The 107,379-nt window shown below is 42.2% G+C and overlaps 3 protein-coding genes across 7 annotated transcripts; 2 read left to right on the top strand and 1 right to left on the bottom strand.

The window, feature by feature from the left end:
* The first annotated feature begins 711 nt into the window (after nucleotides 1-711).
* ccdc85cb (coiled-coil domain containing 85C, b) lies at nucleotides 712-54,905 on the top strand. 4 transcript variants are annotated; one of them, XM_034700071.1, is made up of 7 exons: nucleotides 1,194-2,651; nucleotides 37,729-37,808; nucleotides 39,055-39,096; nucleotides 45,015-45,116; nucleotides 49,871-49,963; nucleotides 51,460-51,558; nucleotides 52,718-54,905. In XM_034700071.1, exons 1-7 carry the CDS (start codon nucleotides 1,934-1,936, stop codon nucleotides 52,805-52,807), a joined length of 1,224 nt encoding a protein of 407 aa, XP_034555962.1. In that variant the 5' UTR covers nucleotides 1,194-1,933; the 3' UTR covers nucleotides 52,808-54,905. The 4 variants fall into 4 exon arrangements, with proteins under 4 accessions (XP_034555963.1, XP_034555962.1, XP_034555961.1 ...); XM_034700070.1 differs by having other exon boundaries at nucleotides 45,012-45,116; XM_034700072.1 differs by lacking the exon at nucleotides 39,055-39,096 and having other exon boundaries at nucleotides 712-2,651; nucleotides 45,012-45,116.
* Nucleotides 54,906-56,058: 1,153 nt separating this feature from the next.
* ccnk (cyclin K) lies at nucleotides 56,059-64,108 on the bottom strand. The gene is made up of 11 exons (XM_034699310.1): nucleotides 63,880-64,108; nucleotides 62,081-62,316; nucleotides 61,034-61,115; nucleotides 60,813-60,944; nucleotides 59,414-59,519; nucleotides 59,255-59,312; nucleotides 58,793-58,962; nucleotides 58,493-58,701; nucleotides 58,316-58,346; nucleotides 58,107-58,178; nucleotides 56,059-57,658 (listed from the first exon to the last, which is right to left on the bottom strand). Exons 1-11 carry the CDS (start codon nucleotides 63,886-63,888, stop codon nucleotides 57,120-57,122), a joined length of 1,644 nt encoding a protein of 547 aa, XP_034555201.1. The 5' UTR covers nucleotides 63,889-64,108; the 3' UTR covers nucleotides 56,059-57,119.
* Nucleotides 64,109-68,268: 4,160 nt separating this feature from the next.
* On the top strand, nucleotides 68,269-99,141 carry bcl11bb (BAF chromatin remodeling complex subunit BCL11B b). 2 transcript variants are annotated; one of them, XM_034699308.1, is made up of 3 exons: nucleotides 68,269-69,192; nucleotides 76,700-77,083; nucleotides 94,009-99,141. In XM_034699308.1, the coding sequence occupies exons 1-3, from the start codon at nucleotides 69,129-69,131 to the stop codon at nucleotides 96,078-96,080; spliced, it is 2,520 nt and encodes an 839-aa protein (XP_034555199.1). In that variant the 5' UTR covers nucleotides 68,269-69,128; the 3' UTR covers nucleotides 96,081-99,141. The 2 variants fall into 2 exon arrangements, with proteins under 2 accessions (XP_034555199.1, XP_034555200.1); XM_034699309.1 differs by having other exon boundaries at nucleotides 68,511-69,192; nucleotides 76,703-77,083; nucleotides 94,009-99,135.
* Nucleotides 99,142-107,379: the final 8,238 nt, after the last annotated feature.

The raw sequence follows: 107,379 nt of genomic DNA, 5'->3' as shown, positions 1-107,379 counted from the left end.
ATTAATGTCAAAACCCTCAAACATGGGCTTAGGATAAGGCTGTGAGTGCTCAAGTGGAGAATTGTTTCCCTTCTCTGCCATAACCATCATTACCAACACTTGATGAACTGCTTGATCTGAGGGGCTTTTGCTCGACATTCAACTACAGAGAAGTGCGACTTCGAGGTACGGCACCACCACTTAGACATACAAGAGTTACACAAACACAGTTTATTGTCTTTTAGATCAGATTTTAGAAAGCAAAAGAAAATTCAACAACTGACTTCTGAGCAGGCGAGTAACAAGAACCCTCATAGAAATGTTGTGGAGTCAAAAATGTGTCTTTCTAAAGTAGAGGAGTAAAAGTAATACATTTCCCTAATCAATAATACACCACTGGGTATAAGAGATGACTGATATAATTATGAGGGTATTGGAATACTTTATGTGCATAAGTATCATTAGCACTTTTATCCTGTTGGAAGTAGAGCTTTTAGCTCTGTGAGATCTCTGCGTCACACCTACTGATTGTCACATCACATTTTTTGCCTTTAAAAGTTATATCAAATGCAGATTTTACCAGATAAATTTGTGCCTGGATATCTGGTTTTATTACAAACTTTTTGATATGCAGTGAACTGTCCAAGTTTGGAGCATTACCGACTATGTACACAGGGGGGCGCCATGACCTTGAAAAGAAACGTTAAAAGCACCTGTTAAACTGCAGTATTCAGAGGATTATACGTCTAAAGTTGTGACTGGTTTAGCTTCAGTTGAGAAACGTATTTTAGGTTTTACATTCAAGTTAACGTTCTAGGAGCTTTATCAAATAATAAGGCTTGGTCTACAGCCGACTACTCTCAAATGGGTGTGATAGACACAACAAAACGAATGTATAAACAGCTCAGTTGCTCATTTGTATTGCTTTTGGCTTTAAAAAGAAATAACTAGCCTTTATTTTAAGAAGTCAAAAAGCAACGTTTTAAGACCTACGTATATCAAAAGCCAAGTGACCAATACAGTTTGTGAATTGTGTGTTTACAATATAAAAACTGAATTTATGTAGGCTTCACATCCTTGTTATAAGCTTCAGTCTAGGCTCTGTTATTTTTGAAAAGAATAACGCATGTTTGCGTAAGTGAGGAGCTTGTGTTACTGTTCCTTTAAGAGGGCTGAGCTCGTGCCTGCTGAGGCTGCACCGCACTCTTCATCTACCTGCTGCCCACTCCGCTCCTGCGTCTTGATTGGCCGTCTTGGCCGAAATCCTCTTGAATGATTTCAAACCCGAGTGTTTGGACGGGGAGGAGGGGGGTCGGCTGCTAATTCCGAGCTGGCTGGCTGGACGGGCTTTGAATCCTCCGTCCACCAACAACAGCACCTCAGTAAAGAGGCTTATCCGAGGAGGACTGTGGAAATAACGCGTTCAGGAGAGCACCGCCGGGAGGAAAGTGGGCTTTCTGAGGTGTCGTGTTTGCGTTTATTTTGAACCTTTTTTCTCCATTTAGTCTGTGCTCGGCAGTGGATGAATATTTGATAGAGTTTCTGTGTTTCATCATTTGAATGGAGCGATGTCCAGCGGAGACGGCGCACATTGCGATGGGACGCGGTTTGTTGTGCTGACGGGACCCGCAGCCAGAACCTGATTACAGATCTCTGGTAGACTACTCCATTTAAAATCATGTGTTTTCGTGTTTGATGGGATGTGAATATATCTACAGTAGTTTCTGGGATTCATACAGGATTTTTCTTGAAAAGATTAGCGAGGGCATTCAGTCCATGCCATAGCATCACATTAATATTTCCCTTTTTATTAGCGGCCTGTTGAAGCGAGCGCAAAACCACTCTCTGATTTTGGACAATGTTTTTCCACACAGTCCCGCAACTGAGGCTAGTTTAGTTTTGACGGATAATTCGAGCCACTGATAAATAACTGAGACTTTAAGCCAAGACAGTCATGGCTAAAAATTCATCCGAGGGACAGAAGGATGAGCTGAGCCAGCTGACGGACGAGGAGCTGCAGCGGCTCAGCAAAGAGGACCTGGTCCGGAGATTAAGGAGGGTTGACAGCGAGAAAATGAACTTGATGATCGAGCATGGCAACATGATGAAAGACATAAACCGGCGGCTGCAGGTGCACCTGCACGAAATCCGAAGCCTGAAGGAGATCAACCAGAAGCTGCAGGACGACAACCACGAGCTCCGAGAGCTCTGCTGCTTCCTGGACGACGACCGACAGAAGGGCAAGAAGCTGTCCCGGGAGTGGCAGCGCTTCGGCCGCTACACTGCCAGTGCCATGTGGAAGGAGGTGGGTACATACATGATGAAGCTGAAGGAGCTGGAGGCCAACCAGGAGACCGTGTTGAGGGAGAACTCTGAGCTGAAGGAGATCATCCTCATGCTGGATGAGGAGAGGAACGGAGCAGGGTCCAGGAGCTCCATAGACAGTCAGTCCAGTTTAACCAACCTGAACGGGGGCACCGGCACGGTCAGGGATGTTGGAGACGGTAGCAGCACGTCCAGCACAGGTAGTGCTGGTAGCCCTGACCACCACAACCACAACCACATACACAAGCCCAGCACAGAGAACAGTAAGCTGGGCCCAACCATGAGGAGGTCCATGGATGACCTGTCAGCACCGCACCACCACAGGAGCATCCCCAATGGGCTGAATGGTAAGTGGAAACTCACATTCCACCTGTGGAAACACACCTGTTTGAGACAGTCTGCATGCAGGCTTTACACAGGCCCAGCAAGAGGCCTCTCCTAGAGTCTGACCAATCAGGCGGGGGATTAGTTTCAAAATAAAAGCTGATTGGCCTTGTTTCCTAACGGTAAACACTAGTCACTTTTAGTTTTGCTTTCATCATCTTGTCCATAAAAAACCCTAGTGGGCTTGGATGATTGACAAAATGTGACTCTTGATCTATAAAGTCTCCACACAGGATCACATGCTGTTTACTATTGAAGTCATTTTAATGTTATTTCATTCAGTTATGTTATAGACCTCTCAAAATACACACACACTACCTGTGACTTATTACACCACGGTCTCAAAGCTCACAGAGAATACATTCAACATGTTGTGGTGTTACCATTTGCATGTGATTGCACCAACAACATATGCTGATCAAAAAAGCTGTGAAGGATTATCACGGGGGTCTGGGCTTAACCTCACTGTAAGTCTTGATTGGGGTGATTATAACGCACACACACACACACATGCACACACACAGCATCTTTAAGTGGCCTTTTTAGTCTCACACAACCCCATCATTAGATTCTGCACTGATTTAGGTCACTGCTCTTGTGGTCCTCAAGGAAGAGGACTTATCTAAATGGCGATGAAAGGTGGAGGAGGGGGGGCTCAAGTAAATTGATTTTTTGGGGTCGTTGGCTGATTATCATCGTCGTCTTTAGCTGTAGAAGTGCTCTTATGTCTGCTTAAGGCCCGTTTGAAATGCATGGCGTGGGACCAGAAATCAATGTCCCTGTTTTAAGACCTAAATACACGGCTGAAAGCTCCGAGCCGGGATGAAAAAGCCCTGATGGAACAGGAGGACACTAAGCCTCATTTAGCTAGGACACTGGCTGATAACTCGCCATGATCTGTTTGGCACAGGGAGTAAATTCTCTTTCATATAGGGAAGGAATCCTCCATCCAGTTGAAACTTTAAATTCTTTTTATGTTACCCTGATTTGCAAGGACAGGAGCTGCACATTAGGAGCTCAAAGCAAGCTCTACAAATCAGATTACACAGGTCACTTGTTATTCATGGGACATTCCTGGAATTGTGGACTGAAAACCGTGAAGGTAGCAAACGCTCAAGGATGCAACTGAGGACAGCTGAGAGAGTCCAGATACACACACGCACACACATACACACACACACACGCCCTCACTGGCACATTTTAGGCAGTGTTTGGCTGTTATTATGCAACATCAATATTGTGTCTGCAGCGGCCCAGCACCTTTCTAAGCTGCTGTTTTGCTGGATGTGTGTGACATTGTGTGTGCCCCTGAGGCCCTGGATCAGTGTGTTCATCATTGTCAATGATGTGCAGATAAACACAAAGATGCACACATGACACAGCTAGCATGGAAAAGTCCTGCTTTATATCGCACTGTTAAAACCCAATGCATTGCTGATGAGATCGATGCTATCGCAGCCCAAACAACAAAGAGTTCCGCAGATGTTTCTGGCTTTCATATAATTGCAAACAACTCTGTGTGGATAGAAAACAGAGCCACTGTTTACATGGTGTTGAATAACCCAAGATAGTAATCAATGAAAACAACAACAAAGCAAATACTACATTGATTCTAATCTACTATTACACAAGTTGGATGAATGCACCCAGAGGCGGTATTTCATCACTTCTCTCGATCAATACATCCCATAAACCTGCTTGGATTTATAGTTTAATTTCCTGAAGTTTGGCTCGAGTTTCCCCAGGCCTGACTTGTTAGACATTTCTTCCCCAGCACAGATTGACTCAATTGGTCGCCTGAAACCTGAGTGGAGTGACCATGTTGTGAGGTCAGCTGTGCTCGCGGTGTGAGGTCTGCAGAGTCACTTTATTTAATGCTCTGTAAATGCCACCGGCTCCCCTGGGCATTTAGGAGACAAGCTCGAGGATCGCCGCACAAGTGCTAAATGAACAGCATCTGTCAGGGTGCCAGACGCACACACAGACAGGAGGAGGAAGAGGAGGAGGAGGGTGAGCTGTTGCTGTCCTAGGAGAAAAAACAACCATTTTGTAGAGATGGAGACTTCAGTTTTATACTTTCATGCACAGTTTTGATAGCTTTTCATACTTTTTTTGTGAATCTAAAAGTGCACCCCTTTAGAGGCAGATGAGGCACTAGGAGAGGAGTGTATAAAAAGGGGGCCCAGCAAAGGTCTTTCAATAGGTTTCGATGTGTTCGGGGGAGTGGCTGAGGGGGTGGTAAGGGGTTGGCTGGGAGTCCTGGGGGAGGAGCAGTGGGGGACTGTTGGAGGGCATATTGAGCTCCAAGGAGGCTGGGTTTTGGAGACATCCTGCTGTCTGCTTAATTGAATTTCTTGTGCGTTGACACGGTTGACAACCCCCCCTGCAATCCTCTTCTTTTGGTGACACATGCTGTGTGTGTGCATGTTTATGTGGATAGGGTTATGTGCGTATGAGTGTGTGTGTGTGTGTGTGTGTGTGTGTGTGGAGACTGAACGCTTCAGTTCTGAAGAAATAAAAGAGAGAGAACAGCGGGGGCTGCATTAAACAGAAGTTTCATAACCTTTAGTGGTGACTTCTACATCCGGACTTCTCCACCTCTGCATTCCCTTTAGGTGGTCTGAAACCCAAGTCCTGTCAAAGACCACCTGAAATATGATGCTGTCACAAAGAGCTTGCATTAGACTCCCTTATAGCGCTGCACAGACTTAGTATGTTTGTGTGAGATAAAGACAAAGTGGCCGTGCAGGACCCCAAAGTGCTGCTCTGACATTGTCCAGATGAAGTGATAAAGATCCTCTCTGCAATAATGCGCACTGACCTTTAGCAGACCCTCGTACGAGCCCCTGGCCTTGTAGCTGCCAAATGGCTTTAAAGGTTCTGTGCTTCTAACTCAGCAGGTAAAGCGACTCTTAACAAGCCAGAGAACAAGGTTTCTCAGGCATGAACGGAAGCAGAGAAATTATTCATGTCTGGGTAACTTCAACAGATCATGCTAATTTTACCACAGTTAAAAGAACAGTGTAGCAGGGGACTCTCTTTAGAAAGTCCTTTCATGTGGTGTTACAACTTTGATGATTTTCAGCCTCTGAAAGCTGACCGCTGTGGTACCCTTGTTGATTTGTGTGAGGTCATTGCATGCACATGGAGTGACACATGTAGCATACTCTATAACACATGGGAAGAAAACATGTGTTGAATAAAACATTGATTGAGTGATTGGATTTCAGTCCAGCTGTGCAGACACTGCCAAGAGTAGCTGAAGCACATGTATGCAGCCACACTGGCTCCATCCCTTACTTTCACACTAACTAGTGTGTGTTTGTTTTTCTGTGAGAGTGCCAGAGGCCAGTGAGATGTTAACTCAACACAACTTGTGTTGACTGATGGTCACAGTATGCTCAAACAGAGGACCTTCTCTAATGAAATGATAACAGTGGTCTCTTCCTCTTCTTGACTTCTCTGGGAGGTAAAGGATGCAGCTTGCTTGGTGGACAAACTTTGATCAACAAATGTGTGCTGTCCAAAAGAGAGCTATTTTTGAAATGCTTACATCCAGGGAAGTGGAATACTTTGGTGTGCAAAATGGAAAGAAGATATTTTAATCAATTCTTTGTGGTTTATTTCTTCCTGGTGTTGTATTATTTTGACTGATTGTGTTGGTGATAAATAAAAGCCCAACAGCTCAGTTAGAAACTACTCCAAATATGATGAATACTTGTGTGAATATCTTACACCTAGCACTATTTCCTATCAGAGAAACAGCTTACACAGTCAAGAAACAAAAAGTTGTTGTTCTCCTGATGCACAGACGGGACTGAGATTGGATTTCTCAGCTTTAAATGTTGCTTGTAGTGTTCAAATCCTGAGTATTTGAGTGCAGTTTCAACCAGCTGACAGTTCTGCTTTGCCGAGCTGAATTCCCTCCGAGCTCATTGGATTTGTTCTCAAATTCTACCATTGCATACTTGTTTTACACATAGGAGAAACTCTTGAAATTGCTTGTATGTGTCTTCAGGATAGTTTGATTGCAGTTAGCTCCCTTACTAAATCAGTCTACCACCTACAGTATCTCTGTGAAAAGCCATTACATCACCAGTCTTCTCGAGCCAGTTATTCTGCCCAGATAAATGTCACCAGCTTCCTTCATGTTGTTGGGCCTTAACACTTCATCGCATGTCAGACATCTGTCAATACCTTCAAATGGATGTGGCTACCTGAAACCAGTCGGATAGGTTAGTGATTCACCAAGGATTAGCTTCGCGAAGCTCTCAACACAAAGCATTCGATGGAATTATGTTTTTACATGAAGGAGACAGTCCGCTCAGGCCCAGTCCTTGTCTAACTTGAGTATCTTGTGCAGGTCCATCACTCTGTTTTACTTTGCTGAGTCATCCTTTAACAGCTCCTCACTTAGGCTCAAATTAGGCAAAATTAGTGCCAGTTAACCCACTGAGCGGTCATAAATCTGTGTTTGAACTGGGGTCATTAGCACCATACCTCTGTGTGTGTGCCTTTAAAATGTGAGGTGCCACAGTGATGATACTCCTATATGGTGGCTTTTCTCTCTCTCTTTCTCTCTCTGTCACATTTTTGTTTTTCAGTTTACATTTCTTTTACCCCTGGGGAGTGACGTGACCTAAAAGCTCACAGTGGAACTGTAAAACCAGCCCTCCCAGTCGGCCACCAGTGCCTGCCTGTCTGTGTGTTTCATCATGCTAACTCAAATTACTCAGTGACTATTATCCCTTTTCATGTTTGACTGGAGTGTTTAGCTGTTTTCCCTCTGAGGTTACTTATTATGAGATAGTAAAGTCAGATCACACATTAAGTCCCTTTCTTTAGAGTATTGAGGTCACTTTTTTATGAGACAATCAAAGACAATCACAGCAGCATCTCTAACAGCGAGTTTGCTTCCTTCAGTATGAATCAGTCAGGCTTTCAGAATCTCTTGTGTTTCTCCTCAAACATACATCAATCAATTACAGGCAGCTTATCAAAGTCAGCCTCAGAGTTTCTCTGCGTGAGCTCCTTCCGCGTTTCAAAGGAAACCCTTGCATCAACAAAACAATGGTGTTTTTCCTCTCGGCTGTGGTTTCAAGTCTTTGTGTGGCATGTCTGCAGGCTGTGAGAGGGCGTATTAGTAGGAATAGGATGCGTCTGTCGCTTATTTCCTGTTTGTCCACACTCGTGTTTCATGTTTTGTTGGTTCCAAGAAGCTGACTTGTGGGGTTTTTTTCTCGCTCCTCCCTGTTAGTTTTATTTGCACCTCATCAAGGTGCAGCATCAACAAGAAAAAGACTTGGCAGCTAAACTGTAGTTGCAACTATTAAAGATTAACATAATTGGGAAAATGATGAGGATGCTTCAAGTTAAAACTTGCAAAAATAGAGCAGTCCTTCTTAATATTGACTCATCAGAAGAATCCTTTTCCCAGCCCTATTCCATAGTTTTCTAAAATTCCAAATTCCCTCCAAAGACATGTTAGATTGGACACAGATACTCTTATTTTCAATGAGCGGTTTAATGAAATCCATCCTCTCCAGGTTCAAAGTTGTGTCATATATTTAGTTCGATAGTTTCCCTTGAACGCTGACCTGTCTGCGCTCTCTGGCTTTCATTTCCCAGCACCCCGCCTGCCTGTGGGAGGCCTGGTCGACCGATAACACAGATAATGGAGTAGAAACACACACACACATACACACACAATAGATACACACATGAGAGTCTGAGAGAAAGAGCCACAGGGGGAACTCTCAGCTGTGTACTGTCAATGAAAAGCCAGCCTGTCAGGACGTCCCACATTCCTGGATAAACAAAAGAGGAAGTGGGTCTCTCTCCTCCTGGTGTCACAGCAGGAACTAGACTGCATGGAAAAGGAAAGCAAGCGTGTGTCTCTAGGTCGCTTTTTGAACTTTTACCTCCCCTGTCTCCCCTTATCTGAGACTCCTCTCCAGACTTTTCCTCTTCCTCCATCTGCGCTCATCTCTGCCCCTCTCTCTCTTTCTCGAATCCTGTGAACCTGCTGTCGGATCCGCTGTCCGTTCTTTCCCATCATTACAGCACTCAGCCGACATAATGAGGTTGTAGAGCCAGCCTGAGCATCACACACATAGATATGGACCCTCTGCAAAATGAAAAGCCAGTGCCTCTAAATAAAACTTTTAAAAAGTTGTTTGTCTTTCGCTTGAACAAATAAGAAGTATGTTCTTACTAATGTTAAGGCCGTGACTTATCTCAAACTTCCTTTGTCCCCATCTCCCTCCACATCCACACTGATCTGAAAGTGTGTCCCTTTATTCAAATCACTGGGCTGCTTGAGGGGCTGGGGCTGTTCGGTCGCCTAGGCAACAACAATGATCAGTGGGGCGAGTGGACGGCACCCACGCCTAGCCTCAGAGTCACTGGAGCGAAGGGGGAGTAAGGGATAGGGGGATGGGGATACATTTGGGAATGGTCGGCCTCCATGCTGGATGACCCGTGCAGAATAGTGCTAGCAAAAGCTAGGTCAGCACTGTGTGTGTGTGTGTGTGTGTGTGTGTGTGTGTGTGTGTATGTGTATGTGTGTGTGTGTGTGTGTGTGTGTGTGTGTGTGTGTGGAAGTCTGTGTTAGCGTGTGTGCATGTGCATGCTGTAGAGAAATAACTGACTCAAGGGGGAAGAAAAGGGCGTGGTCTTAGTCACACGCTACTTTTCTGTGAGAAAAAACTCTTCCGTTGAGTTTAAGTTTTTGTAGCTTTTCTCTGAGATATAAATAACGAAACTTCACAGTCTTACTTTTAGAAGAAGCAGATAACTGATAAATTCCTGGAGTTTACCAAAATGGAACACCCAATTTGAGATATTGTAACTAAATCTGAAAATCTGACTGACAAAGCTGAAAATGACGTTCTGAAAAAGAAGCCTCCACTCAGGTTATTCTGGCGTGTCCTCTGTTGATTGTTCGCTTGTCCTTTGCTGACTTAATTAGATTAAAAAAGGTGGCACTGCACCCCTGACAAGACCTGCATCGATCTAAATCTGCCACACACAACCTATTAAGATGCAAAGTAGAGTCACAGGAGTGCAGTTGGAGAGAGTGTCTGGGTTCAGGTGGCACAGTGTCAAAATCCCGTCTGGGGGTTGCACCACACACTCACTATCAGCATTTGTTTTCTGTCGATGCAACACACCCAGTGACCTTCGAAAATAGAACGTTCCCAGGTTGCCAAAAGTCAGCAACTTTAGACAGAACACTTCTTCATCAGCTCCTCTCGGGGCCTGGGAGGAACAAGGCGTTCATCTGGATTTTCTGCCTGTCAGCTCTTTGCCTCAGGTTGCTGTGACATTGGAGACTGGAGTCAGCACATGTCTTCACCTTGCTTGCATTCAGATAGTGCTGTCACCTCACTTTAACATGTACTTTAACAGTTCGAGGCTGTTTACTGGTGCCGGGGTGCTTGAAATGAAGGCCTGGGACCACTTTTGGTCGGTCCCGAATGGAAAGGCATCATAGTTTTCACGTTGAGAGACATAAATCCTCATTTTGAATATTTTGCAAATGTTTAAGCTGACGGGTAAATCTTCTGTGCTGTTGCAGTGATTAAATATTGAATCACTTGATTGGTTGCTTGGATGATAACTTCAAAGTTGTAGTTGAGACATAACTGGAGCTCTTACAAAAATGTGAAACTGGCAGAGAAACGTCTAGATGGATGAGATAATGTGAAGTTTTGATGGTCGGTTCAAGCATCTGGAATGAATTGTACAGTCTCAATATTGCCGGTCTATCCCCTGGAAGTGTTTTTGGATGGTTTCAGGTAACCTTACTCCACTGGTCTGGAGGCTAATTTCCTCTTGCAGGCTGGTTTTAAGTGCCAAGACTAGACTGTGTAAGTTGGGAAAACATGTATCTGTTTTGCTTTGGGATGGAGCTTGAGAGAGACATTTCTCTTGACTTGATCTCAGGACTTAGGGCCCAGCAAGGAGCAGTTGTTGAAACTTTTGAATAGCAAGTGATCAGCCAAAGGGATTTCGTTTGTGTTGGTGTGTGATGAATGCCGGATGAAATGCTGGATGATTTTCTAAACATGTCAAGAATTAACTGACGTACAAGTGGAAACATGCACATGGTATGTAGGAGTCTTGTGTTACAGTGGAGGAGGTTACTGAGTTTGAGGGGATGCAGTGTAACTGCCCTCCTTCTTTTCAGTAATGACCATCTGTCAGCATAATGTTATCCACATTACACACATTTCCACTGAAAGATGGAGGAAAATGTGGTTTTGGTTCTGCCTCTTGACATTTTAAAGATTTGGTGGATGTCTTACAATGAAGTATCACGTCCCAAGGAAAAATTGAGAAGAAGACAAGATAAAATAACCTTTGGTCTTGAGTTTATCTATTAAACTGAAACGCTTTATGGTATTCTTTAAAAAGAAAAGAAAAAGAATGTATCCCTTTGGTTGATAATGATAGTGCCATTACATTAGATTAGATCAGACTAAATTAGATTAGATTAGAAAATCTTTATTGTCCCAAAGGGGCAATTTGGTTCGCAACAGCAGTCCTAAATACATCCTATACACACAAGCAATACACATAATAACAAACACAAGTTCATACATTCATTTAAATACATATCCATATAACTCCCGTGGATAACATCATCTTTCATGCACATTAGACCAAAGGTACCACAATTCGATGTGGAATGGCAAGGTCCTATAGTTAGTTTAAAAACCCAACAGCTGAGGGCACAAATGATCTAAGATATCTGTTAGAACTAGCCCTCCTAGTATATGTGAACCTCCTCCCTGTTGGCAAAAGTCTAAACTCTGAATGAAGGGGGTGATGAGGGTCTTCAAGGATGGCCTTTGCCTTCTGAGTGGATCTCAATTGGTAAAGATGGCCAAGATCATTAAGATCAGTGCCAAGATCTTTCAGAAGACTTTGACAATGTAACCCAGTCTGTTTTGTTAAAAGTGCTGAGGTTACCAAACCAAGAAACATTTGACACCATCAATCTTGGTCCCCAGAGGATGAGCCTAGGTATGATTTTTATGGAAGACTACCAGTAGGGAAAACTCTTCAATACTTCTTCTTGATATATCCAAAGACTGTAAAGCATGAATGTTGTCTCAGCAGGGTTATGAAGCCAAACGATGGTGGACGGTATACTGGAAACGTTGATTCAACCTAACTTTCATCAGTCTAACCCCAGGCAGAGAGGTGAAGCTGGAGTTGGCCTTCAGCCTCACTGCCGATAGTTTCATTGCGCACAACCCACCATGCCCCATATGAAAAAATATATGTATAACCCTTTGCCAATATAATTACAACGTATGGGTTACAAAAAAATTATTCAACCCCTGTATGAATAAATAAATTAGCCATACACGTCAAAACCATTTTTTGTAACACAACATGTTTATTTATCCTGTAAAATGGGTGTTAATGGGCTCTGCTTGGTTTTTAGAGCCAGCCTCGAGTGGACGCTTTGGTTGAGTCACATGGGAAAGGTCAGGCATCAGCTTTGAATAGTTGCTGTTGTAAATTCATCTGAGCATAAAATTTTTTTTTTCATCTGTTTTTTCCCCGAGTCCCAGTTTTGCTGCTCATGATGAATTCTCAGAGAGGATCTAATCGCTGTTAAAATTTCCTCAGAATCATATTCGGACAAACCCACTTAACTGAGCTTGGTCTGGGATTATAAGGTCTGATCAAAATCATTATTTATTTGAACTTGGCCAAATGTTGAACGTACGATTCCATCGGCGTGACTGTTAGGATCATAAAGCGCTTAAGTGAAAGAAGCTCATATGAAAATGATCAGTGGAAAGTTGACAGTATGAAAATACAGGCTCAGTGTAAGGGCTGAGGAGAGGTTCTAACCCAAATGGACTTAATCCCTTCGTTTATTCCCCTTGATTTGACGTTTACGGTATTAGTATTAATGTTCTTGGAACAACCATAAGGGATGTCCACCTGATTATCTAGAACTGGAGTTGTTCCTGGGTTTCCCTTAAATCCTCTTTCACTCCATCAGAGTTTCAGCTGATAATTCCATGATCACACGCTGCCCAGCCACAATGATTGATTTTAAAAGCAGATGTGTTGGAGAGACCGATAGATGGAGGAGAGAATGAAACTGGGGATGTGCAGACTGTGGTATCAACGTTTTTCCCTTTAAAAGAGGACATAGGGAAAAGCAGCAGCTCTCTCTTGCTCATATTGCAGTCAGTTTTTGTCAAGTAGACCATTATAGCTTGTTATAGAGTTGTTAGGCGTTAGATGAGGCAAATGAAGCCAGTTATTCATCTTCAGAGGGGAATCACACAGCATATTCATACTCCTCTCACTCACATGCTGAGAGGAGACGACGTTTCTGACAGTCAATTATAGCCGCTTCTTCTCTCCAGCACTGTGGCCTCTTTAAGTTCAGATCTCACACTGCTCCTCTCCACGGCTGCAGTTTTTTGGACAGTTCAGCATCAGCACATTTTGGATCAAGCGTTAGCTTGTAAGGCTGCAAAGGCTGGTTAACACTTCTGCAAGGTTTCTACATAAGCACATCATAAACAGAGTAAGGCTGTTTTTATATGGGAATAAAAAAACATTGCAGTATAAGGGAACTTGACCAGAAATACATCTGAAGATAACATGTTTTAAAAAATTAAATACTACTCTATTGTCAGCGATTAAATGATCTGGTACCAATTTTTCTTTACCATACTGATTCCAATGTCCACACTTGAGTACTGGCTAAGACAGTCCAAAACTCCCATGAACGAGAGAGAGAGAGAGAATTTTTTGATAACTTGTTATTTTAGAAGATAAGATTACAAGTGTTTTCTCTAAATAAGGGCATGGCTTATTTGATTGACAGGTGGGCACCCTTTAGCTGTTAGCAAAAAGGCTAAAGGCCCGCCCCTTTACTTCACACTAGCTCAGACAAAGTTTGGTTGAGTTTGGCATTTCAATATGTCACCAGCCAACGATTGGTACCAAAACAGGGCTTCAGTGAGAGATGGGTGACTACACGGATACTGCATCCATTTTTTATACAGTCTGTGGAACACACCCATAAGTGAATATAGGATGCTGTGATGTATTGAAATTGTCAGATATCAGTGTTTTTTTTTCCATTTTGGGGGATAGCCCAAACCAGCTGGTACTTGCTCTACTGGAATTGGCAGTGGAAAGTAAATAACTGAACTGGATCATCTCTAATATGTTTATTTTGTATTACACTGGAATGTGATCGTGTTATTGGTATTGGGACTACGTACTACAATATGAAATCCTTTACTGAATCCAGATGGATGAAATGTTAAATAAGTTGATGAAGTTATAACGCTATCACGGGCGAATAAAAGGCTGCACTGAAGCTTTATACCATACACCACAGATACTTGCAATTCAATTCAGCTGTGATATTTTTAATGATGTCTGGATGATGTTAGACTGATGAGTGAACTCCATGAACCCACCCACGCATCGTTTCACATATACGCAGCTCTTTGATGATTCCACTTAGACTTGTGGCTTTCTATATGGATCACTATTTTTGATCCCAATCTGTAAATTATTAGTCGAGTACCAAATGCCAGCCAGCAGGGATTTCAGGAGATGATTTACAGTCTGTTATCTACCATCCCCTCTGTCTTTCTAGTTGTCCTCTCCGTGGACAAAAGATGTAAGGGGATTAAAGCATCAGTGCTGTTGCTCTGCTTTCGCTTTGAGACATGGCAGTGTTTGGAGGGGAGGGCTTCTCTGTTAAAAGGATTGAGGAGCAGGATCCGGTGTTGTATTTCTGCCCACCGCTTTTTAAAATACATGGCACGTAGCCTTGCGTATGATATGCACTGTATGAACAAAGACACTCTCTTACACCCCGTGGGAGACATACCAGCGTTAAATGGCATGCACACTTGATAAAAGTGCACTTATTAGGGTGCAACAGGGTGCCCCATCAGGAAGTAGAAGTATAAAGAGAGGTTGTGCAGGAGGAGATAAAGGAAGATGCAAGATTGAAGATCCAGGGGCAAGAGAGGACAGCGCAGAGCAGGCAGCCTTTGCTTGTTGCTAGGATACCCTTTAATTCACTATTATGGGGTGTGCTTTATGACCCTTTTTACACTGCTGTACCTCTTTCAACCCTGTAAATTCCTACGGTACTAATAAATCTCCCCAGTCAAAGTTCCACTCTTTTTGTTAAGGGGACTTCAACACAAGTTGGATCTTGTTGCGGAGGAATGCGTGTAGATCCAGGGATTTCTGTATCCCCTTGAGGAAATAGTGGACTGTACACCTGCAGGGCGCTTTTGTACCAAGCACCAACAAACAAACAAACAAATGCAAGAGGCATTTAATTAGAAAGGAAGAAGAGGGAGCTCGCTGCTTCGTAATTCTCCAGATCTATGCTTCACATGTTGCAGGATTTATGCAGCATGGAGGAAGACGCTGCGATGTCATTTTTCCATGCAGAAGTTATTAGTTGACCTCTGGATGAGGAAGAAATCTCACAAAAATCCTGTGAAGTAGAATGACAGCTGAAGCATGGAACCCATTCCTTTTGTGTTGATGTTGTATTCACCACAGTCATGGCAGCGCGGTTCACCAGACGGGTGGAAAGGCTGACGGAGGAGGTTTAAGAGGAGCCCACATCAGTGGCCACAAGCTGACTGAGTGCTGAGGAGAAGGGGAATCTGAGAACTGCAGAGCATTGAGTCCAAATGTGGGACAGGGAAAAATAGAGATGGTTTGGGGTTATGGAGGGTAATGGTGGGAGAGGAGAGGAGGTGAGAAGAGATAAAGAGAGATCAGACACTGAAGCTGAGGTGAAAAGGTAGAGATAGGGCGACTGAAAAAGGATAAGTAGATGATAAGAGGAGAAAAAAGAAAAGAGTAAAATAAAAGGGAAATGTCATTCATAGATGGCACAGGTGGAATAAAGCATCCATGAAACCTCAGCAGCTGCCACTGAGAGGGAAAGGGTGAAAAAGAATCACTGAAGGACTGAAAGGATGGATATATCACTGCACCTGTAGAACACTGACAAAAAGAACTGAGCACTGGTGATTTTTTTTCTTTCCTTTTCAGATAAGGTCATATTTCAACAGAGCTCCATTTTATCACAGAGCTGCTATCAATGCACTTCTCAATGACTCTGTTTACTTGCACATTACAAAGATGATCTCAAGATATACTTTAAACAACAATAATAAGTTGTGAGAGAACTCAAAGACAAAGTGAAGGGCTTCATTATAGAAGGAAAGACTGAGATTTCAAGATTAAAGCCATCAACTTATGAGAATTAAGTTTTAATTTTATGATAAAAATGCTCAGTTTAGGTTATTTGCAGCCAATAAGCCATTTTGGAAAGGGTGATCAGAAAAGCATCCAGCTGCCTGATTTAAAATGTGGAACATGGAGCATCTTGTGAAGTTTTACATTAGTACAGGTTTTATTTATAACTAAATACTCAGAAGCGTGCACATAAGCACCACATTGTGATAACAATCAGGTTTTTGAATAGATTGTGCAAAAAACTGAGACTGTTCTAAAGAAGACCAACCAACCAACAGGCAGCCTGTGTGTGCGTCAGCAACCGCTGTTGGACCTCTGCTGTTGAGTTTAACTCCACATACTGTATGTTATATACCATCACCTGTATAAATGACTTCTTTCTTGTAAATTTAAAACACATTTTTTCGTAAATTTCAGACTGTTAATTCAGGTTGATATGAGTTTATTCTTGTAAATTTAATTCTGTTCTTGAAAATGTATGTAAGAATTAACTTGCCCAATTTCCAAGTTCATTATTTTACATTTATAGCTCTTCACTTAAAAGTATGTCTTTTTTCCATAAACCTTAATTCTCTTGAAATTATTCTTGCAGTATTATGACTTTACTCTTGCAATCTCATTTTTTTAATTGTCAGTGCAGCCGCAGTCCTCCATCATTCTCTGTAAACTGTCAACCTGGGATCAGAAACTTTTCAAGACATTGATACTCTCCTGACGGTTTAGGTTTGGGTTTGGGTTAGGTTGTACTTTGCAGCTAAGAAGAAATTCCTCCTTTGCTGTAAGTACATAGACAAAAGTAAACAAACTGTACACTCCCTCTCTACATTCCATTAGCTCAATCCAGCAGGCCTAACTCTATTCAAATCTCTACAGACCTGATTATTACCCTCAGTGTTTTTCACAAGCGATCAGACTTGGAGAGCTTCCAGCTGCTTAAATGCTTATTTATCCTCACATGTTTCAGAGGTGGTCTGATGTTGAATTATAGTTATAGTTTTCATTTTGCGATCCTGATTGTGAAATTGTGATTCCTGCAGGGCTACAGATGTTCACAGCTCTTGGGTGGGAATTTGTCTTCCCTTTAAATTTTCTGGGGAACGTCACAGAGGGAAAGTGTGCTGACAGGAACTTGGATGAAAGGTAGAGAGAGTGCAGCATATTGTCATTATGTTGTAATAAAAACAGCGAGTTTGGTTATGTAGGTCAGACGTCGGTGCCTGTGAACATGTCCTGTTGATGAACTGCTTTATGGGAATCCACATGTGGAAGGAAACATGAGAAGGACGGGTCAGGAGTTTAGATCTCAGGGAGACGTGGGACATTGTTGTCTATCCATTATTTATTCATGTCTATGCTTTGCAGAAGTTCAGGAAAAGGACACATGATGCTGCGCATTAATGTAAAGAAATGTTACAAAGCTAGTTCAGTTAAGCATGGCAACATCAGTCTATAACCAAAATCTGGCATATTTGTGTTTTTATTGTCACGGCTGACTCTGGATAATCTGTCCATTCCTGGAAACAACAGACAAGCACATTGTTGGCACACATAGATTAACACATTCATACTTCTGTGGCGCTAACAGTCACGATTAGCCTCACCTGCATGTATTCCTAAGGTGTTCAGGTACATTTAAACAAGAGGAATGCAGTAAAAATATGAATGTTAAGACACAATCAGTCAAAAATAATAAATCAAAACATTTTTGAAGAAACAGATTGTAGTGTGGAAGGGACAAAGAGCTAGCATATGTTCCCATTTGCTAATCTGCAGCTTTTACAGTAAGATGATTAGAGGTTTTATATCCCTCTATGTACAAAACAGCACTAGATATCCAAGGCTTTTTTTTTGGAGCATGTTCACACTGATTTGACCACCTTTAAACCCTCCTTCAACACAAACACACAATCCCTTTTTATTTCTTAAAATTTTACTTTAAACATCCAGATTTTCCTCCACTCTTCCTTTTTCTACACCAGTGTCTTTGTCACACCTTTGACCTCCCTCCCTTTCTCTACTGGTCTGTAAGTAAGCTCCATTGAGTCAGAGAGAGCACCTGGTCACAGCTGGCTTCTTCTGATCCATGTCACTAATGTGTGCTGACACAGCAGCTCCCACAGGACAGCCGGCTCCTCAGCAGACAATAGAGGCCAAGCAGCGTCTGACCCACCTGTGCCATCCAAGGTAAAGGTAGTCCTGCTTGGGTTGGTGACTCATATCTGATGCCTTTTGACTGTAGTTGGAGAGGTCTCTCATGTAATGGAGGTCTGCTGGCTGACTTTAAGAAGACATCAGTCTCAGAGAAAAGAGGACTGGGTGTTTGCTTTGCAACAATGTGCGGTAAAGGACAGTTAAATTTGGAGCGTTAGTCATCAGTGTTGTTGACGCATTGAGTTTCACACATCATTAAATGACTATGACCTTGTGAAGACCTGGTATGTTGCGTATTATCCAGCCTGTTTGTGGCTGCTGATATAAGAATAAGGCTTCAAAATGAAAGTGAAATCACAGTCTGTCTGCTGCTGAATGATCCCGTCAGGCTCTGAATGTAGAGGTAAATGCAACTAATAATATCTCCAAATCTAAAAAGGGTTTGGTGACTTCGAGCAGTAGTATTAAATAATCTTACCTTTTTGTAAAGGTTGCTTAATTCCATGAAATAAGATGATAATGATTTAATCTTATGTCTGTGCAACAAACCACTACAGCTAGCTTGCTGGCTAGCTTAGCCCAGATTAGATAAGTCCAAAACATTGCAAATAGCTAGGAAGAGCAGCAAACATAGCACCCCCTTTAAGACACAACCCGTATAACATTGAGATTCTCCCAGAGCACCATAACAAAGCTACACCATCACTAAGCCTTAGTACTTATACACTGAACCTTGCATCAACGTTATATTTGTGTCCCAGGGTGTGATTTCCCTTTGTGTTATGGGGTTGCAAAGCATGCAAAGTACGATGGGAAATTTATCAGCAAGAGCTTCACATATACTACAGACTGCATAAAACATGGATGTAGTTTCTTTGATACAGAAACTCTATCAATTAATATGTTCCAGTCTTTTGGCTAGGCTTAGCCAAGCTAACAAGCTGTAGAATTTAGCTTTATATTGAGTGTGAAAACATGAGTGTGGCTGCAATCTGCTCATCAAGCTCTTTGCAAAAAAAGTAGAGAGGCAAATCTACAAAAACCTTGAGACTCTGCTCAGACGTTTATGACCTGTATCCTACTTTAATGGTGATTCAGCTTCAATTTGTTAACAAAGTTGGCTGAATGTTGCTTCATTCAGTTTGAGTACGACTCTTGAAGTCTAACGCAATAGTTAATATGAACATCTTGAAAAACTCTTCTCAAAGATTTATCAAGTGTTCCCCTCTTGGAAGTATTCACCCAGTAGCCAGAGTATTTGATCCAACCCTCTTCAACACTCCAGTGGTTTCTGAATCCCAGTGGCAGCACATCAGCTCCAGCCACAGATGTAATTTCCCCGTCACAAACAGTTTTATTTTATAGTCGTGGAACACGTTTTGCCATTTTGTGTTTCATTTATGGTAACCAGACCCCGAGAAATGTTCAAGGACTGCGTTTGTTTGATTGATGAGGCTGCCTGATGATTGTGCTCCGTCAGTGGATGTATCAAACCAAGCTGCCTCTGTAACCTCCCCGCTGTGTAAATTACAGCCATGCATCATAAAGTGAGGGCGCGTGGCTTCATGACCTGACGATGGGGAGTCAGGAGGGTCCTGAATAATAAAATTACCAGTTGATGAGTTTCCATTAGGCTTTGTGAGGTATTTATGTGTGTGTGTGTGTGTGTGTGTGTGTGTGTGTGTGTGTGTGTGTGTGTGTGTGTGTGTGTGTGTGTGTGTGTGTGTGTGTGTGTGTGTGTGTGTGTGTGTGTGTGTGTGTGTGTGTGTGTGAAATAGATTCCCATTGTACTGTGGTCTTCCTCAGTGATTCTGGGCAGGTTAACCATCTGGCTATAAACGGATAGTCTACTAATGGAATTTGTCCCTGTGATTCTCCCCTCTGTGTACGTGTGTGTGTGTGTGTGCGTGTGCGTGTGTGAGTGTGTGTGTGTGTTGTTTTGCCTCCTGTACAAGCTACACTAATAAACCTAATGGCTGTGAAGTCAGAAGTGGGCGTTAGGCCTATTAAAGGGACGGAGTGTTCTCAGGCTGCGGTGGCAGATATGGAGTCAGGACCCTCATGATACATCACAGCTCGCTGTGTAATGACAGTTTAAACCCTTCCTACGCACTGGTCATCTGAATGTGCATGTACTATGTATAATGCCGTAATCTAGTCCATCATCTGATCCACAGTGGTGCCCTAAATTTGAAACCAGTTTGACATGGGCAACAGCATCAGCAGTAGTTGTAAATCTCATTACAGCCCTCAGGGAGGAGAAATAAAGATTTGATGTGTATAACATCTCTGCTTCATGATGCCATTCATTGCCTGCAATTACAGTTTAAGTGGAGAGATTAATCACAATCCAGTAATTGAAGCACTGCTAAGTTGTGTTGCTGTTGTTATATTGATTGTAAACAAGTAGAGTTCTCACACTCATCTGCAAGTGCACAGTTTGCATTCATGTGTGTGTTTAGTGTAGGGGATCAGAAATAAGTCAGTGCTTCTTCATGTGTTCCCTTAATTTCGAACTTCCTAAATCCAGACTCAGTAACTCAAGCTGTGACCTAATTCCATACTCCATGTAACATGTTACAGTGAAGTAATTCTGTATTTAGCATTAAAGAAATCAACTTTCTGCCCTGTTTAATTCTCATAAATCATGCAGATGGGGATGTCAGTTGAAACTGCAACTTTAGAATGCCACTCTAAAGATAACATTGCAAAGAGAACACACTGTAAATGTCTGCACCCCTATCTGCAGAGTGCTTTTTTAGTTCTTTTGCAACGCTCAGTGTTGCATTTTGGGAAAAGTACTGATTGTAAATTTCAATTGTGTTTTAGTATGAGCAACTAACCTGTGTTTTTCCAATGTAAACTACACAGACTAGAACTTCTGAAGAATGTTGTTGAAGTAGTATAAGAAGTACAGAAGTGGGACACAGATGTCCCATAAATGTATTCATCCTTCTTCCTGACATTCTATTCATTCAATAAGCTCTGTGTAGCCGGTGCAGCAGTTGAGTCACTTCACCTCAAGTCTTGGGTTTCAGTGTTCAAGTCAGAGTCAAGAAGGAGTCACCAAAGAAGAATCTGAGTTAGGTCCAAACATCTTGGACCTGGAAATTGAGCCACTGAAGTTGCTAACATTACTGGTGCCTGTTAACAGCAATGTTATCAACAGTCCAAGCAAGCTAACCTTAGCGTCTCACTTAGGTTTCTGAGTGTGCAGGACCTGTTGCTGAACAAGAAGTCACGTAAATGAACATCGAGGTGAACAGGCATGCCAGCCTTTCTCAGCAATTAATTAGTAATTGGGGCCTAATAAAAAAACAAAACAACAAAAAAAAGTCTTTATCAGTGAATGAGTTAATGTCCTCCTCTTCATCCTGTAAGTTTTAATGCAGCCGAAGCTTAAGTCCAAGTCAAAATTGAGCCATGTGTCCTGAAAATCAGAACTTAATTCAGACTTGAGTCTGAGTCCTGGACTGGAGTACTACAACCCTGATATTGGCTCCAAACCAAAGGTTTAGGACCATCTCATTCATGGCAAAAATCCTGTTTGGGCCCTAAAAATAAAAGGAGAAGAATGCATGGATTTAATGAACACATTTGTTTTTATAGTCCTTTAATATTTCAGTTTTATTTTTCCTTAAATGTGACCATATCTCACCTTTAACATGTCATTTAAATTAGTCAGAAAGGTTGAAATTAGCTCTTTGGTTGAAGGGGTCACAGAAGACTGAATACTCAAATGTTTGGAATTAATAACTTCAAATCACTCTAAACTGTTTTGTAGAATTACTCTGGATTCTTGTGTTTACAATCCACTTTTCCCTTTAGCACACCACTCAGGGTTGGGGGTAAAGGTTGCTTGGAAACAGAAGTGTGAAGAAAGGAACAGATGATTTTAGAGGGCCCTCTGAGCTCCAGGTCACTTTAAACAGGAAACAATTAGACAAGTTCAGACAGTTTGGGAATGCTTAGCGGCTCTGATCAAACAGGAGATGAGTTTAAAGCATGTTCTCTGTGCAGTCCCTCTCTCAGCCTGATGTCAGTGCTCTTCAGGGCTCATAAGGTTTACCTCTGAAAGCTTACTGACATTTACACCTTCACCATCAACTTAACCTTTGAGAAATCTCAAACAGAAACGGAGGCTTTCTCTCTCTCTCTCTGCCTGATAGCTGCGTGACTCCAGTAGAGGAAAGTGAGAGTGTGTGTTTGTGCACGCAGACACTTAGAAGATTAAAATGTTACTTTGCTTCTGCTGGGTCTTACAAGAAGATTTCATGTTAAGGGGGTTAAAAATAGCCCGTGTTCGCACCATGTGCCTGTTTGGATATGTTTCAGAATGTACTGCTCCAAGGAAGAGGATGAGGAAGTCTGCCACTCAAAGCCAGATACATTGGTCACTTTTTGCCAGTAGGTCGATGAGATTTCAAGTTGGAAAAACTCTCAAGGGATAAGTCTGGTGACGTGGATAATGAGTCCTGGCTAGTCGTGTTCTGTATTGTAGTGGAGACCTGGATGAAGCTGCACAGTCTAGCCCTAAGCCAGTGCTAAGCGCTCATAATGGGATGTAATAGAATTCCCTGGGTTATTATGCCTGTTTCTGTCCTGTCTGCACAGCATCTCTTGTCTCCTTACTCCTACTGTAGAGTCTCTCACTCTCACTCTCCTGTTTACTTCATGATGGCCTCTTTCCAAATGACTGCGCTGTCGCTTTCGCTTAGTCTCGCCACATCTCAAAACGCTGCTGTCGGGCCAAGTCAAAGGCTACGAAACTCCGGTCCAACATCAATCCAATTTTAGCCGTGGAAGGGATGAGATAACTGTCTCTGTGGACAGCACTTATGTAAGATGTCTTTCTCTTTGTGGCAATTACTGTGCTAATAGCTCCTCTGAGATCCCTTTTATCCGTCAGGACGACGTTAATAGTTACTAAAGCTTTGGATGACACTTGGGTTTTGATTCTCCAAGTCGTTCCATTGAGAGCTTTGTCTTCCCGGCAGTGATGACGTATTTTATTGAAATGACAGGAAAGAATCATGCTTAATAGTATTATTCTACGGTCATTTTGGGGATTTTGTTCCTGTTGACGGAAGTAATTCTTTGTTGAGATATAAAATCAACCAAATCAACATGGGATTTGTCAGCACTCAGAGTTACATGTTGATTTTGCCCGCTCTGCCTTTCTCTGTGATTTGCATCAGAATGAAATCAGAGGTGGTTATCATTCATGTGAACAGTAATGAAGTGAACCCATGAGATGATGTCAGTGGAAAGAAAAGGTTGTTTTCCGTGGATTCAAAAAATCTAACTCAGTTGGCAAATCCACATCAGAACCCACACGGCACATGGGATTTTCAGATGTGGATAATAAAGGGGTTCCAGGGTTATACCAGTCTCTGTATTTACCGTCTAACTGCTCGCTGTTAGGCTCTGCTTACATAAGCACAACCTTTGCCAGCTCAGCAGTCACTCAGACGAGCCTTTAAAGGAGCGGGGAGGTATGCAGATTAATGCAAATGAGGTTGCCATGGGGTTTGTGGTGGTGAAACCGCGGTAACGGGAGAGGAATGAGGTTAAAGAGGGCCAAGGGCTCGGGGAGGACGGTCCCTACCCGTAATGCCCTCTGGTGTTTGTTTACGCACTGCGGTGGGTTGTGGGTTGTTTGAGGTAAAACTATCCATCACTGAGGCATCTTTTGGAAACTCTGTCATTGGTGTCTTGATAACGAAATCCAGACGTTTAGAGGTTAGAGTTAAATTGCTGTTTTAGTTGACATTTCCCAAATGTTTTTGTTGAGAAGGCCACGATTTAACTTCAGTTTAACCAACAAGTAAATATTCATAAGTCATGTTAGCCAAAGTCATATAATCCCCACAACAAATCAACCCACCTAAATGCCTGTTGATGCTGACTTTCTTCAAATAAAGGGAGTTAGCGGTTGTTGGTACTGCTACACACACTGCTACACACAAGCAGAGTCATTCCTCAGTGTGTGCTGAAAGCAGAAAATCAAACTGGTTGAGTGATCCAGTGGTATGTGGTGACCCATCCATAAACCAGTCAAGAGTTATGACCCCTGACTTTTGCTGTCAAACGCCATGAGTGCCATTGAGTGTGAAACAGTTGAACGCTTTTGAAGGTTATCACTAGGATTCAGACTAAGATACTGGAACAACTGTGGAGAGCCTTTAAAGACGTCTCTTGCTGCATTATTGATACCCTCATTGATTTATGACCCATTACAAACATGTTTCTAACAGTTTTTCCTGACGTGATTCACATACCTGACCGTTTCGAAGGATTGTCATGAAGCTTATCTACAACATAACATATGACAAGTTTCCTGGACGTAAACAATAGCCAATCCATCTTCAAATATCCCTAATCTCTTGATGTGTGTCGCCGTGAGTTTCCACCTCTTGCACACAAGGACAGTAATTAAGGGTGGGGACTGAATATAAGCCCCCTGCTTTGATTTCCGGGAATTAAACCCAACTGGTTGCCAGATTGCCATTCTTCTAGCCTAATCAAAAGATTAAGGGCAGAGGACACCAGGCTTATAAGCATCTACAAAACAAATAAGCTGTGCTGTTGCTGTTTGATGGTTATTTCATAGCTGTACCATTTGTGATTAAAAAAAAAAAAGATGTGGGAAAACATTCCTCTGTATAACAAGAAGGGTATTAAGTAAACAAATATTGGAGATGTTAGTTATAACTCAGGGTTTATAGCTGTGTCTGTACATGTCTGTGCCTGAGACCAGAGACAGATGATTTTATAAGTCATTAAGTTGAGAATCTGTGGGATCAAAATTTAAGTTTCTCTCCTGCTTCCCTGTTTGTCTCTTCTTAGAAATGTTGCTGTACGAGTTGTGTATTGTAAGTTACTCCTGCTGAAAACGTGACATTCTCCAACATGACCTTTTAAGAATAAAGGTATTTCAGCAACATACAACTGAGGACTTTTGTTGTGAAAAATCTGTGGGATATTGATTGTGTTTTTCATCAAATTAAGGGACCATAAGGGGAGCTACAAGGAGCATTGATTGTCAGGAGCTGGTCTTATGTTAACAGATCAAACAGTCCACTTCCTTTAATCATCCTGGACCTAAGACAACATAGTCATCCGCTGAAATTCACTTTCAAGCAGGTAGATATGTAGAAGGTAGACATCAAACTTGACAAGAAAAGAGCACAAGTTAACCTGATTGCTGCTCCGTATTTCACTTTAATTGATAACAATGTCACCCACTTTGAAACAAGGTGGCGGTACCTCCACTGTAGATGGCTCTGCTCTGAAGTATCAGAGAGGAACAGGGAGAAGATCAGGATTCAATCTATTTTGTTGTATGTCACAAATCACTTCGTTACACAACTTTTTTACTCTCCACTGTGTGGCTGCATCAAGTAAACCTCTGTCATGTGTGCGCTGAAACCAAAAACGTGTGTGTACATAAAACCAAAAGACTTATTTAAACTGGTGATGACAGGATTGCCAAATCCATGTGGTGGCAGAACGTGATATCTGTGACAGTACTGAAACCAGTACATCGCCCACCCATAACCTGAGGGTAGCTGGTAGCTAGCTTGAGCTTCATCTGGTTGTATCAAATTGGTTGAGAGCATGGATGATACACCAGGGCCTCTATCCGGTTGGTAAGATAAAGCAGCCTGGATGGGAAAGCTTTGCCTGTATATTTTCATTAAATATTTTACCCTTTCTGGGATGTGTGTCTGCAAAAATACCCATTAGGATTTGATTCAGCTGCTCTAATAGCACACATCTTTTTTATCTTCTATTAGGTTTTTTTCACTCTCAAAATGTCCCATTTCTTAACATAATGAGTCAACTTGTCATTTATAAATCACATTAACACATCATCTGATATGTACGTAATCACAGACGCACACTAACATTGCATGTGCAAAGACACATTTCAGCTAGACGCACACAGCTGCAAGTGCAGCAAGGCGTCCGCTGACCCTGCAGCTGTGGTGATGCCAAGCTGAGGGAACAGCGGAGAGATGCATCACTTTGCCGGACAGGATGTGTGATAGCAGTGAGACACGCGTCTGTGTCACTGTCTGCTTTGAAACTATAAATAAACTACTTCTCTTTCTCACTGTCAGCCTCTCTGTTGCTCCCGCTGAGGACCCCAACAGACGGATCAATAGATAGACATGAGAGATGAACACTGGTCTTCAATTTCCACTCAATCGACAGTAACAGCCTCTGGTGCATTGAAGAGCCCCAGCTGACCTACGTGTTACTTAAAAAAGACTGCAGTGGGTGTAATTACATACAAACATGTTGTGGTTATTGTGTGTAATTAGATGAAGTCAATAGCGATTATACATCAACTTTCCTCTGTTTCATCCAGACGGTCTGATTGATTTACGTTGAGAATAGGAGAGGAAATGAGGTTCAGCCAGGATGCAGGAAACAGGAAACAAGTGAGAGCCTATTTCGTGTGTACACATTTAATCTCTTTTGAACAAATGGAGAGCTGTCCAATAGCAGGAGACAAATAGCTGACACAGTATGTATGTACTGAATACTATCAGTGTTTATCACCATATCTATGCCCTATTACTCTAAGGTAAGGAAGCTAACGTTCAAAGGGCATTTCTACTGCAGAAACTCTCTTAAGGAACCAGGAACCTTTTCAGGCTCTCAGGAACTTAACTTGCTCCTGCCGTGAGAGTAGTACTTTCTGAATCATTGGCCTGAAAGGTTTGGTCTGACTTTGTCTATAGATCAAGGCAACAACCAAGGATTACATCCATTAGTTTTATTGAAACATCCTCTACTTTGTTTACAAATGGTCCTACAACATTTTTTGGCTGATACTAGTTACCAGACCAATATTATTGTGTTTCAAAATAAACATTATATTAGCTGTAAAACATTGATTGCTAAAATTTTTAAAACTTTCACTAACATTTCCTTATTGACTAGCGCCAGAAATGTTATCAGAATGGTGCATTGGGTGTGTACTTGCAGATATCTAATGCTGCTATTTGGGCAGTAGAAAAGGCCAATATGATGCTGGTATCAGTATTTGAGGCCCATAAAATAATGGTATTAGTATTTAAAAGTAGCCCTCACCAATACTGGTACCAGTATTTGGACTTATATTGATACTGGCAACAATATAAGGGACCAATAACTTAAACTGGTGCTGGAAGTTAGGGCTGATAACCAAACTGGTATCAGTAGTTCAGGCTGATACTGATACTGGTATAGTAAAAGAGGCCAGCGTACTGGTATCATTGGTTGCCACCGCAGCTAGCACTGGTATCAGTGCATAGTGATACTGGTATTGAAAATTGAGGATGATATGAAACCGTTATCAGTACTTTGTTTGCCAGCACCGATACTGGTATTATATAGGTGGATATGATACTGGTGTCAATGGTTGAAGCTGAATGTATGGTTCTAGTATACTAGGCTGATGCCAATGTCAAAACTGGTATCAATTAGGCCAATACAGAGGCTGGTATCAGTATTTCAGGCAGACACTGATGCTTGTATTTGTAATCAGGGCTGATATGATACATGTAGCAGTATTTGAGGCTGAATGTAGAAACTGGTATCAGTATTGAAGGCTCGTACTGAACCTGGTATCATTAGTTAAGGTTGATACTGAAACTGGTATCATTTTTGAGGCCAATACTGACACTCGTCTCACTATTAAGGCAGATACCAATAATGTCTTATATGGATACCATTGTCAGTATTAGAACACCTTCATATTAGTTGTTGCTTTCTTAAGCTCATCTTTAGATGTAGATGCGTGCAGCTTAAGAGTTTCTTTCAAAAGTAGAGAAAAAAGCATTTTAGCCCAAGAGCTTAGATTATTTATACAGAAACCAGTGGTCACAACTAAAGTATTACTCATGAGCAGTGAACACAGGGCTTGTATATTTAGTGTCTTTGTGTGTGGTCAATGTCCGAAGTCCTGTCACAGCCAATCAGCAGTTTTGTTTCCACTGCAGCACCAAACAGAGCTTCACTGAACTATTATACTGGCATAATACACAAAAGGGTGATAAATATTTAATCCACTAAAACCTCCTCAAGGCAAAATCTCTTCCAGCTGTTTTGTATTTGACACAGATGATTTCTCAAAAGACCTGTTACCTCACATTAAGGGCATCCAGTGCCGAGTTTAGACTTGACTGAGCCTTCTCTGGCTGTCAGTGAGCCTCGATTGGTTCTGCTGTTGATGTTTAAAAGGCTGAATTCACCTGGTCAATCTTTATGAGTTGTTTGGACTCAGAAGCTGTCCTTTTAAAGTGTAATCCATTTTCACTTTAACTTTCACACTCAGCATGGGTTGTCTCACTTAAAGCAGAGAGTAACACTGTGCTGTTATCACAAACAGACAGACACAAACACACTCACACACACACACACACACACACACACACCCACACACACGCACACACACACACATACACACACACACAGACTCACACACACACACACACTTAGAGACATTCAAATGCACAAAAAAACATGTCTTGCTTTCTCTAGAGCACACTCGCCCACGCACATGCACATACACGCTCTGTAGAGCGTGTATGTGCGTGGGGAAGTGAGGTGCATTCTCTCCCTCAGAGCGGGTGCCATGTCTTGTCAGATGGGGTTAGCTCCCCGCCAGCTGATGAGCCAGGCGAGCCTTTGAAGCCCTTCCAGGGGCCCGTGGTTTACGTGCCTGGGTTGCCAGGTTCTACAGTCCCTCTCATTAATGCAGCTTGGGTGCCCACTTAACTTGTTCATCACTGTTGCTCTGGTCAGTTTGCCCTGGCTATGACCGTGCGCAGGGTAGCTCAAGCAAAGGAGGCACATATAGCCACATTGGCGAAGCAAATGCATGACAACACACACATTGCTGCCAGGTGTCGGTAAAGATGAAAGTGCAACAGATCTACGCAGACTTCTAATTCATAACACTAACCTGCCTGTATAAACACATCAGTCTGTTGCTCTTCTTTGGAGTTTGTGTTGGCATGAATAGTGTTGTCTGGTTTTAGAAAATATAAAAATATACTGACAAACTTCTACCACAAACACCAGTTGATAGCTTACATGGCAGGCCTCCTTAGCTTTTGAATTCCTCTACACGTTGTAAGAGAGATACTTGTATCTACAATGTTTGGAAGGGGTTGTTGTTACAAAGGTTGTTTGACTGTTCTAATAGTCATAGCTAGCTATCACTACCTATAGTAACCTAGCATTGCATCCTAATTGACTGGGCATTTCTTCCATTCTTTTATGACAAGATATGTTATCATTAGCAGCATTCAGGACTGGACTCCAATCATAGTTGTTAAGGGTTAAGCTAAGGTTAGCATCTTTGTCCTGCTCTTTGTTCTGGCCTAAAAGACCTCCAATAGCATCACAAACTCTCAACCTGAGACAGTGGTACATTTCCCAGACTAATTTATTAAATCTTGTGCTTTTCTCTTTGATAGATGCTCTTTTACGTGTGGTTCTCTCCTCTAAACAAGTCTGAAAACATGACAGGAAAGCTTGATGTCATCAAACATCCCACAAAGTTAATATTAGGGTGATTTTTTTTTTTTAGCTCTGAGGTACGTGTAGTGTTGTAGTCAAAACCACATTAACCGAGAGCAAGACATGTCCAAGACCAGAGTGCACAGAGACCAAGACAAGACAAAGACATTTAGGGATTGAGACCGAGACAAGACCAAGACCATGTAGATCAATGAAAAATCATTGAGAGTTAACAAAATAAAACACTTAAATACTGCTAGCCTTGAGGCAGCCAAGTAAAAGTACCGTCTCCTCATCCTTCAACATATCCTTATAGATACACCATCCTGAATACTGCCTAAACTAAAAAGAGCTAGCACGACCTACCCTTTACCTCTTCAACAACTTCTGTTTGGGGGGGGCTCTCTCTTATCACAGTAATGACAGGTACACAGAGTGCATCAGTGGTGGTCTCGACTAGTTTGTCTTGATATAAAATACTGAGTTCGCCCAGTCCGAGACCAAGACAAGACTGTGTAAAAAGGCTTTCGAGTCCGAGACAAGACCTTTAAAAAAAGGGGTCTCGAGACCAAGACCGGTCTCGAGTACTACAACACTAGGCACGTGATGATAGGATGTCTTGTTCAGCTTGGTCCTTTTGTTGAGAAACCGTGTGGAGAACCAGCGCAGAAGCTAAGCTATCAACTGGAGGTTCAACTTTGCCACATCACTTTGCCAATTTTAGGTTAAGGGACTCATGTGTTTCTCAATTAAGGCCACAAGCTGACCAGGATCCCCTGTGGGTAATACACTCATTGACAAGTACCTCCTATACACACTACAAAATCCAAACCATCCCTTTAATGCTAGCTAGCTACAGCGCGTAAACATGGGAATGATTACTTTTTCAGAGAACAGAATCAGTGACGATTGACTATGAATAAAGAGTCCTGCCTCACTACCAATGGTAACTTTAAATTTCAAATGTCAAACTGCACTATTGTGATTGTAATATGTGTAGTTACAGTGCATCGTCGAATAGCAGTACATTTGTACCACCAACAGTGGACTCTTAGAAAAAAAAAGTTCCTCTTTCCCTCCAACCCGGCTCTCAAGACTGGTTCCAAAGTCCAACTAAAGGCAGCAGTGGTGCCTCTCCCTGTCTTTGTTTCATTCCCTCCCTCCACATCCCTTTCCCTCTTTTTTTTCATCATTCCCTCCTTTTTCCAGTTTAAGTTTGGCCCCAGTGTCCTACCAGATTTTTCCTCAGAATTTCAAAGTTGCTGTTAAGTGGAGATGTTTTCCTGTGATGAATTAGACTTTCTGGAAAGGGTGAGCTCAGATTTCATGGACTTTGAGTTGGGTGTTGGTGAAGAGAGAGAGGGAGAGAGGGAGAGAGGGAGAGAGGGAGGGAGAGAGAGAGAGAGAGAGAGAGAGAGAGAGAGAGAGAGAGAGAGAGAGAGAGAGAGAGAGAGAGAGAGAGAGAGAGAGAGAGAATTTGGACTGTTTCTGCTCTTTCTTCAACATCTTGAGGTAATTGACCCAACCTCCTGCCTTGAGCACACAAACTCACTCACACACACACATACAGTGTAATCACAGATGATTTTGAAAATCCCCTTTCTGGCAGAAGCCCTCTCGCTTGCTCTCCCACACGTACACACACTCGCATACTTTCAGCCATGCATCCCACATGCGTTCCCTTTCTTACAAGTGCTGCACATACAAGCACTTATTCATAGGCAGCACACACATACACACACATTGCTGAGAGAATATCCATGTCTCTGTGCTAAAACACTGTGATACAGCTGTGAATAGGAGATGAAAGCTAGAGCCGAGCCAGGAATAATAAAGTCAGTGATTTCAATTCACCGCAGGCTTCTATAGGCCATGGGATCTGATGTGAAAACATAAGGGAAGCCTGGTCCTTTTTAACCATACAAATTTACCAAAGCTACTTTGATGTAGCAAAGACCTTGGAGTCAACAGCTTGAAAGCGGGCTTTGCTCTAATTGTAACTTTCCCGGCAGTATCAGCTCAATGCCCAGTGTAAATTTATACACGTGCGGTCTATTTTTAACACAAGCCATCCTAAATCTAGCAGAAACCCCTTTTACCAGCAAGCCTGCCTCCACACACGCCGCCTGCACCTCCCTGATGTGTTCCAAAAACCAGTGTCCTGCCTTGACCTGTTATCATGTCAGTCCCACCCACTGCCCCATACTGGGGGTTGACACATGTAGAGAGGGTGTCACAGAGAGGGAGATCAAATTAAGAGATGAAATGGAAATGTATGAAAGAGGCTGCTTTGTTGTATTGGAGTACAGGGACTATATGAGCATTTTAACATGTTTCACTACATTTGTGTACCATCACATAAACACACTAAATACTCAAAGAATCATGTTGCCATATCCAAGGAATGTTAATGTGCTTTTTTCTTACCACTCCAAGCAACCACTGGTCTCCATTCACTCTGTGTAACACATAGAGGATAAGGCTGGCAGCATTCTATTTTTTTGTTGCTTTTAACAAATCCCATGAAAAGACCAAAAACCGAAAAGCACCGTCTGACTCTCTCCATCAATACCGTCTGACTTCCTCAGCCTCTTTGAAGCTCTCAGCCCCAAGCCTAATGTTCTTACTGAAGCGTTGGTCTCTAAAAATGTCTCACAAATATAAACTTGCACTTAAAAAAAAAAATTCCTCGAACACATGGGAGCTGGAGTTTTCAAAATAAAAGTAAACAGTGTGTTTGTTGGGCACTATTTTCAGCTGCAGATTGGAAACACTGAGTACTGCACACACTTACGTGTTTAATAATACTTTTTGATGAAGATTTAAGCACATAATTCATTGTCTCTTTTACATTTTTTAATGAAGTCTCCTGTTGTAAGCAAGTAAATAGACGCTAAACATTCTGAAATGGTTCACATCCATTTGAAAATGGAAGCAAACTATGACAAATATTTGTAGGTACATAGCTTATACTTAAAAAAACTGCTCTGTTTGTCTAAATCAAAGTATTTTATGGCAATTTAAAAAATTGATGCACAGGACCTCTTAATACTTTTTTAGGTCTATCAACAGCTGGGTGGAAATCAAACAGGAACTGAGTGTCAGTAGGACAGCAGGGAAGATGAAGTGGAATGGTTGCATTTATGTCCATCCCAATATAAAGGACATTACTTGCATGTGTAAAGGAAGAATAAATGAGCATTGTGGCTTTAAGCTTCTAGAAAACCTGCAGAAATACAGAAGAAATAAACGTAGAGGACCGGTAAGGCTCTGTCCATATTCATATGCGTATCAGACGTGGAGCATAAATGAGCCATTCTGGGTACAAGGAAAATGACAACACTTGTGCACATACTTAGACTGTGCAGCTCTGAGCACGAATGCAGAACAACCCCTGGCTGCTGACGTAGTTGATTGATACCAGACAGGAGGACCAGATTGGAGAGAATTTGTAGGGTTACAGTGATGAGAGGCGGGCTAGAATACGGTGTAGTTTTGATCTTCTGAGATTGAATCTGGCTCCACTCGCGCTTACTAATACTCTCATTATTTATTTAGCCATTTATTACAGTTATTTTTTGTTGGTATCTGTAATGCTGTAATATGTCGGTGAATGTTTCAGGAATGATGGAAAACCATACAGTCTGGTCTTAATATGACTGTTTGATCAATGTCTTCGAATAGTCTGTGCATAAATGCTCAGTACTGAACCACTTTTGAATGTCTTTCTGACAATGGTTGTTGTTTTATCTACATCTACAACAGAAAAATGGAAGGACAAACTGTCCATGGACTGTGTGATTCAGGAAATAGCTGGAAATATCTGGGAAAGTTGAAACACTATCTCACATTTTATATGTAGTCTATAAACAAAACATCACATTTCTCACATATTTAGTTCTGCAGTTGTTTACATCTCCAGTTTGGATGCAGTTAGTTCTTCTTTCCAAGGAGTCGTAAAACTATGAGGAAAACTTTCAAACTATGAGGCTGAGTAACTGTGGCGTGTTGCAGAGGCAGAGTGATCAGCAGTGGACAGATGGGGACGGGGATGTTCGGAGCTCAGTGGAATACAAAGAAGATCCAGTTGAGGTCGGGACCTTTGTGGATTGCAATAAATTTGCAAGAGTTTGCCATTCATTCTACTTTAATTGTCCTGTAAAAGGAATGAGAAAATATCTTCCAAGAAAGCCAAGATGACAGATGGATCAGCTTTAAAATAGTTGCACACTTCATAACAGCAGAAAGAAGAACAGAGGAGGGGAAAGTAAAAACAGAGGGATGTAATAAAAAGGAAAAGAGAGGGAAACAGGGAGAAGAGCGGAGTTAAAGGAGGGAGTGGCCGTTGGAAGTGGGTCACAGCCGCATTGACGTGATACAAAGTGACGTGTAGGGAGGGGGGGAACGGACTCGCGCCACCGTCTGCGTCACCTTTTGTCCTGCGTGCACGCAAACACACACTCAGGCTTGCACATTAAGAGCTCTCACACGCTCTCGATTCATTGGATAAACAACACTTGTGTGGGGGTAAAAATAGCTTCCTTGTGCGTTGTGAGGACAAGGTTCCCCCCCTGTGTGTCTGCGTCTCTTTCTGTATTGTTTACTGCTTGGTTGGACTCTGTTGTATTCACTTTATCAGCCCTTAATATCACATTCAGGTTATGCATAAGTAATAAAGGCCTCTCCCTGGGTGCTTATTATATATGAAAGCAGTAGACTGTAGTTATTTCACTGTGGCTGTGCGATGCTCTGTATGATCTGTAGCTTCTCCCTCAGCTTGACTGAGGAGAGAATGTGAAGCCGGAGGGATGGAGGATGGATAAAAGGAAGGAGGAGTGGCAGGGGGAGACAGGGGAACAGTTTAATTGCCTGACCCCTCTCTCCCACCAGGATGACTCTCCAGAGCTGGGTGTTAAAGAGAGGGTGACGGCTGGATTCTCTCTACAGATCCCCGCAGCTCTTTGCATATATGTGTGGATGTGTGTGCGTGTTAAGGGGGGAGGTGTCTGGCTTTTTGTGCACGTTCCCACGGCAGATCTGCACATATTTAAGCAGGACCACTTAATCTTGTCATGTGTGATGCTGAAGTGATGCGCTCTGAGATTTAACATAACCCCCCTATAACACATCAAAGGCTTAATGATGGGGTAAGGAAGGGAGACATTACGCTGTGGTATGTGAAGACTCGCTGATAGTGAGATTCTTCACTTCAGGACAGATTTTCTAGTCAGACTGAGCCTGCCTGAGCCACATATCAATATTTATCTTTGATTCCTTATCTGGATTTTGTTTAATTAGTTCTTAGGAGATAAAATAATCCTGACAGACTCCTCTGACTTTTGACTTTATTGGATTATTCATGGCTAGATCTAAATCTCTGTAAATAATCTAAATATCCACATCAACGAGGAGAAAACATTCATTCCCCGTCCTCCCTGTTGTTTTTCCTACAGCTCTTTTCTTTGTTGTTTGAGTTTGCTGGCGATGACTGAAGGCCCGAGGAACCTTCAACCTAATCGGATTGAGATCTGGCTGCAGGTCAGGCCAGCAGATGAATCCAGATTAGAGGGTCACAAGGCAGAAAGAGAGGATTACCAGCTCTGGCCTCTGCAGCCCTCCTCCTCTCGTATAAACAGCCGATTGACGGCACTGTCTGCACCGGCCGTGCCATAGAGTCAAAGGGCTGGACATAGATAGGACCTGCAGGGCCTGCTGGGTGCTGCCGTCACTCACCCCTGTTTACCCTGAACGTCTCTGGAGCAGGTTCAGTTTTGTATCTTGAAATGATGTTGGATTAAGCAGTAGATTAAACCTATTAAATCCATGTGTATTACACTGGTTTCATATTAGAGCACGCCATGCCTTTAAAATATTTCCATTTGAATAAGAAGCTTTGTAGCGTGAGGAGCTTGGGTACCAAAATCCACCTTTTTATTTGTCATTTATGGTAACTGTTTTGGACACAGAGTCTTCGCAATCCCCCCAGAAAGCCAGTTAACCATATGGCCAAGACATTATTCTCAGGCAGAAAACTAGCTACATATGTCCACCTGGTTCCTCTAATCTTTTAGCCTGAGTCTGGAAACTGGGTGTCTTGTTTCACAGTATTTACGAAGGCAGATCCCACCACAACCTGCTACTTGAGTGTTTGCAAACTAGCTCTATATGTAGCAAAATATGTCTCAGTTCTAATCTCTCTGCCTGTGAGTGTGCTGTTAATCATGTGTTTCTGCAGAATTGCACCCTCTTGTTGCAAATTCTGATCAGATATATTGCATGCATCATGCAGGCTTTGCAGACCTCGTAAGGTCAGTTCAGAATACACAAACTAAGGTCAGAGTTACCTCACTGATGCAACAAGCAGCAACATTATATGTGTGTGTAAATGTGTGTGTGCTGCACCCTACAGCACTGACGCCTCATCTGCATCGTAACTCAACCCGGCACATTTATCAGCAACCTCCCAGTCGGCTTTATTATAACTCCCCATCGCTCTCTCCACTCTCCATCTGTCTGCTCTTCCCATTTAGAAAACAAAATAACATAAATGTGTGTGTGCAGCGGTGTTCTCCTCCGGTTAGCTGACGGAGTGTGGCTCCTGTGCGTCTCCAGTCTTTGATCTCGCTGTAAATTAAACATGCCTCTTTAGATAACAGGCTCTGTGCCACCTACTGATTCAAACTGCACCTCCACTCTTCACACGGCTCCTGTCCCTGGTTTGAACTCCATCAAGTTGATTCATGTGAAAGCAGAATGCTGATAAACAACAGTTGGGGGAATCTCTGTGGAGCAATTAGGCCACAGTTAGATTGTTTGGCGGGCGTAAACAATATGGAGACAGTTTTACAGAAAACATCAAACATATCATGGAAGTCTGTTTTTACAATAAGAAAGTGAGGCAGGGGGAATGTGTGCCAAACTGGAAACCGGCTCCAGTCAAGACTGGGGTCGGAAGTTAGGTCAAGCGCTGCTAATCTGGGTGGGAACGCTGAGTGCTTGACCCTTGACATCTGGCTACAACTAGTTTTTAAGGCACATGAGGACTTTGTAAAATGAAGTACACATGGAAGATGGATATGGAGAAAAACAGCATCATGATTCAGCAGTTAAAAAAAACCTAGGGCTGCATTTACTTAAAGGATCAGCTGATTCACCCGTAAATCACTGGACAGAAAATGTCAGAGAGGAGTCGTAAGAATGTGTGCTAACCTTTTGCTGTTCGTAGATTTCAAGATGTGAGAATTTGAAGGGGGGGGGGGCTGACATCAGTATGATACATTGTGTACATGGTTGCAAGCTAATGATAGTATTTAGCTCCAAGCCATGCTGTACTTAATATGGATGTGCCTGTTTAGTTGACTTAACGATCCAATGTGGTCACTCCTGCTCGTCAGCTGTGGATGCTAATATAGGAAGACCAAAGGTTGTGGATGCAAGCACTTCTGACATTAGCCAAATTCAGCAAACTAAATAAGTAGTGCTCAATTTTGATTGTTTTCTGAATGATTGCTTACCTTCATATAGGTCAGCTAGTTCAAATTTAAATTTTCGTCAACGTGACTGGGAAAGTCACTGTAGAACATTCCTAGTAAGTACTACCTTAGACAGTTGCTACACACTCTTTATTTTGGCATTTTTGGACTAAGTTACATTTTTTAGTCAATCGCACAGTTAATTTTTGGATGTTTTTTGTTTGCTGGGGAATCTTTTTCCAGTTTATACTTAGATTGTAAATGTCCAGCTTGTTAGTTCCTAATTAGCAGTTTTCCAAGAAATATGCAAATCAGTGTTTTCGGATTGCAGAAGAATAACTTCATGTGCAGGGAGTTTCCAAGTAAAAAAACAAAACAAAAACAGTGCACATATCTCAGCTTTAGGGTCAGGGTCGGGGTTAAATTGGGGCGTGAAACCCCTGCTCTGGATAATAGATTTATGGGTCTGTAAAAGTGCAAGCCAACTTTTGTGCACTGCTCGATGTGGTCCTTTTACTCGGTTGGCCATGCCGGCCTGTTTTTCTTCTCTAGGTCTTTGAAATGCTAATCAGTTTTCCTTCTCCTCTTTTCTTCTTCTCTCTTTCAGATTCCTCCTCCAACTACATCAGGCAGCTGGAGACGAAAGTGCGGATCCTGGAGGATGATAACAATAAGCTTCTAACACAGGTGAGGGCACGCACATACAAACACATGTTAAACCTACTGCATACCATCCAGTTTTCTTGCCCAGTCTAGTATAATTTGAACCTGTAGCCTCATTAAACACCACTTGTTCATCTTCCAAAGTCGCCCAAAATATGTGACAAGCAGCTGTGATGAGATAAAGTGGTAGCCTGATGCCTCTATGGAGCTGCCCCCTCACAACAGCCCGCCTGTTAGTGGGAGAATATGTTTATCTATGTTTTATTCATAGGGAGTCAGTAAGCTTCTATAGCAAGCAGCGATGTTTGCCCCTGAGGCGAGCTGTGAGAGCAGAGGAGAGATGAGAGGAGGAAAAAGGAGGAGAAAGAGGCATTAAGCGACGATGACAGAGCAAAGTATTTCTCCCAAAGTTGACCTTGCTCTGACTTCTCCTGAATTTTTTTGTTTGAGGATGGAGGGCTGGGTGAGTGGAGGTGGGAGTGTGAAGAGGAGGGGGTGGATTTTTGGTCTGGTTCACCAGGAGTTCACATGTCGGTCTGCAGAGGTGTGTTTCACGCTCAGGCCCGCAGACAGTGGACTCAGGGCAGAAATGTTAACTGAGACATCAATTGGTCATGTTAGGGGTCATACTGTGGAGCAGTCACAGCTATGGCTCCTTAATTACTGGTAAATGTGTACATCAAAGCCTTTTATACTTCATTTTTTCCTTTTATGATGTGTTTCGGTTCATTTGAATGCAAGTCAGGCTGCAGACAGTGGAGTTTGAATTTCACACTTTAAATGGCTTCTTGATTCAAAGCCTTTATTCTTTTTCTTAAAGCGATTTCACTTTGCCCAATTATCTCCCAGCAGATTTATATGTGGGCAGAGAGTGTAGGCTGGAATCACTGATACAAAAACCTAAGTGATCTACATAATTAGCCCTTACATGCTTACAGTTAGGTGCTACACATTGTCTCACAGCAGGCTGCACATATAAATGAACCTTCTTCTTAAAGTGCAGTATCATCTATGTACTCTTTTGAAGTAATGATGTGATATTCAAGTGAAGTATTTCTCTCTTTTTTGGCTTTAAAGGAGTATTCTTTACAGCAACAGAGCCAAGGTTGAAATAGAACAAGGCTGAATATTACTGAAATGTTCAGTAATCATGATACTTGCATGAAAACATTTAAGTATTTGTTTTTTTAGTACCTTGATGTTACTCATGGTTCCCGCTAGACGAGAATCTAATAATGAACCAATACACATTATGTTTTTCTCTCTCTAGGCTCATAACCGCTATAGTTTATCACAGATACAGACCAAAAAGGTAATGTTATGAAATGTCTCTTGAAATGTTTGTTGACTCGTCTGCTGGTCAAATGGTTGAGCATCTGTTGCTGAAGCATTTCCTTCTCTTTTATCTGTTTGGTGATGGGACTTTTCACAGCTTTCAGCTTGTGTCTTCTTCCTACGCAGCAAATGGGTACAAGCAGAGCAACACCTGTACAAGGCAATGAACTCATTTCCTATTACAATCAAATGTGTTGCTAAATTACACTTTCACCGGGGTCCTGAGTCAACTCTGTGGTAATGTTTGGAGACGTGTTGACTTGGCGATAAATGTTTTACACCCTTGATAGGCGGCACCAATATTATATTTAGTAAACAAATGATTTATACTTTCATCGCTGTAGGCCTGAGTTGCATGCCAAATATTGTTTCTGCAACCTCCACCAGCTAGGGCTGTAGCTCTGGTTGATGGCTACGGCAATAATGCTATAATGCTCTACAACCCAGATGTAAAGTAGCACAGTTAACAGTTATTATCCCGCAGTGTGGTGTATTTTGGCTGTATTTTGATCCTTAGAGATAAAGTTGTATGTTTTTGTCAAGTTAAACTTGTATAGAACAACTCGACCGGTTAGTTAGTAATGAAATTTCCATTCAATCATCCAGGAAATAGTCGCATAGTCGAAATCGTTCAATCATTTGCCTATTAAAAGCCTATTCACAATCTAACTGAATGTGAGAACAGAAGATTGATACCACTCTCATGTATGTCTGCTGAGTATTTAGCCAAAACAGCCGGCTAGCATGGCGTTGAAGACAGGGGGTAACAACTGGCTTGTTTCTGTTCCATGTAACAAAATGACACTCTCATGAATCCTAAAAGCTAACTTAAAGCTAGGGTTGGTCGTCACGGAAAACTAGCATGAATTTGAATGTAGCATTTCCTTAGGACTCTGTCTCTGTGGTTGCCGGAGAAGGTCAAAGTTGTGACAACTCAAAGTAATATACGCCTGGTCCGCAACTACCTTAGAAAATACAATTCTAATTTTTTACATTTTGATTCTGCTATGGACATAAAGAAGGGCAATATAACATGCTTATTTGTAAACTTGTAATGCTCTGGTAGGCAGATTTTGTAATGGAACAAAGGTAGGTTAAGCAGCTGTTAGACTTAGATTTATTTATGGTAAAGACATTAAAGTTTCATCAATCTTTTCATTTAACTCTTATCAGGTGAATGGACTTATTCCTCTAAATATCTTATGTATGGTGATAGTGTCATAGCAAATATTTTGTACATCAAAACTGTCCATTTTAACAAATGGTGGCCTCAAACATTACCACAGAAGTGAATCGCCCTTTTTAAACAGTGTCGTAATTTGACTACATTGCCTTGCAGGAGTGTTGCCTCTGTGTCCAGTCTCTCCTATGCACTGCCAGCATGCTCGGCTAACAAATGAGCACAGGTGGCCCTGCCTGTATGTGGCCTTTCTTGGCAGTAGAGCTTTTCTCTGTCCTTGGAGCGTTTTCTTTTTTGCACAGCACACTGAGTGTTTAATACAAGTTACCTTCAGGTGAATGAATGCTACGTTGTGCTTTGGTGCATAAATGACACACGCTTGTCCTCGCTTGTCGGGACGTCTGGTGGGATAAATAATTGAAGTTTGGAGGTTAACACAGGTACACCCAGGTATCAATAATGCATGTAAAACCAGTGGTGTGTGAGTGTCACTGAAGTATGAAGGAATGTGTGTCTGAAATGAACTATTCTTGTTGTTTTTGTCTTAGATAAACTGCTTTTCATAAAATCATGGGATGAAACTTAAGTGTACTCCAATAAATAATGGAGAAATGTAGAGCTGGAGTTTACTTTCTGATTTGACTCTTATGCAATATTGTTCTAACTACATTTGTCTGAATGCTAGCAGGTGGAATTGTTACAGTGGATTAGTTGCCTCAATGGACATATTGCCTAACATCCGGTGTTATGAAACTGGCCCAGTGAAACTTACATTGAGCCCGTAGGAAACAATAGCCTCTTATCACAAGAATGTTGACCCTCCAAACCAGCTCGACTAAAGGATTTTACCGTACCAAAGGGAGCAGGCAGGGAGTAAAAGACAAGGTCCCACAGTGAATATTAACAAGGGCCTACACTGCACAGGTGTGAACACAATGAGAAAAACAGGTGTGTGTTCACGTGCACGCCCAAGCTAATGCTCAATCATGCTCAGCCACATGCATGTACATGACTAGCTGTTAAACTCTACTCCCACACGGATCTTCAGTGTCTTTCAACCGTTACTTATTACTGTCAGCTCGGTGGAGTGTGAGGTACTCTGTGGCTTTCCCTACACACTCACTTCTACTTTCTCATGAACACGAAATGTGCTCAGTGTGGCTCTAAGAATTGAATGATTTATATGATGGATATAGAGAACACCTCATCCGTTAACTGTAGGCTAATTTAACTCATTTAGTTAGAGAGGCCTGCAGCAGGGTGCAATGGACTTTAGGTTAATGAATTGTGTATTATTGTATGTCAGAGTTTTGACAAGAATGATTTATTGACTAATGCAGCAGATCAGGGATTGAAACGTGGTTTGGTTACTGTTATGACACCATGCAAGCTTTTTGGTCCTTAGACATTAAATTATATGAACTATAATCTCCAGAACTACAGATTATTATTATTTATTTTTTCTTGACATTACATGTTGGATTTTTAGACTTTTTAGATTTTAGATGTGTTTATGAATGTGTGCACCTTTCAAACATACAAAATGATAGCTTCCAAAAGAGGCCCCTGCACAAGTGTCTTTAATATACTATGAATATACATCACTTTGTGCTTAACTAAGGCTCAATATGCAGTTGCAGCAAGCGGCAACCTCCTGTCTAAAAATATGAGTCCAATGCAGAAGTGCTAAAAACTACAGTTAATCTAGGATCTGCTTGAGGCTGGCTCCAGAAGTACCGAAAACCACATACACACCAATTCTAAAAAGACGATCTTTACAGCAAAAATTAACATGTTTACAGCCTGGTACAAAAGACGAGTGTAGACTGGATAGCTCATATCTCGTTCGGCACACACTGTACAGGGGCTGAATTTTTTTCTAACAAGCCAATTTCGAAGATATTGAGATTAGGAGTCTTCCAATGAGAGGCACAGCTGACTTGATTGACAGGCGGGAACACTGTAGCTGTTGGCTAGGAGGCTCAAAGCCCACCTCTTTATGTCACAACCGCTCGACAGCAGCAATATGGCTTCCGCCGATTGGCATCTAAACAGCGCTTCAGAAACAGATGGGTGACGTCACGGATACTACGTCCATATTTTATACAGTCTATGAGCTGCAAGCAAAAGTCAGCGAGCTAAACCTCATGTGATTCATACAATCATTCATACATAAAAACAGCATTGTTGTGCTGGTTAGATCAAGGAGCTGTTTAGATTTTGATTAGAAGTAAAAGGAGGAATCACTTTAAGATCAAACTCTACTGATTCTTCTCATTTTGCCAAGAATTCCACACAAGGTGCTCGCCACCATCCCCTCTACCCTGTTGTTAAGAAAGCACTTCCTATGCCCCTCATAACTCAAACAGGAAGTGATGCATGACGTCCACAGCTTCTCCCTGTCAGCACCAGGAACACTGTGATGGATGTGTAGATTGAGAAGTCTGAGTTTGAGATTGCACAGGGTCAACAGTCCCCAGCTGTCAGGCTAACAAATGGCTTTGTTTGGTCCCAGGGGTCAAGGACAGCTCAGAAAGGGCAGTCAAGTTGTGTGTGATGTGTGTCGTTCTTTTGTTATTATAGATAGAATTAGCCTGGCAGGAATCTTTTTCAGTTGACATACATGTTAATTTCATGGATTAAGTATTTTGCGGCTCTTCAAGATGTGACATTTAAGGCGTATTTTTCTAAATGACAAAAAGCTGGGAGAAATGACAAAGAGATGTTAGCGGAGGAACGAAATTGAGGGCATGAATATGGAAACCCAAAGGATAGATCACAGAGAGCCAAGGGAGGGATTGTGAAAGGTTAGAGGAACAGCAGCAGGATACTAAGCTGGGAGAGACGAGCAGAGGAGGGAGAACATCAAAGGACAGGGAAGACAAGGGGAATGCTGATTGTAGCTTTGTGTGTGTGCCAGATGTGTATGTGACTGTGCACCTGTGTGTGTGCGATAGAGACAGAGACATAATACAGAGGCAGACAACGCAGCACAATAGCCACGCATACACAGACGCACACCCACTGCTCATTGGGCTATTTATTGCCCGAATGCTCCGAGGCATCACGTGTGTTTACTCGCCGTGCCTCGCGCAGAGGGAACACTCGTGCGTGACATGAGAAATGTCAGAAGGAACAGTGTAGCTGCCGTGTTCCTGCCTGCAGAGAGGAGCCAGGCTGGTTACATCCTCCAGTAACCAGCAGTCTTTGGCTGCTAATGAGGACAAATCTTATGAACTTTGATCCTGCATAATGGCAGCTATTGATGACACACTGCCCAGCGTCACTGAAGAGCAGTTTGTGATGATGCTCAAGGCAATTTCGTGAGAGATGATGAAAATGCAGGTGCCAGTGTAAGAAGAGGACTGAACACCAAAGTTTTTAATGAACCATCACAGAGGACTTTAACTTACACAGCAGAGCCTGACTAGTCTATTGACATTTACTGTATATTATGCAAGAATAGTGGGTCATCACTGGTATAGGTGCTCATGCTATAGGGTACCCAGTGTTGGTTGGGCTCTAACCAAATGCTCGGATTACAGTAAAACATCAAGCCTGCAAATCTGATTTGATTTGAAGTAAAAAAAAAAAGAAGTCAGTATTAGTTTGGTCAGGCTCTGGGTCAAATCAGGTTATTGTTTTGCTACATTGTAAAGCATTAATGATATGGACCAAAGTCATGCTGGCCAAAATAACAGTCTATTTGGTCAATATAGAGATCATGATTAATTGATCAGTTGTTTGTTAGTTTGAGGGACAACCATTTTTATTATATTTCCACACTCAAATAAACAGAGAATAAACATGTTTGGTTCCATTTTGTGTTACATACAAGCTCATGCACAAATTTTGCATTAAACCAAGACTTAAAATGAGGTTCTTCACCTTACCTGGATGTGTCCTCCACAAGCAAAAATAATTAAAAGCAATGCTATTCCTATTATCAATGTCTGACTTGACACTGGATAAGGACAGGGAGTAGCGGCATCATTCCTCTAGGCCTTCGCACACTCATCATACTACACTATGAGGTGCTTTTGAGGTTATTAGTTGATACAGGTTTCATGCACTCTTCACACGAACAATTTCCCAGATTAACATCAATCCCTAAAAACAGCAGATACGGTCAAGTAACCAAACCATCAAGTTTCGGGACCAGCTCTTTTTCTTCTGTTTCAGACATTAGACCTTTGTTTGCCCTGACTGGTTTCTGTTGTTAATTCTTCCACTCTAAACTGATGCTGTAAGGTAGGGGCTCATGACATGGCATTCCAGCTCCTACAAAAGTGAAGCCAAAACTTCTTGATTTCCCCCTGGAGAGTGACTGTTAGTTTAAGGGTCCCTTCATTTGACACACAGCAGATCATTTTTACGGGTGGAGCAAACATTTTACCATGTATAAATGGCTGTCAATAATGTTTATTTATATGAGTGAAGCCTAAATCATGATTGGGATGAATATATATGAATATTTAATTAATTGTGCTGAGCCCTACTTACTTTTCCACAAATAACAGATGCAAATTGTTTGACTTTTGAGTAACAGTAAAGGTGAAAAATTGTATCATTCCTGAAAATAAAATAATGGTTAAGCCTTAACAGTACTAAAACTGATATGACCAATGATATACAATATCATTTTTTTTTTTTTTTGCCATTCAAGTCTAATTTCTCTTTTCTGTTTGTTTGTTTGTTTTTTTTGCCCTCAGCAGTGTAACCCAGGTGACCTACGTGCCCTGAGGAAGGGGATGACCCTCTACCACTCAGAGTCCCAGCTGTCCTCACTGCCCCAACGCCAGGATGCAATGCACATGGTCAGTACCCAAGAGGCTAACACAAACACACACTCACACACACATACACGTGTACCACAGAAGAGGGGTCCTCAAAAAGCTTCATATTGATGCACAAAAGGGACACCCTCTCCTTCCTAACCACTTCTTGTACTAAGATCAGCACTGCTTTCACAAAGGTAGTGAAGTAAAGAGACAGGGTTTAATTGCAGACACACATATGCACACTTAATTGTAGAGAAGACCGTGCCAGTGCCTCCACTGTGGAATCAGTCAAGTCAGCTCTAACTCACTTTACTTTTAACTCTCCAATTAAACCTCCACAGGCAACCTCACTCTCTCTCACAAATGACAGGAAATGAAACACACACAGAGGGAGAGGGGAAGAGGGAGTGAAAGGAGGCAGACGGATGGCACGGACTGAAAAAAGAAAGGGGAGAGATGAGAAACTAAAGCAGAATAAAATGAGGATTGGAAGTTTGGAGCCGTCTCTTCTCTTCCTCTCATATCCTGGCCCTACAGCTCCCTCTCTCCTCCCTGGAGCCTGTTTGAACTGAATCCCACTATGAAAGTAATAATCCTCTGAAATCCACTGCCACCCCTGACCCTGCCATTGTCTGGGGAGGAGAGGCTGGGTAATTGTTTTCTGACTGCTTAAGGGAGGTCAAAACTGGGCTATGCCACTAACTAGAGAAATAACCCATCCCTATGTATAAAAATCAATATTGTGTTTTAATCACAGGCCCTCAGCGTGGGGTGCAGGTCGAGTGCGTTCAGAGTGAGCTTGCACCTTTAAAGCACATGGGTCAAACTTGTCTCCTTGTGGAGGCTCATGCTGCTCAATAATGTCCATGAACCATGACCCATGGTCATGGTTCATGGACATTATTGAGCATGCAGGAGGTCTCTCCCCGCAGGAGGATGGATAAACTGCGAATTATCTCGATAGTTGCTTCTCTGCATTTAATTTTCCAGTGCAGGTTAACATGCAACAAGGTCATGATATTGACTTACTGTTGGCTTTGTGCTAACATGACATTTGATGTCATTCTGACTCAGAGAAAGTGGATTTACGTGACTGTTACCTTTCAACAAAAGTGGAGTTTAAGTATGACAGATTGAAATCAGATCAAAGCACACACACACACACACACACACGTTGTTTGATATCCATCAGTTAGATGTAAGATTTTGGACGCAACATGCTATGCTGGCTAAACTATCTTCTGGCAGAGCTAGCATTAGCTTGTTTAAACAAAAATAGTAGACTTGTTAACTGAATGAAAACAGAATGAGTGACAAAAAAAAAATTCTTACATACAATATGAATGAGTTGTTGCCAAATATTCAAACCTAGCCACCTGTTACTTTTGCTTAGCTCTACCAAATAACTTGACAAACAGAGTTAACATTAGCTATTTACAAAAAAAAATTAAATTATGGGAGTTTTTCACAATCAAATTGCTAATTCAGATCAGATTGAACCAAAATAAGTAGTTTTTGTCGAGGTACTAGTTGTATCTGAATTTTTACACCCAGTGACGGCGGTGACCATTGAATTGTTGGTAAAACTAGCTAACTTGCTGAGCTAGCAATTGATTATGAAATCACTATTTTTAATGTTTTACTTGACTGAAAAACACTTGAATGAAGCAAAGTAGTTCTTACTTAGATATTTCTTGTTACCAGATATTTACTTATTCGTTTTCTGTGGTCATTGCTCGGCTAACTAAACTAGTCAACAGACAGAGTTAGCATTTGCTTGTTATACAATAAAATGACCACTAAGCAGAGTCTTTCATATATAGTCTTTCACATTTACTGAATATGTACACCCAGTAGCTAGCTTAACTAGCTAACTTGCAGAGTTAACATCAGTTTGCTGTAACATATTACGCAACTGAAAGAGATTCAACAATGCCTCAAACCTTTTGTTACCAAAGCAATTGTTGCTACAAATGTTTTTGTTAATGTCATTTCAAAATGTTGAGATGAATGTTGCTTACCTAGCTAACCTGCTTAACCATCTCTTGTTATCACACAGAAGTTCACTAAATGGAACCCAGTACACTCCAAATGTTACTTGTGCTATCTTAACTATTAAACTGGTGGATTTTAGCAGTAGATGTCAGATGAAAAGACAAGTTACAGGCAATGTGGTCAAAATACTGTATTGGTCATGATATTACTGGATTGAAAAAAGTGTATCCAGTTGTATAAAACAGGACAATTTCAAACTATATCTCCCTAAGTTACAATATTATTCATATAAAGAAACTAAAAAAGGCTAAGAATAAGTTGTTCTTGTGTGTCCTCCTCTTATGATGGCTCTGTTGCCATGATAGCTCATTGAAGACATTAACTCATGTTGAGCTGTGTGATGATTTATTTCCTGCTCTCTAATGTGACCTAAGTTCATCCACATGAGAAAAAAAACGCACTTGTCAGAGGATGAAGAGAGAGGGAGTGAAAGGGTGAAAGAGAATATGATAGATGTGGAGCCAAAGACTACAACAGTAGAACTTTAGTGAAGTGTTGTGTGTACCCATCCCAATCTATCAGCTCATCCTTTATATTTAGCCCTATTTAGGCCCAGTTTCTGGTCATGTGTGTGCGTGAGATTGTCAGATGGAAAACTAGAAAGAAAGATGCATAGAGAAAGAAAGCGGCCAGCTTGCTCACACACACTCGACAGTCAGATCAAATTCTGTATGCTGAAAACAACAAACCATTGATTTTGACAATGTTTGTCATCCTCCCCTTCTCATCCTGAAAGGCCAACATTGGGACTGTTTATGCAGGCAAGCCATCCCAAAATGTACATCCATATAAACGGTAAACATTGCCCCAAGCTGGCTGTGTTTCTGCGCTGTCTAAATCTGTTTCTTTACAGCAGCAGCTCCAGTACAAAATAAACAGAAAACTCTGACCCGATGTTCGCAAGAAGTGTTTACACATTTCAAATTATAGCTTTAACCAACACAAGAGAGCAGAGGTGACAGCAATTTACATATTTCTCTATGTAGCTTGAAAAGTAGAACTGCAAGGAGCTGCATGGACGATTCAGCCTTTACATTTGACCTTTGACCAGAGAAAACACACTTGAAAGGAAATATAATCAGATTAAGAAGGACCAGTGTTACATATCATTTTTTCATGCTCCCATAAGCCTACATCACTGATACACATACCTCTTAAGGTGCATGCCTGCAACTTCTCATTTTATCCCTACAAAATACACATAAATGAGTAGAGAGAATATTTTTTTTTAGAATACACCTTTTTAAATATATAAAATATTTTAAATAAAGCCATGTTATTTGCATTAATTAATGGCTAAACTGCAATTCTTATTTTGTGAGAGAGCCATAAGCTGTCAAATAACCATTGTTGACTAAACTTAAAAAAAATGTAACCCTTAAACGTTGCAACGTAGAGTTGAAACTTGTAAATTGGGTACTCATGATGGACTCTGTTGCATAGCACCATTTCTCAGCACAAGGCATCAAAAATTAGCCAGGTCCAAAAACTTGAAATGAATAAGGATTAAAATTCTGACCTATCTGATGGTTTGACTAAGAGTTTTTGATGACTCTTGTTAGTGCATTCAGATGATTCTGTGCGCGCTGCAGAATCTTATACAAGAAATAACCAAATTTCATTTTAACCTTTCATTTTATGCATTATTTTCTGAAATCATAACTCATGAAAGAAATCCAGTATGACAGGCAGCTCATTCCCATGCTCTCAGGTGGAGCATATATGAATTGTTAATACCATAACTGTATGAATGACAACTTCTGCAGGGAAACAAGTGCAGCATGAAGTGCTGCATTTTTGTTAATGTTGGACTTATGTTGAAAATGGGCCTTGTGTCTTTTAATTTTTAAAATGTAAAATATGTCATAATATCATTACTGTACATTCATCATGCTCTTATGTAATAGTTCTTCTTGCTTCATGCAGATTTCAGGCAAAACCTGCAGGACCAGCACAAAAAAATCAGTTTTCATGTGGTTTATGATTAACTGTTGGGCTGTTTCCACCAAACCTCCCTCTCTGCTGCAGCGGGATTATTATTTTATCTCTGTACTATTAGGTTGTGTGGGCTCATTCTGGCACCTAAATGGGGCCAGTGGGTGCGGAGGGAGCTGACAGGCGCATCGCTAACTAGTAGAGAATTGAACTCGGGCTAACAGAGCCACAGAGCTGTGTCTAATGCAGGGCCCCGATGCCAGGTTACTGAATGGTGCCATTGTGTGTCCCAGGGATCTCTGTGTTCCTCTAACAGAGAGCCACTGTCTGGAACTAACCAGGGGGTAGGATGAGTCAAGCAAACCCCCTGCTCCCATCACAGCAGGTTAAATCATACTGTGCAGGTAGCAAACCTGGCTGGGAGTTGAATATGTGGTGAACACACACACACTAAAAAAGAGATAAACACAAAGGAAGGGGAGGTGATGTGAGTCAGGATGAAAGGGATGGCATTTTCAGTGCTACACTACAAGAAGTCTCTTCTGTTACATCAGAGGAAATCAATCTGTGATACAGAGAGAACAGTTTATTTCCTGTTGTTGAGCAAGGTTTCCTGGAATTGGCTCACATGAAGAGCTACGTGAGATGGTGCTCATATGACCCACGGGTTAAACACTGTGACAGCAGAATTGATGAGATAAGTGTGTGACAGACTGCATGGAATGTCCACTGTATGTTGTGGCTTCAGACTGACTGACACCTCTTCTCTTAAACCTTTGCTCTCCTTCCACCACTTGCAGGGTACTGGTCGTCTTCCAACCAGTGAGTCTTCTCCTGCCACGGGCTACCTGTCCTGCGTCCAGAAGCCTGAGGCAGTTGTGCATGCCATGAAGGTACTATACTCACACAGGGAATTACATTTTAGGGGGACTGGGAGGGGAAACAACAATTTGTTTGGACAAAATCACATCGACGTGTCATTCCTCTTTCTGAGCTGTGAACATTAACTGAGGCCCTTTTTGTTGCTGCTACTCCTCTGTGCAACCGTTAAATCTCCTTCACGACTGTAATGGCTCGAAATAAGGTGGATCAAGATTTTAGTTGAAAAAATGTCTTTGGAGAGAAAATGCTTGAGCAGTCGAGCATTATTTATGTAACCTGCCTGATTGCAACTGAACAATCTCAAACCTGCTGTTGCCAGTTTTCCTTTTGTACCTTTTGCAGATCTCTTTAGCTAGCTAAAACAACCACTTTCGTAATACTGCCTCCTATTATCAGGGGCATGTCCACACACTTTTGAATGGAATGGTCTGACTTGGGGACTGGCTAGTGTGCAAAGAGAAAAATAAGTAGCACTATTAACTATTTCTGTATTGCCATATTTACTTTAACAACTAACATTACAGTATCAAAAAGGTGTATCATTTTTAACCATAGACTGAATAAAATATGGACGTAGTATCCGTGACGTCACCCATCTGTTCCTGAGCGCTGTTTTGAAGCCAGTTGGCAGCGGCAGAAGCCATATTGGAAATGCGGAACTCAACAAGGCATAGTGTGACGTAAAGAGGCGGGGTTTGAGCCTCCTCGCCAACAGCTGTGTTCCCATCCGGGAGTCAAGTCAGTCATGTCCTTATTTGGGCAAAAACTTGGAATCTTAATATCTTCTGAACCGTTGCGTTATTAAAAAATTCACCCCCTGTACAGTGTGTGCCATTAGAAAAATTAGCTACGAAGAGCCAAGCTGTTTTTTTAACCAAGCTGTAAACATGTTTATTAATGCTGCAAATATCATCTTTTTTTAATTGGTGTCTATATGGTTTCCGGTGTTTCTGCAGCCAGCCTCAAGTGGATTCTCGATGAATTGCAGTTTATAACGCTTCCGCATGGGCTTCATATTTTGAGATCAGAGGTTGCTGCTTGTTTTTAACTCAACAAAGTGGCAACATTCTTCAAATATGTCATGCTTAATCCCTCAAGGACTCAAACAGAACAAATAAAGCCCTCACTAAAGGAAACATGCTACATTGAAATGCTAATAAACTACTTGCAGCATGTTGCAACACAGCTTAAATAGTTTGTTCTTGCACAAGTCCCGCCTCCGAAGAGGTCATCAGCCATTCATAGTGAAGGATTTGGGGGTGGCTGTGTGTTTGGCCAATCAGATTACAAAAGGGGTGCATCATCACTGACCACATTTTTAAATAACACTCATTTAAAAATAATTCCTAAAACCATGTTTTATTTTGTTTTGTTTCAAAAATTTGTCACCAAATTTCATTTCATGAAAATGAAAATTTAAAAACAAAATACAACACATTCAACAGTATCAAAATTCAATGTGTTTATTGCTCCTCTTAAGCATTACATCATCTATCTGTGCCTTCAGGTGCTGGAGGTCCACGAGAACTTGGACAAACAGGTTCCTGAGGACTATGAGGATGATCTCAGCGAAAAGGAGAAGGCCATTGTGCGAGAGATGTGCAACGTGAGTGCAACACTTTACCTTCTCCTTTGCAATTCTTCTGCCTGTATCCCCGAGCAGTTTGCCTTTGATTCCAGCTGCCCCTATGCTATGAAAGACAGTGGTTTCAGTTGCATGAATGCGGTGAAATGTATTTCCAAGGAGGAAATAGGAAGAGCATGAGTTGAGCGTGTGATACACCGTGCAAGTCATCTGTTAGGACTGCTGAATAACTTACGTAACACATCACAAATCCAGAAGTAATACTGAAGGATATTCATGCAAGTTGGTTAATGCAGTGAAATGTGTTAAACTCCTCCCATACTATACGCTCTATATGCTTGTAAACAAAGAAGCCTTATTGCACAATGTTATTTGTTCAGTCCGGTGGTCAGATTTTAAATTCTGTTCCGCTTGGTGCAAATCAGGTCAGCCTTTGAGCTGATTCATCTAATGAGGAAGCCTCATTTAGACTAATTTGGTTTGGAATGACACTTGCACTAGTGTCCCCAGCACAGCGCTCCCACTTGCTTCCTCCTTTCTCTCCATCTATCTCTCCATCACCCTCCCTTTCTCTCCACCGTCCCAGCTCCACAGCCAACTCCTCACTGTAAGTAGAAGCTGGTAGTTGAGCTGTCATAGCAATTAAAGTAGAGCGGCAGGGAAAAGAGCACCCACCACCCCCTGCCTCAGCCTCACCCCTCCATTCTTCCTCTCCACTTCCCTCCCCCTACTCTCCCTCCATCCTTCTCTGTTGGTGCTGAAAGGCCTGGTCTGGGATAAAAGGTCTGCTGATTAGGGGGGAGAATGAGAGCAGGGCTATCTGGGCCCTGCAGAGGTATGTGAAAGGACAGGAATCTGGGGGGCACTACAATGGTACCTCTGTAATATCACTGGGGTCTCCCGGGAGCCATCCTCCTTTAGTCGCAGAGAGATCTGAGCTCCAGCAAAGACAGAGGACAGAGATTCAGAGATAGCTCAACCATAACATGCATGTGTATGTGAGTGTGCAGACTCTGCAGCTCAAAGCCAAACTGTGAGCATTTGAAGATTTCACTCTTGAAGAAGAAAGTCTTTTTCTGTTTTCAGCCTCGCCTCACTCCTTCAGTCTCTGCCTCTAAGTCTGCCTGTCTCGCTCTTTCTCTTCCCCTCTCTCAACTTCTGTCTCTGCTCTCGTTTGCAGGTGGTGTGGAGAAAGCTGGGTGATGCAGCAGGATCAAAGCTGTCCATCAGACAGCACCTCTCTGGGAACCAGTTCAAAGGGCCACTGTAGCACCGCAACCAGAGGAGGAGAGAGAGAGAGAGATCAGGATTTACAGTACCTACACTCACCTGAAAACACCTCGTACTTCCTGCGCCTACACAACCCATCATGCCATGCTCCCGACTGCCTACAGCACCCAGCATTCCTTCAACAAAAGACTGGCTAAGAGAACGACTTCATGGACATGTCAGTCTGTTGTTCACATGTGCAAACATGTTTCTATCTCAGAGTTTATGAAGCGTTGACGACTGGCAGCTAGTTTCACTGATACACCACTTCTCTTTGTCGATTTTGAGGCTTCCAGCTACACATTGCTCTCTCTTTAAACGCTATAAACACACACTCCCTTTTTAGCCCTTTATAGCATAGCTGTGCTACACCAAGCTAGCGATATGACATGGTTTAAAGCACAGTTGTAATGGGGCAGAAATCTCTACACGTGTTGCTGGATGTGAAGGCAACATGGTGGTGGTATCTTCAGATAAGTTTTGATAGTACCTCCTATAGAGACCCTAGCTCCTGTCACATGTATCGCCCCCTAGTGGTCAACGAGTATAACTAGCATTAGCATTCTAAAGTGTTAACTAATGTGAAACCCACTGTGACCTAGCGCCTTTTGCTCATACTAAGACAAGTCTATGGATAATAAAGTCTAGAGATCACTGTTAACTTGTGTATATTATGTATAAAACCATAGCACTACTTCATTGTTATTGTTGATTTTTTTTTTGATCTATTTTGTATTCTAGCGTGGCCATGTGATCAATTCTTTAGTTTGAATCGCACACAACAACCGGACCTTAAACAGGGTTTGCTTTTGTTAAAAAGAATATATATATCTTTGTTTTTGTTTTTTATTCTTTTTCAGATTCATTGCTATTATTCCTTTTCTCTGTAACCTCTGAAAATGTATTTTGGCCATTCTGAATCAAACCATCTCCATGCATTAATCGATAGATGACTTTCTTACTTTGTGGAATTAACTAAAATTGTATGCTGTGTGCATGCTTGACAATCATTTTCTCAGGTTGGGAGGGCTACAGCTTTACCTTTGCCCATCTGTAACAGTGTGTGTATGTGTTGAGGTGCTTGTGTGGGAGTGTGTGTGTGTGTCTGGAGACTGAATGGTTCTCTTACAGCTGTAGCATCTACCTGTGAATCCTCTTTTTCTCTATTGAACCCTGGTTACAACTCGGTTTAAGACTGCTGAAGGCGTTTGCTGAATCCACTCAAAAACCATCGTCCCAATACTGATAAAATAATACAAAAAATTAGACTTCATTGTCATTGCTGATGAAAAAAGTTTATTTTCCTGACCACAGTCCTGTTCTGTTGTCTTGGATTCAGCAGGTGTGTTTATGCAGCGCATGTTTCTTAAGGTTGAATCTTTTTTTTTTCTTAGAATATGAGAGATAAGTCTTCCCTTAGGTGTCTCCTGAAAACACTAACATTTAAATATGAGTATTTCTTGATGTCAGAATGAACAAACGCTGTTTGTCAAAGTATTTATTGCCAGGTTTAGATAGAGATGGGAGCGCTATCAGTGACTAAACAGTCTTATTTTAGATTTATCAGACGTACTTAAACTGTAAAGTTATCTCATAGATACGTTTAGTGACTGACAGCCCCATCTCTAGTGTTATTTGTTCCAAATTAGAACATTTCTAAGGCTACTTGCCATGCACCTCTCTTCTTTCAAATGATGGCTCAAAAATAAATCAAAGTATGGTTTTATAAAAAGTGTCCTTTTTTCTAGGAACTAATTTGAAGCCATGATACAATTTTGAATACTTTATAAAAGGCATTTGATTTAAAATGTGCCACATTTTTTTCTGCATGGTGTTTTGATTTGGAACTCAACTGTGTTTTTTAAACATCTAGAGTATTTCTTTCTTTCTTTCTTTCTTTATTTCTGTCTGCCTAAATGCTAAAACCACAGAATCCTAGAGTCTACGGAGTAAAATCGATTCCTGTAGTAACTAGCATGGCTGTGACTTCTTTTCTTGAACTTCACTGATGAGATAAATGTTTGGCAGGTGAAAAGAAAACATCAAATAGGCCACTTTTAGAAAAACTGGGAGAAAATAAACAAAGTTGGTTAATGAAACTGTCAAGTGTTGTTTTTATGAGTTGGAACAAACATCTCTGCAGGCATGTTGTTTTCTTCAGTGAATGAGTAAGACTGCCCTCTGGTGGTGGAGCCCTGAAAATACAGACAGACAGCTACAGACTTAGTTCTAAATAAAAGTGATTTCAGGATATCAGGTGTGCTTTGGAAAGATCAAACAACATAACACAAGCAAAACATAATGATTGTATTTTGATTAAGGTACATTTTTTCAGGTGGAAATTAATTGTTGGATTGGACATAATTGGACAGTAAACTTGAGCAATTTATGACAGGAAACCATTAAAATAGACAAAATGATGGATAGCCCACTGGTTGAAATATTTAAATTGCAAGTTGAAATTAAGTTTGCTTAAGACAGGGAACACGTACTTTAAAAAAGTTTAGGATGGAAAAACAATTGAATTATCAAAAAGCAGCGATTTCAGTCTGAAAGGATATGTTGAATTGTTACTATTGAGTTGAACTACTATGCAGAAGGCAAAAGTTAGCTGAGAGGGTTAAGTTAACTAAAGGTAGTTCCCTGTTTAAAAACTAGCTCAAGAAATGTGTATAAACTGTTGACTAAAAGAAGGAAAAACAGTTGAAAAACATGCTAAAGGTAATAAACACGTGACACAGTTAGCTTGAAGTTAGAAGGACATGACTTAAGACAATGTAATTAATATTAGTTGGTCAGGTTGAATGAATAATAAGTTAACATTACAAGTTCTAGGTAGTAAAAACATGTTAAAAATTTTTTAGTGTGGATAATCAATTGTAATGGTTGGCAGAATTAAGTTGCAAACAATATACTGATACTAATGAATAGACATCTTGGATTGCTAGCTAAAAATGAGTTTAAAAGTTAGCATGGGGTAATTAATAAACTCTTGAAATAGTTTGAAAAAAGTAAGATGGAACTGTTGAAATTGCTAAAAGAAATGATAAAAGGTTGTATATTGGCCATACAAAGTCATGTTATAACTTTATTTGCATGCTATGGGGTAAATAGCGTTTTTGAGTGTTGCCGATTTAGTTGTAGGCTGCTAGCCCATCAGACGGGTCCATTTGTTGGGTAGTGTATGTTATGAATCAAGTGACAACTTATTGAAAACCTTTTCACATCAAACACACAAAAGAAACACATGGATCTGTTCAAAGTAGGAAAAGCTTTATTATCCTAAGTGCCACACAGACAAAAAACCAAAGCTGCGTGCAGGTTACAGAGAAGAGGCCTAACTAAGGCACATATGGCTAAAACTGTAACAGAGAATAAATGACAGCTAAATGAAAAGCTCAGATATGTACAAATATACCTCAGACTGTCCAGTGTTAGACATGGTTGGTTTAATGAGAGGTTTGTCATAATCAAGATCATGTGTAGAGTCACTAAAAATAATGAGACAGGTATGACAAACAGCCTATAATAGTACATGTAAAATCTCATATTATGTAATAGGGATTTTAATAGAGCAAATAGTAATGACAAAATGGTGTACAGCATGTTTGAACAGATGCACTCACAGGTGTCTTTCAATATTTCCTTTGTGTACCAGAGAACAGCTTTTTCAACCAGCTCAAGTTTTTTGCACCGTTTCTATTTTAGCAGAACGTTGGAATGTGAAGAGAAAAGCAGACTGCAGAGACAGAGCCGCTTGTATGACTGGGAATTCATGAAATACCAAACTAAATTACTAAATTACAAAATTAGGCCAACAGAATATAGCAGGACATCTAGGACTCCACTTTAGAGCTCCTAAAGTTTGAGTAACAATTGTACATTTCATCCCCTCACGTTGAGTGGCAGAGTGTGCATGAAAAAAAAACACCATAATGGAAAAAAAGGATTAGGGTTCTGACATTTCCTGGTACATTTTCAAAACAATAACAAACAGCAGACAGCTTTTGTTACAAGTTCCTGGAACTAGGCACAATAAGTACCATCCTGTACATGTTTGAACTGTTTATTTAAAAGTATTACAGGAATCTCAGCAGATCAGGTTCTCCTTATACCACAGTACCTGAGGTCATGGGAACCTGACCTGGCGAAAACTGTCCAGACCTCACTTTTACTTTTCAAATCTAATAGTTGTGAAGCCGTCACATAGAACCTCATTAGCAAAAGTCTAAAAGGAGCTGAACCAACTCCTCCTCTGTTCAGATCCTGGTCACTCATGCTCTTTAGCTGCAGTTCATCCACTTGTCACGCTCTCATCTCATCCATCCACCACGGTTAAGGGGCATGCCAGGTGGAGGGGGCAGGGGTACTTGTGACTGTCCTGGGGGTGGAGGAGGGTACCCAGTCGGTGGAAGGGCAATACCTGGAGGGGGCACATGGCCTGGCGGCATGCGCGGAGGGGGTGGAGGGTAGTTGTTATAGCCTGGTGGTGGATAGGTCGGTGGCAAGTTGGGTGGTGGGTACGAAGAGGGCGGGGGTGGAGGGCCTGGAGGAGGTGCAGCAGGCGGCGGATAGACGTGGGGGTGGTATGGCGGTATTGGGGGTGCATAGTTGGGAGGCATGGGAGCGTAGGATGGACCTTCTGTCTTCATCAGGGACTGCAAGCTTTGGAAGCCTTCTCCAGACATGTAGGAGCTGCTGGTGGACATGATGTAGTTGGAGGGTGGAGGCGGAGGAGGGCGATGAGGTAAGGGAGGGGGCTGGTGTGGAGGTGGGGCATGTGGGAGAGGAGGAGCAACTTCATTTCCTGGTTCTGCTTCTGTGGGGGGTGCTGGAGCTGCAGGTTTGCGTTCTAGTGAGTGAGAGGACGTCACGAAAGAGAAAGAAAAAACAATTGTTAAAAATTGTTGATCATCAAAACCAAAACCTCTCCTATTTGATCTGAAGTAACCTCTTCATTCTCAGACTGTGAGCACACAGCCAGACCAGGACTGGCGAGCCTCAGCCACATAGGAGGTCTCATTATCAGGCTCAGGCTCTAATCAGATTGGTCTGGGAGAGGTTAGGAGTGTGCGTGTGTTGGGAAACATCACGTCCAGACGAGTTGCTAGTTATGTAAGCAGACTAAAGACTTTGTGTTGCTTTCCAAGCTGGAGTCCTAGGCAGGGGGTCCTGGCAGCTCATTATGGGTGTTTCGGTGGCACACACAGACAGCTTGTACCAATACTCTTACCCAACTTCAGATCATTTTACCCTTACTATGTAGACAAGAAACAACACACAATAACATTCACCCTTACCTGGGGGAGGCAGCGATGTGGGCAGAGGGGGCATGGGGCTCTCCAGTCTGGGAATCTTTGATCCAATTTGTTCTGTAAATTTAACAGGATTGAATTGTCACTATATTACTTCACTGAGGGCTTAAATATAAAAAATCTACAATCCTGAAAAGAGCAGAAAGAATCTAACTAGTTTAAAAGGAGGATTGTGAGGTTTGTAAAGATCTTACCTGGAGCTTTTGGCTCTTCTTTAGGGGATGTCTGAAAATATGTAAAAAGGGAAATGAAGTCAAATGATAAACATGCTGTAACGTATTGAGTATTAAGGAATAGAATTGTGGGAATTAAAAACTGGGTCTTTCAACTGGCTGTTGTTTAAGCCTCAGATATTCAAGCATGTTACTCACATGTGAGCGCTTGAGCTGGCGTGCCGGGCTGCCTCCCTGAGGTGAAGTCTTCTTTGGTGGTGGGGGAGGAGGGTTGGTAACTGGCGGTAGTCCCTGTGGGATTGGAGGAGCAGGTAGTGGTGGCACAGAGGCCCGCTCCTTCTCCTGGATCTGCTGAGGGATGGGCTTGTTCCCCTGGGAGTACAGGTCTAGGATCTGGTGGCAAATGTCTGGAAGACAAAGACATGTATCTCCTGAGTCTGGAAGGAGTTAAAAGAAAAATCTGTCACGCAGTCAGAGTCACAGCTTCATGATGAATACCTTCAAGCAGCTCCACTGGGACGTCCTGGACAAACTGCTCCCACCAGCGGCGAGAGGACTGCTTGGCGGTCCACTCCTGGATGTCAAACTTGCAGAGGCGGCCGGCTAGGTACATGACAGCTACTGCAATAATCTCTGGTTCCCACTGTAGGGACAGCATGGTGCACAGGCTGCAGGGACACAGGAAACATTTGTACAGCTTCTCAGTTAGTTCAACAGTGAGGAAAGTGTCTGTCGACGAAAGATCCTGGACCTTCAAGTACATTCTTCTTTTAAAAGCATTTGTTTATCATTTTGTGGCATTTCCTTTTTATTTTTTGTTACATTTGTTTTTGTAAATGCACATTTTTGGCAACCAGCATGTGAGATGTTAGATCTTAAATACAAAGCACAACCTAAACATAAGACACTGCACTGCAGAAGTCATCTATAATACACAGAGTTTGCATGCCAACAGCTCACCTGTCATTGACAAAGGTCCATGCCATCTGCAGCACCTTGCACACTTTATTCTTCTCTCCTTTAACAAGAAAAAGATATCAATAAGCCTGCCAGACTCCGAGAACCATGAAGTATTTCACCCTCTGTGAGGCGCTTCAGCAGCACTTTTTCCCAGCTCACCTTTGAGTTGTTTGACGTAGCGTAGCAGGAACATGTAAGGGTGCTCCACCTGCAAGTCAAATTTGATCGTCTGGAGCAAAATTCTCTCCAACACCATCACCTCTTCCTGTTCAGAGACAAACTGATGCAATTGCAATACACACCAAAGCAATGCCACAAAGTACTGATTTATAGTTAAAGCACCAACTCTCTACCTCGCACAACATGTACCCGGAGCATTTACATCACATTGAAGAAACTAACTCTGAACTGTTAAAGTGAAATGTTGCAACCTGTATTCATTTAATACACTGGTATATTACATCAATGTTTAATATACGCATGTTATATATTTTTTAGAGTTTCATTTAAAAAGGTACAGTGTGTAGAAATAGGAACATTGAGTGATATCTAGTGGTCAGATTGTGAAAAATGTCCCCAAGACCGAGCCTTATTTTGTAAATCCACAAGATTGATGGCTGTTTGGTGGAGCAGATAAACAGCAAATAGACGGCAAGAAAAATGTTTTGTTTTTGGCTGCTTTCTGACTCTACATGCGATCATGTCTGAACTCTGTAAAGCAGGATTGTACCTCCTATTATCCTTGGGGTCAATTGGACCCCATTCCATATTTAATGTCTCTAAATCAATGATTAGCATCCTTTTTTTGGCTTCATATTTCATGACTTTTCCTAATTTAATGGGAACAACTGGGAAAACGTAAAATGTAAATGTAGATATGTTCCAATTTCCTGTAAAAAGAAATTACGCATCGGTGTTCCTTGGGGTAAATTTGACCTCAGGCTGTTTTAGCTGTATATAACATAAGAAATATCAACATTTTACACATGTCTTTTGGTTGTTTTGGATGATATTGAGGTCACTACCACCAAGGACACTTCTGCATGTGACTGCAGGAGCTGGGATCGAACTGCCAACCTTTAGAGATATAATATTTCCAGCCACCATGTCTCTAAAGACATTCAATGATGTGCCCTGTGTCATACATTTTGATAACATAGAAACAAGGCAGGACGGACGAGAGCATGACAAACTCACAGCAGTTTCATGTTCTGTTTTACAAATAAAGTCCTTCTGAATGCTTTAAGCCGTGTTTATGCTTGAACTATATTTTATTTAAAGGCTATTTAGGTAGTCAACAAAGAAATATAAAGTACCTGACGCATAAACCTGGGTAACAATCGGTTTCTGGAGGTTTAAATTGTCGGGTCAAATTGACGACAAGGATAAAAGATGTTAGTAAATTTCAGGGTAATAGGAATTCTGTTTAAGACTCTTAACTTTTCACACTTGGTGAACAAAATAAATTCCTTCACTTCTGTTTACCTTATCATCAGACTTACAACGGCTACAATAAACAGGGGAAATCTCTAAACACAGAATAGAACAAATAAAAGACCTTGGGATCATCTCCAAACTGAGCAAACTGCACATCATTCAGCAAGATGCGGGCTGTCTTGATGATGTCTCTACATTTCTTCGGGGTTTCCTCTACTTTTCCTGCCAGGAAAAGACAGCAGGCACCCGTCACCTGTTGATACAGAGACCACATCGTTAATCAAACACTCATCCAACCACAGGAACAGGAAAAAAATAAGAGTTTCCATCCACTGAACTCACATATCTGGGGAACTGCTTGAAGGAGTGGAACATGTAGAAACGGTGGAAATAAATGATACCAGTTGCCAGCGTGTCATAGTGTCTGATGACCGTCAAGGAAATCATAGAAACCATTTAACGGCTTTCAGTTCTTAATGCACCAATCATCCATAACTTAATGACAGCTGCCTGATATTATGTAGGCCCCTTCTCATCAACACAGACTCAACTAGACCTGTAAAGGTGTGCTGTGGTATCTGGCAAGAGATCTTTCACGCCCTGGACGTTGCGTGGTGGGGCCTCCATGGATCAGACTTGTTTGTCCAGCACATCCCGCAGGTTCTCGACTGAGTCAAGATCTGTGGACTCTGGAGACTATGTCAGCTCTGTCGTGTTTCCACATGTCACCTTCTTCCATCACTCTATGGTCCAGTTCCAATGATCACATGCTCGTGGTAAGGCACCCTCACCAGTGAGCTTCATACACAACAAACTGTGATGTACTGTGTGCTCAGACACCTTTCTATCAGAGCCAGCATTCACTTTTTCAGCAGTTTGAGCTCCAGTAGCACTTCTGTTGGATCTGTTGGACCCTTCCTTGGAACTCTTTTGGTAAGTACTGACCCCTGCAGACCGGAACACCCCACAAGAGCTGCAGTTTTGAAGATGCACAGACCCAGTCGTCGAACAATCACAGTTTGTGCTTTTATTTTTCCTGCTTTAAACACAAAGGTAGAAACTTGCTGCCTAACATATCCACTGACAAGAGCTATTGTTGAAATGTTCAATGATACCAACTTCACCACTCATGTAAATGTCCTGTAATATGAATCATGACTAAATGAGTTCCGTCTGTGACAGAGCTGATATTTTCACAACATGTCAAAACTTTCTGTCCCGTGAATAGGCACATCTTTACAAATAAACAGACCAGTTTAGTTGTATATTTTCTTAAGTTAAGTAGCTGTGTCATTTACTGGTTTACCGGTGTCATCATGAACAACCTGAAAATGAAATACCATCGGTAAATATTCTCTTCTTTCTTATAACTCAAATAAATAAGGATACAGGCCAAGTCTCGTCCCCACGTCAAAAATGAAGCGTGCTCCTTCTCTCCGATACCGGGCCTCTGTGCCAGGGTCCAGGCCTTCTGACTGAGAGGGGGTGTGGGCTAAATCCTTCTTGTCCCAGTACCAGCATGGCTTAATGTGGTCCAGGATCCCTTGGTTGGTCATTGAGTAGTTCTCTTTGGAGTCTTTCATTGGCTGAGGAGAGGTGACATAGGATGGACCTGCTGCACTGGTCTGATAAGATACAAAGCAGAAGAGAAATAAGCCAGCAGTAAGAGTAATTCAGTGCAGACCAGCTGCAGAGGCCTTGTTGGCAAACGGTCAGATAGACCGGCTCTGAGGTTCAGATTTTTTTGTCCTTCAACTAACTTCCAAAGTTATTGAGATATGAAGGTTTGATATGAACACATTGCAGAAGCCTGAATCTAAAATATTCATACCTTCTCACCAAGCAAGACAGATTTTACCCTTTGGATTAGGGCCTGGGATAAAATTCTCTACTTTCACACCATTTTAAAAAGTATGACATTCAATAAACTCAAATTTATAGGTGCCAATTTAATGGTGAACAAAAAGTTTTGATATTTATTTTGGATTCAAGAGGGACATACTACAAGTAGGTATCGAGTCAAACAAAGAACAGCAGAAAGACAATTATGATTTGAAGGTAATTTGAACTATCTGGGTGTTTTTTAAAGTAAACTTAAGACTTAACTTTTTAATCTAGCTTTTAATGTGGAGTTATTTATTTTAAGCCCGGGACTGAATTATTATTATTATTATATTATTATTTATATTATTATTTGAATATTTACTTTAACATGTATTTTTCTCATTTAATTATTTATTTATCTATTTATTTCTTGTATTCATCTGATCTTGTTAACGCTACTTTATTTTAAACTTTTCTTTCCACTCTTACTTATTGTATTAATTTTACTGTATTGATTTTATTTTATTTTTAAGTATTTTATTTTAAATCACACCTTTTATAATTTTACCATTGCTGTTGTTTTCTGTCTCTCGGTTATTCTGTGAAGCACTTTGGGCTGGATGTATCTATGTATGAAAGGTGCTATATAAATAATGTTGAGTTGAGTATTTAATTATTGTTTAGTCATAGCATTTTATAAACAAAATGTCACAATCCTGAACAATGTTATCACATAGCACTTTTATTCTCACGTTACTATGGGCCTAATTTTAGCTTCATTTAGGATTTAGTATGTGTACGTGAAACAACAGCGACTAGACTTATATTGTATGACAGTTTTAAAAATCACAAAATAAGACAAGCCGACAGAAGTGAACTTGATAAATGTTTTGCACGGTGCATCCCTCCAGACTCATTCATTACATCACAAGCATTCTTCACGTGATACTACAAAACCAAGTAATGACTGATATACTTAAAGCAATATTTTGGATGTCAAGAGAAACAAAGACGGTTTTAAAATGTAAGAAAAGATGATGAAAACAGACTGTGGAGGAAACAAAGTGAGCACTAAGTCAAGCTAGCGTTAATACGCACTTATCAAATCTAAGTGGATGCGTAGATCTATGAATCCACAAAGGCCAAGAGGTCTAAGGGTAAGATGTGTGTCCAATTCAGCCTACATTAAACTGATCATTTTAAGTACATGGAGTACTAAAGTGAACATTAACAGGTGACACTCTGTTAGCATCTCCAGCTAGCAAACTTGCTTCACTCGAGATCTAAACACCGCCGAGACTCGAAAATAGTGAAAAATCACAACAATTATCAACATTCTGTCTGGAACAAAATATTCATCATACCTTTAACATCAAGCCGACAGAGTCGATCACCCCGAATCAGACGTCAGGACCGGTAAAGCTCAGTTATTCACAATAAGTTGGCTAACAAGTGCTCATCAGCAGAACCCATTGCAACAAGGGCACCGCCATTTTGGAGTACGTCAGAGGCTGCTGACTGACGTCATTACGTAAGTGTCTGACACACGTGTGCTGAAGTCAAATGTCTGATTAAAATTGTTTTTCTGGTCTGGATTTAACTTGTTTCAATCTTCTTTTTTTTGAGTAGTCTTGCTACAGGAATATGCCTCATGACGAAGAGGCCGCTGAGGTAGTCTTAAGAAGGGTGATACAACATGTTTACTTCCTGATACATCCACAAGAGGGAGACAAAGAATAACACATGGACCTACAATGCCAGGACTGGATGTTGGACACATGCGGTCATCCATCCATCCATCCATCCATCCATGTCTTGACCGCTTGATCCCATTCGGGGTCACGGAGGGCTGGAGCCAATCCCAGACTTCGGGCGGAAGGCAGAGAACACCCTGGACAGTTCGACAACCCATCACAGGTCAGTCATTAGTTCAGATAACTTATTTTCTAAGTCAGTATAATATTTACTTAAAGCTCCTCTGAGGAGTTTTTGTTAGTTTTGGATCAGACTGAAATTAAAACCAAAGCCTCTTTATGGACCACAAAAGCAAACAAGACCATCAACAAACAAGACCATCGGCAACAATATGAGCAATTTCTATAACATTATTATTATTATTATTATTATTATTATTATTTGAAACTGCTGCAAGAGGGTATCAGACAAAGTGAAAAAATGCACGCAGCAAAAACAGCCTTATTTTAATTTTTACACTGCAAATGTACTCAGTGAGTGATACATTGTACCCTGTTAATAGGAAGCAAGAAGATGTAAAACAAGATAAGTTTTATAAGAAACCCCAAAAAGTTAAACAAAAACATAGGCCTAAACAAAGATGATAATGTAAAGCACAAATAGCAGCTTAAAAAACATGCTTATTTGATTTATTTGGGAGAGATGATTACACGTGTTTTGTTTATTTGACAAGTTACACTGCAATAGGACACCATTATAAATTGGTCATGGGTCCTTAGAATTATCTTAACCTTTTGTTAACCCCTAACCCCCATATGGTGCTCATGAACTTGGGCCATAACCTTTGCACATGGGGCGCCTGCACCACTGAGCTAAATCAGCCCCCCTTCTGTCAGTGTATTAAAGTTTGAACAGTAGTAAGTAGATTCTTTTACACAGTTATCAAGTCAAAATAACTATCATGTGGCTACAAGATGCAGAAAACCTGCTGAAGTAGCTTCTTTACTAAAGAAAGAGGCAATGCTGTGCAACCGAGTATGACTTTTTTTTTAACAGAAGTAAAGTTGCACCATTTTTTTCTCGCTGAGTTGCCTTACTTTTCAAACTTGATATGAACAAAATCTCATAGAATCACCATCACCTTTGTTTGCTTTATGCGTTACAGCATGAGAGCACACTTCTTCTGAGTAACATCTTGTGCCCTCATGGTTCCCCTCCCAGCCCTCACTTCTGAGAAAAGCCAGCATTGAATCATTTACTGCGTCCAAATTAAAATTTGGAATCTGCATGCATTATATATTCAGCCGTGCTCGGACAAATCCTCTTAACCACTGGAGAAATTGTCAGGATGTGTCCTGTAGAAAAGTAAGAGCCTTGTCTACTTGTATTGCCCGTAGCAAGGGAGCATCTCAATCTGTCACTCAAGTCCACACACACACGCACACACATGCACACACACTACAGTAAATCAGCTCATGAATAATATATACTTGTACTTTCTTTATTAATATTAAACATTGCATAATGAAGCACCGACTATAAGCAAATCCCAGAGCAATATTCATATTACCATGAGCTGTCCTGGAGTGGACCTCTCATTGTTTGTGTCAGTCCTGTTGTGGTTAAACACATCAAAATGTCTGCCTGGACGGGCTTTTCTACTTAACCTCCAGTGCCCCTTTTTTTATTCACTTATATTGGTATATTTTAATATATTAATGTAATATTTCTATTCTTCATAGAAGGGAGGGACATAAAAAATGGAAGATAAAAGGATGTGACAAAGGTTGTGACCCAGAATCAAAGCTAGCTAGGCTTCATGACTGATGGGTACGACCTGTCCCCTCTCAGGCAATGTCTCTGAGCTCATTTTGACGATTTAACGTAAATTATGAGTGGGCAGAGTCAACTTAAATCCTGATGCACTTTTTGGGAAAGGTGCTTAAATGTCAACAAAATGTCTTTTGTAACTTGGACACAACTTTCATCTCAGCATGTCCTCGTCTCTTGTGTAGGTATTGCCCCGCGGTGCGTTCAGGGGATCTACTGTTCAGCGCTGGCACTTTACCTCGCAGAGATGCTTGTCCCCTTAGAGGCAACACTTTGGACTTAAAACCTTTCCTGTGTCCACAAGCACGGTATTTGTGGTATATTGGCCTTGTGCAACCCAGCTTAAACTGCCTTTGCCCGCAGCCTGCAGATACAAGCTATAATGGAGACATTGATGTATTATTGAGAAACCCATGGGTGAGGATCAAGGAGCTGCTTGAAGGCAGCAGGGAGAGCAAGCAAGTGAGTGTGTGTGTATGTGTGTGTGTGTGTGTGTGTGTGTGTGTGTGTGTGTGTGTGTGTGTGTGTGTGTGTGTGTGTGTGTGTGTGTGTGTGTGTGTGTACTCAGGATAATGTTTTTCTTCAGTATCCAACGTGTCCACAACTGCTGTTGCTCTCTCGGCCCCGTTGCCTTAAAAGAAGACATTTCATGTAATATCACATAGCGAATTTATGCTCTCCAGTCAAAGCAATATGCTTGACAACATGCCGGGCCTGTGTGTGTAAAGGATAGCTGTTGTGTGTAGTGTTTCCATGTGGAGTCTGCTGAGGTTATGTCTACTTGAGCCAGAGCTGAGATGACATTTCATTTATATAAATAATTACTGTCCTGAAAGTCCCCTAGGCCTGCCCCGAAGCAATCAAACTTCTAATGCTCTTAAAATTGCCCACCATGTTTTATTAATGGATGACTATAAAATGCATATAGCTGCACACTTCTCTGCTGATCCACGAGGAAGTAGTGTCGACTTTAAATGGCCGTATTAAGCTTTGTATTTTTATTCAACAATGTATTTCACTCAAATTATAGCACAGCACAGGTTTGAATTGTATGCTAAAGTAAAAAAAGAAAAACTTGAGCGTGTTCTTAACTGAGCTTTGGCCTGTACAAAGCAGTTATCTGTGCACACACACTGATCCAAATGAATACAGTGAATTATGTGTTGAATGATTGCCCATTAGTGCCATTAATTGCCTCTGAGTGAACCTGATCTGCTCTTCAAGGACTCAGACTCTGAATAGTGTAAATGGCAAATTAAGGAGGCTTCATGCTAAAAAAAAGAATAAAACACAGCAAGGCTGGCTGTGTGTGTGAGTAAGGTTTCACCCTCTGAGCAGGTTTGTTATGTCTCCTGACTGTGCCAACAGAGGGTACTGTTGCCTCACAACATGTTTAAATTATCCATCAACAAAGATGCAGCCTGCTGATTTAACCCTCTGATCCAATATGAGGATAAAGGTGTGCTTTAGTGTTTTTGGCCATTTACAAAGCCTGGAGGTTCGCAGAAACATAGAAAGACTAATTGACTGAATTATAGGTGACCTTTGAACCCTGATTGACCAGAAGCTTCCCCTCAATCGCATCAAGGTGTGGGTGGTCCTCATGATGTTTCAGCCATTTAAAGCAGTTTCCGTCTGATATGCCCAGCTGGCATTATAAAAAGAGCAATAAAAGCTGCAACAATATGATTGAAATTTGTAGAAAAAAGGGGCAGCGAGGAAATGGAAAATGGAAAAAAAAAGGAAAACCTCTAGGAAATAGTTTTAGGGGGTGTAAAGTCAATTTAAGAGGATACATGTGAGTTTAAGAGAAGGAATTTAAGCTGGGTAGCAAACATTGTGACACATCTAAATAACTACTGATAAGTGATCAGTACTTTATGTGCTGATGAGCCTCGCGCTGAGCTCCGGGGAGCCATCGTTGTTTGACTCTAGTGTCCGCGTGCAGTCCGCCGCCTGCCTCCCCATGCTTGTTGTGTCTGACGCGCAAACGTCACGGACGCACTTGAACTTGAATCCAATCCGACTCCACGAAGGCAAACCCAACCACACACACACACACACACACACACACACACACACACACACACACACACACACACACACACACACACACAAGCTGCATGTATTGTACACACACACACACACACACACACACACACACACACACACACACACACATCACCCACACACGCACGCATAAACGCGGGGTCCTCCCTGACAGAGCCTCTTTCATCGTGTGAGTCAACAAGAAGTAGCCTCGACACTGGAGGAAACTAGGAAACATTGGACCTCTGCTTGTTGGACGAGAAGGAGGAGGAGGTGTCTTGTCTGCCCGCCTGCTCTCTCTCTCTCTCTCTCTCTCTCTCTCTCTCTCTCTCTCTCTCTCTCTCTCTCTCTCTCTCTCTCTCTCTCTCTCTCTCTTTCCCCATTTCTCTCTCTCTCCCTCTCTCTCAATCAGCGAGGCTACTGCCACCAGAGCCAAGAGTTGCCGTTCCGCGCACCGATGCCAAAACGCACAGGAGGAGTCAGTGCCAAAGGGTCATTTTAGCGCACCGCTGCTGAAAAGGAAGGACTGTAGGGAATCGTAGAATAAACAGCAGCATTTTGACCCCAGATGATACAATCATATCATTAGAATAAAGGAAAGAATTGAGGGGAAGGAGCCAAATAAGACTCTGTATACGCATCACCGGTGGAGCCACCGCGGTCGCTGCAGAGGTGGGCAGTCCGGGATTTTTTATCTTCGAAAGGTCATTGCAGAAACATACCTGCGCGTTTATCAGCTCACCGGCCGCCACTGCCTCTTAAATCTCAACTTTGGCTTCCTCAATCCAGGTGTTGCTTCCTGAAAAGACGCTGCGTGCAGGACATTGTGGACACACTGCTCTTCCATCCTTCTTGCGCTCCTGTCCGACTCCTCTTTTACCTTTACCACGCGCCTCAAAGTTGTCAGACTGTGAACAGTTGAGGGATTAGGAAAAAAGGGGGAAAGTTTGTCACCTGAGCTCCAGAGAGGACCGACACCACGGTCCAAGCCGACTCCAAGTGCCGTTCACCGGGCGATGCCAGAGTAAATGCCGGGGCAATGTCCCGCCGCAAGCAGGTGAACCCACAGCACTTATCACTGACGCACAGGGAGACAATACAAGGTGAGTCTCAACCTGCAATACTTCTCACCTACTAACTGATTCTGTTTATTTGTTTAAATCAATCATAGTTAACATTAATATTAAGTCTTATTTTCCAGGGTAGATCAATTATTTATTGGGAGATGGATTTAAACCTTCCTCCAGTTTTTAACCTTTGAAATTGCGCTGATCAAGAACGGAAATTACAGACAATAACTGCGATTTGTGATAATACATTTATCATCTGCTAACACATTTGCACACACAAGGAAACACTCCATGGCGTTTTTTAAAAATACTTATTATGATGAATTGTGGAAGGTATTCCATCGGGTTTTAAATGAAAATTTTACACTTTTAAAAAATGATCTACAAGTCAGTCAAAATCTAAAAGGGCCTTCTACAGCTTTAGTTGAATTAAAAGATGACCTATTGTCCACTACTTTGGAACTTTGTGGCCAAGTGTGTGTGTATGTGTGTATGTGTGTGTTTTCTGTGTGTGTGTTTTCTGTTTTCGTTTGCACGCACGTGTGATCGCATGATCCAAAATTTTATAACACAGTCTCCCAACATATTGTAACATGTGGCACTGTATATGTCATATTCTCGTGTGCTTCATAATGAATTTCACTGATTTTTAAATACAGACTTTTTTATTGTTTTTTGACTGCACTGTTTCTTGCATCTTATTTTAACCTCATTTTAATTTTAATAATCTCTCTCTTTTGACCTCAGTCTATCAATCACACACCCTATCACACACTCAGGCAAACACACACAGTCTCATATTATTTTTTCTTGACACATAAAGGCCTGTCTACACTGTATGGTCACATTTGGAGCACATGGCAAAAATCAAATTGAGCACAAATACAAGTTAACTTTGCACTCACACAAAAAAGTACAAAAAGTGTAGAAACTTTATTAACAAAACATTTGAACACAAAGGCTTCTCACTTGTTTCAGATTTTCAAAGCTGCGACCCAAAAGTGTGATGAAATTGCGCAGATTAAATCTGAGGCAGGAATCCTTTTTTTTTTTAAGGGAATATGATTAAAAGTCACATAATCCAATTTCAAATCAATTATATCAATCTAACCTTCATCTCTCGGCGCTCCCTGCTTTGCCTAAATCCAATTTCATAGAGGCCTAATCTGGGTAATTCATTGCAGAAGTTCATGATGTAATCTTTGGCCAATCTGGTTTGTGTTGAAAGGGCTTCGGCGCATTCCGTCCCACCCGACACGTTTGGCATTTCGACTTATCATTTATCCCATTCACTTTGTCTCTGCTTCTTGTCGCTGACTTTTCTCCTGTTGACTTGAAATAATTACGGCAATTTCCAGACGTAAGGAGCAATCTGAAATCTAAATGTTTGCTCTGAGAAGAGTTTTGAGTTTTTTAATTTTTCAAAGTGTGCTGCATCCTCAGCAGATTTTAGGCAGATGACAAGCATCGATCCAGCTTGAATATTGATCTGATAGTTTATCCTCTGCTGGCACAGTCACTTCATTAAGACAGAGACTGACTCGATCTCCCTCAGTTCCTTTTTCAACTGTGCAAAAAAAGTACAGTTTGACCTCAGGCACGTGTGCTTTTTTTTTAACGTTTACCTGCATGAATTATGATAAATAATTACAACCTTATGCATATTTTCATTTGTCTTTAGGGAACTGATACAAATTTGGACTAAATGTTAAATATTTGCCTCCCCTCCTTCAAGCCATGGGTCACTTTTTTCACATAATTTTTGCATAGCAGTTACACAAACCCTCCTGGCACCTGCTGTGCAGTCAGCAAATTCTCAAACCTGTGGTGCCGAATGTAGATTCTTGCATAATTACACTGAAAATTAGCTATTACAGATCAGATTTAATTTCTTCATTTCGTTGTAAGAGATTCAGAGGTCTCATGCATGCATCTGTTTTTACCTGAAGCTCAGGATTACAGCTTTTTAGATTATTTCAACAACACCTGACGTGTGTCCATTAACAATTTAAGTGAAGATATCTGCAAAAGCTGACAAATGTTTGCTTATTTTTCACTCCATCTTGCAGAGGGTAAAGCTGTGCTTCAGTGGGTATTACTCCAAGTACAGAAATATGCCATAAAGTAGGGCCATCTGGGCCTGAATCTGGTCCTACCTGTTCTCTCACATGATACACACTGTCTCCTGTTTGATGAACTGTGGCCTCGAGCAATGACAATGGCCTGAGAAGCACAAGTGCAAGATCAAGGAAGGACTGAATCGGCAGGTACTTTTGCAGGTGTTTGTCTCTTTGTGATGCATTCAAGGCGATCAAATGCAATTAAAAAAAGAAAAGAAAAAGAAAGATAGACTATTAACAGAAGAGCATGGAAACAAGCAAGTTCCTATTTTTAAATCTCCTATTGTCCTCTCCTGCAAGAACAATGTGTACGAGTGCACACATGCACTTGTATTTGAATAAAGCACCTTTTCTGTTTGCCTGCCGTACAGGATATCATAATAACGATACCACGTCGGAGGCTGTGATAGATGGATGGGAGGCTTTTAATGTACCCATCATTCAGTGTGAGGAGGCTGTGTGCTGTGGGCTGTTTCCTTAAGCTGGGTGGGTCTGAGGAGGACCAGGATCACACCTCAGGCTGGAGGATCTGAGGAGCGCTGGGGGAAAACCAAACTGTAATTTGATTGAGTCAACATATGAGGAGAGCTCTGCAAATGTACAGAGGACATTTCAGATATTCAGTGGGAAAAAACCAAGTGGACTCTATTGTTTGTTCTTTTATGGAAGGAGTGTGACTTTGTAAATAGGTCGAGCAACATTTCGGTGTCAAGATCCCTTACACAAGTAATAATCTTGAGTTTCTGCAGGGTGCCAGCATATATCAGCCACATGTCAGACAAGGGGTTACTGAGAGTAACTAAACACAGCCTGGTGCCCTGCAGCCATGGGCTCGTAGGTCACACTCTTGTTGGAAGAACAGAAAACCTGAATATCAGCATATTTCTGGACAGGCTTTCGGTAGAAGACTATGTACTGCGAATCAACTTGCCGGGCCAGACATCAAGAGGGACGCACAAGTGACTTTAACCTCAATTCATGCACACACACAATGCACATGTATGCACCAAGGAAAGCAGGCACACGCACAAGAAGCCACACCAAAACTGCACGCATTACCTTGAAAATGCATTCACAGACTCACTTATCACTTGGAACAAGCTGAATCTGACCTTCAGTTTGCTGTTCATCCTTTTGTTTAATTAAGACTCCTGCAGGCAAACGTCCCCTCAAGGCTTTTTTAGACTCTTTCTGTCATTGATGCAGCCACCATGACAAAGAAATCTATCATAGGTATATCCTTATGAATCAATTTCTGGTATCACAGGCCTCCCTTGTTCAGACCCTGGCATTTTTTTTGCAAACTTAAACCAGGATTATTAACACACAGGATTGTTTTCTGCCATCCAGCCATGGAAACACTTCACCATAACTGTTTACTCTCAGAATTGGCATGCTACTTGTGAAACAGTTAATGTTTTCGCCTTTATTCACACCATATGGCTGTCGAATGCTGGGGGAGAAAACTCACCGTACGCACTGCAACAGCACAGTAAATATTCACACACACATTGTGGTAACCGGATGATAATCTCACAGGAGATGATTGGTGAACGATTTATGATTTACAGCGCGCCGTTGCAGTTTGTTCTCAGCTTCTCTTTCTATTTTGCAATATTATCGAACACATTTAATCAATTTTGAAATGCCATAAAGCTTCTCTATTATTATTATTATATCTCCTAAAATTGTTTGGCAAATTTTGATTTATATCTCCAAATGTCATGCCTCATGGCTTGCAAGTCATTTATAGCAATTTAGTGACAAGTCACAGTCAGCAGCACAGCCGTATTTTGCTCACTTTCAGCCTGATAATCTAAGATTTATGATAAGAAATGTGGCTGCTACAGATTAAATGGTGATAAGATAATGAAACACACAGGCCTGGCCTTACACAACTAAACTGTTGCAGCTCTGCTTGGCAATCACAACCGAGAAAAAAAAGGGATAGGCAAAGCGAGGCCGCTTGTTGTTTGAATTTTTGATTGCAACCATCTGCAGCGTTGCTGGTGTCATTTATTTTCAATGACAGCGTGAATCTTACCCGACTTTCCCTGTGGGGTTTGCACATGTGTGTTAGTGTGTGTGTGTGTTTTAAGCTCAGCAAATGGAAGGGGAAAAACAAAGAGAAGAAGACAGGTCTGAACCCATACAGGATGGTCGACTGTCATACGAGTGCCCCTGGCTTTACTCTGCCTCCACCAGCAGAACACAGTGTGCAGCTGGAATTGAAATGTTTTGTAAGGTCAGGACTCCAGCGGCAACGGAAAGTAGTTTCACGGTTTTTGTTGAACAGAGCACACGAGAAACAAATCAAATTTGCATCACTGAAAAAAAAACAAATGTTTAAGATCCAGCAAAATTAAAGATCCACTGTTTGTTACTTCTCCTAGGGCAGAGGTGAACTTGTCGAACCATGGTTCTGTTTTTTTGTTACCACCTTTACTCCAGGCAACAATGCAAACAAAAAAAAGTCATCAAATTTATGAGAGCATTTAAGGACCGACACAGTAATTAGGCATTAGTGGGAAAGGACTGGAGAGGAACCTTATGTTGCCTGTGAAACCTAACTTGCTCGTTTTACCTGGCTGCTACTATGAAACACACTGACATGGATGACATGTTTCCCTCATCACATAACCAATTTAGTCGGCAAAATTACTCTGCAACCCCGACCTGAGTGTATGGCAAATATTTTAATATTCCCAAGTCCCAAAAATCTCTCTGTAAACGCATAACATCCTCTCCTCTCACAAAATAGTTCCTTCTTTAAGTAGTTTTTGGGCAAAAGATTCAATATATTTTTCCACTCTTTTTTTGCACTAATGGAAATATTGGTGAAAGAGGCCCATTGTCTTTGCCTCTGTCTCCCATCTGGTACACATTGTGCAGCAGCAGCAGCAGCAGCAGCAGCAGCAGTGGAGTGACTGACTGACTCTCTCCTCATCAAACTGATAGGGGGTGCTCTAAGGCTGCCTGACTTAACTCGCACTTGATAAGGCAGAGTAGCAGGACTGTCATTGGGTGAATATAACTCCCTGACTATGTGTGTGAGTGTGCGCGTGCGTGTGTGAGAGAGAGAAAGAGAAAGAGAGGAATAAAGTATGTGCGGTATCGTGTCAGACAGCTGGGTTTCATTGCTATCATCATGCCTTCTCCTCGATGGCATGTTTGACAGTGCGTCTGCTATGCTCCCTTACCTATCAAGCATGTTCCTCTCACATACGAGTTTATACAGAGGAATTAGACACTGTCTGTCACGATGATAGGCCACATTAGACTGTTTTTCTTTCATGTGTATGTTTCCATTTCACTCTGTTTGTGTCCACAGTGTTTTTTCTTCTTGTTCTCCCCCCTCTGGAAGAATTCCATGTTCAGTTCTTTCTCGCACCTGTGTTTTTCTCACACAGGTGAGCCTCAGGAAAGACGAGGGAGCAAGCGAGCGAGCGGGTTTTTCAGAGAGGGGTGTGGTTTTTAGAAGGTGTCCGACTGATATTTGAGTGGCATAGTGACAGTGCCAACGCCTGCTAATTTACCGCCTTCTGGCCCCGGGCCGTGTTACTCAACCAGAGGCCAACGAACAGGCCCTACTTTATCTGTCTGTGCTGGGAGAAAGTCAAGTTCAAATGCCCAGGTGTCTGTCGTCTTCTCTGATTTACAAAACACGAAGATCCGGGTTTTTTGCCACCTGTCTTGTTTTCAACGTCCAAAATTAGAGCGCCATATTGTTAGTAAAGCACAGTCCTGCATATATTCATATGCATTGCACATATGCATGCATGCATGCATGTGCACGCTTACATGGCCTGTGTGAACACTCTGGAACATTGCTCCATGTGAATTACGGTCGCAAGCTGTGAACTGTAGGTAAATATGTGTTTGTGTTCCTTCTTTGCCGCCAAAGATTATGAGATGGAAATTATTTGGCAGGCATCCAGGAACCCATCTCCATTTAGAGAAAAGATATTTGGCGTCGGATCATCACTCCAGGGCGAAGTGAGTGGACTGGAACATGTGTGTGCGTGTGTGTGCGTGTGTGCGTGGGAGGGTGTGCGTGGTTAGGTAGAGGGTGGGGGTGATTCATTGCTGCAAAGGAATATTTGAAATTATAAAAAAAAAAGGTGAAAACTGTGCATAATACCCAGCCAGATCTCTACCCGAGTCTAACGGTTATAACTGGGATTTTTAGAGGAGCAACGCCTTCCCGACAGTTTGAGATGGGAGATAAGAGAGTTTAGGATCTTTGTCTGATAACAACACACCGAGACGCAGGCGCGCACACATTCTTTGTCTAATCTTTGCAATTATTAGGGTGTCATGTTTGGAGAAAAAAGAGAAAAGAGTTGCACAAAAAAGGGAGGGGTGGTTGCAGAGACAGGCAGGCGCTGCTGTGCTCCTCTCCCAGGCATCAACACCTCTCCCTGGGTACCTACTCTCTCAGACGCCCCCTTAGAGTCTCTGGAGCTTCAGGTTTCCTCCAGGACACGTCTTCATACTGGTACATCAGGGTAGATTCAGAAAAAAAGGGGGCTGTCCATGAGGGATTTACGTTAAGCTAAGGGAGTCAGTCTGTGCCATAGGGGACGAGCGGGGGGGGAAGAGTGTGTAATGGTTATTAATGACCGTGTCAGATCTGTGAAGAATGAGATTTACTCTCTTAACAAGACCTCGGGTTTGGCTTTATAGATTTTCTGTCTGTGGAGAATACAGTGTTCAAACTCACCTGCTCCATTCATGCACAGACTCACACGCACACTCACACTCTCACACACACACACACACACACACACACACACACACACACACACACACACACACACACACACACACACACATATTTCTCCTTTTCTTCTTCTCCCATTTTTCTTTTCCGTGTCTTTTCTGTGATGCACACACAAACATGAGCACACACACATGCCGGTGTTATGTGGCCTCCGATACGCAACACTTTGTTCTGCACAAGCCAGGGCTCCCACGTGGTGAAGGCAGACGTCTATCTGTGACAGCTCAGTGCAGCAAAGGCCCTCACCGGAAACCCAGCCTGCACTGTGAGATGAATAGCTTCCTGGCCGCACACACATGCACATAAACACACACACGCATGCAGGAAAATAGAGGCACAGATACACTTATACATGATACAGTGTATGTGCTGGGTCCCACCCACGCAGATCTCTCACGGATAAGCCGCACAGGTGTTTGTCTGGGTGAAGCAGCTTCACAGGGGCGTTGTTTTGTGCCATGATAGTGACACAAGAGGAAATGCACTGATCATGGCATGTAAGGGGGAGGGGGGGTGCTTTTTTCTGACAACAAAATCAGGAAAAACTTCTCCTCAGTGTGTGTTCTTATCTCTGTGTGTCTTAAAAAAGAAACATAAGTGATTTAAATTTGTCCTCTGTCTCTTCCCTTTTCTGCAGCAGACGCCAATCATGACTCAGGGGCGGGATCTCCTTCTCCAGAGCCGTCCAGCCCCAGCCCGAGGAGAGTGGGACCCGGGGAGCATGACCTCCTGACCTGTGGCCAATGCCAGACCAACTTCCCTCTGGGTGAAATCCTGGTTTTCATCGAGCACAAGCGTCGTCTGTGCCGAGGGTTGGGGAGCAGACCAGGCACCTACTCAAAACCAGGGGAAAGTGGCGGGCTAGCGGGAATCCATATCTCTCCTAGGGCCCGGTCACTGGAGCTGGGCAGAGGGTCCATTCCGGTGGAGGTGGGCATCCAGGTGACCCCTGGAGGGGAGGACGATGACCATAGAAGGATGACACCGGCGAGGGGAATCTGCCCCAAACAAGAAAGAGGAGGTATGAAGACTGAACACAGAATATTTAAAAGAAGAGTCGAAAGGCAACTCACTCTTGACACAGTTTTGAAGAGAGCTCTCTTGTCAAAACACACACACACACACACACACACACACACACACACACACACACGTCTCTCACCTGTCCAAGACAGATAGCTTTCTTTAAAGAATCCCAGCTGCTTGTTATTTTGACAGTGGCCTTCAGGAGGGATTAATGTAGCCTGGGATGATTTCATTAGACTGAGTGAGAGCTGTGTGCATCTATTCTGCTCTGTAAAAAGTAAAACATCACACAGACACACACATATACACACCAAATCATACACACCAAACAAACAAACAAACACACACTGGCAGGCCTGAAGGACTTCTTCAGCTGAAACCAATTGTGAAAGGCGAGGAGGAAGGTGATAGAGGAGCCGCCCCCAGTGTGTATGTGTATGTGTGTGTGTGTGTGCGTGTGTGTGTGTGTGTGTGTTTTATTTTTTTTGGCCCGTGTGAGTGTGTGTGTCACGTGTTCGAGCGTTTGTAAAGAAATCCTGCAGCATACAAAAAAAAAGAGGTTAAGAAAGCTGATTAAAATTCATCTGTGTGCGTGGTGAGGAGAAGGGGATTAATAAAGCAGCAAGGCCGCTCATCTGGCTACGGGAGGAGGAGGGGGGGCAGGGGCGAGGTGGGGGGGTCTGAAGACTGCCAGCGCTGCAGGGAAACCAGTTCAAAGTTATCAGAGGAGACAGTCACCATCACACCCAAGAGCTGGGAAGGCTATCCAGGATTACACAGACTAAGAGGGACTCGGCTCGAGGAGGGATAGGCTTTTATTGTCAAAGTTAGCCACCATAGTTACATGTGAGGGGATTACACACAGAGTGGCCACCACAGTGTCTTACACTGGTTAGTTATGGAAAGGGTGATGGGTTAACTTTTATAATGCATTATGTTAAATGAAGGTGCATACAGGATTATCCAATTATCCAATCTATAAATGTTAATCATTAAGAGAGACTTTTAAGGTTTAATTTTGTGTCCCGCACACATCTACAGTATTTTTGTTTACTTCAGGACTCTGTCAGCCGCTCTTTGAAATTTTGTTTTGAACTTTTTAAAAGGGACAACAATTTCCGGATGGGATTAAAAAAAATTGCACTTAGTTGATTCAAGACTAAAAAACTGGAGAGGATTTCTGTAGTCAGAAATCAGCACATATGCACATTTTCTGTGTGTGTGGCCAGCATCTGTTTGTGGTCAGTATCTTTTGTAGGGGGGGAAAATGCATTGAAGACTATCAGCTTGTGACAGCACAGTCACAGCTAATATTTGGAAATAAAAGTGACGTGAATTCTATGAAATTCTTCAAGTCATTTCTCGCAAGTCCAAAATAAAGTCTGAGAGTATGTTTTTCTTCAGTATTTAATAACTGAGAAAAAGTCGAGATAGCACATCAGAGTTGTTATTCATTTGTTTTTTGTCTTTTTAAATCCGTAATTAGGGCATTTAATGAACATTTAACCCACTAACAGCCCCGCTGCAGCAGAAAAAAAAAACATGGAACTCATTTGGCAGCTCATGCATTCAAAAAAAGACTCAATGAATTTTACACAGCACTTTGTCTGTTGGGTGGTCAGAGGAAAAACATTTAAGCAGTTAGAGAGTGAGTCAGCCTGTTACAGCGGCAGTCATTTAGTCACTCGCACACACACTTACACATAGACAGACAGAGTGACAGTCTTATCACTAAGAGAACAGGACATGAAAGCACTCCAAGCCCCAAATGAAAGAGAGGAGGAGCGCTTTGTTCAACACATTAGATTGCCACTCAAGGCAGTCTCAAGTTTCAACCAAATTAGATTACATTATTAGGTCTAATTAAGTCCAATGTGTTAGCAGCACACACACTAACACACACCCACACACAAGTAAGGAAACATCATAACCGTTTCTTGCATGTATGTGGGAGAACTTTGCAGCGAGAACACACACAAGCACATTTTTGCTGCACGGAAGAGACAAAATGAGCATATGTATCATGCATAACACACACCTGCACGCATATAAGTATAGAAACGTTCCCATGATGCACTGAGGCATGCATGAAATACCTGTGCTGTATTGCCGCATGTGTCACACTTAACCCTCTCCACTCCTGGATTGTTTGTTTTTTTCACCTGCTTGTGTTTTATAACATCCTGTCTGGCCTCTTTGTCTGTCAGCCTGCTCGCTTAAACTGCAAACATACTGCAAGGCTAGCAGATTCAACCCCAAAAGGTGCAAACACACACACACCCAAACAGACACACACACAGACACACACACACACACACACACACACACACACACACACACACACACACACACACACTCACAAACACACACACACACACACACACACACACACACACACACACACACACACACACACACACACACACACACACACTATCTCCTGCACACATTGGGGGTAGATGAAAAATGGCCCTTCTGTGCCCTATTTTATTTTCCTTGAGTTTCTCGTGCTGATGCATGCACTCTGCGTGTTTATGTGTGGGCTTTGTCACAGTATGTTAATATAAGTGTGTGTGCTGTACCTTGTATGAATTTGTGTATGCGTGCAGCGTCTGTGAAGAATGACGCATGTCACCAGGAAAGCGAGAGGTTGTCGCTAGGGGAGCGTTACCATGCTAAGACGACCCTGGCCCTGCTTTGAACCCCTCCCAGGACGGCTGGCGGCCCCCTCGGAGCACTTAAACACATCCAGTACATCCGGGAGAAGTCACATCATGACAACTCGTCTCTCTTCTCTCTGTGTCTGTCTCTTTCTTTCTCACTCACAAACACTTTGTATAGAGATCACACGCTAAATATTTCATGAAGCCATGGGAGCGACAGTGGCAACATCCTTCCCTCTCTTCTTTTACCCCTCTCTGTCCACCTCTGATCTTCCTGCTGTCACTTTCTCATCACTGCATTTGGCTGAAGATCTTTGCATTAGCGTAGTATGATTTTGGGTGTGAAACCACTTATGAGCTTGATTTACTACCCATACTTTGGCGTTAAGTGAACCGCAGTGACACTGGATTTATGATCAAAGACAATAAATGAGACACCCGCCACTTTTAAACTGTCACACCTCAACGTGCAACATTTTTTTGCAGATGTGAAAGTGTGTTAAAGTGCACAGATGTTTTCTTAACCTCACAGGATCGGTATTTGTCCTTAAGCCAATCTGCATCAAGGATTTGTCTTTACGTTAATGATTAATGGTGGTTTGTAGAAGAAAACAGGAGGTGTAACCTTCAAAAAAACGACTAAAAAGTGAATGAGACCTTTGTACCCAAAGAGGTCAAACCTTCATGTTCAACACTTGTCACCAAATATCTGTGACATCCCAGTTTCCACACCTCAACACCGCTGTGGATTTAAAGGTGTCCCTCTCCTCTCTTCTCTTCTTCCCCCTCTCTCTCCCCCCCCCCCCCATCTTTTTTTTCCTCCCTTTTTTGCCCCACCACCCAATGCTCCTTTAATCACCTGGCTTGCTCTCATTTCCATATTAAATAGGCTTTAATCATGAAAAGCAATCAGGCTTTTGCATATTCATACCTTCCCCTGTACGCCGGCTTCCCTGTCTCGCTCCAGTGCCAAGCAGCCAGTAATCAGTAGGCAGGCGGCGTAATGCCATAGCCCCAGCCCATCGCATGAAAACACACACACATACACACACACATACACACACATACACACACGCTGCATGAGTTAGAAATAACTTCACATGCTACTTACGTATTATCTCTACTCCAGGAGAGAGAGATAGAGAGAGGGAGAGATAGAGCGAGAGGGAGAAGGGTGAGAGATAAAAAAAGAAAGATGGCGAGACTGATCCCTGATTTGAGCTGCGAATATTTGTACAGAGGCTCAAGGAAAAGTCGATTTGCATAATGACTTTGTAGTTTTGCATTAATCACATTTGCATATGAAAATGCGTTAATTACTCCTGATGATTTTTTTTAAAAACTTGCTTCATTTGATGTCCAAGCTCTGGGGTTGTGATTAGGGGTTACATGGTGGCAGTTGTGTAGGAGGTGTGTGTACACATGTGCGTGTCATGTGTGTTTCTGATGCATTTCTGTGTGTGTTTATGTGCTCTTACATGAGTGTTTTGAATGCTTGCCAGCGATTTTGTGTTGTGTCTGCTGCTAGGCATGTGTGTGTGCTTTTTTTGATTTCTCATTTGTGCGTATGTATGCGTGTGTCTGTGTGTGTTTGTGTTTGTGTGTGTGTGTGTGTGTGTGTGTGTGTGTGTGTGTGTGTGTGTGTATGTATGTGTGTGTGTGTGTGTGTGTGTGTGTGTGTGTGTGTGTGTGTTTGTTTGTGTGTTTGTTTGTGTGTGTGTATGTTTTTAGTTTCTGAGTGTGGTAAATATTTTCTTATTCCTCTGTGGGTAAAAAAGAGGAGTACACTCTTTCCTTCACTAAAACACACATTTTTGTTTTTGATTAACGCGGACAAACTCTCATTCATGATTCAGTATCTCCCCTCATGTGTTTCTTTATTGGACTCTCGAGTTACAATAGTGGAAAAGCTACAAAGAGATAAGTAAAACTGATGGCACTGATATTTTAAGAGTATTCTTTTTAAAATGTCAACACAGATGAAAGATTACTGGACCTCAGGAACAATATATCTTCTTAGAAGTCGAGTAGAGGATTTAATGTTTTTTTTGCTGTATCCAGCTAAACAAGCTACAGAGTTGCTTTTAATTTATATTTTTTATAACGTTGTTTTAAAAAATATATACATTCATAAAAATATCTAGGATACCCGCAACAACAGTTACTACAATTTCATGCATATTCTTCTTCTTCTTCTTCTTCTCATGGTTGCATGTAGTAGCAGGTGCTTTTGCAGAGTTCTGCGTGCGACCCTGAAGAAACCTCTGGATATCTTGTTGCACTAGTTAAATCTAAAAGTGAAAGTTAAACTGTATTTGCTTTATTAATTTCTTGAAACAAATTATTGAAAGAGCAGCCATATTTTGTTGATTTTTTTAATATTAGCAAATTCAGTTCAGTTCATTGATGTTAATCCAGGAGAAATTTGAAGTGAAAGTACAGAAACTTTTGCCCAAATTTGACACAGAATAATTTTTGAGATTTGTTTCCTCGTTCTTCATCTGTGTGTGTCTATGTGCATTTTGGTACATATACACTACATCTGTGAGTGTGTGCATACAATTACAGTATACGTGTTCCTGCCTGCGTATGGGCCCCTAGAGTTGTTGGCTCATAACACCGTGCCTCAGACAGGACCACCCCAGGGGCCGTCTGACTCTGCTTGTGTGTGTCTGTCTGCTACATCTAGCAGGGTCAACCAGGTCTATAAGAAAGCTGCTAAAATGGCACAGCTGCACATGCACACTCCACCTGACACACACACACACACACTCTCACACGCACATAGTAACATTATATTCCTACAGATATCTGTACATTTAAAGATTTATGCAGATAAACAGAAACTGGACACGGTGCAGGGATACTCACATTGATAACACAAACACAAAAATGTGTGCATGTAGGAATGCATACATCTCACATTAAGGTCTAACACACTCGTGCACACTCGTGCACACGCACACACAAACACACACACACACACACACACACACACACACACACACACTGCTTAAAGGCTCCCACATGAAGGCATCAAACGCTCCACAGCCAGCTTTATGGCACTCATATGGCAGCAGATTTGATATTTTCCTACCACAGCTGGGGAATAAAACTCGCCACTAATTTGGACTGCGAGCGCCACCGCTAACTTTCAGCATGTGCCGACTGACTGTGTCTTCCAGATGTGTGGACTCTTTGCTCCTTAACAGCCTTACTTAAGAGGCATTAGAAACCTCACACCCCAGCCTTGCTATGCATGGAGAGCGGTGATGGCGCTTGCTTCCACACAAACACGCCGCTTTGTGCGGAGTGCTGATGTGAAGTTCATGGTCTTGCTGCTACGGACCATAAGTTGTCTTGTGTCAGTGGGAATCTGTGAATGTGTTTATGTTCTTTTCATAAATAGCTATAATCAAGGTAATTTGACTGCCGCTCTGTAGTTATTCAAGCTACCCGTTGCTTCTGCTCTCTGGTTGTGACATTCGATTACAGGTGTGCTTTCATTAGTGCTGAGTTAAGGTGCAACATTTTTAAAAACTCACTGTAATTACAGTCTGGATGTATGCATTCAAGAGCATGCTTAAGAACCTGCTGGGCAACATGGTTATTTTTGCCTTGCTTTAGAAACACATCTAACTGAAGAACTTTGGGACACGCAGATGAAACTCATGTGTGTGTGTGTGTTCAGCTATTGTGCAGTGTGCCATAACATATAATATGCCCCCTTTCAGGAGTAAATGGGGAGATTTTCTGACCGGGGCGTTCACTCCAGCTCTATAGAAAAGTGTTTGCCTTCTGGAGGAAGAGGGCTGCCATTAGTATTTGTGAAAAGGGAAAAGAGATGGTGCTTGTTAGCCAGTCAGACAGGGGTAATCCTACTTGCTTCACTGTTGTTGCTCCTTTCCTCTTATCTTATTAGCGTCCCGCTCTGATTGGGCGGGTTTGTGGGGAAAGAAAATGAGGAGACAGCGTTTATGGTCGTATTTTTTCCTCTTTCAGGCTGCTCTGCCACAAGAGATATTGAAAGCCTTTCATGGTACACTTACGATTCCCCTTATTTCATCCACTTATTTGTCTCCAGCAATTACTCCAAGAGAGAGAACACACCGGACGCAGACAAACACATGACAAACGCAAGCTGCCTTATTGTAGCTTTGTCACTTTAATATAAATCAGTGGTGAGCATTTACCAATATGTAGGAAAAAAAACAACCTGAAAAAGGTGTCAGAAATACATTTCAACACCTCTGTTCTAGTACGAGAGAGCTTACTGGTATCTCAGGTATAGTGTTCAAACTTTTAAAAAGGTATTTAAGAATTTTAATAGCAAAAGCTCTTTCCAGAAGCAGCGCCTTTGCTGCTTTATAATCCAAAGAACACACTGTGAACAATATTCATAGGGATTTTATTTTCACATTTGTTCCATCTCCTGTGAAAACTGTTAAAAGCGAGGTCCTTTTGTGGATAATCCATAGCACCAGGGACAGACAAGTTGATGTTTAATATTTTCTTTCACATCAATTTCAGTTTTTTAAAACAAATATCTACCTATTTTTGTGAGACCCCCTAACTCCTTATTTGCATTGTGTGAATTTTATGAATTTAAGAGGAAAAGGACACTTTAAATGAGAGGAGGTTGAATTCATCATTACAGCAGTAAACATATTGTTTTATTATTATTTTTATTATACTTTCACTTTAGCTCACATAACCTGAACACTGATCTACGAGGAGAGGGAGAAAACATCTGCTCCGGTCTCGTTCAGGGATGAAAGAGGGCTTGCACTGTCATGTCCATAGATGGCAATACAGACAGGGGAGTTAACTGCTCGAGGTTAAGGGGGCTGCACTCTCGCTGTATACTGGCGTAATTCATACTTTTCCATAAAGCCCTCTTCTCCGTGTCTGTCTCTCCCGGAGCAGAACAGAGCGAGCCAAAATGAAATAAAGCCTAAGATGTTATCAGGGTGATTGGTGCCAGTGGAGCTTGTCTGGGCCTGTGGTCTGGTGGGGCAGCGCTGGCCTGTACCAGTGTTAGTATGTGTGTGTGTGTGTGTGTTAGTGTGGGTGTGAGTGTGTTTGTGAGTGTGTGTATGTGTGTGTGTGTCCTTAAGGCACTGGATAGATGAAAGCTTTCTTTAACCATAAGCTATGCAGGAGCCGTGCCAGGAGCAGGAAATGTATCAGCGTGATAACAGCCAGAAAGACAGAGAGAAAAACGAGAAAGACACAGAAAGAAATGACAGAGAGAGAGAGAGAGAGAGAGACGGAGGGAGAGGCCACATGAAACCCACAGGGGGAGAGGCCTGAGGCCAAAGTCAGCCCAATCACACACACAAATGTCACTTCATAAATATGTCTTGGGTGTGTATGATGAGAGATGGATCCATGCTTATGTCTGCATCTGTGAGTGTGTGTGTGTGTGTGTGTGTGTGTGTGTGTGTGTGTGTGTGTGTGTGTGTGTGTGTGTGTGTGTGTGTGTGTGTGTGTGTGTGTGGAGCAGTCAAGGTTAAATATTGACAGTTTGACACACCTGAGTACGTATAGGACCAAATAATGAGAATGAGTAGGATACACCTGGAAACATGACCGTTGTAATGCTAATAATCTTGTGCTGCCGGCCGCTCACAATTTGATCTCATAGATGAAAGAGAGTGTCATGTGTGACTGTGTCATGTGGCCTCATTGCACATTTAAGAAAAAATAGATTTTCTCTTTTTTAGTTTGATCAAATACGATCATATTTTAAGTGATGGCAGAACAAACAACAGGTTCTTCAAACCCCTTTTTCCTTTTGGAAGTTTACTAATTAGCTTCTCTGTGTCAAAATTTGCACGGCTAGCCTGAATGAAATAAAGATAGAAGCAGGTTTACAGCCTATATAAACACATTCAAAGTTTGACATTTGAGGATGTGCTTGAATTCACTGTGCAGATCAATATCAACCTGGTGGTTAGATGCTAAACATTAAGCTATAACCAGCAGTTAGCTACTTTTGCCAAAAGCCTGTCAACGGTTAGCTTAAGAGGTACTAATACTGGGATCTTGTTACCTTAGAGCAGAGCTGTTGAATTAATACTTCATTTTTATTGTTTAATCTGTGCAAAAATTTAACTGTACAAGCAAGAGTACAGCACACTAGGAAGTCACTACTTCATTGCAGGAAGTAGTCTGATACACAAACCACAACGTGTAGCTTTAACTGCTAACCATTTGATGTTAGTGGATTATATCAAGCAGAGAAACACTTTTAATTACTGAGCTTGAGAGATGCTTTTTGACAGATTAGTTTTAGTGTGAGCTTTATGCTAAGGTAAGTTAACCAAGTTTTAAATTCATCACATAGCCACATCATTTAATAATGAGCTGCAATATTTTTTTCCCAGATTGAGCAGAGCACTTTTTAAAAAAAAAAAAAAGAGCACAAGACATTCATGTTACATTTTTTATATCTCAAGATTCCCCTCACTTCTTTTTAGTAAGCTAACACTCATCAGAGAGCTTGCAAAACTGGTGTCAAATGATGCAACACTTCTGGGCTCTCTCCTGTGATGCTCACAGCCTTTTACTTTGTGTTAAAGTGTAAGTAAAAGGAATGCATCCTCTCACAGCCTTTAGTGGCCAGGATCACGTATTAAAATGAAGAAACTAGTAAATAAGAACATTAAATGTTCAGGCTCTGTTTCCTAATCGCTGGAAAGGCTGCTACGCCATGTCCAAAGCATGTGAGGGGCAAGTTTTATAGCAGGCTGATTGGGTTGGAAAGGCCTGTGTGCTTCATTCAGGGCCTCGGTGGTATTTTCCTGTGGGCTGCTAGTTAAGTGGGCCTGGCTGCTTGGCTCCAGTGGGCAAAAACCAGCTGGGGACCATTACTACTGCTGAAAGAATACAGCACCCAGTCACAGAGTGGTAGCAGAGATACACACGCTGAGCATGAGCATACAGTATACATACAAACACATTCATAAAACCACATACATCACACACAGAGGCGCAGAAGCACTACTTTCCAAAATGTCTTGCTTCTGTTGCCATAGTTTTCTGCCTCTTTGACACACACAGACACACAGACACACACACATGAATACACATACAAAGGGAGGGTAAATTCATTCATAAGCATAGAAAAAATAGACACCCCCTTTATCAGAGGTTACGACATTTTGGTTGAATGTTTTTTTGTTTAGTTGACCATTCAGGGAGAGCAACATTCATAGAATAATGTAACACCTTATATGCACTGTTTGTATTAAATGATTTATCCGATGAAAAATTTAATAAACCCACAAAACAGAATTCGAGTGTCACTCACATGTCAAAGTCAATTTCCTACTCCCTGCCGCTGAATAGGAAATTAAGTTTCTGGACAAAGTGTGAGCCCCTAAGGGGGTATGACTGCAGCTCATTTGGATGTAAAACCTCAAACAAACATTGTGCGAGTCCACAAAGTCGCTCTGCATTTCATTGTCGAAGCAGCGTGAGTTTTTGTCCTCTGATGCCATCACCTATCCAAACATTTTTGTGTTCTTTTTGTGGTTTGTAGCATCTGTGGGGACTTTCTCTCTTTAAACCTCACCTTGTATTTATTCTTTTTGTTAATTAGGATTCATCCTTTCATTAAGCATACTTTCACCCCTACACTTCCTCCAATTGGTCCCTTTATTTTTTATTGCATGGCATCATGTTTTCCCTGCTGTTGTGTTGTCGTAAAACAGGAAGGCGATGGGATAAAAGATTACAGTGGTTATAATTATATATCAAGAAAGAAAGCACAGGTGATTGAGAAAAACAAAGCTCATTTTTTTTCTCAATTTCCCTTGCTGCACATGATTCTGTCGTTTTTCCTCTTGTGCTGTCTCTTCCTCCTTTTCTTCTACCCCCTTTTTCCCATTGCCCTCATTTTTCCATCTTTCATCCTCTCCTCCATCTTGCTCCTCTCTCGCTTCTTCTCGCAACCACAAGCACGATTGAGTGTCATCCATTTGTCAGCGTCACATGATAGACAGCAGACCCCACAAGTGTGTGCACATACCCCTGATACACACACAAACACACACTCACAAGTACAGGCGCTGGGACCAGTTAGGAGCTGATGGCGATGAGTCAGGCTTTGAGAAATGCCACAGAGAGCTTAGCTAATGCACTTTATGGAGCTCCCTTTTTCTTTTCATTCCTTTTTTCTTCCATCTATATCGCTCCCTCTTTCTCCCTCCCTCTTTCTTTGTCCTAGAAGCCGAGCCAAAAGTCATAGCTCTTCGCTGACAGAGAGGTCTTTCCAGTTATTTTTCACAGCGCGTCCCCTGTGCCCTCACTGGGATAACTCGCCTCATGTCGCTAACGTGCTACATGAGAGCCTCCACCGCTCGTGCATTGTTGTACAGCTGGGCTCGCTCCATGTGTGTGTGCGTGCTTGTCATCACCGCCTGGAGATACCTGATCCCTTTTATTGTTCATTTGACCCGCATCCCAGGAGGCATGAGGGTCAGGGTGGAGTACCCAGATACCTTGTGCAGGTGCTGAGTGTGTATGTGAGAGCAGAGGAAGACACAGGAGAGAGAAAATTGAAGGAATAAAGTTAAGAGCTGAAAGGGAAAATACTTTTTGCTTTCCATCCCGCACACTTTCCAGCAAACCCATTAAGCAGCACTGTTTCTTTAAAACTTCTCAGGCATTTCAGCTGGTCATATCGGCTGCACACACACAAACACACACACACACACACACACACACACACACACACACACACACACACACACACACACACACACACACACACACACACACACACACACACAGATGTATATGGTTAGCAGGCCAAAGCTGGTTTGAGTTAGCATGGAGCCAGTCACACTGTGTGAGAGCCTTACCCCCTGCCTGCTACCGCCACCCTCCACAGTCTCTCTCCTTCTTTTTGTCTCTCCATCTCTCTCATGTTAATGCTGTATATATATATGATGGTCATCCACTCCTGGTTTGCCGTTTGAGCCCTCTACGCCCTGTGAAACCCACCCCCGACTCACACGCTTGATCTGCTTGGCCTCCTGATTAGCCTCCTTGATGACAAACATGCCATCAGAGCAAAGGGGAGACTGAGGAAGGAGGAGGAGGAGGAGCAAGAGGGACGGATGGGAGATGTGCGGAGGAGGAGAGGAGCAGAGGTGTAAGGGGAGCAGGGATTGGGGTGAGGGGGGGCAATCGGGCGAGGTGAGGAGGCAGGGACCCCTGGGGACCCCTAGATCACAGCCATGCTAATGAGGAGCTGCTTTGCCAGCAGCAGAGGTGTCAGCTAACCCCTGACAGGTGCACACACACACACGCATACTCCCAGGGCTCATGCCTGCGCGTACATGTGTGTGTTTGTGTGTGTGTGTGTGTGTGTGTGTGTGTGTGTGTGTGTGTGTGTGTGTGTGTGTGTGTGTGTGTGTGAGGGAGGGGCTACAGGGGCAGGTTTGTGTCCCAGTGGCCTAGCCTGCGGGCGGCTTTGTTCAGAATGCAAATCCGTAGCTGTGGCGTTCTGTCGCCCTTGATGGAATGCCGAAGCAGAACAGCGAACCTGAACCCAAGGAATGCGGCAGTACACACACACAGACATATACTTACCCCCCCAACTCACACACACATGTGAGATCTACTATAGTGCATCCTCTGCCCCAGCCAGGGCTCTGTGCTGTCCTCTGTCTCTACAATAAAGCAACATTTTTCTAACATGCTCCAGACTTGACTCTCTAGTTTTTCCGCCTGCTGCTGAAGTGTCCATGTCAGTGAACGCAGCACAGCAGCAAAGTTGGCGGGCTAGCGTTCAAATCCTTCTTATTTTCAATTACGTTTTTTCCCTAAGCTTTTGAGAGTTAATTTGGCATCAGTGAGCGTTCATTACCATCCACTCACTGTTCACTGAGAAGCTCCAGTTTGCCCATCTTGTCGAAGGCTGAGTTTGCGGATTTTTTGTTATTCTTCTGTGGTCTTATTATAAGTCCCTCTGGATTAGAGGGACTGATAAAGCCCCCAAACTGTAAGTGTAGTGTAAATGGAGGGAGCTCATGCCTCGAAAATATAAATCAAACTCAGGCTGCAGGGATGGCATATGTGAATTCCTAAATTAAACCAAAATCCACATGTCTGCACCGTACGCCTGGTCCCAACTTCAAACCCTGCCAAGCTCACACCAACTTTCCTCCACTGGCCATATGCAAACAGTCAATATCGTGGCTCCCCTTCATTCACTGGCATTTTGTTTGTACTTTTTAAGGCAAAATAATGGCTATAAAAGGCAATCTGGAAAGAATAAAATCTGATGTAAAGCTCAGATCTCAGTCCCTGAAGACTGGCTTAATTGGCCCGGTGGTTTAGTAAAAAAAAAAAACAACCCAGGAGAGAAGGAGGGCATTATTACTAGCCCACCTCAGCTCCACGCATGTGCCAATGTTTTAATAACTTCCTCCAGGCCTCCTGGCCTTCAGCCCTTGTTTTGTTGCACAGGACATAGAGTGCAGAGCTGGTCTCAGATCTGTGTTGTGTTCATCTGTTTCCTGAACAAGCCCCTCTGTATGTCCACCTCTGCAGAAAAGAACTGATAAGTCAAAGATTCAGAACATTTCAAGTGTCAGACTAGCATTTATAAGTCGTTGTGCCGCTAGCTAAATGACAAAGGACGGCGAATTCAGCTTATAATGTAACAGCAATTTACAGAATCCTGCTGCGACTCCATTTCATTTAACCTTTCATCTCAGACGCATTTACCGACCAGTGTGTGTGTGTGTGTGTGTGTGTGTGTAAATGTGTGTGCGTGGGTATGTGTCTGTGTGCATATGGTGTGTCAGAGTAAATTGGGCGATTAGGTCCGGCATCAGTGGCTGCGTGGAGACGAGAGTGTAACTGTTCTAACTGCTAGTTGACCTTGGCGGTCAGCAGCGGAGGGGTCCCTGCGTGTGTGTCAGAAAGACGACTGTAATTACCTCAAACTGAAGCGTGACACAGCCCATCGTGATTCTCTAATGAACGCTTTTATTGGCTGGAGCACTACGCAGTGACAATGTTCACACACACCCAGCATGTGTGCAATTGTGTGTGTGTGTGTGTGTGTGTGTGTGAGAGAGAGAGAGAGAGAGAGAGAGAGAGAGAGAGGGGGGGGGGGGGGGGGGGGGGGGATGGAGTGAGCATATCTCTGTGCATCTGTCTGAGTAAGAGAGTAGAATACTGGGAAGTGTGTCTGTGTGGCACGTAGGTTTTAATTGAGAGAGACTTCTATCCTGCATAATTGGGTTTACCCTTTATCTTACTTTATTTAAACACCCTAAAACAGACTGGCTAAGGGTGGAGCAGAAGAAAACTAAGTGCTATAGCCCAAGAGAAACGTGGGTCAGGCAAACTTGTTGGTGTTAAGGCATATAAAGTTCTCTTGATGGAGTGCTAATTTTGAAGTCTTTGCCAAGATGCACAGAAAAAGCTGAATTAATTTAACATGCAAAACTGCTGTGCAAAGATTAAAAAGATATATTTTTAAAGACTATAAAAATTCTCAGAAGCTGCATCGAGCAACATTAAAAAAACTGCAGTTTAAAGCTCCTGTGAGGAAATGTTGGTTTGTGTTGATTTTTTCGCCCCCTGTGGAATGGTTTTGTTCTGAACATGCAAAAGTTGTATTTCTATTTGACGAACAAATGCATAACTCAACGTAAGCCTTTGCCATTTTAACGAGAAAGGCTTTTTCAGTAGTGGGACGCTAATCACTACAACTGTCACCTACCCCCTGCCAGGGTTTCAGATGCAACAACAATAACTTGATAGAGAAAGACCTTCTTTCCAACCAGCTTAAAACTCCTCACAGGAGCTTTAACCCCGCAAGGCCTATACCATGAAGTTTTCCAGAAACGACAAATTATTTGACATTAAAAACAAATGATCAGGTTATTGTTGTTTGAGACATCATCCATCCATCCATCCATCCATCCATCTATCTATCTATCTATCTATCTATCTATCTATCTATCTATCTATCTATCTATCTATCTATCTATCTATCTATCTATCTATCTATCTATCTATCTATCTATCTATCTATCTATCTATCTATCTATCTATCTATCTATCTCTGAGCTCCTCCCCTCCCCCCTCTTGCTTGCTTGTTTGGGAAGTTGATGAAATTTGTCTTTGGCCGTCATTAGGCAGCAGCCATCAGCTGCCAGTCTATTAGCTGCCACGCTTCCTTTAACAGCATATGGCACAGCTGTGTAAGATATGACAAGATGCAAATGTGTTGCTGTAGTGGTGGTGGGATGGGTTGGTTGTGGGGGGGTGGTATGATTTGGTGGCGTGTATTGATGAGGCCGTACGTTCAGAGCAAAGCGCAGATAAAAGAAGAGAAAATGACAGTATTTGATTAATCATGAGAGCATCAATGCTTCTCCCTATCTCACATCTTCATTTGGTATTGATCCTCCTGTGTTGATGAAATTAAACAACTCCCAAGTCTACAGACCCCTATTGGTCCCTGGGGGCTTGTAAATGCCCTCTGTGTGTGTGTGTCTATGTATGCATGTGTGCCCAAAGCACGTCTGGCCCTTAAAGTCCCTCCACCTCTCTTCTTACCCCCTCTCCTCCTCCTTCTCTTCCCTTCCCTCTCCGCTCTCTTCTCCCCGTCCAAGCTGTTAAGCTGTCCAGCTCTCAGCTGCCAAGCGGCCGTGTGAAGCTTCGCCAAACTAAACACGGGCAGGCAGCCCGCCACTCGCCCCCCACGCACACACACAGAAATACATCCACATACATGTCCACACACATGCACAGACACATGCTCCTACACACACGTTAGAAGCAGGAGTCAGGTCATCTCCCACCCAACACACACAGTGAGAGTGACGGCTACACCAGAGCTCCACTAATAGCGGAGAAAAACAGACAGAATCAGTAAATGAGCCCCTCATTAACTCTTTCTGACCCTGTCTCCCCTGAGGAAAGCCAAACCAATCACACCGCCAAATCAGCTTCCTGTACCAGACACTGATCCAACATCAGCTTTCGCTCATCTGTTCTGCATGGTACAAGTGTGTACCAGTGTGTACCAGTGTGTACCAGTGTGTACCAGTGTGTGTGTGCCTGAGTTTGAGAATGTACTTAGGTGTGCTGAGGAAGAGAGTGAAAAGAAAATAACGCTGCACATGTATCTCTGTCTGCATGTGTGTTTTACATTCCATGACAATGTGTGGCTTTGAGGCAGTCAGCCATCTTAAGGGCTCTTTTCTTGATCACATAAGACTTTGGGCAAAAGTAACTCCTCCGTCTTTGTTTTCTCCCTCTGGGCTCCGAGCTGTGGGACCACCGTACCAACTCGACTCGGCTTGCGGTAGCTGCTGATGATAAAAGTAGATGCAGATGCTTTGCAAGCAAACACAAGACCGGGGAATGGCCTCTTCCATGTTAGCCTGCGTCGAATTAGATGAATCCAAACCAACGCTCTTTTTTTATGACTCACCAGCAGGCTGACAGGGCCGTGCCACAGTGACTGATAGATTCATTTGGCATTATTAAGTTGTGCAATTTAGAGAGGCAAGTTGTCAGTTAGTGACGTGTGAGTGTGTGTGTGTGAAGCCACAACAAATAACTTTACTGTACTTGTTATAACACCAGTGACGTGAAGCTCTATTTAATGTGGATGCTCCATCAAGACTGGAGCAGTCTTTACTGTTTACACATAGTCTTCAACATCTCTCCTGTCTCTCCCTTTGTGTGTCTATCTCTCTTTAATGCCACATCTCACTCTCCTTCCCTCACCTTTAACATACTTCTTTTCACTATTGTTTCTTCCATCACTGCCTCTCCTGTCATCATATGGAGATGACAGAGTAGATGAGATGGATCTGTATATTAAAGCCTAGCTGACATTAGCATAATGTGTCATGGCCTTAGGGCAATACCTGCCATCTGCATTAGCCTGTAGACACACACACACACACACACACACACACACACACACACACACACACACACACACACACACACACACACACACACACACACACACATAAATTCACACTCAAAAATTATACACAAAAAAAATCCACATAGACGCTCGTGCATAACCAAAACATAGAGTTGAATCAAGTGTACAAGTGATTTCCTTAATTTCACACGTCATTAATACATGAAAAAAGCAATGCATGTTCATGTATTTGTTTGAAATGTGGACCAAAAACATAAAACTTTGCATATTTTGTCTCCTTGCTAAGCTCATGGTATTTTTCTCTCACTTTGCAAACAGATAAGAATGAGCCATCCAGCTACATCTGCACTACCTGCAAGCAGACTTTCACCAGCGCCTGGTTCCTGCTCCAGCACGCCCAGCACACTCACGGCATCCGCATCTATCTGGACAACCACCCAATCAACTGCTCCCTTACTCCCCGCATGGCTCTGCCTCCACCACCCTGCCCTGATGCCCTGGCCCGCTCCCCTCTCCCCACTTTCCTTGGTGACACCAACAACCCATTCCACCTCCTCCGCATGGCTGCGCCCCTGCTCAGGGAACATCCCCCTCCCCCAGGGTACTTGGAGACCCGGCTGCCTGCGACACCACCCTTTATCAGCCCCCCTCCACCCCCTAGACCTCCCCTAGAGCGGCTGGGCCCAGAGGAGATGGGGCTGCTGTCACAGCACCCCAGTGCCTTTGAGAGGGTGATGCGGCTGGCCCCCATGGACCCTCCATCCATGGACTTCTCTCGACGCCTGAGGGAGCTAGCCGGCAACACGACCAATAATGGTGGGCCAACACCTCCTCTTTCCCCCAACCGCGTGCCACCTATGCACCGCTTGTTGAGTCCAACGCTATTCCAGCCTGGTGCTAAGCCTCCAACATTTCTAACCTATTCCCCACAGCCGCCAACTTCTCAGGGGGGACACGGTTCTTCAAGTCCTCCAGATCCACAGGGACAGAACCAGACCCCAGGCAAGTCCAAGTCCTGTGAGTTCTGTGGCAAGATCTTCAAGTTCCAGAGCAACCTGATTGTCCACAGACGCAGTCACACGGGAGAGAGGCCGTACAAGTGTCATCTGTGTGATCACGCCTGTTCCCAGGCCAGCAAGCTCAAGAGGCACATGAAGACACATATGCACAACAAATCTGGGTCCATGAGTGGCTCCCCAGAGCAGGGAAACAGAGGAGAGGGAGGAGAGGGGGAAGAAAAGAGTAGGGAGGGGGATTCAAGCAGAATGGTGATGGACAATGAGGAGGAGGAGGAGGAAGAGGAGGAAGAAGAAGAGGAAGAAGAGGAAGAGGAGGAGGAAATGAGGAATGGAAGTCGGCCAGATTCCAACTTAAGTGAGGACTCTCAGGAGTTCCGCCCAAATCGGGAGAACGGCCCAAGGCAGTCTCCCGTGGAGAAGCCCCTGAGCGGGGACAGAGAAAATGACAGTGGCGGGGTGGGCATCATTCACCCGTATAACCACCTGGACAATCACCTGAGACTAAACCCCAACAAGAGAAGCATGGAGAGACAACCCAACGGAGATGGAGGAGAGAGGGGTGAAGCAGAAAGAGGCAGAGACAACGAGAGGGTGCAGGACAGAGAGCGAGAGCGAGAAGAGGAGGATGAGCACAGGCCCCTGATGAACGGCAGAATCAGTGTATCCGAAGCAGACTCATTCCCTGGGCTGTTCCAGCGTCGGCCCACCCCCATCACCAGCCCGAACCCCTCCAACAACAAGAGGATCAAGATTGAGAAGGAACAGCTGGAGCTTCCCCCAACCATTCCCCTTATCTCCCCAGAGAATGTCTACTCACAGCTCTTGGCTGGCTACGCTGCGTCACGCCACTTCATCAGAGAACCCTTCTTGGGATTCACAGATTCCCGTCAGTCGCCGTTCGGCACCTCCTCCGAGCACTCCTCCTCAGAGACGGGGAGCCTTCGATTCTCCACCCCGCCTGGGGAACTGATGGAAGGAGGGAGCGCCTCGGGCCGAAGCGGAAGCAGCACTCCCCATCTCCTGCGGGGACCTGGACCCGGCAGGCCCCCAAGCTCTAAGGACAGGAGGAACGACACCTGTGAGTACTGTGGCAAGGTGTTCAAGAACTGCAGCAACCTGACAGTGCATCGACGCAGCCACACAGGGGAACGACCCTACAAGTGCGACCTGTGCAGCTACGCCTGTGCCCAGAGCTCCAAGCTGACGCGCCACATGAAGACCCACGGGCAGTTCGGGAAGGAGGTGTACCGCTGCGACATCTGCCACATGCCCTTCAGTGTGTACAGCACGCTGGAGAAACACATGAAGAAGTGGCACGGGGAACATTTGATGGCCAGTGAGGTCAAACTAGAGCAGGCGGACAGAGGTTAAGCCAGCAAACATTAGTTTAACAGCCGACAGCGTACACAAGCAAACTCTCACACATACACACACACACACACATGCAAACACAAAATCCCTATAACCACTTCTTCAGCTATGGGGCTTGGCTGGAAATCTCTCTCTTAAAAAAATGAGACTGATTGATGTTCATGTTTTTTTCTTGTCACAAAAACTGCCACCTGAGAATATAAACAAAGGGAAACTTTAATGAAAACTTGTCTGGAACGCCGTGCTTGGTGTTTCTTGGCAAACTGTCTGAGGATTTTATCAGTTAGGAATCCATGGAGCCTTTCTACTGTGCAATAATTTCTGTATTTATTGGATTTTTGTAATGATATTTGGCATGTGCAGGTACATCTTTGTGGGATTTCATATGGAGTTAGTTTTAAAATGTGCTAAACATTTTTTTTTTCTAAAATGAGATAACTGGAAAGGAGTCACCCTTAATACAAATTTTCTTTTTTTTTTGTTCCTTTAAGGAAGCTTATTATCATGTGAGAGTAAAATTGTGTGAAGCAGTTAGCTTTTAAAAGTAAAAACAATTGTTTTCTATATTATGAACTGCAGCAGCGGACTACAATCCATTCCCTCAAACAGGCCTAAAGCACTGAATGTCAGCCTGACAATAAAACACGATGCTGGATTTAAAAAATCCGACATTATCTTAGAGACCTGATTAGTTACTTTAAATTGATTCAGGGAGTTTGTCCTTTTTAAATATTGGCTTGTGACTAATTATTTTCAAATGCAGTAACTGTATTGCCGTCCTTGCTTTAGTCAGGACGTAAATAAAGGTTGCACTTAACGGAGGTACCCTTAACTGATGCTCAGTACATTCCCAATGTAGGATTAAACCACCCTATTTAATACGATGAATAAGTTAAGACTACTTGTGATTGATGTGAGAAGGAGAACAGTCCTGTTTATGTTTGTAAATATATTCTTTTTTATATGTTAAAGTAGCCCCGACTGTACGTGAAAGACAGCCTAAAACTAAACAATCAGAAGACCAGCTGCTTGCATCATCCACAGTATATGCTAAGTGTAACTACCATTCATTATTACTTTTTCAGACCCACCTGATTAACCCGCCCACTCCCCCATATGTTCAACTAAAGCTACTTCAACAATTGCAACACGTCTCAATCATCGTCCATCTCCCTCCTGTCTGGCGTGGCCGCTCTCTCTGACCCGGGTTGACTCCCCGTGTCCCACAAAATGTTTCCAAATGAAATTCATATCAATGTGTGTGTTAGCGTGTGTGTTTTCTTCTCTCTGCAGCGTGCTCTAAGCCTCTCTCCGACGGCGTCTTTTCACAGTTCACTAGCTCAGATTCATGCATTAGAGCGGCTTTTAAAAGGGAAGCCTGTTCATTCGCCTCACAAAGTGATACGGGTTTAACTCCCAGTAACAGATTCTGAGACAGTGTGCGTGTTCGTGACTTTTGGGGATTACAGTTTTTTATTTTCTGCATCGCTCATCCTGAAATGAATCTGGCTATATGAGTTATGATAATTTTTGAGCACAGCTGCAAAAGGGGGAAGGCCAGGCGACCTTGGGTAGGGGCTATATTTATAGTAAGAATGAAAGATTGGAACTGAGAAATGAAGAAAGAAATGGAGGGAGGAAGAGAGCAAGACCTTGACCAGACAGAAGAGTCATTCAAATGAAATTGGAAGCATATGAAAAGTGAGGGATTTTTTTGTACCTAAATGCACATCTACTGGCCACATCTTATAACGTACGGTCAGAGTGAGACAGCGAGCGTGAGAGGGAGGGAGACAGCAAAGCCACATGAAAGGAGATTGAGACTCATCTTTCATTTTAGTGCTGCAATTCTCAATCACCAAAATCATCTTCACTTGAAAGTTTGACCTGCTTTTTTTGCCCTTTGTCTGGTTTCCATCTGCCCCAAAACATACTTGTTTTCATAGAAAAATCATTATTACTGTATCTTGAATGCAAATTCCTCTCTTTGTGATATTTTTAAGAAAGGAAATGATGTTGAGGTCACAGCAGCACTCCATAAGCTATTCAATTGCAACCTAGTTCAGTACTTTTTTTTAGAGAAATAACACAAAAAGAGATAGTCTGAAGAGCTGCTTTCAGCTTGCTTACACATGTTGATGCATGAGTGCAAAAATCCAGATCCTTTTGTGAACGCACAGTGTATTCATACGAGGGAAACTCAGTCTGAGAATCAGGCCAAAAAGAGCCATACAGCTACAAAATATATCACCTTCCAGTGACGACTAGTGCAACCCTGAGATCTAAATCACACATGGACATTCAGTCTTACGATATGTTTACAGTGTTGAAGTATGCCATTAATGAAATACTCTGTGTAAGTGTTTAAAATGATAATAAAGTATTGTTTTCTCCAATGTTCTTTCAAATGTTTTGAATGCCATAGCAGTTTTGTATGATTATCCTGGTGGAGGGATTTTATCTTCATGGATATGTTTCTGTATGATTACTTGTTCACTGTAAGGGAAGACAATTTTTAAAATGTCATGTTGCAGAACCATGCCAATTTTTTTTCCTATCATGAGTGGTGTCATTATTGACCTTTTGTTTCCTCCATTTTTTTTTTTTTTATTTAATTTTTTTTTTAATTCTGTTGTTGGTTTGGTGAAGCTATCCTTCAAGGATGTAAAACAAAATGATTAAAAAGATTAAGGATGATCCTAAAGGAAGAACCTTCGGCAGGGGAACATGATGCTTTGCAGGAACGCTTTCCCAAATCCATTCTTTGAGACGTTCATGAACTGTGTGTTTTTTTTCCTCATGGTCGGTTGAAGGTCTTGTGATGGCACTTACAACTGTAATTTTGAATACATTTTCATATTTCACTTTTCACAACTTTCACTTACACTCTTTGTACAAAATAGTTTCCTTGGTCTTTTGGGGGGGAGTGCATCATTGTGAAAAAAAAGTGATTTCAGAACAGTACACATCTGCTGTTTTGGACATATATGTATTTTTGTAATGTGTTGAAAAATCAATACAAGAAAGCCAACACTTCAATAAATGTTGCAATTGCTCTATGATTGAAGCAGCTTTTCTTTCTAGTTATTCCTCTTCTTTTCTTCCGCCACCAAGATCAATTACAAATTTCACAACAGATACATAAAAGTTAAGTGAACAGCTTTAACTACAATCCTCATATACAAGAACAATGAGTCCATGGAGCCCAATAGAAAATAGTGTTTATGTAGTCAGTGTGCATTGTTACTGTCAGGGAAGGGCTACACTTTCATAAAAATAAACAAGTAACATTTTCTATATTCAAAAAGTGTTACCTAGACCATTGGGAACTACTTAACTACTAAACATTAGGGACAATTGATGTTCCTTCTTGTTTTATGTCAGCCTTAGGAAACCTTGTTGTACTCAACTGGCAACCTCCAGTGTTAAAGAATGAAGCTAAAGGCTGGTTTATACCTCTGCGTCGAATCCTCCAAAATGTAACTACGTGTAGAATCGACGCTGACTGCAAATCCTGTGATTGGTCCACTCGGCTGCTTGTATTTCCTGCATTTACAGCACTTCGGGGGACCCCGCTCATGGCTGCACATGGGCCTTGTATTTCATCTCCTCCTCTCTATTCTTCATGTATTCATACCTGTATGATAAGCAGCAACATGTATCAGCTGTAGATTAACATAACACGCTCTGAATCGCTGTGGAAAAGTACAGTAAACAGAGATCGTAGTGGGGCTGGAAGCAGGTGACCGGCTATCAGAGAGACCACACTTCCCTCAAGCGCTTCGGCGGGGAATTGCTGCGCGATACAGACACATCGGTGCACAAGTATGTGGTGCTCATGTACATGTCAGCCCCTGCTGCGTAGGGGAGACGCAGAAGTATAAATCAGCCTTAATGTTTAAGTGCAAAAAGCTGCAGTTCCTTGACAGTTCACATGAGGCTCACTGCAAAAGCCAAGATATCCCTAAAATAAAATACTAATTTGCCTTAGATAAACTTGTTTACAGCCTGGTTCAAAAAACAATTTTGGTCTTGAAAGCTAATTTCTTTATTAATGTTGACTGAATGAAGTGAATATTTTTGTAATCTGTTTTTATTTTAATTAATTAAATGTATTAAGGTTAAGCATACAATTGTGTAACTGAGAGCATGACTTAGTTGACTGATAGGAGGTTGTGCTTTAGCTGTTTGCCTTGTTTGCCTGAGGCCTAAGGCCTACCTCAGCTCCACCTCTTTGTCTGTTTCTAGATTGTTTGGAAGTAAGGTTGAGTCAACATTTCCAATATGGCGGCTGCCATCTTTGGGCTTCATAATGTCTCTTCAGAAACCAGTGGGTGATGTGACTGAGACTACGTCCATGTTTCACATAGTTTACTTCAAACTGTCTGTACACATTGGGTGATCAAGATGTATGCATTAATAATACTTGTGCATTTTTTTTTATACACCAAAAAAACAGGAGCCGTTTCTTTCTATACATGTATAGAGAACACAAGTGAGTATAGTTTAGTTTGAATAGCTGAGACTCTGAAAATATGTAGAGCTTTAACACATAACATGCTGCATATGAAGCAGGATAAGTGACAACAAATCATCTGGGACTGGACATTTGACAATGACTTTAACTTACTCTGAAATGCTGCAACCAGGATTCTTCTCATCTAGTCATGTTTAAGCCTTTATGCCTCACATCAGAATATAAGGAGAAAAAGGCAGATTGATTTATTCTTTCTAGCCACATTAATAGGAAGATAAAGTTTATCCTGTATCATTGATTTAATCTTGAAGACATGCCAGCTACTTCACTGATCTATGTGTCTTCTTGCATTACATTGGTTGCCTCATACACAGTAGGTGCATCTTTAAAACATCCTTAATACTGTTGCATAATAAATTAAGAGTAGGTGTCTCCCCTTGGTGAAACAGTTTCCCCCTTAGATATATTTCAAATCTGAATTAAAAGCTGCAAAGACACGTCATGTTATAATCAAAAGTCCTCTTCTGTATTTTTGCTAATTTCAGGGATGAAAACATGATTTTTTTGATGGCCCTCATGGTGTCAAAAGGTCCTTGAGTTGATGTTTTTATGGTTGAAATTCAAGAAATAATCTACCTATCATGTTGTCAGTGAGGAATCTTGCAAGCTTGCAGCCATTTTGACACTTTTCTCAGGGCAAGACAAGACACAGATAGATACCGAACCCTGATCAGATCCAACAAATCATATTTCATATTGTGCTACTACATTCACGCATTGATTAAAAAAAAGCACCACACACGTTTTAAGTTCAGTTACTGCTTATACAACTCTGTTGTTCACAGACAACAATACAAATGAGAAAGTGAGTCATACGGTATGTTTAATTTGTGAACGCAGCTCCTGAACGTCTCATACTTCATAAATGAGTCCTGGCATGAGTGTGGGGACCCGTCAGGTATTTCTTGATATCAGGCCAACAGCAGTCAAGCCCGTCCTCGCTTTAGCCTCCAGGCCATTGGATAACATAACAGAAACAGTGCATGTGTGGTGTGTTTGTGTGTGTCTGTGCGTATGTGTGTGTTGGTGTGCGCACTTTGTAGAGAAGGCGCGAGAAAGGAAAGAGCGAGAGAAGAGGCAGAACAATGGTGCGGAGATGGAGGAGTGAAGAAAGGAAAAAAAAGGCGGGTTTGTGTGAGAAAGTCAAATCAGGAGGAATTCTCACTGCTTGCCAGCTCTTGCCACACACAACGACCCATGAAGTGTTTCAGTTATGTATGAGTCAATGTAAAAATATAATTATATGCCGGAATATTCCTGAAACAAGCAGCTACAAATTGCTCACATGGATGATGTTTGGAGGACTTTGGTGTTCGCAGGAGGGATTGTTTTGTGACTTTCCTAGCTGTGTGTCTGAGTTTGTGTGTGTGTGTTTGTGCCGGAAGGCTGACATCTGGGTGCCATGTTGATGATTCTGGTCTTCTGGTCAGCAGAAATGTGCATGTTGAGAGGATGTCACATTCCCACAGCTATTATCCTAGCAATGGCAGAACTATTGACATAACAATTGGAGTAGCATGAGTCTCTGTGCATGCTTAGTGGCTGCAGATGGTGATGATCCAAAATAGGTAAAAACCTGCAACTAGGTTGATGTCTCACATTTCACTTATCTAAAAACACAGAGGATGCAGCTCACAATCCGCTCATTAAACAGATGTGTTTAAGTTGTGCATCTGTCTTGCAAATTTAATAACAAATTCAAGCTTCATATTCTACAGCTTTTTTGGCATCAATTGGCCCATTCTGAACTGTCTATTCTGTTAAAGGGCCATTCTGTATACTCATAAGCCACACAAATGTGCTCACAGCCCCGATCCGGCCATTTCTCCACCACCAGCCCATCTTGTGCTGGCCACATGTGACATGAGGTTACAAAGTTCTCTTTTAAGATTGCTTAGCAGAAGGCCCCCCTCCTGCGTGCCCAGCTCCGTGGGAGAAAAGTGGCCTGAAGCGCCCATGGTGAGGAGGTGCTGTATCCTCTTGAGCAGTAAGCGCTGGGCAGAGGCCCTGTAGTCACAGACAGTGAGTCGCGGAGCGGGACATGGGAAATCATGGTTTGTAGTAAAACCACGTCCTCGGGGAACAGGGTGTCAGCAGGGATGGCGGTTGACGTCCTGGGCCACACAGAGCCACAAGGCGGCCGCAGAGACCCGACTTTCCGCTGGATCACAGGGCTCAGGCCCCACTGGCCTCTCTATAGATATACAGTTACTAATCTACTGCTCCTGACCAGTCCCCAGTCAAATGACGCTGCCCGCCCAATAAGCACACCGAGCTACAACCAGAGTAAATCCGGCACAGCTGGCTGCTCCTGGGAAAACAGGGGGGAAAAGGAGGGAGAATGGATGGAGGGTGAGCAGGGAGAGGAGGGTGGTCAGGAGACAGAGAGCGGTGTGGTCGAGCGTGGTCACTCAACAGCTGTGGCTTGGGAAGACTCTCTTCTGGGACAATCTGACCCGCAGGAACAAAGGCTTTGTGGTCATGTAGAATATGTAACTAAAGGACAGGAAATGCAGACTTTTTCAGAGGGAGGGAAACACTAAAGCCACTCCGTGGGAGGTTTTGGTCGTTTACGACGCAACCATGTCGTCAAGCAGCAAAACTGCACTCATCAGAAAACAAAAATGACATCTTATGGTTTTTATTATATCATCTCCTATATTCAGACAGCCTTTCAACTATAGAAGGATTGAATCCACTGTTTCTCTGTTCAGGAACAGAATGAACTGAGGCTGTATTTCTTCCCAGTTCAAAAACTTTGTTTTTTCAGTTTCTCAAAAAGTTATCATGTGTTTTTATTTAAACTACTTTTCACTAAGACGGACATCAGACTCAAATTAAAACTTGATCAAGGCATTTTTGTTTGATTATCAACACTGGTATGATTAAATTACCCACAATTCATTGCAATATGCATGTGTTGTTTGAAACAGCTTTTCAGTCAACTACTGTCTCTGTTTAACCCAATCATAATTACTTTAAATAGAGATCCCAACTTCACTGTTTTCACAGACACTATATAAAGTAATCATATTAAGACATGCATGTACAAGCATTAAGTATTTAATCCAAATCAAACTATTTTGACACGGGCAGAGTCGTTCCGTCGGTGTAATGTGTCAAAAAAACATAAGAAACTGTTTCCTCAATCTGTTCCTGAGATTGAGGAAGACCACTGTCGCTGTGTTATTGGAAATGATGTGTTGAAAATAGAGTTTGAAAAGAGAAATGTCACTATCTGCCTCTACATTGTGCCTCCCTGCTCACCCCTGCAACAGAGATAACATTCTCCTCCTTTTTCACATCTCCCACATTGGGTGTTTGTACTTTGATTGATTGATTGATTGATTGATTGATTGATTGATTGATTGATTGATTGATTGATTGATTGATTGATTAATTGATTAATTGATTTATCTATCTAGCTGTCTATTTATTTACTTACTTACTTACTTTATTTTATTTTATTATTTTTTTATTTTGTTTACCACAATCTCGAGTTCTATCAAATTCTCCATTAAAAAAGTTGTCTGGGGGCGCTGGTGGCCTAGCGGTCTAAATGCCCCACATACAGAGGCTGTAGTCCTCATCGCAGAGGTTGCAGATTCGATTCCAGCCTTGACCATTTACTGCATGTCCTCCCCCTCTCTCTGCCCCCCACATTTCCTGTCTCTCATCAGCTGTCCTATCCATAAAGGCAAAAATGCCCCAAAAATATAACTAAAAAAAAAAAAAGAAAAAGTTGTGTTGGCAGTTTTGAAACTCATTACATCATGTTGAGCAGACATGTGCAATAACAATAGTTTTACCTCAACCAGGAAGAAATGATTGGATTAAGTGTTTATGACTAACAAAGCTAACAATCTAAATATCAATTGCAGTCTCTCCCCCTCCCGATCTGAATGAAATGTCCTTTATTCAGGGCCTGATCTGACCTATCTGTTCAGAATGAGGTGTTTACAAGAAGCATCTTTATTATGAACCACCTATTATTCTGATTGTAAGTGGTCCATGTAAACATAGCTTGAGGCCATTTCAAAGAACGTTAAGTCAATGGCAATAATTATTTCTGTCAATTTAGAGCATCTCTACAAAATCTGTTTCCACAACCCTGAGAAACAAGTTTCCACAGAGTTCATAAACTGCTTTAGTTTTTTCTTTAGTTGACACATCACTGGGCGTTGATCCAACTTTTGCATTTTAGGTGCAGACTCTTTCTATTTTCTAAACTCTTCTGCAAAACCGAAGAATAAAAGAGTGAAGCGACATGACAGTAGAGACACAAGAGTAATCCAGTTCAACACTGATTTCACATCAGCTAATTTTGTTTATTATCTCTAAAACAACTCTGGGGGTTGTGATAGCAAACTGTCCGTCACCTCGCCATGGAGACAAGATCAAGCAAAACATTTATTTATCTTTTTGCTCCCGCCACACCCTCTCTGTCTACATATTTAAGTCTGCGCCTTCTCTTCTCATTCTCTCTGTCTCTTCATCACTCTCCCCGGTAGTCATAACCTCACTTGAATCTATTTTCAGGTCTTTGTTCTCTCTTTCCTTTCCTTTGTCAGTTTCTACTGGACTGATTCCTTCAGTTAAACTTTTTTCCTCAGAACTCCTCCTTCTTTCCTTTTCTCATTACCTTTCCTCTCTTTTTTAGTTTACATACAGACAGACAGACTCTTCCCTCTCTCCTGTCCCACTGTCAATGTAATTCCACTGGTGTCAGACCTCCCAGGTGGGCCCAGACGCAGGTACACAGCTACTGTGGAGGGGGAGATTCACAGTGTCGGCTTCCTGACGCCCTACCTGCCCCCCACACACTCACTCACTCACTCACTCACTCACTCACTCACACACACACACACACACACACACACACACACACACACACACACACACACACACACACACACACACACACACACACACACACACACACACACACCTTCCCTCAGGGGGGTCAGTGTCATTGTTGGCATTGGGCACATGCTTGTCGTGGCGCAATATTAAATCTTCTCATTTGATTTGGACTGTAATTATGTCGTAAAAACAAACTGGCTGTGAAGCCGTGGCCCGCCAGTGTGATCTACTTTCATCAAGTGCAGACTGGCTTAATTATAGAGTGCGCCATACACCCATCTTTCACTGGGCAGCTTTTCCTGCTGCTTCTTTAAGCCATCACATTCTTTTATTGTGCGTTAATCACAAGGCAATTGGGCCGTTCGCAGTGGCTGGGGGTAGGTTTTAACACTGGTCTGTACACATCCTGGGTATTCTTGGAAAAAAAAAGTGACGACTTAAGCAGTTGTACGTGGTAATGGAATCTGATGCCTCCTATATTTTTGTGGTGCACTTAATGATATGGTTTTCAGACCACAAAGGTATTCAAATGTGAGGATCTCTGCAAAGAATAAAGGATTTGCTGTTCTTTGTGTGCTTCAAATTGACTGTGTGAGCCTCAATAGATAAATAAGTAAATTTGACAGTAAATGACCAAATCTCATCAAAAGAAATCACACTGATGAGAAAGACTGTAAATAAAACTTAGATCTCTGCCCCGAGGGATTTTATATCTGTTTCATTATGTTAAGAGGGAGCCATAAAACACTTGAAGGAATAACACTCAAGTATGAAGATCTATGAATTTTACGAGCAAATTATTTCCCCATATAGCCACGTCTTTTTATCCGAGTTTTACAGCCAGACATCTGAAATCCATGTTTGTTTAGGCCTATATTTGCCACATGGCTAAGTCGAACCAGATCCCACCTTCACATCCACTGGCACAGGAGGACGCCAGATGCCAAATCGCAACATATGGCAACATGTATATTCAGTTTTCTCTGCGCTGCATGCAAAATGCTTTGAACCACTGCTTCACTGAAACAATTAAACGAATATGAAACATATCACACTTACTTTCTGTTTATATGGCTTTAGAAAAGATGAGTGGTTGTAGTGAAGAAACTCACTGTTAAAAAGTTTTCATCCGGTCATTAAATAATAGAAAACTTTCATTCTGAGAAAACCACTATAAAATTTACAAGAAGCCATTTCGTTAGAATAAAAATTAGAATCTTGATGTCGATGCTCTGTGGCAGCTAGTGAGGGAACACAGAAAGGTTTTATGTCAGAGACGAGTGGATGAGGGGAGGATAAAGGATGGAGCTGTCTGGGGACTGACCCCTTTATGTCTTAATAGTCGAGCTGAAAAGGAGGGGAGACTATGAAAGCTGAAGGGTCACCGGGGGAGAGCTCCCTCGTTTTTGTCCCTCTCCACCGGCCTTTTATGATGGGTTCATCTGTGTTGTGACAGGTGTGTGAAGTGGGCACCTTACTGGAGGTAATTGCCATTTCTCTCCTGTGGGTCATTGTTTGTCCCTTTTCCTGAAAAGACCATTAGAAAGAGAGGATTTTAAGGTTGTTACAGTGGCAGAGGAGCTGGAGATGAAGACTGTAATTCTCCTTTTCTCTCTGGCTTAAATTGAATAAAAGATGGCAATTATGAAATGTCCAAAATATCCTGGAAACCTGAAGGGGATCCATTAATACTGTGGTGCGCTGTACATAAACAGAGACAGTAAACACACCCTGCTGATGCTGCTGTTCTTTAGCTGGAACAGACTGCTGTGGCTTCACTGCAGAAACCATTACAGTGCCACTGAGGAGAGTCATAAAGGTGATTAACAGCTGCTTCTAATTAAAGATCAATGGAGAGTCTTTCTGAGGTGATTTGTTATATGAATTAGGATGCCCACT

This window comes from Notolabrus celidotus, chromosome 13 (assembly GCF_009762535.1).
Source record: "Notolabrus celidotus isolate fNotCel1 chromosome 13, fNotCel1.pri, whole genome shotgun sequence".
Classification (NCBI taxonomy): domain Eukaryota; kingdom Metazoa; phylum Chordata; class Actinopteri; order Labriformes; family Labridae; genus Notolabrus; species Notolabrus celidotus.
The sequence above is the reverse complement of the archived record's forward strand: the minus strand, read 5'-3'. Positions and strand labels throughout refer to the sequence as shown.

Excerpts from the sequence above, each read along its gene's own strand:
- ccdc85cb (XM_034700070.1), top strand. The coding sequence starts at position 1,934 with ATGGCTAAAAATTCATCCGAGGGACAGAAGGATGAGCTGAGCCAGCTG. Across the intron at positions 45,117-49,870 it reads GCCAGGATGCAATGCACATG|GGTACTGGTCGTCTTCCAAC; the intron begins GTCAGTACCCAA and ends CACCACTTGCAG. Across the intron at positions 51,559-52,717 it reads TTGTGCGAGAGATGTGCAAC|GTGGTGTGGAGAAAGCTGGG; the intron begins GTGAGTGCAACA and ends TCTCGTTTGCAG.
- bcl11bb (XM_034699308.1), top strand. The coding sequence starts at position 69,129 with ATGTCCCGCCGCAAGCAGGTGAACCCACAGCACTTATCACTGACGCAC. Across the intron at positions 69,193-76,699 it reads GCACAGGGAGACAATACAAG|CAGACGCCAATCATGACTCA; the intron begins GTGAGTCTCAAC and ends CCTTTTCTGCAG. Across the intron at positions 77,084-94,008 it reads CCCCAAACAAGAAAGAGGAG|ATAAGAATGAGCCATCCAGC; the intron begins GTATGAAGACTG and ends CTTTGCAAACAG.
- ccnk (XM_034699310.1), bottom strand. Across the intron at positions 58,347-58,492 it reads GCCAGCTCAAGCGCTCACAT|ACATCCCCTAAAGAAGAGCC; the intron begins GTGAGTAACATG and ends ACATATTTTCAG. Across the intron at positions 58,179-58,315 it reads AGAAGAGCCAAAAGCTCCAG|AACAAATTGGATCAAAGATT; the intron begins GTAAGATCTTTA and ends TTAAATTTACAG.